General features: G+C 42.1%; 16 protein-coding genes across 21 annotated transcripts; 13 read left to right on the forward strand and 3 right to left on the reverse strand.

Moving 5' to 3' along the window:
- Window positions 1-3,270: 3,270 nt before the first annotated feature.
- Window positions 3,271-5,027, forward strand: tmigd1 (transmembrane and immunoglobulin domain containing 1; the record flags this gene model as incomplete). Its single annotated transcript, XM_080508984.1, has 5 exons — window positions 3,271-3,325; window positions 3,679-3,963; window positions 4,413-4,577; window positions 4,831-4,934; window positions 5,016-5,027. 5 exons carry the CDS (start codon window positions 3,271-3,273, stop codon window positions 5,025-5,027), a joined length of 621 nt encoding a protein of 206 aa, XP_080365110.1.
- Window positions 5,028-7,521: 2,494 nt separating this feature from the next.
- Window positions 7,522-11,846, forward strand: pimreg (PICALM interacting mitotic regulator). Of its 2 annotated transcripts, none has more exons than XM_080508648.1 (6): window positions 7,522-7,588; window positions 8,399-8,717; window positions 8,870-9,165; window positions 9,326-9,421; window positions 10,075-10,113; window positions 10,852-11,846. In XM_080508648.1, exons 2-5 carry the CDS (start codon window positions 8,409-8,411, stop codon window positions 10,103-10,105), a joined length of 732 nt encoding a protein of 243 aa, XP_080364774.1. In that variant the 5' UTR covers window positions 7,522-7,588; window positions 8,399-8,408; the 3' UTR covers window positions 10,106-10,113; window positions 10,852-11,846. The 2 variants fall into 2 exon arrangements, with proteins under 2 accessions (XP_080364774.1, XP_080364775.1); XM_080508649.1 differs by having other exon boundaries at window positions 9,329-9,421.
- A 674-nt stretch (window positions 11,847-12,520) lies between these two features.
- On the forward strand, window positions 12,521-18,500 carry cct8 (chaperonin containing TCP1, subunit 8 (theta)). Of its 2 annotated transcripts, XM_080508638.1 has the most exons (16): window positions 12,521-12,651; window positions 13,129-13,219; window positions 13,346-13,425; window positions 13,519-13,668; window positions 14,125-14,305; window positions 14,426-14,487; window positions 14,565-14,702; window positions 14,820-14,998; window positions 15,139-15,205; window positions 15,304-15,391; window positions 15,493-15,608; window positions 15,783-15,854; window positions 15,954-16,118; window positions 16,653-16,772; window positions 17,315-17,446; window positions 18,216-18,500. In XM_080508638.1, exons 1-15 carry the CDS (start codon window positions 12,592-12,594, stop codon window positions 17,420-17,422), a joined length of 1,677 nt encoding a protein of 558 aa, XP_080364764.1. In that variant the 5' UTR covers window positions 12,521-12,591; the 3' UTR covers window positions 17,423-17,446; window positions 18,216-18,500. The 2 variants fall into 2 exon arrangements, with proteins under 2 accessions (XP_080364764.1, XP_080364765.1); XM_080508639.1 differs by lacking the exon at window positions 17,315-17,446.
- A 757-nt stretch (window positions 18,501-19,257) lies between these two features.
- Window positions 19,258-25,436, forward strand: rskrb (ribosomal protein S6 kinase related b; the record flags this gene model as incomplete). The annotated part of the gene is made up of 13 exons (XM_080508644.1): window positions 19,258-19,287; window positions 20,375-20,665; window positions 20,847-20,930; window positions 21,304-21,372; window positions 21,755-21,824; window positions 22,655-22,762; window positions 23,030-23,070; window positions 23,525-23,552; window positions 24,320-24,409; window positions 24,513-24,601; window positions 24,751-24,861; window positions 24,997-25,110; window positions 25,200-25,436. 13 exons carry the CDS (start codon window positions 19,258-19,260, stop codon window positions 25,434-25,436), a joined length of 1,362 nt encoding a protein of 453 aa, XP_080364770.1.
- A 2,874-nt stretch (window positions 25,437-28,310) lies between these two features.
- Window positions 28,311-37,416, forward strand: aldocb (aldolase C, fructose-bisphosphate, b). The gene is made up of 9 exons (XM_080508646.1): window positions 28,311-28,397; window positions 32,997-33,113; window positions 33,669-33,880; window positions 34,299-34,353; window positions 34,669-34,829; window positions 34,952-35,035; window positions 35,159-35,333; window positions 35,966-36,165; window positions 36,264-37,416. The coding sequence occupies exons 2-9, from the start codon at window positions 33,002-33,004 to the stop codon at window positions 36,354-36,356; spliced, it is 1,092 nt and encodes a 363-aa protein (XP_080364772.1). The 5' UTR covers window positions 28,311-28,397; window positions 32,997-33,001; the 3' UTR covers window positions 36,357-37,416.
- A 3,036-nt stretch (window positions 37,417-40,452) lies between these two features.
- Window positions 40,453-46,388, forward strand: pigs (phosphatidylinositol glycan anchor biosynthesis, class S). The gene is made up of 12 exons (XM_080508637.1): window positions 40,453-40,482; window positions 41,672-41,811; window positions 41,921-42,032; window positions 42,108-42,197; window positions 42,294-42,385; window positions 43,544-43,784; window positions 43,881-44,023; window positions 44,125-44,239; window positions 44,334-44,479; window positions 45,325-45,425; window positions 45,509-45,719; window positions 45,819-46,388. Exons 1-12 carry the CDS (start codon window positions 40,464-40,466, stop codon window positions 46,095-46,097), a joined length of 1,689 nt encoding a protein of 562 aa, XP_080364763.1. The 5' UTR covers window positions 40,453-40,463; the 3' UTR covers window positions 46,098-46,388.
- Window positions 46,389-46,951: 563 nt separating this feature from the next.
- On the forward strand, window positions 46,952-50,673 carry srsf1b (serine and arginine rich splicing factor 1b). 2 transcript variants are annotated; one of them, XR_013936907.1, is made up of 6 exons: window positions 46,952-46,993; window positions 47,123-47,355; window positions 48,076-48,302; window positions 48,391-48,563; window positions 49,044-49,790; window positions 50,102-50,673. XR_013936907.1 is itself a non-coding variant. In XM_080508647.1 (5 exons), exons 2-5 carry the CDS (start codon window positions 47,162-47,164, stop codon window positions 49,254-49,256), a joined length of 807 nt encoding a protein of 268 aa, XP_080364773.1. In that variant the 5' UTR covers window positions 46,952-46,993; window positions 47,123-47,161; the 3' UTR covers window positions 49,257-50,673. The 2 variants fall into 2 exon arrangements, 1 of the variants encoding a protein (XP_080364773.1); XM_080508647.1 differs by having other exon boundaries at window positions 49,044-50,673.
- A 1,536-nt stretch (window positions 50,674-52,209) lies between these two features.
- On the forward strand, window positions 52,210-54,117 carry dynll2b (dynein, light chain, LC8-type 2b). The gene is made up of 3 exons (XM_080508653.1): window positions 52,210-52,331; window positions 53,145-53,289; window positions 53,380-54,117. Exons 2-3 carry the CDS (start codon window positions 53,158-53,160, stop codon window positions 53,515-53,517), a joined length of 270 nt encoding a protein of 89 aa, XP_080364779.1. The 5' UTR covers window positions 52,210-52,331; window positions 53,145-53,157; the 3' UTR covers window positions 53,518-54,117.
- Window positions 54,118-54,733: 616 nt separating this feature from the next.
- On the forward strand, window positions 54,734-60,960 carry heatr6 (HEAT repeat containing 6; the record flags this gene model as incomplete). Its single annotated transcript, XM_080508985.1, has 20 exons — window positions 54,734-55,018; window positions 55,162-55,269; window positions 55,369-55,509; window positions 55,598-55,713; window positions 55,846-55,960; window positions 56,045-56,146; window positions 56,243-56,407; window positions 56,503-56,747; window positions 56,893-57,067; window positions 57,154-57,360; window positions 57,650-57,749; window positions 57,829-58,250; window positions 58,546-58,668; window positions 58,792-58,878; window positions 59,100-59,234; window positions 59,317-59,439; window positions 59,526-59,650; window positions 59,813-59,909; window positions 60,058-60,262; window positions 60,369-60,960. The coding sequence occupies 20 exons, from the start codon at window positions 54,734-54,736 to the stop codon at window positions 60,941-60,943; spliced, it is 3,651 nt and encodes a 1,216-aa protein (XP_080365111.1). The 3' UTR covers window positions 60,944-60,960.
- Window positions 60,961-63,945: 2,985 nt separating this feature from the next.
- On the forward strand, window positions 63,946-68,959 carry ddx52 (DEAD (Asp-Glu-Ala-Asp) box polypeptide 52). The gene is made up of 15 exons (XM_080508635.1): window positions 63,946-64,046; window positions 64,247-64,490; window positions 64,828-64,967; window positions 65,098-65,283; window positions 65,370-65,513; window positions 66,016-66,127; window positions 66,227-66,299; window positions 66,609-66,812; window positions 66,908-66,998; window positions 67,083-67,205; window positions 67,297-67,447; window positions 67,793-67,868; window positions 68,132-68,203; window positions 68,302-68,577; window positions 68,834-68,959. Exons 1-15 carry the CDS (start codon window positions 63,960-63,962, stop codon window positions 68,868-68,870), a joined length of 2,016 nt encoding a protein of 671 aa, XP_080364761.1. The 5' UTR covers window positions 63,946-63,959; the 3' UTR covers window positions 68,871-68,959.
- A 921-nt stretch (window positions 68,960-69,880) lies between these two features.
- rpl23a (ribosomal protein L23a) lies at window positions 69,881-71,903 on the forward strand (the record flags this gene model as incomplete). Its single annotated transcript, XM_080508652.1, has 5 exons — window positions 69,881-69,950; window positions 70,818-70,998; window positions 71,210-71,386; window positions 71,592-71,661; window positions 71,842-71,903. The coding sequence occupies 5 exons, from the start codon at window positions 69,881-69,883 to the stop codon at window positions 71,854-71,856; spliced, it is 513 nt and encodes a 170-aa protein (XP_080364778.1). The 3' UTR covers window positions 71,857-71,903.
- Window positions 71,904-72,313: 410 nt separating this feature from the next.
- Window positions 72,314-79,641, reverse strand: birc2 (baculoviral IAP repeat containing 2). The gene is made up of 14 exons (XM_080508636.1): window positions 79,612-79,641; window positions 79,072-79,144; window positions 77,068-78,032; window positions 76,693-76,973; window positions 76,306-76,608; window positions 75,863-76,151; window positions 75,089-75,188; window positions 74,904-74,982; window positions 74,755-74,803; window positions 74,309-74,551; window positions 74,091-74,189; window positions 73,740-73,895; window positions 73,427-73,468; window positions 72,314-72,958 (listed from the first exon to the last, which is right to left on the reverse strand). Exons 3-14 carry the CDS (start codon window positions 77,159-77,161, stop codon window positions 72,765-72,767), a joined length of 1,929 nt encoding a protein of 642 aa, XP_080364762.1. The 5' UTR covers window positions 77,162-78,032; window positions 79,072-79,144; window positions 79,612-79,641; the 3' UTR covers window positions 72,314-72,764.
- A 703-nt stretch (window positions 79,642-80,344) lies between these two features.
- Window positions 80,345-90,787, reverse strand: LOC308139265 (transcriptional coactivator YAP1-like). Of its 3 annotated transcripts, XM_080508641.1 has the most exons (9): window positions 90,662-90,787; window positions 90,047-90,297; window positions 87,908-88,107; window positions 86,931-87,085; window positions 85,609-85,710; window positions 85,279-85,382; window positions 84,966-85,084; window positions 84,618-84,718; window positions 80,345-83,597 (listed from the first exon to the last, which is right to left on the reverse strand). In XM_080508641.1, exons 2-9 carry the CDS (start codon window positions 90,248-90,250, stop codon window positions 83,416-83,418), a joined length of 1,167 nt encoding a protein of 388 aa, XP_080364767.1. In that variant the 5' UTR covers window positions 90,251-90,297; window positions 90,662-90,787; the 3' UTR covers window positions 80,345-83,415. The 3 variants fall into 3 exon arrangements, with proteins under 3 accessions (XP_080364767.1, XP_080364769.1, XP_080364768.1); XM_080508643.1 differs by lacking the exon at window positions 85,609-85,710; XM_080508642.1 differs by lacking the exon at window positions 90,662-90,787 and having other exon boundaries at window positions 90,047-90,392.
- Window positions 90,788-95,918: 5,131 nt separating this feature from the next.
- On the forward strand, window positions 95,919-99,173 carry angptl5 (angiopoietin-like 5). Its single transcript, XM_080508645.1, has 8 exons — window positions 95,919-96,032; window positions 96,751-96,916; window positions 97,019-97,122; window positions 97,199-97,292; window positions 97,944-98,047; window positions 98,122-98,242; window positions 98,476-98,661; window positions 98,837-99,173. Exons 1-8 carry the CDS (start codon window positions 95,976-95,978, stop codon window positions 99,154-99,156), a joined length of 1,152 nt encoding a protein of 383 aa, XP_080364771.1. The 5' UTR covers window positions 95,919-95,975; the 3' UTR covers window positions 99,157-99,173.
- A 2,408-nt stretch (window positions 99,174-101,581) lies between these two features.
- On the forward strand, window positions 101,582-110,867 carry trpc6a (transient receptor potential cation channel, subfamily C, member 6a; the record flags this gene model as incomplete). The annotated part of the gene is made up of 14 exons (XM_080508654.1): window positions 101,582-101,721; window positions 102,691-103,019; window positions 103,651-103,783; window positions 104,577-104,877; window positions 105,545-105,730; window positions 106,357-106,521; window positions 106,611-106,854; window positions 106,934-107,161; window positions 107,999-108,263; window positions 109,496-109,691; window positions 109,998-110,198; window positions 110,365-110,421; window positions 110,573-110,648; window positions 110,723-110,867. 14 exons carry the CDS (start codon window positions 101,582-101,584, stop codon window positions 110,851-110,853), a joined length of 2,652 nt encoding a protein of 883 aa, XP_080364780.1. The 3' UTR covers window positions 110,854-110,867.
- A 39-nt stretch (window positions 110,868-110,906) lies between these two features.
- arhgap42a (Rho GTPase activating protein 42a) lies at window positions 110,907-124,351 on the reverse strand. Its single transcript, XM_080508634.1, has 24 exons — window positions 123,978-124,351; window positions 122,423-122,518; window positions 122,267-122,328; window positions 120,463-120,534; window positions 118,638-118,739; window positions 118,429-118,539; window positions 117,705-117,809; window positions 117,460-117,589; window positions 117,235-117,335; window positions 117,003-117,112; window positions 116,822-116,900; window positions 116,673-116,712; window positions 116,521-116,583; window positions 116,367-116,441; window positions 116,183-116,267; window positions 116,033-116,091; window positions 115,806-115,911; window positions 115,444-115,603; window positions 115,212-115,362; window positions 113,462-114,166; window positions 113,192-113,342; window positions 112,895-112,966; window positions 112,713-112,792; window positions 110,907-112,171 (listed from the first exon to the last, which is right to left on the reverse strand). The coding sequence occupies exons 1-24, from the start codon at window positions 124,129-124,131 to the stop codon at window positions 112,083-112,085; spliced, it is 2,958 nt and encodes a 985-aa protein (XP_080364760.1). The 5' UTR covers window positions 124,132-124,351; the 3' UTR covers window positions 110,907-112,082.
- Window positions 124,352-138,288: the final 13,937 nt, after the last annotated feature.

The following is a 138,288-nucleotide window of genomic DNA, read 5'->3' on the forward strand; positions in this document are numbered from 1 at the left end:
GAATCCACTGATTAAGTAAGTGTTTATGGGTCATTACTTACTTCAGTGTGTGTGTGGTGTGAGCAGGGACGCCCCTGGCCAAGTGGGGGCCCTAAGCAGGATTTTATTTTGGGGCCCCCCTTCCAATAACATAGTAATAATAATAATAATACTAATAATAATAATAATAAATTACAATTACGAACGAATCAAATGAACAGCCTCTATCAACAGTGGAACAATAACTTTACAGATCAACAGTGGAACAATAACTTTACAGATGCACACGTCTGAAAAAACTTTGTGGCATAAACAGTTTATGCCACAAAGTTTTTTCTTTTTTATTTCAACAACATCCCCACCTTCAAGTGAAGCACGAGCCTCTTCTTGTTTGGACTTTTTCTTTCTTTTGCTAGCTCCTGAATCGTATTAACGTTTGGAAGCCATCGCGCTCTCTCTCTCTCTCTCTCTCTCTCTACTCTCTCTCTCTCTCTCTCTCTCTCTCTCTCTCTCTCTCTCTCTCTCTCTACTTTCTACCTGTAAACAACTGCCTGCCGGCCCATCTGACCGCTGATAATCCTTCGCGCTTTCAATCATTGCGTCTCTTTTTTTTCCTCTCTCTCTCTCCTGCCTCGGGCTGACTTGGTGGCGGTTCTCTCCACGTGCCTCTCGGCAAAATGCACGCGCATCCTTTGCGCATTTGCAGAGAATGATGATACTTTATTGATCCCGATGGAAATTCACTTGCGCAAAATGGGGCCCCCCATGGATCGCGGGGCCCTACGCACAGCGCGTGTTCTGCGTGTAGGGAGGGGCGGGCCTGGGTGTGAGCTGCAGCGAGGGCCTGGAGGGTTCAATATTAATCTGATGAGGAATGCCTGTTTACTCGGTATACACACAATGTGCTCTGGCGACCTGGACTCTGCAGGCTTGTTTTTTTCCTTCACAGGCGTTGGTGTACTTCAAATAGATATTGATTAATCTTACCTCCCTGAAAGGTGTACTTTAACCCCTGATTTTATCTCTAGACTTGCCCTCATATAGTTGTCACATAAACAAACATGGAGCACCAGCGCCGAGGTGCATGAGTTTCCTTCAAGTTTCCTCCCGCATCCCATGCATGTGAGGTTAATTGGTGACGCTATATTACCTGAAAGTGTGTGTGTCTGTGTGTGTGTGATTGTCTGTCTATGTGTGTTTGCCCTCTGGTGGACTGGTGACCTGTCCAGGATGTATCCTGCCCTCACAGCTGGGATTGGCTGCAGCACCCTGCAACCCAGAACAGGATATAAGCGTCATTGAAGATGGATGTATCCATATTGGATGGAGACGCAACCATGGTCACATCACCCTTCCAATATGCCTTTATTTCTATTCTTACCAACACAGCTGCAGCGTAATCAATTGTAATCTTAAAGTGCATTCAGATGCTGTGTCATTTTATAACAACACAGATTTAAATCATAAAATCAAACCTTTCATGCAAAGCTGTTTTGAAAGAGCAGTTAATGTTTTAGTTTGCAGAGCGTTCATAAAATAAGCTTGTTAATTGCGCAATGCAACGCAAATAGCACTTGACTGTGAAAGCACTGCATACCCTGAGTAACAATTGCAGGCAACCTTTGAGCTATCACTGAAAGCCCAGCACATGCTTTCACAGAAAGTCATTGACTGAATGTCATGTACTACTCAGTACATGATTGTCAGTCGATGACACTCAGAGCATGGCTTCTGGAGATTGTGGGTTGAAGGAGCCGTGATGAATCAAACAGGGGAAATAAATCAATACATTCTTAAGAATAATGGGGATTTTTAGAGAGCTTAATATGAATTCTGGTTGACAGAAGACGAACTAAAAACAGTAAAAATCACAAAAACATAACATGCCAGGGCAAGACAACAAACTAAGGAAGTTGGTCATTTTAAGTTTTCATCAACTATCTGCATAGTTGTTATTTTTTTGATGTGTTTTTAAATCTGTACATCTCTCTAGTGTTTAAAAGAGGAATTTCTGTTGCAAATGTTCAAATGTTAACTCAGGCTGAACAAAAGAGCCCTTTCAGACCTCCAGTATGTGATCCACTTACATATTCATGTCAGTTTGTCAAGCTGGATTTGATTAGAGAGCTGTGTGTTCTTGCTGTGATGTCCCCTTTGTGCGTGTGTGTGGGTGTGTGTGTGTGTGTGTGTGTGTGTGTGTGTGTGTGTGTGTGTGTGTGTGTGTGTGTGTGTGTGTGTGTGTGTGTGTGTGTGTGTGTGTGTGTGCGTGTGTCATAATGGCAGTGAAAGATTACAAAGTTACATTTAATGTTTAAAAAAAAGCTCAATTAAAAAAAAAAGGTTTTATTATACTTAACATTTTAACTGGTGCCATTAACTAATTGTGTTAAAGATTTGTGTGTTTATAATGCCAGTTTTGAGAAGAGTGTGGAAAAAAAACTACAAAAGGAAGTAAAAATGGGTGCTATAAAAACACGTTTTACCTTTACATCCACACCCAGCAGTTTTAGTACCATTACAATGACTACAGCCAATAAAAAAACCTTGTGTGTGCACATTAAAAGTGTGCATAAAATGGAAGGAAACGAAGGACAACAGAACAGAAGTGGGAGGGTGTGATGGGTGTTGACAGGGACAGATAAATGCAATTGTGAGAATGCCATTTAGTAACAGGAGTAGTAAAGCATCCTGTGAAGCCTATAAGAGCTATTGGAAATTCAGAGGCACTCACATCCTCATATTCACACACAGCGAACAACTTAGTTAGAACACACAGGAAAGCAAGACAAACAAACAATCTCAGGTAAGTACCTTCTCCTCATACGTGTAAAATATTTAGTCAAAAATGCATAACTTTACAGGCTACTTACTACATAAGTTTAAACATTTTTTTTTTTTGTTGACTTTCAAAACTACAGCTTTGACAAAGAGAGACAATTTGCCACAAGTTGCTCCCTTTTGTTGAGAGAATTATTCTGGTCATGAATTTTCCAAGTTAGTCAGAGTGACTGTTCACCTTACTTCATAAGATAATCTATAATCTCCAAGGAGTGTTTTGGCAACTTTTCAAAAGTTTAGACTTTGCAAGAAAACAGTCATCCATCCAGTCTTTGGTTATTTATTTTTAACTGTGTGTCTTAAAGATTATATGAAGAAATAGAACTAGAAGCTTTGGTAGTTTAACATGTTTACAAGCACATGTAGATCAGCGTGCACTTTGCTCATTTGTAATGGAAAATTAAACTGAGGCAAAGCACGTGTTTCACTGGGATTCAGTGGCTAGAGGTAATCATGAAGTGTCCCGGAGAACTGTTCTGCATGACAAGGCTGAGGATATCAACTGAATGTACAAGCAAGAAATCTGCCGCATCAAACTTTATTCATCTGTATGTTTTGCTTCACTCTTTCCCTGATGAAATATGTTTACGCGGTTGTGAATTCAGTTAATTCACGTGGCGTGAATGCTCTTCTGTTTAATTTCTAACTTCTTCCAGACTCATCTAAAATGAATGTGATTTGGCGAATCCCTCTGCTCCATTTACTTTTCTATTGTGTCACCCAGACTTTTGGTGAGTCCAAAAATACAACAATTAATCTGTAAATTCAGTTTAAAATAAACTAATCCACACTTTGTCTGATCTGTTTTCGCTCCTTCATGCAGGCATTCCTGAAATTTTAAAATGTTTTCCCTGTCTTCAGGTCTCCAAATCGTGTCTGTGCCAGACAACAGTGAAGGTATCGTCAATGTTAATGTGACGGACACGGTGTCTCTGGTCTGCAGTCACGACACCAGCTCTGAGACTGATGATTACGAGCTGGTGTGGCTCCGGAATGGCGCTATTGTTAAGCTTGCAGAAGGAAACAAGAACGGAACGAGCAAGGTGTGCGTCTCGCCTGCCATCACTGACGACAACGGTGCCACATTCAAGTGTTACCTCCGAAGGAATAAGTCACTCGAGGCCTCTGTTACCCTGAATGTCAGACGTAAGTCTCTTAAAAGAATTGGTTTCACACGTCCAGCCATTGTGAAAACAAATACTGTGTCTGCTCTGTGTTGAATGTGATGACTAACACTACATTGAACTTATGACAAATTGATGTAATCATACTAATGGTACATAATAACTGACAAGTGAAAATAACTTTTCAAAACTTGTGAAATTGTTTACCCCTTACCTTCAGCAACCTTACCTTCTTTTAATTGACATTCTTTTCTAAAATATATTATGAACTGCTTTTTATAAGTTTTAATATACTTAATATTGATACAAACTTATCACAATTTGTTGTTGGTGTCCTTTTGTCTGAAGAAGTATGGATTAAACATTAAATTTACAGTTTGGATAAAGCTTTTTTTTGTTTTTAAGTCGGGAAAATGTGAATTTCTCTTTTGAAACCTGAGCAGTAAAACTATTTTCTGTGATACTTTTCAGATGCCCCGAAGCTCTCGGGGTCTGAGAACATTGCAGTTGAGGAGCGGGAGGAACTGATCCTGCGGTGTGACATTTGGGCCAATCCACCAGTCATGGATGTGGCGTGGACACTGAATGACAGCAGAGTGGAGCTGTTGGACGGCGGCACCACCGTGTCCCAGGACGGTTATACAAGCCAGTTAAGAATTAGCCATGTGAAGGAGAGTGTGCATAAAGGCACATATAAATGCTTGGCAAACGAAACGTACAGCAAACTATTCTATGTCACCGTAACAGGTCAGTTCACAGAATCTTCAACTGTCCAGGGTCACTCAGGCCTCACGTGTGTTGTTTGATTTTGCATGGCATGTGCTGTGACCATGTATCTGGTCAGGTGTGTGTGTGTGTGGTGAGTTAATCATCTTCTACCCATCTGCAGAAAGCACAATGAAGTTCCCGGTGTACCCCATAATAGCAGCTGGGGTGGTGGTGTTCTTTACTGTCCTGCTTGCCGTTGTCTCAAGATGGCAAAAGATCACAAAGGTAACGCACATACTGTACACAAAAAGCATTAACCATGGAAGTGCCAGCAGCCCGGCTAATTCTTTATTTCTCTCTTGTCAGTGTTGCAGGTAAAATGTTCCCACATTAACAGGCGTTCTTTCCTTCACCAAATGTGACAAGCCATGAAGACATCCTCTCTTTCTTCTGGTTTCCTGGCTTTTATATTGATACTTTATTTGATGTTTTGAAGTGAGAGTCTGAAGGTTGATGCCATTCTCTGATCTGTATGTTAAAGTTGAAGCTGCAGTCTGTCTTTAATCTTTGCTGACAGATCACCGGGTCGCTCTTTTACCTGATTTCAGAATTGCTGCTAAACCTTATTTCATTGGCGGTGTATTCATTCATTTCATTACGTAGGAGGATCAGACTTATCATCTAGTTCTTTGCTAAACAAACAAATATGCATTTTCTCCCAAAATGTCCTTCTGAGAAAATGTCAAATTATCTCTTGTTGTTCATATTTGTATATTTATTTCATCATTATTAATGGCCTGTAGTTCTCTGAAAGTATGCAATTTAACTCTGGGTTTCTATTGTCCCGTGACATGATGTACTCTGACTTTCATGATTCAAAAGTTGTTTTTTAAACTCTTGTTTTTTCTTGTCTTTTTAATGTCCGGTCATTGAAATAAACTAGACCTAAACATATCTTGACTTTGCAGTGACGTCGTTTTTTGTGGGGAAGGAGGCGGGATCATTAAAAATCTGATTAAATGATTGATTTAGCAGGAAACAACAAAATTTTTTTGGTATCTTGTTCGTGATCTTAACCTTTCCATCAATAAAGAAGATACACATTTCAACAACGTGACTGCTTCACTAACAGAATAAAAAAGTGTCGACAATAAACACTCATAAAAAGTGCCGCCTCAGAAACTTTTTCTTGGTTTCTAGTTGTCACATTTACACTGAACTTTAACTCCTGACTCAACAATGCATTGTGAGCTTGTTAAAAAGTTGTTACGCATTTACTGTTGGTGACAAAAAGTACACAAACTGAGGTTGTGAAGTTCAAGGACTAGGTCTTTGGTGTCCTGCCAATGAAAAAAGAACTCGTAACAGCATCACATAAAATGGTGCAATTCTGAACAGAGATGGCAAGGATGTGCAAGTGTCTAATAAACTTCAAAGAAGCGACCAAGTGGATTGAGACAGTTTTACTCTTTGAGTTAAGACATTTATTGTGAAACATATGGTCGTGTATGCATCTTTTAGTATCCATAAAACTTTGTGATTGCTTTGATGAACATTAACTATTGATTTTTCAGTAGATTTTGGGGGACGGAATGTGTTTTATGAGTGGTTTAATGTCTTGAACTGAACAAACCGCTGTTTAGGGGCAATTCTTCTTTAGTATAGGTTTCGAACCAAATTCAACAAATAAGACTTCTAGTTAATATTTAAAATGTAAACGTGCAGGTTTTGGTGTCAACAATAATTTTTCTTAGTGTGTTGCTTTGTCTGTGGTAGTTGTGAGTTAGGCAGGGAACTATTAAAGATGTGTGCAGCAACATCTGAATACATGTATTCATGGAAAATGAACGGATTTAATAACAGTACAGACGCCAGTGCCAAATTGTTTCATAAAGCTCACCAACGTGAATAAGGTCTCTTAAGTAGAAAAATAAGATCCACATGACAGTCTGTAGTGACATCTGCTGGTGAGTTTGTTTCAAATTAATTCACTTCAATCTGGTTGGATCTGTATAGTGTTACGACACTTAAATTCAGACTTTGAAACTGGTTTTTATTGTTCTTTTATAACTCTTCACCCAGAAATCTCTTCACAATTTACGACGTTAAGGACATCAGACTCTAATCTTAGCCATGGAGCTTCCATACCGCTTGATCCGAAGGGGGATTGCAGGGAACTGATCAGGATAATGTTTTTGAGCTATTCAAGGAAACGGAAGTAGGATAGAAAATCAGGGAGCACATGCAAACTCCCACACTGAAATGGGACAGATTAGCTATTTTCAATACAGCTTGATACACCATTATATAGCTATCATTGCACTGTGGGGAGAACGTAAAAACCCACAGATTCGAATGAACAATTTTTTTTCTGTTCGTCTTTTTTTGTCAGTGTGAAACTGCTTGGATATAGTTTGCCATACATTCCTTTACATGGCTGAAAATGGTTGTGTGGTAATGTAAGTGCGAGAGGATAAATAAGGATAAAATAACTAATATGAAATAAATGCAGAACATTTCTGCATTTATGCATATCTGTTAAATGCTGGGGATATTTCACATTTCTTAACTTGAAGCTTAACAATTGCGACATTCCATGTTTTATTAAAAACAACCCAAAAAAAACTTAATCAAAATTTGAAAAAGAAAAGTCAATTTGAAAATGAATTATTAACAACTTCTTGCTCAATATAAAAATGCATTTTATAAAATTAATTTAACGCGTAAATTAAAAACGCTTTATTTAAAATGTGTGCGTCACGGGCGGTTTTTCCGTCGCGTAATGACGTCACGGGGCACGTTATAGATCTGCGCGTAAAGGGCGTGGCCCCGCGTGTCTTTCCCCCCCTGCGCCAAATTCAAACAGAAAGAAGAAAGAAAAGGAGCAGCAGGCGACTCGGACTTTTACGACACGACGATTCACACACCTAAACTCTCAAGTAAGATACACGCACACATGAGATAGTCCATGTCGAGTTGTATTTACTGAAATACTAACTTGTTGACTCGTTTTCTGTTGTAAATGACGACGTTATCTGAACAGCGAGTTGTGAGGCTCTCTATTGTTGTGTTAATGACAGGCAGTGACGATGTGGTGGCAATGTTTGGAAATGTTTTATTGTTAAAGGTGAGATGCTTTAACTTTTCTTTGGTGTTTGACGAGTAGGTGATGCTGTTAAAGAGGCATTTATCCTTTTTCCGTCTGAAGTTTTTTTTGGTCAAAGTCAAACAGGGCAGGGCAGCTTGGGAAAGTACTGTTGTCTCAAACAAAAGCCACGGAGCTCTCACTAACATGATGAATGCTGCTGCAAGTTGTTACGGGTTATTTACATCTTCATTTCTCCCATATATTTCCTCGGGACTGCGACGTATTTTCTTATGACGACTGTTGAAACCTGAAAAAAAAAAAAGCTGATAGCTATAAAATGTCCCATCTGTCCATGATGATGACTGTAAAAAGTAGGAGTCAACGGTAATTCACATGTAATTGGTCAAAAGCTCATTTTCTTTAAGCCGAATATACAGCTCTACAAATAAAGAAGTTAAGAATACAAGCCATTTCCCAGCCTGACCGATGGAAAGAGGTCATAGTGTCCACCTAAAAAATATTTTTTAAACTTGCTTCAGATTAAACGGCATCAGACAATGTTTGACTTATTATTGTAGCAACTGAAGTTGTAATCAGATACCTGCAAGCAATGTGCAAACAAGGTTTGTGATGCAGTTCCTGTTTTGTTGCCTTCACTCAGCTCGGTCCGTATGGCGTCTACAATGATGGATGGGGTTGGTAAAGTGATGGTGGGAGTCTGGCGGGCACACACAGTCCTGGACGAGTCTGATGAGGCAGAATGCTCCCCAGACGCTCCCGACCGCTTCCGCAAGCTTCGATCTTCATCTTCACTCAACTCCTTACGAATGTCTCTGCGCAAGCGGCTCCCTCTGCGTTCTGTCCAGGCCAATTCCCTCCCGGAGAATCTGACCGCAGAAAACCCCAAGGAGCAAGCAAAACCCAGCACGGTTCGCAAGTTCACTCGCAGCGCTAGGAATTCCATCAGTGAAGTTTATCAGGTACATGAGATGGTCTGGTGGGCTCTAGGGGTCTTTCCATCTCGAGTGATTGAATTTGTGTGTGTGGAGATATCTGACAATCAAATGTCCTTGTCTTTGTCTTTGTCATCTCCCTCTTTTTTTTTTTTTTTTTTTTTTTTTTCCTTCCTCAGAAGTTCCAGAGGAACAGGGAATTCACTCGTGAGGATTGTTTGGTCGCGACTCCGGGTCATGATGGAGAAAATACTGGTGCTTGCACCCCAAGGCGTACACCTGCCCGTGCCACTACAACACCCAGACGCACACCCAGATCCACAGCCAGGCCCGGGAGTACTCCGGGATCTAGGAGGAAAAAAACTCCTGAAGCATCTGTACGTGGGGTGAAAACGGGTGGAGGCAGGAGGCAGCTGGTCCGCATGGCTGCGCTACGAAGTCCTTTTGCTTCCCCAAACACGCAGAACCAGGCACTGTAAGTGTTTTAACATTTGCCTTCTCACGTCATACAGCTTTAGTGTCTGGTACTTCGGGGGTAATATTTCTGATATTCTCCTACTTACGTTGGTGGGGTTTTTTTTGGGCTGTTTATGTTTATTTGCCTGTATAAAAGTGCTTTTTCTGTGTTTTGATAGAAGATTTGACCATGATTTGGAGTCCGTTTCTAGTGGACTGAGGAAGCTTAAACATCTGTCAAAGGCCTTCGATGATCTTATTGGCAGAGATGACAAGTGAGTTTTTCTTTTTATATATATATTTCCAATAGGCAATACCTGTTTTTTTTATGTAATGTTGAGCTTTTTTAAAGGAGTATTTTGTCCCAGAGGCTGCATGCTTTATAATGAGGGGGAATTTTGAATGAGTATGTTGTGCAGGTGATGAATGAGAGTATTGTGTGTAGTTATGAAAGCCTCCAGGCTGTTGCCTTGGTCAGCCGTACTGTGCATAGAGGCAACGGATGCACATGACTGCCCCCTCTCTGACCCTCTCATTCCTCCCACCCCAAGAATTCATATCACAGCTTGTGGGTCCCCGGGGTTCCTTCCCCTCCCCTTCCACATTCTTCCCGCTTCCATTTGAAACTGGGTCGGTTGGTGCTATTTGGACATGTTGCGAAGGAGAGGGAGGCCGTTTGGGTGTGGGGAATTGAAGCCAGATGGAACAACAAATGTGCTTGAGAAAGTTGGGATTTGTTTTTCCCCTCACATCCTGTGTTAACGTTCAAACTGTTAGTGTGCCGTCCAAAAAACTGACGTTCTGTGTAATTCCAAATGCAGAGGAACGGTGACCTTGTCTGTTATGCGCATGCCACCAGTTGCTCTAAACACTGTGTGAATCACTGTTTGTGGGTAAAATGAGCAGGTTTCTTTTCCACCAATAACAGGCAGTTCAACTATTCCCTAATTGTGGAGTAAAGCAGAAGGTAAATACATGCATCAAAAGTGGTTGTACTAAACCCCAAGGTGTTCTCGAAACATTTGCTTGAACTAATTTTGCAACGCGAGAACACATGGCAGAGCTCGCCTAAAACCTTGCATGGACTGTTTTATTAAAGTGAATGTCCTTACGATGAACATATTTCTCTTCTGCAACCAATAACTCACTCTGTCACACTCGCACTTCTGTCTGACTTAACTCTTTCTATACATATTGACTTTTTCTCTGTTGTCTTAATAGTTAATTTTTTTTTTTTTATTGTGACAGGATATGTTGTGTTGTTCTTGTTTTCCTGGTTGAAAATTGTGAGTTCTTATTGATGCACAAATATTGCAGATTTGGAAGCATTGACTCTTGATTCTTTCCCATTCAAATAATTGTTTGCATTAAAGAAAAATGGTTATGATGGCACTTTTATTAGACCTGTCAGGTAAAGAAAACAAAACTTTTTTCCAATGACATTAATCTGAAATGCTGCGTAATCCATAGCGATGCTTTTGGAGGATATGAAATTAAATTGGCACATCCTAAACATTACTGTTTACTACTGTCCTCCAATAGTTGCCAGATTTCACTCGAAATGTGAGTTACTGAAAATGGACTTAATTTATTGCGCTGCAGCTTTATCGTGTTGAATATGAAATGCATTGTTTGGGTGGGATTTTTTTTTTTCTCTCTCTCTCTCGTTTGGAAACTAACTGCATCAATCTCTCCGCCTTCGCAGGTCCAGCGCAGGACAACGTTCTGGCAGCGCCGTGATGAGAAAGTTGGATCCCAACGCTAAACTCTGTCGTTCAAACCTCACACGCCGAGCCACAAAGCTTTCGGACACACTGGAAGGCTGGGCCAGCACGGCTGTGAACACTGTTCGCAAACCCAACTGAACCACGTGCATGTGTGTTTGTTAAGTACGGGACCTTTTGTAGCCAATGTTTTACATCTATTATTACTGTGGCGTCACTGCTACGTGTAGTGTTGTCATGATACAAGGGAGATTGTTACATGGCAGCTTGTCTTCTTTCTTCTTTTTTTATCCATGTGGTGCAAATTAGCAGCACCGGTGTGACTCTTGTCTGTTTACATGTTTTGGATTAGCTAGTTATGGGTATAATATCCTTATCGTAGCTGCCAAAGGGATTTCTATATTGTGGTTTATCTGTCATAGCTGCTACAACCAAATGTTTTAGTTACAGATTTAAAATACGACTATTAGTTTGTGTTTTCACTCTTGTTTTATACTATTCTGAAGTTTGTTTTTTTTAAAGAGATGCTGCACAATTCCAAATTTAGAACACTAAACTAACTCTAAATTCACAGACAGAAAGGAGATACTGTTTCCTCGACTTCAATGTATGCAATGATGTTACTAACGTTTGTTTTTGTTTTCATATGACATATTATTATACCAAATTTAAAGTGTATTTTCTATGAAAGGGGAGGGTTTTATACGGCTTACTTAAGCAGTGTTTTAACAGGGACTTCACTTGGGATGGTGGCTGACACTTCTAATGGTCTGTGGATGAATCATGAACCTATACTATACACATAAATCAACTGGTAATGTGATGGGGGAAGATTTACCGGCTCATTACCAGATGAAGGGCGATGATGATTTAATAAAGTTTAGTGACTATCGACCTCCGAGGAAGCAAAACGCTGCTTTGCATTTATTGTTCCCTCCTTTTTTGGCTTTAGAGTGAAAAAGGGCTTTGAGTGTGACTGAGGAAAAAATACATCTGCATAATAAAAACTATAAGCTTCAAAAAATCCATTGTTTGTCTCATTTTTGTTTTATCTGTGGTCGGCTATTCAACCAGAGGTTGTACTTTTCATATATGCGCATCTGAAGTAGTTTTTGTTATTCATACATTGTTGAAGGAATTTTTTTGTGTTTATACTTTACATTGCTTGGGCTGACTATCTCCTCAACTGATCACTGGTCAATGAGTACTTAGACTAATTTCCATTCGATTCCTACGTGACAAGTGCAATTCAACATATTTGCTTCATTTTGAAAGTGAAAGCAGCTTGATTTATTTCTGTTTATATAGTTCTCAATTATGGGTGTAAATTTTGCTGGAAGATGATTACTTGAATCACCATTATCAGTCAAAGCATGCAAATACATACACAAACTTGACTTATATGGGGCAGAAACGGTAGGATTTTGCTGTTTGTATTAAGGGTCTTATTTAAATTGAGCAGAAATGTATAAAAGATAAAGCTCAGTCTTTGTGAATGAAAGGGGGGGGGGCACATACATACACGATACGAGAGCGTCACCATGCGGTGAGTCACAACTAAAGCGCAATGCGAACAGCTTTTTGTTCCTCGTCGCCTCCTGTACTTGAGCTGCCGCCTGACTGGCACCGCCTCTTCCTCGGTCTCTCCGGCTTTGTACCCAGAGCTGAACCCACGCCGCGGCTACCTTCCTCAAGACACCGGGGCTGCTTACCATCGCAAAATGGCTCTCCACGTTCCCAAAGCACCGGGATTCGCCCAGATGTTAAAGGATGGTGCCAAGGTGAGGTTAAAAACCGCCTGTTGGCCATTCTATGTAACTTTACCGGCAGTGTTTGATTGCTTGCGTTGTTAGCACATGCTAGCCCGCTGAGCTAGCGCTCATTCACAGTCATGTGCGGAGAGTTCTAGAAGGCAGCTAGGCCGCTGGTGGCTGCTCCACCCGGGACTCGTTGGAGGCACCCACGACTTACTTTTCGGTGTCTCCCTATCCGATTTAACAGTTTATCATGCCACATGTGTCTGCAGTGCGTCTGCCGTCACATTGACCGACTGTCAGGCTGCAGTCACACCCAGTTATCATGCAGCGCATTGTGGATCCGATTGTTCACATCTGCCTGGATGAGGATGACTTCCCTGTTTTTGATTTAGCTCATATGCTAACGCATGAATTTTTAGTGTGTCCTCTGCCGTTAATGTGTGCCTCATTCCCTGTATCTGTCAAGTCGAAACTCTTGAATATATATATTGCCCATTGCAGCACTATTCGGGGCTTGAGGAGGCAATCTTTCGTAACATCAGAGCCTGCAAGGAGCTCTCTCAGACCACACGCACTGCCTATGGGCCAAATGGTAAGCTGACTTCCCATCTAGATATGTACAGTATCTGATTGTAGTTGGAATCTGATTTATTACTCCCATTTACACTTTAATTGAATAGACTGTGTCGTCATCCGCTGTGGCATTGTTGTGTTTCAGGCATGAACAAAATGGTCATCAACCACTTGGAGAAGCTCTTTGTCACCAATGATGCAGCAACAATTCTCAGAGAGCTCGAGGTAAGGACTTGTGTGTTCACCTCACTGACTTAAGGTTTGTGTTTATTGAAGTTATGAAATTCTGATTATTTCTGTATCAATTTGCCGTTATAGGTCCAGCATCCTGCCGCCAAAATGATTGTGATGGCATCTCACATGCAAGAACAGGAGGTTGGAGATGGCACCAACTTTGTCCTGGTGTTTGCTGGAGCGCTGCTGGAACTGGCCGAGGAGCTTCTCAGAATGGGCCTGTCCGTGTCCGAGGTAAAGAAGGGGTGTCTGCCGCATGCTTAGTGTGTTAATACAACCATGTCATTTAAAAAAGCACGTATCTGAGACTGTGAGTATTCAAATCAGCAAGCAGCCTTTTGGAGATAAACTTATTCATGTTTTCGGTTGCTTGACTTGATGAGCAAATCTTTCTATTACTTTCTTCCAATTTGATCATTGAACAGGCAGAATCACTGGACCGTTATTAGAACTCCTAGATTTATTTTATTTAGAGAAACAATCTGAAGTTAATGTAGAGCCTAAATTTTGGGGTCCTAATTCTTGTTCAACCTGTATTTAGGTTGAATGAAGAATTAGTATTTATTCCTGTGTAATTAATTATTATTAAGATCTTTGTAGGCATATTGCTGAAACTTATGGACAAAAAAGTCAAACCTTTGATTCGCCACTGTCTGATTTCACGAGTGTCATCGTTCTCTCTTGCTACAGGTGATCGAAGGCTATGAGAAAGCCTGTAAGAAAGCTTTAGAGATCCTGCCAGACTGCGTTTGCTCCTCAGCTAAGAACCTCCACGATGTCACCGAGGCCGCGTCGCTCATCCGTACAGCGGTGATGAGCAAACAGTACGGCAACGAAGACTTCCTCGCCAACCTCATCGCACAGGCCTGTGGTGAGTCATCGACCCAAAGCGCCAACTTTAGTGGTCAGTGATGCTTATCTGGACATTTATATGAGCTCTCTTTTTGTTTTGTTTTGTTTTTTTTCTTCTCCAACCCACTTTGGGCTCCAGTGTCTATCTTCCCAGAATCTGGCAATTTCAATGTTGACAGCGTGAGAGTGTGTAAGATTTTGGTAAGCAAGATTTTATTTGTTAATTTGTTTGTTTGTTTTTCTCGATGTCCTCTAAGTGTTCAGCTTGGTGTTTTCAGGGTTGTGGGGTGACGGCATCTTCTATGCTCCACGGCATGGTCTTTAAGAAGGAGGCCGAAGGAGACGTCACATCAGTCAAAGACGCCAAGGTGGCCATCTTCTCCTGCCCCTTCGACTGTATGGTGACAGAGACCAAGGTAAAGAGTGTTTCGCTTTCTGTCAGGACCTGCAAAAGTCATTTCAGTTTGTGAACTCCATCATGTACAGTGCGTTCAATGCTGCTTGTCTGACATATAATCCCATTTGGTTTACAGGGCACAGTGTTGATTAACAATGCCCAGGAGCTCCTGAACTTCAGTAAGGGTGAGGAAGATATGATGGAGGCTCAGGTGAAGGCCATCAAGGAGGCTGGAGCCAACGTGGTGGTGACCGGGGGGAAAGTAGCCGACATGGCGCTGCACTATGCCAACAAGTACAAGCTCATGGTGGTCAGGTGAGATCTGTGGGAGCTCTTGAATTTAGATCCACACCTGGAAAATGATGTATATGATTATGTATTGCAGCTTCATCATCATTATTACATATTCAAGGAATTATACTTTTTTTTGTGTCTTCTTTTATTCCCCATTTCAGACTTAACAGCAAATTTGACCTGAGGAGGTTATGCAAGACTGTGGGAGCTGTAGCCCTGCCACGGATGGTAAGACGAGGCCTCACTCACTCACTTATTTATTTATTTATTTCTAATCATCGTTGCTCAAATAATTGTGTTGTCTAAAATGCATTCTGTATTCTCAGACTGCCCCCACTCCCGAGGAGATGGGTCACTGTGACAATGTGTACCTGACAGAGGTGGGAGACACTCAGGTGGTTGTCTTCAAACACGGTAGGCCAACCAGTCATTGTGATTTATTTATTTTTGACCAAATGCTTTGCCCAATGCATGTTTCAGGCTTAACACTCGGCTCGCTGTTGTCTGTGTTACAGAGAAAGAAGACGGTGCCATCTCAACAGTAGTGATCCGAGGCTCCACCGACAACCTGATGGACGACATCGAGAGGGCTGTCGATGACGGAGTCAACACCTTCAAGGTCCTGGTCAGGGTAGGTCCCAAAAAATATATTAAAATCTGATGTTTCTTCTGTGTTGGGAGACTGGAAGCTTTTTGAAGACCAATTTACTTATTAACTTTGCCCGTACATAACTGTCCAATTTAAATTTGATCTGCAAAAAAAAGCCATAATTGTTTTTGGGTTTTTTTTCCCACTTTGTTTTAGGACAAGAGGCTGATCCCTGGAGCTGGAGCCACTGAGATCGAGTTGGCCAAAAATATCACCTCATATGGAGAGGTATGCGGATTTGTGTGGAATGACTGGAATCTGCCAGGTTCGCATAAAACGATTTTCCTGTTGCCGAAACATAACCTTCTGCTTTCTCCCGGTCTGTAGTCCTGCCCTGGTCTGGAGCAGTACGCTATTAAAAAGTTTGCCGACGCGTTTGAAGCGCTGCCACGCGCCCTGGCTGAGAACTCTGGCGTGAAGGGCAGCGAACTCATTTCAAAACTGTACTCTGCACATCACGACGGAAACAAGAACATGGGCTTTGACATTGAGGTGTGTATGTGTGGCTGCCCATGTCATTTTTGTCAATCGTTAAAATGATTTTTAAAGTAAACGCAAAAAGTATTCACTTTTAATTACACATTTATAGTCAAAATTAAAAACAAATGTTTTTAGCCTTTTTGTTTGCCTGACTACAAACCTTGTCTATGGTTGAAAGTTTTTTTTAGTACAATTGGATGTCCTCTTTCATCTTATTATGTCGTTAACGTGAAAACACACACCACAAGCTAAACTATTAAACTCCAAAGAAATACGTTTCTGTTCAAGTTTGACTTTAGAGTCACGGTGTCTCGTTGTTGCAGGCACTGTGCTGCTAATTGGGTTAACAATCACAACAGTCAACAATGTATACTTGTGTTTAATATTGCTATGTTTCATTTAATCTCTTCACCTCAAATAAGGCATTTATACGCCTGCTGGAGTTTTTTTTTTTTTTTTTTCCTCCTAAATGTAACACAAACATGATGCATTTCCTAAGTGTGTATCCTGTCTGCATGTGACAGCTGCTGGTTTTGTCTCCCACAGGGCGAAGGGCCTGCTGTGAACGACATGCTTGAAGTTGGTATTTTGGAGCCGTACCTGGTGAAGTACTGGGGCATCAAAATGGCCACCAATGCTGCCATCACAGTCCTGCGGGTCGACCAGGTGAGTGAGGGGAGATCCCCCCCCCTCCCCGGACACACAAGGGTCTGCACATGATCAAGATTATTCAAGATGGATTTCAAAGATTTACTCATCTTTTTTGCTAAGTTTGATTGAGAAGCCGCCATGTGCTTTGTTTTCCACTGGGATCACTTACATTTGATCATGTGTGCTTACAGATTTACATGAGTTTACATTTCATTCTAAAATATTAGGTTTGGCTTCCAAGTGTGTCTCAAAATTAGTATAGTGTAGAAGTTAGCCTTGTAAAACCTTTCATGTGTTTTAATTTTATTCGACATAAGGATTTTTTTTTTCTATTATAAGTAGATTTACCTTTTAAGAACTAAAATCATTAAAGTAGATCTGTTTTGGAAGCCATAATTGTCGCTGTTAACCTTCAAAAATGTTATAAACAGTTTAGTTCTATACTTTATTTACATTTTATTGACTCCACTAATATTATTGGTTAGCGGGAGAGCAATCCAGGCTCTGTGAACTCCCAGTGTTGATGTTGGTATGTATATGACGTCTGTGCGATCCAGATCATCATGGCTAAGGCCGCAGGGGGACCCAAAGCTCCCAAGCAGAGAGGCCACTGGGACAAGGACGATTGGACTGACGAACCTGAACATTTTGACTCCCATCATTAGAGGGCGCACACATGCACACCCTCTGTTAGTAGGTGCTGGAATGTGCTTAAAACGGCAAAAACTGCAGAGGCGCACTCGCAGGACACTGCGATGTTGGTTGTTTTGCCTGCCACTACTAACACAGAGTGCCCAACACAAACTCACTGAGAAGAAGTATCTTGTTGATTTTCATTCACGCACTTCACAGGACTGTTTTTTTTTTTTAACAATATTAACTTGATTAGTCTAAACTTGCACCAAATGGATAACTGTGTGGTGTGATGGCATGCTGCATGGACTCATTCATCTTTTGTATTGCAGCGGACAGGGGAGAAAAGGGGGGGGGGGGCAATGTTGCATTTGATTATAAACTCATTTTTTGGGGGGTATCTAAACATCCACTAAAGTAGTTGTGTAATTATTCAAATTTTCATCACAAGTGTTCACACATCTTGTGTTGCCTACATTGACCATTGTGGCTCTTAAAGCATACATGTTGCCATATGGGTTCATGAAAAGTTCATCACCATAAATGGCTTTCTTCTGTATATGTCGGGATTTAAATATTTCTTGTATAGGATATGGCACTCGGGTGTTGATTGAGCAAGTAAGGTCTGTCCTGATCTGCATCGATTTGTGTGTATAAATTAGTCGTGTTGTTCAAGTTTGCCTTAGCTTACCTGCAATCTAATATTGTTTTTGTTGGAGTTGGTTGTCTTGCACTTATAACCCATCTGGTTGTGTGAAACAAAGTGCTTCCTAGTTACACATTAGAAGCTTTACCTCTTTTCTTTTCTTTTTTTCTTCCCCTCAGATCATCATGGCCAAACCAGCAGGGGGACCCAAACCTCCCCAGGGCAAGAAGGACTTTGACGAGGATGACTGAATATGATCCTCCTTTTCATCACCGACACCCCAACATAATTCACAGACCTTTTTCTACTTGTTTATTTAAAGCTCAACTGTTTTGGTTTATTTTCTAGAATTGACTGTCATTGGTTTAACAAAGGAATATGTGAAAGTGATGCATACAAATGGATCTGTTTTTGCTTTATATGTTCTCAGTCCCGAATAAAAGCACTTGTGCTGTGTCATCTGGTGTTGAATGTTGTTGTTGTTTTTGTAATCCCGAACAGCTTTATCTTGTAGTTTCTAAGCAGTGTGTTTGTTTCATTGCTAAACTAATGTACAGGTTGTGCTTTATATTGGTCTGCGGAATATTTCTGTACCATGGATCACACAAGACAGAGCTCTATGCACCATACATGTGTGAATTCTCCTTCAACGGTGTCTTTTGGGCTTTCTCTTAACATGTTGAAGCAGCAGAAATTATGCATGCTTTGGTTTATTTTTAGATGAGTGAGTGTAATGCGTCACAAAGTGCGCCGCACTACGTGCACATTTCTCCACGCGTGCATTTAAAATGCCTTTTCGGAAATAAGAAGCACATTATGCAATCGATGCAGTAAATAGAAGAAAAGGTATTTTAGCTGAGCTGATGTCTGGCTCTGATTAAAAGGACACCGAGCAGCAGGGGGAGCTGAGCCCCAGGTAATCGTCTCATTGGACGGCAGGGGACGTGGGCGGATTTGCGCTGACGTTGCCCATACTCGGGATTAACTTGGGTTTTTGTTTTTGTTTTTTTTATGTCGCCATATCTGTCACAATTTGCACCGGATAGCGTGATCAGCTGCGGGTTTGCTACAACTCTGTTTCGTCCACCCTTGATTTAATTCCGTGCGCCGTGCGTGAGGCGCTGGAGAGGACGCGGGTCGTTGCGCGCAGTGCGACGATGTGAGCGCCTGGATGAGGAGCCGCCGCACTCGGGGTTACAGTGCTGATGTCCTGTCACACTAATGGGGGCCGACGGCAGTAAAAACAGGAAGGTGAGTTTGAATGGAACTAGTGCTTGCTCAGGTGTGACGCACGTACGGGCTTCCCCGTTTCCGTTGGGATGGGCTTTTTTTTTTTTTTTTTGTGCGCGCACACGCAGTGACGACCAGCGTAAAATCCTCCGTGTTTCTTCAATGTAATATTTGGCTGTCTGGTAAATAAGAATCGAAATTTTAAGTTATCAAGTCGGTGTTATATTGGACACTCAATATCACCCTTCAATATCCTCACAAAAAAGTGAATTGGTTAAGCGCTTTTATTATTAACGCCTTTTCTTTGAAGGCAGAACTGCACGCTTCCTGGAGCCACTCGTAAATCAAACAAACACTTTAAATCCTCATGAAATTTGACGATATTGTTCTATTCTAATAGATTGTGTCTCATTGATTTCAGCCAATAGTGACTGCCAATGCCCCCCTTGGCTCAGATGATAATGACATTCTGTATGCTTCAATGCACACATCTTGCACCGCAGAGCATCCAGATCTGTACTGTAGTGCAGCACAAGGCCCAGGGGGAGACAGTTGTGTGACCTAGTGACTGCAGATTGGATGAACCGAGGGTTTTCCATCTCATCTGACAGCAGGAATAAGCTCCAGAGTATTTATGTAGCTATGGCAGGCATGCTTTATCTTCTTGTGCTGTATCTCTGGAATTGCATAACTACATCTACAGAGTTTTCAACAGCAAATAAAGTGTGTCTGCGTGTGATTACAAAGCAATGGTTATGCAACAATCCTTGCTTGAAACGCTAAAGTAAACAGGTTTTGTGCAATTGTTTTACACTGCAGAAGCTTGCATCACTTTACCTTATGAGCTCAGAACTTTCAAAAGGTCAAGTATAAGTAGAACATTGCTTAAAGCAGTACCTGAATAAACAATGTTTGTGCAAGGTAGATACATTCTATTGAGAATATCAAATTTCCCTTTTGTGCCATGGGAAGTTTTTTTTTGTCTTTTTTGTCTTTTTTTTTTAGAAACTCTGGTTATCTGCAAGTTTAGTGTCGAAATGACCCACAACACAATAGAACCATGGCAGTATCTACTAAATGTGCTACTTTACGTCTTTCTCTTCCACAGAGGTCACCTGAAGTGCAAGAAAATGAGGCCCTCTCCTCCGGCTGGCGCGGCTTCCTCTCGAGCATGGGCCTGTCTATCCCAGCAAGCCTGTGTCGCCTGGCCCCACAAGCCCTCCAGCTGGGCCAGCGTCGCATGCTTCAGGGCAAGGCCCCCGAGATCCCGGAGCACGTCCTGAGGCTGGCGGGAGTCGGCCCCGGCAAACTGAGGGCAGAGTGGAGTCTCCCGGGGTTTATTAGCATGTTCCTGCCTGAGTTCCCCCACAGAACTGTGCCTGGGCAAGAACACTTTCAGGTAGAAATCATCTTCAATGTGAAAATATAGTATCATAATTATTATAACTGATATATGACTGGACTGGACATTCTTGTTTGTGTGGTTGTGAATCTCTCTCTCTCTCTCTCTCTCTCTCTCTCTCTCTCTCTCTCTCTCTCTCTCTCTCTGTCTCTCGCTCTCTCGCTCTCTCTCTTTTCAGGTGCTTGGTTACATCGCCAAAGGTTCATTTGGACCTATTCTGAAAGTGAAGGACAAGACCAAACACAAGACATATGCCGTCAAAGTGAGTCCACTGCAAAAAAAGCCTACATTTGATTATTTCTATTAGACTATAAACACATGCGTGGTGGTTAAATGATTACCCCATAAATTGGCTCGAGTTGTGAGTCTATGCTATGATTTCTCTCTGGTCAAAGCTCACAAAGCCACAGTACTGGAACTGGTAAAAATCTGTATAGAAAAAATTTAGATTTCTCTAATCGCATCATAAAAATAGCTGGTTTATGGAACAATCAATACGTTGGACCAGTTTATCTCTGTATAGAATCAAAACTAAAATAACAAATATGTTCATATATATAAGAAGTAACTTAGTACTGGGTTTCTTATTTCTACACATAATTTATAAACATTTCTTTTTTTTTTTTTGCCATCAGGTTATACCTAAATCCGAGATACTAAGACTCGGGGTCCTAGAGCAATCTAAAGAAGAAGTTATTGTCCAGGTTGGTACAGCTTATAAATCATTCTCATAATGTTGTTTTTATGAATGTGCAGATCTGTTGAAAATATCAGCTCAAACCACTACAAAGCCTGAAAACATCAGTGTCATGGAGCTTTCCAAGAAACTTGCCAAAATCTGTATTTTGTCTGTTACTATAAATACGGTATTACGCAGAAAATGAAAATATATTTTTCTTTACATCTGCCATTATGGCCAATATGAGCTGAATTAAGTATTCAGGTATGTTTAACAGTTTCTGTAACATCTCGATTTTTAGCATCTTCTCCTAAGAACTGGTTGCATTGAAGACTTAAAAGAAAGTGTTGACCTTCCAATGATCAAACGTGAGAGTTTTCAGGTTGATCTTTGACCTTTGCCCACAGCGACAGGTCCGCCACCCTTTTGTCCATGACCTGCAGGACTGCTGGCAGACACAGCGCCACCTCTACATTAGTGAGTCAGACAGCTGCCAGTGCCCCAATTCAACCCAGATCCACTGTCCAAAACCTCGTCACGTTACCTTTTCCCCCTTAATCACTGGCAGCTTTTTCTGGGATTTACCCACAATTCCCCCGACCCAACATGTACAACTCAATGAATCAAAGCAAAATGCTTGGCAATCACTATTTTACACTACCTGAAGACTTTACTGAACAACCCCACCACCCCTCTCTCTCCCGTTCCCTCTGCATCGTGCTGCTGCTTTGCCCTTTTTTCCCTCTCCTCCAGAGCATTCACCCTTTTTTTTTTTTTTTCCAAATTAGCCACTGACTCAGAAAATGTGACCCACTTTGTTTGCTTCCCCGCCCCCTGTGAAGAGAGAGCGTGTTCGCCCGGAGACCAGATGTTGAATGCTGCCGCAGCTCAGCGAAAACGCCTGTCCCTTTCTGTAGGGAGACTGCGACTGTTCACATCAACTGTGAATCACCACTGTACCTTTTAATAGATAATTATAAAGATGTTTGTTATTTCTACTACTCTCTAAGGGCTCAACCTAAATCAGTGTTGACAGTTTTTCGCAATAACTGCCGTTTTTATTTTTTTTAATCAACTTTTCATGGTCTATTAGGTAACAGTAAATTAAATGCATCAATATCCAGAATAAATGATCATTGATCACTATTTTTTTAATGGGGTTTCGTCTTCCCCAGTAGTTTAATGCAGACGACACACCTCTCTCCTAATTTCACCAGTGTGTATTTCACCTCCCGCTGACCTCACCTCCCCTCACCTGTGTCTTTGCATGACAGAAACAGGTTTTAATGCAGCTTTTACTCCCTCAGTGTGTGACTACTGCAGTACTGGAGACCTCTACACCTACTGGCAGATGATTGGTCAGTTTACGGAGAACACGGTGCAAGTTTTCGCCGCAGAGTTGGGAAGTGCACTCGGTGCGTACGCAACACATGGATAAAACTAAGAATATCGAGAACTATACATCTCCCACACTTAACACCCGTCCTCAGAAATCTTAATTCGATGAAATGGTTCATGCAAATGTTTCCATGAGTTATTTGATATTGAGTTATTGTAAAAGGAGGTCTAATTGAAATCAGATAAACTCTCAGAGGATTTTCCCCGAGCGACAAGTAATGACTCTAAACAATTTGTTATTTACATACATTTTTTTGTTTTTGTTCCTTTTGTGTCATTGACAGAATTTCTACATGACTTTGGGATCATCCACAGAGATATTAAGGTGATAAAAATCTATCGATTTTGTTCAGTTTGCTTTGATGGTGATTGATGTAGAAAGTTCTGTTTGTAGTACAAACACGACCTTATTCATGAAAAGTTTTAAATTTTCTCTCACAATACTCTAATTTCTCACAGAATGCCTCGTTTGTGATCTGTGAAATAACTGTCTTCTTATGAATTGTGTTTTTAGTATTAAATAATGTGTATTTTGTAAAATAGGATTCTGTTTAAATCTATAAATGCAGCTTAAGTACAGTTGATTATGCATTTATAGGCTCCAGTTTAGTGTTTTTACTAATTATCTTCATGAGGTTGTGTGTCAAATATAAAATTACCAGCACTTTATATTCTAGTATAAAATCTTAGGTCAAGAATCTGTGCTATAGAATTTTTTCCAGTGATGAATGAGTTTTCAATTTCATTCAGTCTTTTTTTTTACCCTTTTTTTCCCGCAGATGGAAAATATTCTTCTCACAGACAATGGTGAGTGAAAGCTTGTCACCAGCAGAGAGCAGCATAGTTCCTATATACCACAGAGGCTTCCAGCGAGCATCACTTACTAAAACATTAATGCTGAGTGGGAAACAGTATAACATTAAAAAGATTCACTCCTTGGCAACTTCGTCAAAAACCTCAGAATTTAACAGCAAAACATAAACCTCATCCATGGGGGCCATGTACTATCTAAATGAGCTGGACCTGTAGAATTATAGCATAATAACTGATACATAACTTCTAATATACAGTAAGTATATATAGTCTATATATACAAAATATAATCTTGGTATATATATATATATATATATATATATATATATATATATATATATATATATATATATATATATATATATATATATATAAATATAATCTTAATATAATATAATCTTGGCAAATGCTATCAAAACACAGGATTTCTGTAACCTTCAGCATGCACATTTTAACTAATTAAAACTCAATGTATGGATTTAATGCAAATGCTATTTTGCAAGAGGAAGCAACATTTTGATGATGAGGATTACGATGACGATGATGATGGGGTTGTGCTGTTTTAATACGATTAGCAGACAGAACAGAGAACTTACATTGAAAAATCCACAACATCCTTCTCTTATGTTGAATGTTTGCAGTTGATGTCTTCTTTCTGACTCTTACTTGATGTAAAGTCTTTCCGCGGTCTGACTTTGATCTGTGGGCATTGAATTTCATGTTTCATATACAATTTTTTTGTGTGTGTCATTTTATGGTAGGACACCTCCGATTAGCTGACTTTGGTTTGTCCCGCCGCCTCGAGAGAGGAGGAAGAGCCTTTACCATTTGTGGAACAATCCAATATATGGGTGAGAAAAACATCCACCCTTACTCTTCCCTACAAAGGAACCGATGGTATGAAGTTTGTTTCTGATTGTGGAAAGCATATTTCATACTCTGTGTGTTCTGCAGCCCCAGAGGTGTTGAGTGGTGGACCTTACAACCATGCCGCTGATTGGTGGTCTCTTGGAATTCTTCTTTTCTCATTGGTTAATGGGAAGGTGAGATCCGGTGGACGTTAGTCACAATCGCTATTTCAGGGTCAATTCTGAGCTTGAATTCCGCTGCAGGAAAAAAAAGCTGTGGTGATGATTTTGCATGTAAACATGCATTAAATATAATGAATTCACCTACTTGCACCTTCCCTCAGTTCCCCGTGCCTCCAGAGCCAGACCATTGCAGTATGCTGCGGAAAGTCAGGAGTTTTCCATATGAAATGCCCCTCAGCTTCACACCCCCCTTTGCCTTGCTGATAACTGAGGTAATTCCATGAAGAGTAATCGTGCAGATGAGATTATCTAATGTTTTTTGTCTTTTTGTTAACTTGTAAAAATAAGTACTAAATCTGAAGCCTTTTCAAAATGTCATAGTAAATCAGACTTTTTTGCCCGTCCAGCTTTTATGCAAGACTCCCTCCCGCCGCTTGAGGACCCTCGATCGTTTCAAACGGCAAACTTTCTTCTACGGAACAACCTTTGACCTCTCCCTATTGCAGCGGCAGCCAGTTCAGGTAACTTCTATACATCTCGTCATTTTTGCAGTCTCCTCTATTCTAAGGAGAAACAAAGTGACTTGAGTGTCGTCGCTGTAACTCTGCAGGTGATTCTCGAACTGAGAGAAAGACCGGATCGGGCGGCCAAGGCTCGACGAGGCCTCACCCTGTCGCTGCAGCCTCTCAGAGGCTTCGATTACGACGCACTCCTCAGCCCTCCTGCCACACCCGAGACACAACTGGATCCAGGGGCACACCATCGCACAGCTGCACCATTGCCCGGACCAGCATTCCCACTGCAGCTTGCTCAGGAAAAAGGTCCACGCAGAGAAGTGTTTGTGTGACTTTCTTTCAGGTCACAGTTTGCTCACCAACCCAATAAATCTGAAGCATCTTTGTCTTACTTAGTAAATGACTGACCTCATGAAATTGAAAGTACAGTTTTAAACAAAATCAGTAATGTGAACTAAAGATAGCACAGCTATCCCACACACGTTCGGAAATTATTTTCTTCTTCCCGATGTGTTTGAGACACTTTGTTTTGATTTGCTCATTTGCCTTTTTTTTTTTTTTATCCGAGCTCCTTGCCGAGGCTCTTTGCTTAAATGATTATGTGAAAACAAGTGGGCTTTAGCTCATCAAAGATTTTATGTCAATTGGTCGTCACTGTTGGGGAAATAGTGTACAAATAAGATCACATTCACCTCCCGTAGAAACTCACAATAGTTTGCCACAATTCACATTATATCTTTTTCTTTGTTGTAGAAATCTAAATCAAACCCTTCAGCAAAGTGAGCGGATTTGTAACCTTCTGCCTTTATTATCGAGTGGCATGGTGATGAAACTGTTCTGGCAAAAGCAAATGATTTTTTGTGTGTGTGTGGGGGGGGGGTGTTCTACCTTTAAACTTTACCCCTTTAGTCATGCTGTGATTGACTTTTTCCCAACCTTAAACCTCAGCTGCCTAAATTATGTAGCAGCAGAAACATTTTCCCACTGCATTATTATTAAAGTCAGACACCACAATACCAATTTGAGAAGTGTATGCCTTCAACATCTCATTTATTTTTGTCATTTTAAACCAGTGACTTAGGGGAAGACTTGCCGTTTTTCCCAGCCTTGATTTCTACTCCATGTCAGTACCTGGCTGTACGCAAGCTGGGACAGTGAGTTGTATGACCAACAGTATTGTTTACCCCAGTTGACATTTTTATAGACACAGGGCTTTTTCTATTGTCCAAAGGCTCTCATAAGTTTAGGAAGCAATCACACCTTCATGCACTTGTCCCATGATTGGATTATTTTAGGCCATTAGTTGTAAATCTGTGTACCCTGAATGCCTCACGTGTTATCCTGAGCTTGCTTTTTGTTTTGTCACAGAAATGCTTATGTATAATAATACTCTTTATAAAGCTTATTAAAAAAAATATTTTGGAAGCTTATATGTTATATGTTATGTTACGATGTATTTTTGTAACTGCCATGTAGCACAGATGGAATATTAAACTCATACTATACAGTGCTGTGCTCCTTTGGTTTGTCAGACAGTTTTGAACTTATCAATGTCTGCCATTTTGTTCCCCTGAAACACACTTGTGGTTTCTTACGAAATATCATTTTGCACTGTATGCTGTACCCAATCTTTCAGGTTTATTACAAAAGAACATTTTGTACTGTATGCTGTACTCAATAACCATGTGTTCAGCTCCCTGTCCTTTACTTACATGCATCCATGCAGTGACATAATATTGCGCAGTGGTTCTCCAGAGTGGGCTGGGCTGAGGCTGCCCCTGGGGAGTTGCCAGAAAGGCTTCGTGGGGCGTCCCTGGGAAAATCTGGGGGTGAGGGCGATGCCTTTTTCAAACAGAGGTTTATAGTTTCAACTATTTTTTTTGGTAAGATGGATTTTAATTACATGATTCATTATAAGTATAAAGATGATAAATCAAAATTGTCCTAAAAATGGCTTTAGTGTGCAGTATTGAGGGTGAAATGGGTGAAATATGTGGTAGGGGGTCCCCTCCCACATATTAAAAACCTGGGTGAATCAGGCGGTGTATGAATTTTTAACTCAAACATTCAAATAGGAGAATGAATTATACACTACTCACATATCATTCTATAAGATTGGTTACTACACTACTTAATTGTGTATCAAAAGGTAGACAAGGATTGATGTGCAATCACTTCCCAGTTCCTTTAATTCAATTTGAACTATAATTTTTTTCTGATCCGTTTTTGGTATTCTATGTTTTTCACATTACTAGTAAGACTTTCTGACCATTGTCTTGTTTCTGAAACAGGGGCATTTAATTTGATCTGATCCCATTCGTAATTGAATTTGCTGTGAAGTCAAAACTTGACTTTAAAATGGCTTATTCAGGACTATTTAATGTGTGGTGCATTTGGTACAATACAACTTACACTACAATACCTGGTGTACAAAAGTTACTATAGTTAAAGGTCTGGCTGCATGTGTGCCAAAATATTGACTTCAAAATGTGACTTCCTGTCTGTAAAGCTTTGAATGTTCTTGGGCCTAATACATCTAAACTTTTCTTGTAGAATATGAAACTTTCAGACCTCTGATTTACGCAGTGTTTAAGAGTCAGAAGAAATAAGGTGAAGCAGCATTTAGTTACAATCCGTACCTGTGGAACAAACTTCCTGAACACCAAAGGACTGGTGATGCACTCTCTTCTTTTAGATCAGGCCTTTATACTTTATCATTTGCTCAGGCTTTCAATTCAACAATATATTTTTCTAATTTTATTCATCTTAAGGCTTTTGCTTTATTTATTCTCCGTTTAATGACTATCTTAATTGCTTTGATTTAATGTGTAACACAATTTTAATAGCTTCATATTCTTATTCGCCTTGGTTTCATATATTTCCTTTATTTCCTTATAAAGCACCATCATTTGTTTGGCGCCTCGCATCTTTTTCCCTTCACTTGCCTTGCTTTCTAACAAATATGATATATAATTCAAGCTTTTTGGATTCAATAACTACACCATTATGTAGAAATCGCTCTGAAATGTGATCTGTTGTTTTGCGGTTCCATGGAGGTCCATCCGAGGGTGACATGTTCAGGAAAAAGTTGCAAAATCACGCTGCGCCTCGCACCATCATTTGCGTCTGGACGGCGTGGTGACGTCATCCGGCCCCGCCCACCTCCGGGGAGGTTTTGTAAAGGGTCACGTTGCGCTGCAGCAGTGAAACAGGAGACCAGTCCGCATCCTCCCGGCACGCAACTCACCTGCTCTCGGTCCACTCTCGTCTGCTCCGACATCCACCCCCGCCAGGTAAGGAGAAAAATCTCCCCTCGACGAGCTTACAGCCGTTTGTCTCTCTGCTTCTCCTACTGGGAAATAATAATAATAAGGATGATGAGGACGTGACGCTGATAACGGGAAGCTAACAGTTTCTTCCTGGCTCGTCGGCCCTTATTTGACTGCTGGAGTTGTGTCGTTCACGCCCACGTTATAATGTACTAAATGAAAACTATTAAACTATTTTTTTTCTTTTTTAGAAATGCCTCGAAATGTGTGCATTTCCCCGACCTCCAAAGCAGGGAGGGTTCAATAGCGATGACCTTCACGGATGGAAGTGGAAGTCGAGAAACAAGCCTGTTGCGGCCCTGCTGTCACTTATTCCCGTTAATTTCACGTGATTGACCGTTGATTTCTTTTTTAACGTTTTTTTAGCCTCGATTTCCCCCCGTCTCTCGCGTGCTCGTCATGCGGCAGCAGTTAGTGACGATGAGACGTCGTGCTCGTGAGCTCGAGCCTCGTCAGGGTGTATCTGCGCCGGAGCACGTAGACCAGGGATGTGGTGATGGGGGGCGGGGCAGCCTGCAGACACTCGGCGCAACAGCTATTCATCCGGCCAAAGAATATATTCACAAAATACATGCAGCCAGGGTTGTTTTTTTTTTATAAGCCTCATACGAAATATATATTTCAATGTTTCGTTTTCATTTTGGTAAAGCCGAAATAATTGATTCCGCGAGGGATTGATGGAAAGTCAATCGATCAGATTGTGGGTTTTGCTTATGTTAAAAGCACACTGACGCAGATCATTGGTTGCAACGGAATAAAACACTAATTTCACCATTTAAGAGGCAGGGAAGAGTGATGGAGGTGTTTGATGCTGTAATCTAGTATCTCTCTGAACTAAGTGGGGGGAGAGACTAGCTGTTTTGTATTTATACTCTTAAATTTTGTTTTACCTTGATCATTTCTGTCATGTCTAAAATGTCAGTTAGATAATGTGTGGCTGTGTGGGGTTGATGATGCCGTTTGTGTCGTCTGCACATTTTCGCAACTTCCTTGTGGACTGAAATACATGAGCAGCCTTGACGCCCGTTGCCATATCAGTGAGCTGCATGGGCAACAGTGCTCCGGCTTGTGCTGCCGGAGCCAGGCCTGAAGATGGAAGCAGTTCCAGTACAGCCGATTGCGCCAGCGCCAAGGCCTGCAGTCCGTCTGGTAATAAAACGCAGCAAAGCGAGCAGGCTTCTTTACTGTAGTGCTGCCTCTGAAGCGTGATCTTGCACCTACTGCAGCTCACGCAGCTTGCAATGTAGAGAACCAACCAGATGGCTGAACAGGTAAATGCTATGACGATGCAAAACCCCCCCCCCAAAAGGCTATTTTGTTTTAAACAGATTCCCCTCACCCTTCTCTCTATTAAATTATCAATTAGTGGCATGACTGCAACACCAGCCAAGCTTTAGGGGAGATGTTCAGTCCCTTCCTGCAGCCTTGTACACATTAGGCACTATAGTATGTAAGCTTTTAAAAATATTTTAGTGTATCGCTTGCTTCACAAATGACCAGCTCCAGTATGTTTACGACAGAGTGACGTGTCTGTGTGTTTTTTGCAAATCTGGGTGTTAGAAATGTTGGGTTATTTGCCCATCTTGGTTTAGTGGGTCTCCTTTACAGCGTTGTGGCTGTGGGCTGTCGTCACACATGTTTTAAGCAGTTCTGAGTGACGCAGTTGGGAGTTGGCTGTTAGATCTTGATGTCGCAGTGCAGAAATGGCGTTTGCCTTTTATTGGCTGACCAACGAGCAACAGGCTGAAGTCAAAATCACTGAGAAACAATGCAAAGGCAAAATTAAGACAAACCTACAATCATAGACATTGGGATCGTAATGATACCATTCTATTGAAAGGTGCATATATCAGATTATACAGGGATGCCTCACCAACACTATCATCTCTGATGTTCTTGAGGCATAACATAAGGGAGATATTGCTTAAGTGAATTGCAGTAGGCAGAGGGATACATTGAGAAAGCAGTTTGTCCAGGTTGAAAGCTCAGCTGAAGCTTCTCATGATCTTTCTCAGTGCAAGTACTAAATTAGGAGTTAAGTGCTCGGGCCATCTCATTAAATATGCAGTTGTTACAGTTTAATATTAGCGCAAGCTTGATATTCGTCAGCAAATTCAAGTTCCACTTTCTCACAGTTGATCAGATTTGCTTTTGATATTGTGATAAGTGCATTATGATCAACAGCCCAGTATTTGTCACATCTGTGGCGCCCTGTCCCGCCGCACATCCTCATTCATAACTGCATGTGAGGCACAAACTAGGGTTTGGATTGTTGATCTAATGTTCCCCCTGTGGATAGAAAGCATTTCCTGGAGACGCGTTTGAGGAGCAGGCACAAAAATAGAAAAACGCTAATGTACCCATTCTGTCGGTGCGTCTCTTCCAGCCATCCAGTGTCGTATTCACTCAATACCATTCAATACTCAATCACGTTAATATCGTTCATGCTCTTACTGAGTTTTAACAAACAGTGGCCACAATTTGCGTCGATATGTTACTCAAGAAGGCCGACCATATCTGATTCTGTCAACTGTTGTGATGAGTGTTGAGTCCCTGAGCAAGATGATCGATCCCCATTGGTTCCCTGAAGCACTGTAATGTAGCCACGCCTCCACATCATAGAAATGGATTTGGTCAATGCTGAAAAGGAATTTCCACAAGGGGATTCATAAAGTTTGGAGTCTGGACACAACCACGGTCCGAGAGCAACATCTATTAACGTGTTCACAGGTTCACGCTCTTTTAAAATAAACCTAAAACTATGCGTTTTTGTAACTTTCCAATGCGCTGAGCTGATTGTTGTGTCATGCATTTCTTATCGAGTATCTAACAGCTGTGCAAAGTATTTCCTAAAAATAAACTTCCTCGTGTGGAAGTAAAGTCTGAGTACTTCCACTGTTAAAGCCTGCAGGTCCCGTACAAAAGATTGCGGGTATTTGCTGAGTGTGATCTTTTTTGTGTGGCTGACAATGGAGCAGAGCCGAACACACACACACACACACACAAGCGCGGTGAAATCCCAGACATCGTACGTGCGCACTGCTGTTGGCCTTTTGGCAAATGTAAATACTCCTCTGTATTCACTGGAGAGTCCAGACTCATGATCTCGCGTTCTCCTCGCGAGACGCATTATACCCCGCTGGCCTGACCTCTCGAATTTCACCTGTGCCTAAAATGTGAGCGTTAGCACTGAGGCGTGCTGGTGTTGTGTTAACCGGACTCCGTTTTCATTAGGAGGCGTCCATGTTTTCGAACAGTTGTTATCTCACAGCTTTAAGCTGGGGATTAACCCAGAGGCTACCGGCTCTGTCGTCCTGTGTCTTGCCATAGCAAACCAGCCGAGGATGGGAATGGACTGTGACCTCTTATTAGAAGAGATTTGTAAATTAAATACGCTCCTTACTTTACACCATTCCAGGTTGCGGTTTAACCTCTTAATTTTCTTTTGAATAGTTTATGTGAATGTATCTGTTTTTATCCGTCTATTGAGCGAGGCTGTGTGCAGCACAGACCTTTTGTGGAGCGTACTGGAACTTGCCTCAGAGCCCTCTCGAGCTGACCCCCATCGCTTCCACCCATCAATCGGTTTCATCTATAACTGATCCATTATCGTGGCACATACCAGAGTGCCTGGGATGCTGTGAACAAAGGCCTGTGAAAAGTGACATGGTTTGGTGAGAGCAGTGCAGTCGACCAGAAGGACAAGTCGCAGCTTGTTCCCGCAACACGCTCCCCATTCGTGGGCGTGATGTGCTTTTGAGACGTGCGAGAGTGGGAGTTTGCGAACCCTGTGTGTGTTCGCCCAGACGGAGTGATTGATGGTCGCAGTGCTGCACCAGTCGGCTACATTGTGTGATTAAAAAAAACATGAAAACAAGTAATATATCATTCAAGAAGGGAGAGATTCTGACTGTTGCTGAGGAGAGGGAAACGAGCCGTGCAGCATCCAGTCCTGCTGCTAGAATGAGCACCGAGTCTATAGGAGAGTTGTTACGTAATCTTCCTCTCTCCGTCTTCCGTGGCTCGGGAGGGGAGGGGCTTATGTAACTGCTTATTTACGGCAGAGTGAATAAAAGGACAGGGTGATCTGCTCTGGAGCTTGTGCGTGCGTTTAATCATGTCGGCTCGGATGCCGCCACCAAACGGTTTCTGTGTGACCGAACACCACACCGCATATCAAAGACGATGTTGTTCCTGTAAAGCCACCCTAATGGCTATGAGGAAGGTTGTTTGGTTTTGTCAGTCACACAATGAGTTGTTGTACTGAGCATAAACAGCCGCGCCGTCTTCCTCATGTTCTCTCAGGAAGTAGGAAACGATTCCTCTCCTCTGCCGTTTTTATCACATCTGACATGCATCCTGCGCCCTTGGTCCGTGACTCTTGGGTCATGCAGGTGATTTGCCATTTTTGCCCCTCCCCCTGCCCCCACTGAGACGAGCCAAGAGCGCCCTTTAGGTAGCCATGTTGTATAAACAATAGCAGGGCTCGGAGCGAGGCCAGGACTGGGCGGTCGTCCAGGGCGACACATGATCACACACTGTGGCTCTGTTCCTTTCTTCCAGCCATCATGACTCACCAGTACCCCGCTCTGACTCCTGAGCAGAAGAAGGAGCTGCAGGGCATCGCTCAGAGGATAGTCGCTCCAGGGAAAGGCATCCTTGCAGCTGATGAGTCCACCGGTACGTGCAAATGTGAAATTATGGTTCCCCAAAAGCTGATGAATGACGTCTGTTGTAAACCTCACGAAAGTGATATTCCAAACCAGAACCATTTTCTATTGAATGTATGCTCTGTGAACATACAATTGGTCAATCAATAAGTTTTGTTTATAACATTGCAACATGGTAACAAATTACCCAAATTCCTAAATGAAATCTTAAAGTTTTATTTTATGTGTCAAAATGGTTCGGCCCAAATATTATGATGATTACATAAAAAAGGAAACCGCAACCTCTGCGGTGAAAATGTAATTTAATTGTTGGCATTTCTTTACACAGTACCGACTACAACACAGTAATTCCTATAACATATAAAGTAATGAGATGAATACATTAAGTAAACATCTCTAATCTGCATGTTTTCCTATGTGGCAGCTGGGAGTGACAAATTGACTTGAAAGTAACCCTCGAATCCACTTTAAATGTGTTAAACAACTGACATTAAACGCATAACTGTCGCTCTATTAAAATTGAAAGTAATGCCTGAGCCTTTATTTGTCCACGACATGTCTTCAGGGAGCATGGCGAAACGTTTCAACCCCATCGGGGTTGAGAACACGGAGGAGAACCGCCGCCGCTACCGCCAGCTGCTCTTCACCGCTGACCAGCGCATCGACAGCTGCATCGGAGGGGTGATCTTCTTCCATGAAACTCTGTACCAGAACACAGACGACGGCACTCCTTTCGCCAAACTCATCAAAGACCGCGGCATTGTTGTGGGCATCAAGGTACCAAATGTCCAAGTGCACCACTTCTGTCATAATAGAATCTCTTTAATGGGGGGAGAAAATAGATTTCTGCTCGGGTTTTAATGCGTTTAATAATCTTTCTGATTGACAATTGCATCATGCTTTAGTCTCAGTGGTTCGCTTGGTTCACGTGACTTGTTCTGCTCACACCGTCAGTCTTTGAAAAAAGACAACTTTTGCTGACTTTGGCATTTTGACAAGTGAAACTGGAAACTACCCGAAAACAATAACAGGCTATCAACATGTTTAGATAAACACAGAGCCACTCACCCACAACAGGAGTGTAGGTTTTGAGGGTAAACCCGGGCGAAAGGTCATTAGTTCAGGAAAGGTGCGTTTAACAAGAATCGACTGGTTTGTCACATTTGTCCTTTAATTTTTTTTTTTCTCTTCACAGGTTGATAAGGGTGTTGTGCCACTGGCTGGAACAAATGGAGAGACCACCACTCAGGGTAGGAAGCGGATGAATCACACTGTCTGAAACATTGTGCCACTCAATGGTCACATACTTTAGTCCTGCTTACAACTGTTTTGCTCATTTCTGTTTCAATGAATTCCATTAGCTGATCAAAACCACGTAATATATTATTTAATAAGAAATGCAGTCATATCGGGTATAATCATATTCAGCCTATGGTTTGGTCCTTCACAATGTCGTCCCCTCTGAAACAAATGGTTGCTCCACCTGTGTTCTGAAAACGTCTCGAACATTACGACAATCGTTATGATATTTCTAAAGGGAGGTTCTGTGTCTGTGTGGTGTGTAGGTCTGGACGGGCTGTCCGAGCGCTGCGCCCAGTACAAGAAGGACGGTGCCGACTTCGCCAAGTGGCGCTCTGTGCTGAAGATCAGCGAGACCACGCCATCTGAGCTCGCCATCTATGAGAACGCTAATGTCCTGGCACGGTATGCCAGCATCTGCCAGCAGGTTGGTGTGAAATTGCAAAGACTCGATTGATACACTGTTATTGCAAACGAATGTATTATTCTCAAATGACAAGAATCAGAAGTTTATATACATGTTTTGTTTTGTTTTTTCTTGTCTCTTAGAATGGAATTGTACCAATTGTGGAGCCTGAGATTCTTCCCGATGGTGAACATGACCTGAAGCGTTGCCAGTACATCACTGAGAAGGTACTGTAGTTGTATATTTAACAGAGACCACTGTCGACTCTATACATTTTAGATTTTCTTTTTTTTCCACAAGTTAGCCCTTGCTTAAATTTAGACTTCTGCACCTGTGTCTCCTGCTGCCAGGTGCTAGCTGCGGTGTACAAGGCTCTATCAGACCACCACGTGTACTTGGAGGGAACACTGCTGAAGCCCAACATGGTCACTGCTGGACACTCCTGCCCCAGCAAGTACAGCAGCGAGGAAATCTCCATGGCGACCGTCACTGCTCTGCGCCGCACCGTGCCTCCTGCCGTCACAGGTCAGACACGCATATAAGCATTCATGACATACAGATGAATATCGGCGCGCTCTGAGAAACTGGATTTCTTCTAAAATGGCTTCATTTAAAGGATGAGTAATTGTTCCGGTTGTGACACTAAATGTGGGTAACAGATTCCCTTACCCGCACACCTAATGTCACAAAACTTTTTAATGCACAAGTCTAAAATTATATTGACTTTTAATAAATGGTTTAACGCTACAGACACAGTAACATGACGTGCTTAATTATGGAAGGGTTTTCTATTTATTTATTTATTTATTGAGGTTTACATGAAAGAAAAAGGTTTTACCATCAACTTGTTATTGGAACCCGTTTTACTTTGGTCGAATTTGTTTCTCTAATGTTCTAATGTGCACTGGCTCAGTTTCTTTAGTTTATTGTTCCCTGAGAGTTACTTGAGTTTGGAATGCAGGAAGGAATTAAAGTATTTTTTATTGTATTTATTTCGATTATATTCTCTTGATTGCTGTCTCTGATTTATTTAACATTTGCGGTCGATTATACAATATATTCTGTGAGATTGTTGAAACTATTTGAGACAAATACAACTTTAAAGACTGAATTAGATTTGAGCAGGTGGATAACGCGTGTGTGTCTTCTTTCCTCAGGAGTGACATTCTTGTCAGGCGGTCAGTCTGAAGAGGAGGCTAGCGTGAACCTTAATTCCATTAACACCTGTCCACTTGCCAAGCCCTGGGCCCTCACTTTCTCCTATGGCCGCGCCCTGCAGGCCTCTGCCCTGAACGCATGGAGAGGAGACCTGAACAATGAGAAGGCCGCCACCGAGGAGTTCATCAAGCGTGCCGAGGTCAGAAAATGACACGAAGAAAACATCAAAACATGTCCTCGCATCATAAAACGTATTAAAAGCTATTTACTCATGAGACTATCTTTTTTGTCTTTCAGGCCAACGGCTTGGCTGCTCTCGGCAAGTACGAGTCTTCTGGAACTGCTGGTTCTGCTGGGAAGTCCCTCTATGTGGCTAATCATGCCTACTAAACATGAATCGGCCACGTGCAACTATGGCCTAGTTATAGTCTTATATCTGCTCTGCTATTCCCTCTCACTCTTCCATCAGTCACAGGCTTGTGCTGTCTACTATACTTTAGTTATTGATTGATTGATTGATTGACAATAGATTTATGTTGAGGGGGACTTAATGGGAATTGATGGTATTAAAGGTACCAGGTTTGGGTTTTTTTTTTGTTTTTTTTTTGGATCAAACAAATCAAAATTGCTCCGAGACAATTTACGACTGAAGTGGTGAGTTTAATCAGAAGTGTAGCTGTTATCAGGATGAGAGGTTGGAGGCGAGTGGCGTGGAAAACAAGTTAATGGTACACCAAGATGTTCAGTCAAGTATTAATTTTCTGCCTCTCGTGTCCCAACATGAGATTTCCACCCTCCCACGAACCATTCCAAAGCAGACGAGGTCAGCATGTGTGTGTCGGTGTTTCGCTTCTGTCAGAACACAGTGTCGGCTCATCTTAAAATGCTATACTAACATCAGCCATGACAGTGGGACCAACCGATTACCAGTGGGAGCAGTACATCTGTTAATGGACTAAATGGCAAGGTGAACATAGTGAAGTTTTAGTGGGAAAATGCAGAGTGCTCGTTGTACTTTGAGACCGCAGTAGCACTTGGAAAAATCTGTACTGTAACAAGCCACCACACACACACCTAACAATTCATGTTAATCTTTATGTTGTGATGCTCCTCATCACCATTATGCAGAAAAAAAACCATCTTGTGTGTCTGTTCTCAGTATAACATTAGCTTTAAATTACATCAAGTAATTACTGTATTCAGTTGTGTGAAGCTGTCGATATTCTGTGACTTTTGTGCGTCAACCACCCCCCCCCCCCCACACCCTTACTGATTCCCCACTGCCTTGCCCCACGGGAAGATCGGATGAGTTTCAGTTGACGTAATGGACCAACGCGTGGGGCGGCAAGCAGCGAGGAAACAGTCACTGCTGTGTTTGACTCCTGTGATGTTTGTGATGTTAATATTGGTGTTGAAGCACTTGGTTTGTCAAATAGTGGAGAAAAATAAACTAAAATAAAAAAAAAAAATATTTGTCTCATTTGTCTTTAAATACAGATACACTATGTTTTATACCATGTTCAGATATAATTATAGCCAGTGAGTCAAAGAAAGCAAATGCAACTCTGTTGTTTTTTGGGGATTTACAAGCGGAAAGATTCTTTGACAATCACACCGTGGATCTTTTTTTTAGAATGTGCATTTTGCAGGTCTGCAAGTGCAACTGACGTTAAATATGATTATGTAGCAGGAGGTGTATTTACATTGTCCTCTATGGTGGATGTGGAGAGTCATCATTTTAGCAAATTTTAAATTAAATTGAATTTGATTTTTAAAGGCAAAAAATCAGATTTTATTTTGCAGACACTATTTTAAATGACATTATTCACCTTTACAGATCTAATGGGTGAGAAGAGATGATGGACTATGGAAAAACAAAATGAGCCACTAATAAATGTGCCTTTAATTTGCCATCATTACAGCTCATTAGCTAATTAAAAAAGAAGAAAAATAATCACTCTCACCACAAATGAGTGTAAAAGACACCAGATATCCGTTAGTACTTGTTTCGTGAAATGACTGTTAATGGTGTGAATACAAACAAACTGCCTCCTTATTTTGAAAACGGTCTTGTGGAGAAATTGGATGATGTCAACGTTGTCTAATTGTTCATGTTTTGTGACAAAAGTGGCCACATGCAAGTTGGAAGACTTCATTTTTGTAAAGCAAACTTTGATTAAACTTAGATTTTGCTGAGAACACATCTCCCATCCATCGTACATTAGAATGAATCTCACTAATTATGTGCTTTGGACTGAATAAATATACGGTTTCCTCAGAGATACTTTAGCTTTGGATCTGAACAGTTAAGTGAGGAGGAGGAGGACGTGCAGCTATAGACACATAAACACAGTTCAAATGTATGTTTATTCCACATAAGCTCACAGAATAAACAAATAAATTAACACACAAACAGAGATGGACACCACAGCTTTGGATCTCCATTAAGTGATCAGTTCACTACCACATCAACACATTTTGAAATCTTTCGGTTTAGGTTGTTCAAGTGATTCCTTTCCAATTTCTTTGGGACGTTCATTGAAAAATGCGAACCTCTTAACAACATGAGTCAACTAAAGTGACGGAGTGGTATTATTTTCTCGTGATGTACTGCAATGCTTTTAAGTGGACCATTCACTCAAAATGTACCACAAATGTCAGAAGTCACTTTATCAATCCAGCTTTAGACACGCCTGACCTCCATATCAGAAGCCATGATTGTGAAAAATGCAGTGCAAGATTTGTGGTGTTACAAAAGATGCATTAACCAATTCTGCCAGACAGAATTACAATGGAAGCAGATGTCTTTATGTATAAAAGGTACATATTAAAATATTTTTCAATCCAAAATGTAGTTACTTTCTTTGCTGAGTTTCTTTTTTAATATTGTTGAAATGTTTTTGAAACTCACTTTCAGAGCTGGTGGCAAAAGCAAGTGAACCCTTGGATTTATTGAATCTGATTTGATACCATTAACTCCTGTTGAAATCTACTAGTTACCACTGATCAAACCTTCACTCTAACATAAGCAATCCTGAGAACATTTTGCTATCACATGCAAGATCAAGCTGAGCAGTTAAATTTGCATCCACAAAAACAAAAGAAATGTTCAAAATATGATATACTGTTTTTTCATACTTCCCAACATAACCTTTTGGGAAGTATGAAATGAAAATGTTTTGAAATGCAAGATCTGGTAAAGCTAAATACTGAATTGATTTTAAAGTATCTTTAATTCAGTTAAATTAGATATTACTAAATACTATAAATTACACATACTTCTGGAGACTTGTGTTTGCTGTACTTCCAGAACTTTGTGGCGCTCACAAGCTCGGGTATTTTTTACTCCAGGGCCAGCCTGTCAAGGTATAACTCACTAATCCTTTTGCATTGGGCAATGCTAGCAGAGTTTTATAATGTCCCTGCAAAACTGACAAGTTTAAATTAGTGTTCAGTATATGTAGGAGCATTTGGTTAAAGAAATGCCTTTATATCCCCATGGTGGCTGTCTGTTAGTGTAGTGTGGTTAGTGCTCCAAAATTGAGCCTATTCACAGGCCTTTCTGTGTTAAGGTTGCATGTACTTCCATTACATTTGTGGTTTTTGTCTGGTTTCCTGTGAGAGTCAATTAAAAAAGGAATGAAACTGCTCACTCGACATTACATGAAGGTGTGAGTGTGAGAAGTATAGAACGTGGATTGACATGCCAGTGTCCTAAGGCTATTGTGTATGTGAAATAAGCTAAAAAAAAATCTTTGTGTCCATGCACAGCACTGAGAAAGTTTATTTTTTTGTAATATAATGTATTTTCACAAGTCTTATAGCATGTGATTATTATAGCATTTGTTAAAGAGATGCTCTGCAAACCACATTTAAAGTCACTTGGCCCTGGGATACAGCAGGCAAAATATGGCTGAAGTAAACAAGTGAAAGCAAATCTGAGTTGTCATTCATTGCCTCCTTCTGAGGGTACTCTCAACTGCTCAAGCTTAACAAAAAAACAATATTGCTGTTGAAAAAGCTCTTAAACACTTGAAGTTTCTTCATGAGGGTTCTTGTGATTGTTGATAATGATAACTGATGAACACATACAAAGTGCCCCCTGTGCTGAACACATGGGTGTGTTCAGCTTGGGAAGTAGAGCCACAATAACATTGGCAATGATGCATTTGTTAAACAGATGAATTGGATGAACATAACAGGTGTTTTCGGGAAGAAAAAAAACATGGAGATTCTCGCGTTACCTACTATGCCTTTGTGCGTTAGATATATTCACCAGGAGAGACCGACGACCTAAGTGATCCACGCTTTTGATATTTTAGTTAAACTTATTATTTCCATCGGTTTTAATTGACATTTATGGATCATATTCATACTAACATACCGACTTGAAAAGGTTTTTTAATTTTCTTTTTAACTAATAATATCCCAGGATTGACGGTCACGTGACGCTCGACTGCGTGGTGCAGGAACAAGCGCACCCATTTGTTAGCAGGAATGGCGACTACGGAAGTGGGTGAGTCGCTTCAGAATTGAATTGAATACATGCATTTTATGGAGAAAAGTGTTGATATCGGCTCGTAGCAGTTTGAAGACTATAATTATTCCAAACAACAGATGTAGTGATTTGGCACAGAGCTCGTGTTTTGTCCATGTTATGACCCCCTGAGGTCAAATGCTAACAGCTAGCTTCAGAGATGCTGCAGTGTTTCCTCCTTCTTTATACTTTAGAACCTCATATCTGATTAAATCACTTTCAGACCGTGGCATCACTTACGCAATTTATAAATTTCACTTTAGAGCCAAACCAGATGTGAAACAACGTTCAGTAGTGAATGAAATAGAGTCAGGAGGTGGGGCAGTTATTTAATATAAAGTCAAACAATATGCAGGGATTGTGTACGTTTTTGGAAAATAGACAATAAGTCAAGCATTTGAAAGTTAAACCTTTCACTGTTACAAGAAAAATGACAAATATGTTTGACTTATTTGAGCAGAATAGCATTACAAGTTTGAACATCGGTAATACAAATCTGTTAAAGCAACTATTAAAACTGGAAGAGTATTTTGCAACCATTTATGCAATTGTCGGTAACATGACTGCTTAAGAATTAGTCTTTTAGAGGAGCAGAATCTCTCCAAAGTAAAGGACATGGTATAAAAGTGCTTATAGAAGTCTCCATTGTGTTTCTGAAGACTGACAGATCAACAGCGTGAATAATCGAATGTTTCATAAATTGAGTTGCAAAACAAATCACGTTTAATATCATTAATTTCAATATTGTAAATGTACATTTATTCCCTTAATGTCACTTGTCAATTCTGACAATTCATGTCCAGAACTCTCAACTTTAATCAAACACATCCTGAGGGTCGAAATAGAAAACAACCAAAGTTTAACCTGTGAAAATGTGATGATTCAATCTCAAAGTTACTTCTGACATGACAGGCTTGAAATGGGACCATCAGTGCTGCAATTACCGTAGTCATAACTTTAATAATTTCCAAATATAGATGCTCCTAATAATTCAGTGTTTATTGCTGAACATTTGATGCATATCTTCATTTCATTTCTTGTCTTTCTGGGCTCTCAGAAGTGGTGAATGAAGTTTTTCATAATTTTATAAGTGATCTTTTTAAGTGAGAGTGAAATCTGCATGTTCAGCACTCGGGCAATGACACCGTGTGTCTGTTTGGTGTCTCAGAGCGCAGACGGGGCCAGCTTGCTGCGCTCTCCATCGCGGCCGTGGTCATCCTTGTGGGAGTCCCTCTGTGGTGGCGAACGACTGAAACGTATCGCGCGTGGCTGCCTGTCGGTCAGATAAATGAACTGGCGAAACTGCAGGTTTGTTTATTCTTCTAGTGACTCAAACATGTCACGCTTAATGTGACATCGATCTTCAATACGCTGTTTGACAAGTCCTCCTTCTCCTGGTTTTGTGTTTTAATCGCAGCTCCAGTTGTGTACTGAAGTGGAGGTTGTGTTTGCTCGTGGCACCGTCACGCCCGAACAGCAGAAGAAAATCCCCCTGACGCAGACAAACGATGAGGAACATGCAGTCAATGGTGATTTATTAATGACCCGCAGTTACACGATCGGAAGCTCCTCAGCTCACGACTTCAAATCTTCTTTGTTTCCAGAGGACACAGCTTTGAGGTACCGGTATGAAACAAAATACCGCACGGCTACAATCATGGAGGAGGATGCTCTGAACCAGCCCACTGCTGCAGGTGAGCTGCTGGTTCTATAAAGCATCCAGATTATTATTTTTTTTTTACATTTTACCATCTTGGTTAAAAAGCACTGATGATCATTTCTCTCTGTAGAAGCAGATGTTTCTGTGCTCACGCTCAGCGAGAGTCCCAGTGGATCTTTGGTGATTTACATTATTCCAGAGTCTTCCTCACTGCTGCCTAAGGTTTGAGCTCCGCATTTTTTAACAGTCTGGTTTTAGAGCATAAAAGCCCCGTCTCCACCGCACAGAAAGTACCAGCCTAGACGGGTTTAAACGTCTAGGCTGGATTTACTACACGCCCTCAATATTTTAATGTGCTGGCTGGATGAAGCCTCTGCTGTCACTGTGGTCAGCTGCGCACTGGTTGTTTTTATTTTCATTTTCTTTTCTTTGCTGCTCAACTTTAGTGTTTGTTGTGAAAGAGCGGACTTGAAGCAGGGGGAGACCGGGGGGAGGGACTTTGCATCGCGTTTGAGTTTTCTGTTTGCAGCATAGCGCTGGCCGTGGCGCTGATGCGCGTCTGTGACACCGGAGTCTGGAGCTTTCGTCTCCGGCGCTGACCGCGCTCCGGCAGCTCCGCTTTCCAGAGGCGCTCAGCGTTCTGTTCAGCCGCGGTCAGTGGCGCTTTATCGCGGGGACAGACCGCGGAAGCGGTGAAAAGGAGCTCGGAGCTCGGAGCTCGGCGCCTCCGTGCTCCGGCGCTGTGCTGCCGGAACATGGAGGCGCCGGAGTGGAGAACCTCCTGCAGAAAGCTCAGACTCCCGTGTCTGTGCCTCAGCCAACCGGGGGGAACGCTCCGGCCACTTGCCCCGCACCCGAGCGCTCAGTGCGGGGCACGTCGCCCGGCAAGTGGCCGAGCGACTCGCTCTCTCAAAACAAACATGGAAGTTGCGGCTGCAGCTCTCCACTGCAAAAAATGACTGCTGCAAAAAGTAACTTTTTTTTTTTCCGCTGCAAAAAATAACAGTGCAAAGTGGAGAATTTAAACAACAACAGAGGATTCATAAGATCTACATCTGACGACGTTCTTTTCTGTTATAATGTCACATTTCTGCGGAGCTCATAAGCCCCGCCCACTTTTCATGCTCCTCTCTGCAGTGGAGACACGACCCAAAATTTTGGTCGGGGTTAGTGCTTCCGAACTGCTCCGAACCGCTCCGGCCCGGCCCGGCACTTGTGTGCGGTGGAGACGGGGCTAAATTCCACTGTGGTGGACTTTTTTTTTTTTCTTTGGATCATTTCACTCGATTTTCTTTCTTTCATTTATCAAACTGTCATTGCCGTTTTGCAGCTACGGTACTCGGTTGCCTTCTAACAATCCTCCATCATTTGGACTTTCAGGATGTCAACGTGTACGTCGGCCAACGACGGACGGCTCTCTTGCGTATCGGCTCCCAGATGAGAGTTGGCAAGACCTTGGAGCAACTTCTGTCTCACCTGGAGCCTCGGCTCAAGCAGGTGCTGCAGGTGATGTCCTTTAGCCACACCGACATCACGGCTGCACTCAGCGACAGAGTCCGTTTCAGTCCCGACAGCAAGGAGAGCGTCGCTGACAGCATGAGAGCCTTCAAATCCAGTCCAGGTACATTCCCGTTTCCTCTGACCTCGGATCTTGTATTTCTCTTCTGATCTGCTCTGTAAATTGCATGTTTTTTTTTGTTTTTGCCTTTCCCATTAGGTTATGAGATAACCTTCAGTCTGTTGAACCCCGACCCAAAGTCACACCGGCTGCACTGGGACATCGAGGGTGCAGTGGAAACGTACATCCAGCCTTTGCTTACAAAACTTTCCCCCGTGGCAAACTTCAGTCTGGACTCTCAGGTAGTGTGCTTGTTACTCTGCTACGTTCAAACACTATGCAAAAAAAAAAAAATGCACAGCTTCTTTACATGTTTTTTTTCCCTTCTTCTTCTTCTTAACAGGCCTTGCACTACGCCATGCTCGGTGTCAACCCGCGCTTCGACAGCAGCCGCGGCGCCTACACCCTGAATGCTGACAGCCTCGCGCACGTCATCAACCCGGTGGAAGCTCGACTTGGTAAAAAAAAAAAAAAATCTCGCTTCTTCAAAGAAGACACACGACGTCGTTCGTCTTGTCACGTTCACAAAAGCTGTCTTTCAATTATTTCCAGGCTCCAATGCCGCATCGTCTAACCCGGTGTTGAATTTCCTCTTGTACGTGCCCGACGCCCACCATTCACCACTTTACATCCACGACCGTCACAAACAGGAGGTGCCCACTAACGCGTTTCACTCCCCGAGATGGGGCGGAATCATGGTAAGCTCCACAAAGTGAATAGTTTTGTGTATTTAAGATTCGCTTTATGAAACTGAATGATTAAGAAGGGTATCGACAAACAACGGACTCAACAAATCTGGTCAGACACCGAGTCAAACAACATCAAGATGTTTGTGACATTTTCCGATCGCTCAAATAATTATTTCATGCATGTGTATGAAGTTATACAGCATCCTTTGTCTCTTACTGTACGAAAGTATCTTAATTTAAATGTCTATAGGGATGTTAGGGATCACTGTTTATGTCTATATCTGGTTGTCATACCCCACTGTTCTAAATAAAAGTAAAATGGAACAAGGAGTACTTCCATCAGATGTACTCTCATTTTTAAAAACTATTTTTCCTAAATCCAGCTTTTTGAGTCCCGTGGTGAAAACGGCTGTCCTTTTCTTATCAGATATTGTATAGTTGAAACAAGATATCTCAATATTTGTTTCTTTCAAATATACAGATTTACGTTTTTATCAGAACAACTGAAAGATTAAACCCTAATTTATAGTCAGAAAGCAAGTCTGTAGTTCTGTATTACACATTTTTGGAAGTGTTCAATGACTTTTATTTACATTTTCTTAATTGAACCGTCTATTTTTTTTAGCAGAAAACTTTTTTTTATTGATTTTGCATTGCCGTCTAAAGAAGTTCCCAGTTTGGTTTTATTATCATGACGTCTGTGTCACTTTACAAAACTCGGTGTGAAATGGCATTGACATGTGAAAATGTTGTACTTTGACAGACCTGGGTGGCATCACTAGTGATAAAGCTCCGCTTGCTCCATAATGTCGTACTGCTGTTTAAATGGAGGACGTCTTCTCTATTTTCCCCAGATTTATAACGTTAACGGTTACTATGGGCCACAGGCTCAGTTCCCCGTGGACATAAACATCAACATGGCCGAAGTCATGGGAGTCTTCCTCGCACAGCTTCGGTGAGCGTTCCGTGCCTGAACAATAGCGGCCCGTCTCCCGTCGACCTGAGCTGATAACTCCTGTCTCGTGTGCGACTTCTCAGACTGCTGCTTGGCGTGCAGTCGTCGTCCCCTCCCCCGGACTTCATGATGGCGCCGTGTGGCAGCGCAGGGTTGGCCGATTGGGAGCTGGACCGCCTCATGTGGAGTCGCAGTGTGGAAAACGTGGCCACAGCCACAACCACGATCACCTCTCTGGCACAGCTGCTTGACCAGATAGGAAACATCGTCATTAATGACAACATCGCCCAACAGGTGAATTTATACACAAGTGTCCGAGTCTAATGTAAGCACAGCGTCGACATAAGGTGGGCCACAGTACCAAGCCTAATATTTTCTGCTTCTGCCACGCAGGTGTCCAGTGCCGTCACATCCCTGCAGCTGGCTGTGGGCGAGTTAGAGGCCGGTAACCTCGGCTTTGCTCTTCAGTACAGTAAGGAAGCCATCTTGGCATCAGAGAAAGCCTTCTTCGACCCCTCGCTCCTCCACCTCCTTTACTTTCCTGACGATCAGAAATTTGCCATCTACATCCCGCTCTTCCTGCCCATGTGTGTGCCTATCCTGCTGTCCCTGCTCAAAATTGTGTCGGAGGCCAGACAGAGACGCAGGGAAAAACAAGCCAAAAAGGACTGAGACATCTCGGGACAAAGGAATGTGACAAACACAAGGCGTGAACTAACTTGATGGACTTCACCTTTTATTTAGAGGAAAATATGATGGAGGGTTTCTTTGAAGGTGTGGTTATTGGAAGTGCAGTTTGATTTTTTTTTTCTTTTCTTATGCTTCTTTTCAAATTTTAACGAATGGCTGCTATGATTGTGTCACACTGTACAGTTAAAAGTTTGATTTGTAAATGTGTAAAAGTTTTATATTTGTGTGTATCTTTTTTTTTAAGTTATTGTGAAAATAAAAAGTCAAGTTGATTCTTAAAGTGTCTGCTTTTTATGTTTCCTTCATCGAACGTTGGTAGGGAGTTGTTTTGTGTGTGTGTGTGTGTGTGTGTGTGTGTGTGTGTGTGTGTGTGTGTGTGTGTGTGTGTGTGTGTGTGTGTGTGTGTGTGCGCGTGTAAAATTTGCCAGCCACTTATCCATCCATCTTGTATACCACATATTATTGCAGCCAATCGCATTTTACTATGAGCGAGGGCAAGATGCACCCTGGGCACGTTCCTGTTTTGATTCCACAATGTCAGAATCCTGCTTGTGAGGTTATTTGTTGTCACTCACTTGCCCCTCGGACCGGTGTGTGTCGTCGATGTTTGACTTGTGATGGACTATAGCGACCTGTCCATGGCCTACCCTGCCCTTGACCGTAATTATCCGGTAAGTTTCTGTGTGGTTTTTAAGTTCTGTGGTGAATTTCTTTCAAGAAGATAAATGTGGTGGTTGTAAGCTGTATGACTCAGTGCTGCGGCAGGGCGTTGCTTCACTCACCAGCAGGGGGCGCTGTCTACGTGTTTAAAGGTTGTTGCACGCGCTCTCATCGCTGAAGAAGACCGCGTGCTAACTGCATTGTGATTTTAGCTGCTGGTAAAAAAAATCAGTTTTCTTTAACGTATACATTGCAAAGCTAAGATTTCTGCAACTACGCTGTGTGTAACCTAAAGTTAATCGTGTAATTGCTACATTCAGTCTATTTTCCCTCCTTTTTTCCTTCAGGAGGAGACTTGCTAGCCAACCCGCTAACTCTTCGCCATCATGTCCGGCGGAGGTCTCATTCGAGGTCCGGCTGGGAGCAACGATTGTCGGATATACGTCGGGAATCTGCCCCCAGACATCCGATCGAAAGACGTCGAAGATCTGTTCTACAAATACGGATCCATCCGAGACATCGATCTGAAGAACCGCAGAGGAGGCCCTCCGTTCGCCTTTGTGCAGTTCGAGGATCCGAGGTGAGCCGCGGCGTCCCGCCACGTCCCTGCGGTCCCCCTTCAGGCAGCGGGAACAAACAAAACTGTGCTCAAACACACACTAACACACATCCATGAAGTCTAATGCATATCCATGAAGGTATTTTCCCCAAAGGATTATATTGGACTATTCCAGTTGTTTCATGATTTCGTGTGTGGCTGTGGCGTGTGTTTGAGGCCTGCTGCAGATTGTAGTGGTGAGGATGTGCTCGGCTAACACCTTAGCTCATGCTATTCTTCTTTCGGTTCAATTTTTAAACCCTTTATCGTTTGTTCTCATATAAACGGGTTAATTTAATTTCGCTTAATCAGGACATACTCTTGTATTGCGGTAACATGCTAACTCTTTAATTAAAATATTAATTTAGATAAAGAAAATGTTGTGTATGCATTAAAAAAAAATCCCAACTATTAGTAAAACTTGTAATTTCCGTTCAGTTTATCTGCCAATAAAAATTCTTCGTGGCTAGAGAAATGCACAAAGGTCTGGCCTGGGAGCTGCTTTGGATTATGCTTCAGGCTTAAGCAGGGAAATGTTTGAAAGCTCTTCTGCCAGTTTGAGCTCTTTTGTGCCACAATTTCACTGTCTCCATGAAACTTCCTTAAACTTTTCTGCAATTCCAGCTGCCCCTCTTTCACCGGGACGCTCTGCGTTTGTTAAAGTTGATGCGAGTCACGCAATCTTTGCCTGGATTTTTACAGGGATGCAGAGGATGCTGTTTACGGGCGTGACGGTTATGACTATGATGGCTACCGGCTGCGTGTCGAGTTCCCCAGAAGTGGACGCGGAGGCGGCGGCGGCGGCGGAGGAGGAGGAGGAGGCGGTGGTGGTGGAGGCGGTGGCGGCGGTGGTGGGGGGCCAATGGGACCCCCGAGGGGAAGGTATGGTCCCCCATCTCGGCGATCGGAGTACAGGGTTGTCGTGTCAGGTAAGCACTCGCTTGTTTTGTTTCTGCATGCTCAACATCTATTGTTTTGTCTACAGCTGGATGTAAAGACCTCATTTTTCCCCATCAGGTCTTCCTCCTAGTGGGAGCTGGCAGGATCTGAAGGATCACATGCGAGAGGCAGGTGATGTATGTTATGCTGATGTATACCGCGATGGCACTGGAGTTGTGGAATTTGTACGCAAAGAAGACATGACCTACGCTGTCCGTAAACTGGATAATACCAAGTTTCGCTCTCACGAGGTGGGTACATAATGCCTGCATCACAACATATTAATAGGAATTGACAGAGTGGCTACATTTTGGGTGAGGTGAAAACTATTGGCACTATAAGACTAATTTAGGCGACGATGCCCCTCATGTTGCTCTAATGCATGCAGGTTGTGTATCAAAGTTTTGTCATGCTATTGATTGTCTTGATTGGAACACATTTTCAGAAACAGAAGTATTTAATGGCATTTTGACCGTCATGTAGTGGTGGGAATGACTGTTAATACCTCTGCAAAGTGATGTGATGACGGAACAGATCATCAGGTAATCGATACAGCTTAAATGGGCTTTTAAGCTGTACGTGTCACAAACCTCAGATGCAATAGGCAGTTACTTTTCCAACGACAACGTTTTGCTCCACGAAAGTACTGCTCTGCCTGGTCTTCCTGCATCAGTGTCACGTTGGCCCGTGTAAATGAAGAGCTGGTTAGAAGTGTGCGTTTGTGTGTTTAGGGCGAGACGTCCTACATCCGCGTGAAGACGGACGGGCCCCGCAGCCCGAGCTACGGCCGCTCTCGCTCTCGGTCTCGCAGCCGCAGCCGGAGCCGGAGCAAAAGCGGCTCTCGCAGCTTCTCGCCGCGTCGCAACAGGGGATCTCCACGTTACTCTCCTCGACGCTCACGCTCCCATTCCCGCTCTCGATCCCGGTCCCGCTCTCGCACTTAGGCCCCACCTAAGCTTTACCAATGCTTCGATGTTCTTCAGTGGCGGCGAGAAGATGGAAATCTTCGCATCTCTTACTGAATTCTGAACACTCACCTGAAATCATCTCATGTATCGTGTGTGTTTGCTGTCATGTTATGTGCTTCCCTCTCCCTCCCAAGTGTTTGTTGCATTTTTGTTTTTTTTGGTTTCTCTCCTCTTTTTTTTTTTTTTGCAAACCGTAACATCGGGTCTTTCTACTTGACCCAGCTTCACTTCATTCTCCCTCTTTCCCCTCGCACCCGAAAACTTCCCTCCCTTTTTCGTCCCTTGTGTTTCTTTCTCTGCTCCCTTTTGTCATTGTCGAATGTTTTGTGTTTGGTTTGATTTGCAGATTTTCTTTTTTTTTTAATTACTACTTTCAAACATGTATTCTGTCCTTTTGACCTTCTTGTGTGTTTCTCTGTAGAGTTCAGAGGAACAGGATAGGATGGGATCAGAGGATTCAGTTCAAATTAGGATAAACAGGAGGAGGAGGAGTCAAATGTGGCACCAATGGTATGATGGCTGTGCCTTGTCAACTGTGAAATCTGCATTATTAGGCATTTCTAATATACTTACCATTAGAGCACCATAGATGAATGTTTTCAGTAGTACCACCTTTCACGTGGTAGTCCAAAGCTTTCTTGTCTTTTATTATCCAAGCTAACTCGGTTGTGCTTTGGAGCTTGATTATAGTCAGTGTCCCTTATCTATCTTTTTCAGAATAAACGCCCTGGTAGCTACATTTACTGATATTTCTTGAAGTATCTTGTGAAGGTGTGATTCTAACTCGCCTCCTTCTCTTTGATTCTGCTGGTATTCTGAAGGTTTGGACTGGGCTCAGTGTCTCACCATTCCGGAGCCGGATCACGATTCAGGATCAGATTAGGATTAGGCTTCAGGATGGATACATGGAGCCCGCCACCTGGCCCTGTCCACATTACGCCCTCCCATCAAACTGGAATCTTTGTAGCGAGACACTCAAATCAAATTGGCTGTTGAAAGTTTCCAAATTTGCTTTTTCTACCATTTTGTGTGGAACCTCAGAGACATAATCGCTGATGGCAGTGACAAGGAATTATTTTTCAAATTTTTTTTTGTTTTGGAAATTACAACTTAATGAAGCGCAAAGCGCCGGATCAAATCCAGGAGGAGGGCTGGGAGGTGCAGAACGGATCCACACGCGTAAGGAGAGTGGTAAATAGTGGGGCAACATTAACAGTGGCGGCGGGAGGGAGGGAGGTCTGGGAGGCGACGAGGGAATGTGACCTTAATGTGGTTTGTATCTTTTCTTTCATAGGTCAGTCTTTTCCAATGTTAACTGGGTTTTGATTTTCTTACATATATTCTTCAGTATTTGAAAGCTTTATTCTCTTTTAATAAAATGAAGTGATTTGGGTTTTTGTCTGGAACTCATTATGTCCATCCACCCCCCCACACACACACACACACAAGCATCCACTGCATCGATTTCTTAAAGTCAAGAATTTCACAGATTTTGACCAAAACTTGTGTATTACTTAAAAATGAAATCACATGAATCCAGATGAGTATTGTTGCTCTTGTTAATGCTGGTTTTTATTTTGAAAACTATTGAATCAACTTGTAAATCTTTAAATTAGAGAATTGGTGTGAACGAATGAAAATAAATGTAATTGGCTCTCGTGGCAGAAGTGCCACATACCTCATGGCCAGATTTTACAAGATACAATTAAGGTGACGGTATGTCACAATGTGTTATACAATCATTAAAAGAAGAGATGCAAAAAAGGCCAAAGTGCCATGCATGGTGTAACAGAAATTGATTTTAAGAGTTTAATCTTTATTAACGGGACGGTGTAGTGGTTAGACCGGTTTGAGCTGTAATGGACTGTGTCCCCCTGCCGGTGTTGCAAATGGGTGAACAGAGGTGGGACAGGTTTGAGCGTTTCAGGACCATGGAGAGAGACCAGGCTGACGCGGGACGAGTGATTCAATGCAAGGTTCCCATCTTGTGCAACGTGTAGGTGGTATCTTACAACATACATCGCAGAGGTTAATTGTTGAGTTAAATGTCCACTAATGTAAAAATGGAAATTAAAGTGTTAAGCATTTTAGTTGTGATTATGACCTTTAATAAAAAAAAAAAAAAAGATGCATTTCAAACTTGTACATGAATGGATACAATCAAAAGAGAGACATTTATCGCTCTGTAAAGTCTGGTTGTATTTGTCCAGAATATCTATCTTCAGACTGTTGTCCCAAACCCAACTGATTAGTTTCACCAAATACTCAAATGTGCTTTATTACATTTTGCGCTTGTTCTCTAGCATGAGGGTACTGTCCCTGTTCATGTGATGAAACTCACATACCACTGAAAATGGATGAAACAAGTATGTAATAAGTCATTTGTGTGAGAGGCCCTTCATTCATATAGAAATTGTTTGATTTATTTATTTTTATATTAAATAGAATCCGATTTAGTATAAAGTGAATGTCTCTGTTTCTGGAATTATTTCCATCCTTCTCTGTGGTGTATCCACACGTATGCAGAGGCCCATGGCAATGATGAACTCAACATTGTGGCGATTTAGAATTGAAAATGTGGGCTTGTTTTTTGTTTTGCTTTTCAAAGATAATATGCTTCTATCTCAGCATTCAAATAGATTAAAGTCTTTACAACAGTCAGATTTGTCTTTTATGTGTAGGTGCATCTGAGTAAAACAGAACAACGATATGTCAGTTGTTTCTACAGTCACGGGGTTCGATCCGCCGACGCAGCCGATCGCCTGTATCGATCCTCTGACGCAGCCAAATCACCTGCATCGATCCCCTTGAGCGGGGTAGGCGGCAGTTCCTCGAAAGCGGTGCATCCTGGGTGGATATAAGATGCAGGCGCTGTCCGCGAGTAGAAAACGCCGTCAGCAGGGTGAGGTCCGGCCGCAGCCAATCACGTGCCGGCTGTTTCGCGAAGGGCGGGGCCAGCACGCCATGCTGCTTCCTTTCATACAAGAAGAGGAGAATTGTGCATACGGACGAGCAGCGCGCATTAAGACTTTCAAACTTAACAGGGACACGGTAAGACTTCGAGGCCGCGGCTTGTTAATAATAAATGGGTGTCTTGTGGTTCGGAGGCCGTGCGATGAGACGAGGGCAGCGGGTCCTCGGCCGCTGTGTTCCGAGAGGCTGCCCTCACTTTCTTTGCATTGTTTGCAATCCCACCAGCTCAAGGTGGAGCAGGCGTTCACAGGCTGCGTTTATTAGAGCAGATGCTGCTGAACGCTTCTTGAACAGCCTTGATTTTTTAGATGTACAAGAGCAGGCGTCTGTAAGGAGTCAAACGTTTCTGCGTTGTTGCACGTTCCGTCAAACGGGACACGAATCCATTTATTTCAAAGATCTAACCCAAGTTGTCAGTTAAATAAACTACACACAGGAGCAGTGGTTGTCATTCTAAATGAAATGTGATTGGATAAGGTCACATGTTGATTCCGCTCTCATTTACCAATCAGTGCAAACTTGAAGTAAATAAACTCACCTGCTGGTGGTGCCTGCTTTAATTAAGTCCAGTCTGTACAACAAAGTCCACATCCAATGGTGGAAAGGACTGAAAATGTGCTCATGAATACTTGATTACATGTAAATGTCACTCAGTTTTTCCAAATTCCTGCATCTCGGTTTGAGTAGATGACCATGCATTCTCTATGAAAGACTGAATTTTATTGGCGCAAATCAAATGTTTTGACTCTTCAGAAAAGTCTGTGTGCCAAGCAACTTATTAAAAAAAAAAAGTACCTTGCATGTTGTGGATAACACTCAAGTATAACTCGTGAAATATTTCTTGATCACACGGTTGTAATTAATTTCTCTTCCTTTTTTCTGCCCCTACAGTCAATAAGCCACCATGTCGGACAAGAAGGCAGTAATCAAAAATGCAGATATGTCTGATGAGATGCAGCAGGATGCAGTGGACTGTGCGATGCAGGCGATGGAAAAGTACAACATTGAAAAGGATATCGCTGCTTATGTCAAAAAGGTATGCTGTCCCACTAATGACTCAGTAGTGGGGTTAAGTGAACTTGTGTTTCTAATTAATCAGGTGATTTCTTTTTCATCTCTGCTGCAGGAGTTTGACAAAAAGTACAACCCCACATGGCACTGCATTGTCGGGAGGAACTTTGGAAGCTACGTGACGCACGAGACGAAGCATTTCATATACTTCTACCTGGGTCAAGTGGCTATTCTACTGTTTAAGTCTGGATAAAGCATGTCCTGCAAACTACTTTTAATTCAGCCCTCACTTCATTTGTGCCACACTGTACATTTGCTACCATTTTCCTGCAGACACACCTACCTCCTGCTTTTTTAGGTCTTGTTTTTTTGCCACTTGCAACACTACTACCATTGGTGAATGGTGCTTTAGTTATGTCGGGACTGGTGGGTGATGCATCATTCATATCATTTGCGCATGTGGCAGGCTCGGCTGTAGCTCATAATTTCTCATTATAGCACGTTTGTTTTGCTGTGCACTGATGCATAGATTTGTACATTATTTCATATGGATATGTTGTGAGATAACTTATTTTCCTTGAATTAAAAAATAAAGAGCAACAGAATATTTGTTTGGTTTTTAATTTTCTGTGCCATCTTGTCTAAAAATGCCAAAACTGTTGCTTCTACTCAAAGATACTCCATGCTCTGAGCTGTAGGCTTTTGTACATGTCTTAACATTCCTTTTTTTTGTGCTTGGAATTATTTACATTTTGCAACATTACGGCTATGTATCTGCAATGTAATACGGTGTGTCATCTGGTATTGTGATGTTTTGAACTTGTAGCGCACAAAACGACTTTGAGAAAATAAATTTGTTCAAAATGTTTTGCGTCTCTGACACCAACACTACTGCATTATTATAGACCCCTTCCAAGGCCATGTGATTCGTTTTATTTTTATTACACTTGTAAACCTTTAAGTGCTGATATGATAATGGTACACATCCATCCATCTCTATAAAACTGAATCCAGTTCATCGCCTTTGTACTCTGGACAGGCAGGATATACTTTTGAATGGTCTCTGGCCGAAAGACATCTCAGATTTTCTTGTAGAGTAGGAAACCTCCGAGTTCCTCATAGATTTACTGAAGTGTTCCCAGAACAAGGTGGAGCAGCTTTAGTTGCTCCACTCCTCACCGGTCGGGGGGGAAACACTTCTTGAACACCTGAAGATTGATGACACAAATAATTGGTCAGGCTTTCCATTAAACAAATTGTACTAATTTTTATAACCTTTAATCTTAATAAAAAGAAATGTATGTATTCTACTTTATATGCCTTTCTTAATCACTTTGCGTAAAGCATTGTGTTCAGGGAGACGGTTTTTTTTTTTAAAGTTCCGTTTTTTGCACACTAGGGGGCAGTACTAGTCATGGTTCTCAGATCTCCACACAGAAATAGAAGAACGAGTAAAACAAACTGAAAACATGGCGGCGCACACGGGACGCTCGGGCCCGGCTCTCCGTGTCCAGAGCTTCCCCGTGTCGGCTCTGTCTGCCGACGCCGCTCCCTTCACTCCCAAGGCCGCTGACAGCCGGCTGCCCGACTCGCTGTCGGACGCAGAGAAACAGTTTTCCCGCTGCGCCTCAAAGCTCAGAGCCCTGCGCTCGAACTCCAGCCAGCTGAAAGAGGAGCTCAACCTGCTGTTCGATCAGCTGCTGTCCGAAAACTACAACCGAACCCTGGAGCCCAACATCAACATCCAGCCAGAGGTAACAGCGGGGTTGGTTTAGTCTTTTGGTCTCGACTCACTCTGGGTACATTTTTATCACGTGGTAGCCATCTCTCTCTCTCGCTCTCTCACTCCCTCCCTCCCTTTCTCTTTTTTTTTTTAATTTATAAACTTCCATCCCAGGATGTGTGCGTCCTGCTGAAGCATGTCAGCTCCCTGGTGCCACTGAGTCAAGAACATTTAGTCATCAAACTATGCCAGCTAATGCACCATCTACTCAATCAGCTCAAGGTAAATAAGCAGCCTTTTATTTTGAAATTTGTTTAAACTATATTCTCTTTCCAACATGTAGGGTCTCATTTAATTATTGTCATTATGTATTTATTTAAGGTCATAATGGATGAACAGACACTGGATGTGTTGCTGAACTATACTACCCGTGCACTGAAAGTGTGTAGTACGTGGACTCACTCGGATATCCTCCTGGCCCTCTCCACTGTGGTGTATGGAAATGGACCTCAGTGCCACCAGGTAGTTATTTAAGCGTTCTGCTTTTTTTTTTTGAAAGTGTACGGTAAGTGTTGTTTACCCCTAGTCTTTTTTTTTTTCTCACTCGTAGCATCTCGGTGAGTTACTGAGCGATGACGGAGTCCTGCAACAATATATGTCCACGTCTCAGCCGAGTATGGAGCTGCGGCGTGATGCTCTCTCCTGCATGGCCAACATTTGCCTCAGGTAGGCTCGGGCATGCATGTGTTTGAACTGTTGGATGAAGCCCCATATACACAAAAGGGAACCTTTCATATCTTGTGTGTTGTTGTTTTTTGTGATATATATATTTTGGGTTTTTCAATGGTGTCCCTGCAGGATCCCTGGCCAACCACCGCTGGATGATGAGTACAGAAATGTGTGTTTTAAAGTCTTCCTCAAAACACTGGCGTCGCCGAAACCTGCCGACACTGACGAGCTCTTCTACTGCCTGGTACTTGTGGTCGTTGCATTGCAATTCACGTTTCAATGACGGAGCGTTCTATCGTTTAAACTTACGCCTGTGTCATCAATGCAGGTGAGCCAAGCAGCGTTGAAAGGAATGCAGTGTTGTATCGCCGGTGGGAAGTGGAAGTTTGGCGGAGGGGAGGAGCTTGGGTCTTTGCTGGCTGCTCTTAAGGTTTAATATCATTTCCCATTTGCTTAGTTTTCTTTCACTGTGGGCGAAATGTGATCAAACGTGCTTGATCAAAGATCCTGCTCATGTTCTCCTCAGCGGCTGATGTTCCAGGGCGCTCCTGGAGTGAGTGTGGAGTGGCTGCCGGTACTTTACCCAGCACCTCTTCCACAGTATGAAGCCCTCTCTCCACCCAAACCCGCTGAAGCACCAAAGTCCTCTGAACCACTGAAAGATGCCACGACGCCTGGAAAGGCGTCCGGGGTAGGAATTGTCTTCTTTTTTTTTTTTTCTGTGAAGGGTCATAAAACAATCATTAGCAAACTAATTCTTTTTGTTTATTTGTCTCTCTGGAGAAGAAAAAGAAAAAATCCAAAGGAAAGGGGAAGAAGACAAAAGGTGAGGGGAGCAAAGGGGACGACGGGGACGACGAAGAGAGAGAGATTGGACCCGCGTTGCAGAAAGGAGAGGGACGAGAAAGTGTCAGAAGAGAAGGGGAGGTCTCTCTTAAACCTTCCTCTCCGTTTCTCTACCCATCCTGGAAGAAAAGCAGTTCAGACTCTGAGTTTTCTGACCCAGAGGGCAGCGCACTGAACAGACTAAGGTATAGAAAACACTACCCCGGTCCATCAGCGTCCCCAGCCCCTTTTGTTGTTTTTCAACTGAAAGTTGAAGCTTTTTCCCCCCCAATTAAGACACTGTAGTTCTCTATGGCACTTTCTAAAACCGCACTCTCTCGGCTCTTCCAGACTGAACCACGGCCGCGTGCGTCAGTTGGCTCTCCACTGTCTGCTCGCAGTCGTGAAAGCGGTGGAGAAAAGGACTCTGTACGGGTACTGGTCATCCTTCATTCCCGACACTCCTATCGGGGGGCCGCCGCCTCTTACTCTAATCACAATTATCCTCAAAGACCCTTCGCCAAAGGTCCGCCCCATCGCCAAGTAAGTTTACGACCCTCCCTTGGCTTGTACGGTCGCTACACGGTCCGCCCCCTCTGCCCCCCCCCATAGGTGCGGCTGTGTGCGCTTCAGGTGTTGTCTGGGATTCTGGATGGCTCGCGTCAGTTCCTGGCTGTGGCTGAAGACACCGCCTCCCCTCGAACGTCATACACCCCTTTCTCGTTCACGCTGGCCACCACCATCAGAGAGCTGCACCGCTCCCTGAGCTTGGCTCTGCTAGCTGAGACGTCGCCGCAAACGCTTACTCAGGTCATAAAGGTACAACATCATGCTCTTATGTTTGAGTCTACTACTGTCATTGTGATGAGCGTGATCTATTGAAATTCGACCGAAGAGAAAAGCACGTATAGGATTGCTATTGGAGCACATCAGCGGTCGGTTTAAACTAAAATTCCTCCTGAGGAATGCAGATTTGCAGATTTGTGAGGTTTTGCTGTGTTAAACCAAACGTAGTGATCAGAAACCAGCACCTCCTCTCTCGAAGTGAACTGAGGTCTGGGTTGTGGCTTTTGTATCACAGCGTGTCTCCTCCTCCCTTGTCTCTCAGTGTCTGGCCTTCCTGGTGGCCAACACGCCCTACCATCGTCTCAGGCCGGGTCTCCTCTCCCAGCTTTGGAAACAGATGCGTCCTTATTTGCACCACAGAGGTTTGTATTTTTGCAGCGACACCCAGGCATTGGAGAGAAAGAAAAAGCTTCTGACCTCCAAACCGCCCCCGATCCTCAGATGTGACTGTCCGGGTGTCGGTCTTCACGCTTTACGGGGCCATAGTGACGACTCAGGCGCCGCTCCCGGAGGTGCAGCTCCTGCTGCGTCAGCCGGACGACAGCGGCGGCGGAGGCGGCGGCGGAGGCGGCGGCAGCACGGGCTCCTTCACGCCACAGAATCAGAATGCGATTCTCAGCTGGAGACAAAGAGATGGGATGTCCTCGCCAGGCCGAGCAGCGGTCGCACCAGCGCAGCAGAGGTCCTCCACACAATCCCCGCGCGCTCCTCGCACCCCGGGGGAGGAGGAAAGGTCCTCGCTATGGCTGCTGCAGCTGTGCGTGTCACTTGTGACTCAGCCCAGAGAGGAGCCACCAGACAGCGAGGGAGCAGGTGGAGGTGTTGTTATGGAGGCCTCGCCTGTTCGGCTCGTGGCTCTACAGGTGAGGGGTGATGAAGAAAGGTGTGATTGTTTGTATCTGCCAGCATTTGGCCTCATCATTATATGCCTGCCTCCCCTGAGGTGATCGAAAACCGTAATAAGACACTTTCTAAAACAGAACAGACCTGAAAAATGGTTCGTTACTGTTTTTATACCTTTAAACACTTTTTTTTATTCCACTTTTACTTTACATTTGTTACATGCAACGAGCTACAGTGTCGGCAGGCCCGAATTCCCTAAATGGATATTTCTCAAGTTGTGAAGTGTTTATTTTGTGTGCATCCACTAATTTCCAGGCCATGTCCCACTTGGTCCGTGGCTACTTCTCTCTGACCCAATCATATCTCTGTGAGATCGGGCGGGTGAGCAGTCGCTGCCTTGGGGAGGCGGACCCCTCCATACAGCTGCATGGAGCAAAGGTAGCATTGTCCTGTGAACATGCAAACATTAATCTGTGGTCGATCATGTAGTTCATTGCTAGAAATCACAGTATTTGTTCGAGCTTCTAAATATTAGCACTGATATCTCCGCTTGCCGTTTAGTTGGTGGAGGAGTTCGGCACGGGGATAATCCAGCAGTACAGAGCAGAAAACAATGTGCCTGAAAGCTCAAGAGTTCCCATAAGTCAGGTAAGCACAAACCGTATCTGTTTAATGTGTATTTAATCACAATATGGCTTTTTACACTAACATCTGTATATAGTTTTTTTTCTTAAATTGCCATAAATACTATTTTACCATCCAGGAAGCGGGTATCTGCTGCATTTTAAGCCACCAGAGAAAAGCAAGTCCCAGTCATAAGAATACATTTTAAAGTGTTTTTATGTCATAAATGCGTCGGCATAATGCAGGTGGTGCAATTTTGGTCCGAGGTGTTGAGTGGTCCCCTGAATGCAGCGCTGCAGAATGAGCAACATCCGACCCTGCAGGCGAGCGCGTGCGACACGCTGTCCTCTATTCTACCCCAGGCCTTTGCGCAACTTCCCGTAAGTTCCCCTTCAACAGCCCTCCGGTTCCACATTTGATACCGATGCTCACGCTGCCGTTTTGTGTGATTCTTTGTTCAAGGACAAGACCCAGCTAATGTGCGTCACTGTGCTGCTGGGGCTGACCTACATTGAAAACTATCTGGTGAAGGCGGCAGCCCTCAGGGCTTTGGGAATCTACGTACTGTTCCCTTGTTTGAGAGAGGTCGGCACATTTCCAACCCACTGTCGGTGCACTGAGCATGATTTTGTCGGCGCCGTAAAGTCGTGTAACAACCATTTTCTTTTCAGGATGTTATGTTTGTGGCAGATACAGCAAACGCTATCCTGGCTGCCTTCGATGATCGATGTACAAACGTCCGTGCCAAAGCTGCCTGGTCTCTTGGAAATCTAACAGATACACTCATTGTTAACATGTAAGATGGACAAAAAGAAAAAAATATCAAGTGCGACACTAAAGTATCGTTTCATTTTTGCATGAAGATGTTGAGAAACTCATGATGTTCACGCATTTATGAAATGGGAGTCAAGTATAAACATTTTCACATCAATTAGCGGACCATCATTCTTTTCATCAGGGAATGCGTCGGTGTGGAGTTCCAAGAAGAGTTATCGGACATGCTGCTGCTGAAAATGTTGCAAGCAGCCAACCGAGCTTCAGCTGACAAAGACAGGGTGAGAAAATAAAAGAAATACGAATGTTTTTTTTTTTTTATTTTCATGTTAATTATAAAAGAGTCTGTTGGAAAATGCATGACCATCAAGTACCACATAGTGTAATAGTTAATTTATGCATATGTTTGCTTCTTTTTCTCAATACCAGGTAAAGTCTAGTGCTTTGCGAGCACTTGGGAATCTCCTTCATTTCCTGCATGAGAGTCAGATGACGCGGTCTGCGTTTCAGCGCCCGGTGGAAGACGCTGTTCTTGCTCTGGTGAAGACCGTCGAATCACAGGCCGTGATGAAGGTTCGGTGGAACGCCTGTTACGCCCTAGGAAATGCTTTCGGGAACCCTGCGTTGCCACTTGGTAGGCGTTCGTACCCGCAGCTTCAATCTCTGTTAAAACGTTCTCACGGGAGTCACGGTGTTGCTCACTCATGACTCATCGCAAACCCCCGCTTCTGTTTGTTTAGATTCGGCTCCGTGGTCTCATGACGCGTTCACGACCCTCTGCAACGTCGTAACTTCCTGCAAGAACTTCAAAGTGCGGATCAAGTCTGCCGCTGCCCTGGCAGTCCCCGCTCACCGTGGCTGCTATGGAGACGCAGAGCGCTTCAGCCGCGTGTGGGGCTCACTGGCCACGGCTCTTGAAAACAGCGAGGATACGAACGACTTCCTGGAGTATCGCTACAGTGCCAGTCTGCGACACACGCTCTCAAAAGCCCTCCTGCATCTGCTCAGCGTCGGCCAGCTGCAAGACATGCCTGCTCTCGGGGCGTCACTCGCCAGCGAGGACGGGAGGGGCATCAAAGAGCATCTGATCAAGTATCTTAGGGCGGAGGAAGGAGGCGTAGAGGAGGCAGAAGAAGAAAAGGACACGAGAAAGGACCATTTTCCTCCACAGCAGAGAATTGCAGATCTCGTGCAGACTCTGAACAGAATGAAAGGCTTGAGGGCTGACGGAGAGGGAGGGAAAGAGGAGGAAAGGAGTAAAGAAGCGGTGGTTCAATTCCTGGAGGATCTGATCAAGACTTGTGAAGAAGCTTAAAAATGAAAGAAAAAAAACAAACACATTTTGTTATTGCTTTGTGTCGATAATCTAATATTTCACAGATCACAGCCAGACTGACATGAGGCGCAACATCAACGCATAACAATTTGATAAAGAAACGACTAAAGCAAAGCAGGACGGCCGTAAACTGTATGACTCATGGCTGATTACATCAGATTACTGGTTCCACTTACGGTGACCACGATTCATACATAATTATATGTGCGTCACAATATTTAGATTTTTATTTTAACCATTATTTGGTCAGTGTCCGGTTCTATTGTCCAAACAGTCTTAAAACATGTTTCTTTTTTGGGGAAGCTGTCTGCCAGCACACTGATAAATCAAACTGAAGATCATTGACTGTTTTCAAATCCACTTGTCAACTGCATTTAGCCTGTGTTTGTAAAGTAACACAAGAAAGTCAACTTTAAAGGGTTTATGTTTAACTCTGCCTTATATTTTATGTTTCATGTACAATTGATAACCGGAAGTAAGGGATGCCGTCAAGCTGAAGAAGGAGTCCTATCGGGCATTGTTAGCTCATAGGACTCCCGAGGCAGTCGACAGGTACCGGCAGGCCAAGCGAGCCGCAGCCCGGGCTGTGGTAGAGGCAAAAACTCTGGTCTGGGAGGAGTCCGGAGAGGCCATGGAGGAAGACTTTTGGTCGGCCCCGAGGAAATTCTGGCAAACCGTCCGGCGCCTTAGGCGGGGGAAGCAGTTCTCCACCAACACTGTTTACAGTGGATGTGGGGAGCTGTTGACCTCAACTGGGGATGTCGTCGGGCGGTGGAAGGAATACTTCGAGGATCTCCTCAATCCCACCACCACGTCTTCCATTGATGAAGCAGAGGCTGGGTTCTCAGAGGTGGACTCGTCCATTACCCAAGCTGAAGTCACCGAGGTTGTTGCGAAGCTCCTCGGTGGCAAAGCACCGGGAGTGGATGAGATTCGCCCAGAGTTCCTTAAGTCTCTAGATGTGCAGGGACTGTCGTGGCTGACTCGTCTCTGCAACATCGCGTGGCAGGCGGGGACTGGGACTGGCAGACCGGGGTGGTGGTCCCTCTCTTCAAGAAGGGGGATCAGAGGATGTGTTCCAACTACAGAGGGATCACACTCCTCAGCCTCCCCGGGAAAGTCTATTCCAGGGTACTGGAGAACAGGGTCCGGCCGTTAGTTGAACCTCGGATCCAAGAGGAACAATGCGGTTTTCGTCCTGGTCGTGGAACACTGGACCAGCTCTATACTCTCCACCAGGTGCTTGAGGGTTCATGGGAGTTCGCCCAACCAGTCCACATGTGTTTTGTGGATCTGGAGAAGGCGTTCGACCGCGTCCCTCGAGATGTCCTGTGGGGGGTGCTCCAGGAGTATGGAGTCCGGGGCCCTTTGTTAAGGGCTGTTCGGTCCTTGTATTCCCGGAGCAGGAGTTTGGTTCGCATTGCCGGCAGTAAGCCGGACCTGTTCCCAGTGCACGTTGGCCTCCGGCAGGGCTGTCCTTTATCACCGATTCTGTTCCTCATATATATGGACAGAATTTCTAGGCACAGCCGGGGGCCGGACGGGGTCCGGTTTGGGGACCACAGGATCTCATCTCTGCTATTTGCGAATGATGTGGTTCTGTTGGCTCCTTCAAGCCTGGATCTTCAGCGTGCACTGACGCGGTTCGCAACCGAGTGTGAAGCAGCTGGGACGAGGATCAGCACCTCTAAATCCGAGGCCATGGTTCTCGACCAGAAAAAGGTGGCTTGCCCCCTCCAGGTCAGTGAAGTGCCCTTGTCACAGGTGGAGGAGTTCAAGTATCTCGGGGTATTGTTCACGAGTGGGGGAAAGATGGAGCGTGAGATCGACAGGCGGATCGGTGCGGCATCTGCAGTTATGCAGACGTTGTATTGGTCTGTAGTGGTGAAGAAGGAGTTGAGCCAAAAGGCGAAGCTCTCGATTTACCGGTCGATCTTCGTTCCTACCCTCACCTATGGTCATGACCGAAAGAACGAGATCCCGGATACAAGCGGCTGAAATGAGCTTCCTCTGTAGGGTGGCTGGGCGTACCCTTAGAGATAGGGTGAGGAGCTCAGTCACCAGGGAGGAGCTCGGAGTAGAGCCGCTGCTCCTCCACATCCAGAGGAGCCAGCTGAGGTGGCTCGGGTACCTGTTTCGGATGCACCCCGGACGCCTCCCCAGGGAGGGGTTCCGGGCATGTCCCTCCGGTAGGAGGCCTCGGGGCAGACCTAGGACATGCTGGAGGGACTATGTCTCTTGGCTGGCCTGTGAACGCCTTGGGGTGCCACCGGTAGAGCTGGAGGAAGTGTCTGGGCAACTCTGCTCGGACTACTGCCGCCGCGACCCGGCCCCGGATAAGCGACATAAAATGGCTGGATGGATGGATGTACAATTGTGTTCCAATTTAAACTCATTCTGCTAAAGACCACCATTGTTCATGAGGATCATTCAATGTATTGTTTTATTTTCACTTGAGTTGATTAGACATATTGGAGTTACAATCTGTAAACAAGTGCCTGTATTTAAGGATTTTTTGTACTCTTTAAATAAATTAAAACTAAACTAATCATACCTAATTAGTCTCCTTTTGGAAATTACTTTTCCTCCTTGACCAATCCTATTTCTAGGGTGTGGAGTAGAAGATTGTGTGTGTGTGTGTGTGTGTGTGGGGGGGGGGGGGTCTTTGTGTTTTGTTTTTAAGGTCTGTTAAAGCAGTCTGCCACAGAATGTCTGAAAAGTGCTATATAGATATAGTTTGCTTTGATACAACTTGTTGATATTTTTGAATTGCTAAATAAAATCACTTTTTAGGTGACCCTCGTTCTAAGGCTTAGTACTAAAGATACAATTAATTAATTCTTCTTAAATATACCAACTTTCTGAACATACAGTATTTGAAGAGGATTGTAATGTTTTGTTCCACTCCGCGCCTGCAGGGGGCGGCAGAGCGGCTCTGTGAATGCCCCGGATGTTGATGCGTGCCCATGCGTGGAGACGCACCACGCGCTGCGGAATGGACGCCTTCGAGCTGTTTCGGAAACTTGGAGCTGGAGCTAAATTTGATTTGAAGAGGTTTGGTCAAGACGCCGCTCGTTTTAAGGTAAACTTGGAAAATGTAGTTGTACCTACACTGAGCGAAAAATGTTCATTGAATCCAACTGAGCTTCTATTTCGGCCAAATTCGAGTTGTTCTGTGAAAGCGTGCTGCCAAACATGAGAGGAGAGCTTGACCAAGGACACAATTTACCCGACTAATACTTTTTTTTTTAATAAACAAACACGCTGTCTATTATTTTGTAGGTTTCTAAATCTCAGGGAAGCGACCCATCCTCGGACTCTCTCTCTGCGATTGATTACTTTGGCACAAGTTCAGCTAATGGAGGCCAGAGCTTGACCAAGGGAGAGGAGGAAGTTGATGATGATGAGGAGGAGGAAGAAGAGGAAAGAGAGAAGGATGAAGAGAGCAGCGACAGTGGAGATTCTGGGACAGAAAGCAAGCGGAAGCGCAAAGGAGACACAAGGAAAAAGAAGAAAAATATGAAAAGTGAGTCAGAAGGTGAAAGATGTGTGTTGCTCGTGTAAGTTAACAGCAGTTCATAATCCATATATGAGATGTTGTTAGTCTTTTTATATCATTGAAAGGTACATGATTAAAGTCTGGATATTAAAAAACCAACTCTCAACATAAAGCAATTGGTTTTGGTACACGCATCTTATGTTTGACACCCCTGGTGTAGACACATTGTTGTAATTTCTATATATGTTCTGGTCTGATGTAAGTTGTTCAGCCATTTCGACTAGATTCACTATATAAAGTTGTCAGTGGTATGAAATGACATAAAGATGAAAGTCTCACTCCTTGTTCTTCTGTTTGATTGAAGCTGGTGTTGGACCAGCAAAGGAGACACGTGGAAATGGCATCACTTGGACCTCTGCACAAGACCAACGAATACAGGACAACCAGGGTGATGATAAAGACGATTCTTCGCTGAAAAGGCTAAAGCATCTTCATCAAGAAAAGGTTTGTACAAGGACAATTTCTGTTTTTTTTTTTTTTTTTTTTTTTACAAATGCAAGTTTTGAGAAAGTTGCCACTGTTTGTCTCTGGAATTTTAGCGCTGTGAACTCCTCGTGTATTTATTTGATTGCAGGTGAATCGCATTCGTTCACGACACCGGATAAATGTGCACGGCTGTGACATACCCGATCCAGTGTGCACGTTCCAGGAGCTGCAGTCTGAGTATCGCCTGAGCCCACGTGTCATTGAGAACCTCAGAGGAGTCGGACTCAACTCGCCCACGCCCATACAGATGCAGGCGATACCACTTATGATGCACGTGAGTACTTGAAAACACATTGAGGGGTTGTTCAATAATGATAACGGTGAGGTTCTGTAACGGTGTCTCTTGAACTGCCCCGCCAGGGTCGTGAACTTCTAGCTTGTGCTCCTACTGGATCCGGAAAGACTTTGGCTTTCTGCCTCCCGCTTCTCGCCCACCTGCAGCAGCCAGCTAACCTGGGCTTCAGAGCCGTTATCGTTTCCCCAACTCGAGAGCTGGCGAACCAGGTACACAACACACAATGTTGTTAATGTGTTTGGGTCCGACTTCAGCGTCACCGAACATTTACAGAAGAGGAGCAGACAAAAGCCCGACTCACAGTTTCCAAATAGAGACAGAAGTAAAAATATTATGGAGTAAAATCTGTCTCAAAACACATTGGTGGATGAAAAATTACTATTATGCAGATCTCCTGCTCTGCAGCAGTGAACTGTGATATAACTCAAGTTTCCATTGGTATATTAAGTTTCCATTGGTATGTTAAGAAGGAGTCACTGTGTTCACATCTAGCAGCCACATCTTTTAAGATCAATCACATTAATTTACTGATCGATACGCTTCTCCTCATAAACACATATTCATCCATTGTGTGCCCACTTCAGCTGCACGATGCTTACATTTAGTCTTGAATTGACGTACAGACCACTGCAAACAGGAGCTTTTTCTCCTCTTCAGTGGTATATTTGCTTCATATTTCATATCTATGGGTCCTGTGTTAATGTGTTTCAGACCTACAGAGAGCTGCTCCGCCTCTCGGACGGAGTCGGATTCAGAGTTCACATCATAGACAAAGCTTCGCTGGCAGCCAAGAAATACGGACCCGAGTCGAACAAAAAATATGGTAAGAGGTTTAATTAAAAACCTTAAAAAAAAAATTTTTTTTTAAAGTGACAGCTGATCACATTTACTCACTGTTAACATCCTTTGTTTCTGTTCATAGATATACTCGTCAGTACTCCAAACAGACTCGTCTTCCTCCTCAAGCAGGATCCTCCAGCAATTGACCTGAGCCGGTAAGTCTGTTTCGCTCTGAATTATATTTATATAGTCGCTTTAATATTATATATTAGTCCCTGAGTAATTACTCTTTTTTTATTTTGTTTAAGTTTTTGGAGCTAACTAAATCAAACCAAAGAAATGTTTATAAAGAGACTAGTATTTTTTTGTTTTTTAATCAATGCAATGATGGACAATGTTACCAAATCCAAGTTAGTATGTCGGTGGGATTGCTTCATGTCAGTATTTCTCTCTTGTTGTGTTTTTACATTGAACAACAAGAACAAAGCTGAACTATTTGACTTCTTTTTTGGGGGGTTACGCAGTGTGGAGTGGCTCGTTGTGGATGAGTCTGATAAGCTGTTTGAGGGCGGTAAGACGGGCTTCCGGGAGCAGCTGGCCACCATTTTTCTGGCCTGCTCGAGTGCACAAGTGCACCGGGCGTTCTTCAGCGCGACGTGCACTCACGATGTGGAACAGTGGTGCCGCCTGAATCTCGACAACCTTGTTTCTGTCAACATTGGACACAGGTAATAATCAGCCAGTGCAACTGATTTAATCACTTTCATGTTGTTCCCTTCCTGCATTCTCTTGAGTTTTTTTTTTTTTTGTGTACTCCATACAGAAACACAGCGGTGGAAACGGTGGAGCAGCAGCTGCTGTTTGTTGGGACAGAAAACGGGAAGCTTGTGGCCATGAGGAACATCATCAAACAAGTGCGGGCACTTTTGAGGAGCTTCGTTCATTCCAATGACACTTGTTGGTTTCACGTCGTAAAATGACTTCACGCTGTGTTTCAGGGTTTCCTGCCTCCCATGCTCGTGTTCGTTCAGTCTATTGAGCGAGCGCGAGAGCTTTTCCATGAGCTGGTTTATGAAGGCATCAACGTGGATGTGATCCACGCCGACCGCACGCAGCAGCAGGTACACGGACACGACGAACAGGCCGACTGGTGGATCTCCCGTGTCGTGATTGCATTGACCTTTCTCCTCCTGGTCGGCTTCTCCGTTTCAGCGGGACAACGTGGTGAACAGTTTCCGCTCCGGAAACATTTGGGTGTTGATCTGCACGGCTCTGCTGGCCAGAGGAATCGACTTCAAAGGCGTAAACCTGGTGCTGAACTATGACTTCCCCACCAGCTCTGTGGAGTACATTCATCGAATCGGTGCGTTTGGAATGCTGGATGTTGACGATATTGTCTTGAGAATTTAGATTCTTTTAAAAGGCAAAATATTCCTGTGGTGTCTTTTGCTAATGACCCAGTTTGGAATGATCAAAATATGACAACTTGCAAACGAGTTGGTGTCGACACGTTTAAACGATAGAACAGATCATTTAAAGTGTGCTGAGACTGCTCAAGGAGTAAACCAACCTACGCTTCAATTTAGATTTGGACTTTGCAGAGTGGAGCATTGTAATGGGTCAAAGCCCTTGTTTAGTTTGTTCTCTCTTCTTGTTCCTCCTGTTTTGCAGTTTGTTCATCAATTCTTTGCACCTTTGTGTTTGTCAGGTCGCACTGGCAGAGCTGGACATCAGGGGAAGGCCATCACCTTCTTTACAGAGAATGACAAACCGCTGCTGCGCAGGTACAAAGTGATTAAATTTGGATATAAATATTTCAGTACTGTAAAATTACTTGACATCAAGTGTTGAAGATCAGATCAAAGGAGATAGAAGTGAGATGATGCTTGATTTTGTGCTACAAAGCAAGAAGGGAAACCGAACATTACTACTTGCAGGGAATCTATATCAATCTGTTAGAATATGAACGTCGACAGGTGAAGTTCACTTGTTTTCTCAACATCTTGACTGAACATGTCTCCCATTACTTCTTTTTTTTTTTTAACAGCATTGCAAATGTTATAAAACAAGCTGGTTGCCCTGTACCTGATTACATGACCGGATTCAAGAAGATACACAGGTAAGATGAATTCATTAAAATATAGATGACAAATTTATTTAAGTGACGTCTCGTCATTCAAGTTTCAATCTCGGTAACCATATTTTGTCTCTGTTCAGCAAAGCGAAGCGGAGACTTGAAAAGAAACCTCCCAAGAGAAGCACCATTTGCACAACTCCTCGCTTCTTAATGAAGAAGAAAGGCAAAGCACAGAAAAAACCACAGAAGCAGACATCACATCCAGAGCAAAAAGAAGAAAGCAAAGCACAAAAGGCAAAGCAGAAAGTGGTAAAGAAGACAAAAGGCGAGGAGCCAAAGAAGAAACAAGCTGCAGAGAAGTGCAAGAATGTTTCTCAGAAGATGAGATCCAATTCTTCAGGAGTCGCAGTCAAAAAGTAAGAAAAGTGTTGATGGAGAAACTGCCTTGAACCAAGAAAATCCCTCAGTGACTCTTGTGTGTCAATAAACAAAAGTTCTTGCATGATTTGTGTTTCAAAGATGCTTTTTAACATTCATTTCTGAATTTGATGCCATAATTAAACTCGGATAATCAAAATGTATACATATTTCCAGTTAAAGGACAAAAGGCCTAACATAATTCTGGTTACAAATGTAAATGTAAATTATTCAGATGTAATTTGTGTTTTCCAGGAAATTTGTGAGGAAGAAAAAGCCAAAGACGGACTAGAAGATAACAGGAAGAACAGACTGGCTAGAAGATTTTCAAATACCTTTTTTTTTTCCTCATCATTTTCATATTTGCTTGGTACTTTCAGGATGTAAAATAAAGAGTTTTATATGTAATGGTGTTCTTTCTTCAAATCTACTCATAAGAACAGGTTTAAAATCTGGAAATGTCATGTATTTTAAATGATGACGAATACTGTGCATCTACCCAAAAGTATGGTCAGTGCAAATATTTTGGTTGTGTTTGGGTGTTTTTCCTTCAATATTGAGGAACAAAACTAATTGATACATATAAACTGACATTATAAAATAAAGTGCTAAGTACTGTTGCCTCACAGTGAAAATAGCCTTGTTTTATTTTGCACTAGCGCCTTCCAGAGTGGACTTGCATGTTCTATAGGTGGTAAGGCTCTTACCGCTCTGTGTTATGTATAGTTAAGATTAACTCTGAATAGGATGGGTTAAATGTAGTTTGTTTCCTAAAAAAAATGGATTACTATCCTGTGTAGGGTGTGCTCTGCCTTTCTCCAACAGCCAGCTATGCTTAAGCTTCAACAACCCCAACATGGAGGAAACTGGTACATAAGCGGACATGGAGGAGAATCTTGTGGGTATATTTTAGCGAGTGGGGTGTCCTGGATAATTGTTTGTATGTGAAATAAAGCATGTAAACATGGAATAATAAAGGACATTGTTCTTTATACACATAGATGTTTTTTTCTCTCAAACTATAAACAATCATGGATAAAATGAGAAATAGTTGATTAAAGTTAGTTACATTGAAAAACCACTAAATTGTAATGAATTATAAAAACTTGTCATTCCACCGACTGGAAAAACTCTTTAAATATTTTCAGTATGAGATAATAGTGAATAAAATCATTAAATCGGCAAAAGAATTGATTAATTTGCTTGTTTGAAACATTAAATATTTTACATGTACTGAATGACTGGTGTTGGGCCTTGACGCTCCCTGAACTATCGCGATACATTCACCTCGAAATCTCGCCCATGCTTGACACTGCAGGAAACCCCGTTCCTTCTCCCTTTCTCAACATGGCACCGAAGGTGAAGAAGGAAGGTTCGTCAGTCCGATCATTTTTAATCAATGAATCCTATAGTTAGCGCATCTTTCAGCTAATGTATGTTTTCGATATAGATAGATGGATTGGTTAGGTTTTCCTGTATGCTATTATATTGTTGTCAGCGGTGTAAATATGTAGCTAAGGCTTCTCGCTAGTCTCCGGCATGTATGTGGAAACGTGATGCTTGCTAAGCTAATGTTGACGCTGCTTAAACGTGGTCTTTTTATGGAAGTTGCTTTCCTCCTAAAGCTTCACGACATTTATCACGGCTCAGGTAGCGTCACGAGTCAAAGGAAATGGGTTATAGCTGCTTATTATAATCCAGCTACTATTAGCACACGTTGTGAGTTAGCATGTGTTGCTACTCCGTAGCTTTGGACGGTCGCTTTAGCCAAGTGTTCGAATTCCCTCGTGTTACATCTAAAGTACAACTGCCGTAAACCTCTATAGGCTTATGGCTTTACAATAATGTGTCGAGAACTAAATGTATTCAATTCGCAAGCAACATTAGCTGTGTGAGGCTTTTGCAAGGAGTACAAATATCAGGAATGTGATATGGATGTGACTTTTGGAACCACGCACCAAAAGATGCAGATTATTGAAATTAATGGTTCATGGCTTGATGTTTAGTTTTTCTTTAGTCAGATATTAGGTTTACTCCTATGCTGGATTGAGGGCTTATGTATGCGTGTGTTTCACATACAATTAAAGTTTTTTCCTGTAGAACCACTGTTTTAAAAATAACCTATTGATGAATTCACTGTAGTAATCTCGCTGCTTGATATTCAACATTTAATTGGTGCTATACTATGCAGGTGTTCTTCCCTAGCCCTGCGACTCACTTTAACTTCCTTCTGTCCTAGCTGTCCCTGCCAAAACTGAGGCCAAGTCGAAGGCCCTGAAGGCCAAGAAGGCTGTGCTCAAAGGTGTACACAGTCAGAGGAAGAAGAAGATCAGGACTTCTTCCACCTTCCGTCGCCCTAAAACCCTCCGTCTCCGCAGACAGCCCAAGTATCCTCGCAAGAGTGCTCCTCGCAGGAACAAGTGAGTTACCGTGAATGTGTACTGAAACGTTTCAATCCTGGTGCACATGATGGTTCTATGCGATCAAAGTATGAAAAAGCATGAGTCCAATTTTACAAACTACTGATGCACCCAGATTGTTCTTGTATAATTGTCTCATTGTTGATGTCCAGTGAGGCTCTCTGCCGAGCACTGCAAGGCTGATTGTTTCTTTTCATCTCTGTTCCACTAGGCTGGATCACTATGCCATCATCAAGTTCCCCTTGACGACAGAGTCTGCAATGAAGAAGATTGAAGACAACAACACACTCGTGTTCATCGTGGACGTCAAGGCAAACAAACATCAGATCAAACACGCAGTCAAGAAACTGTATGACATTGATGTCGCTAAAGTCAACACCCTCATCAGGTAAAAAGACTGCTTTGGATTTCATCAGTATTGTCTACTTTAGCTGCACTGATGGCAGTTTTTTAAAGTACTATTCCTCAATAATGTGACTAGTCTGGGAGGGGGACATAGTGCCATTGTTGCAGGTGTTTGTCAAACATCTGTCAATTTTTCCGTCCAACTCCTTCAATTCCGCTTACAAGTTCTCGTCTCAACCCATTTTTAGGCCTGACGGTGAGAAGAAGGCATACGTACGTCTCGCTCCAGACTATGATGCGTTGGATGTTGCAAACAAGGTGAGGATTCATTGATCCAGGAACTTGAGTTGGGCTTTTCAGTTCTGTGCACATGATGTAAATTAATTTGGTCTGAATGTATGATGCATTTCAAAGGAACCACTGATGCCAGAAACACTCGCTAGAATCAACTTTCTTGTGTGGATGAACATAATCTTATTCGTACTTTTTCTTTTGCAGATTGGCATCATCTAAACGGCCTGGGGAGACTTGTGGATGAATAAATATTTGTATAAACCAAAGTTTAATTGTCTTTGAATTTGTGAGGTATCTTCACACACTGAAGCTGTTGCATTCCAGAACTATTATGATGGTTGTTCTATTTATGTATAAATACCTTTCTTGAATGTACAAACATCTCAGAATATTCAAAATCAGGCATGTTGGGGACTTGACCATTTTCAATTTGGGCTGGATTTGTCAGTTTTGTAATACTGTCTAGGGGTTACTAGATAACTGACAATTCTAAGGTTGTAGGTTACTGCTTAAACAATGGCCCAAGACATCTATTTTATAGTATGACAGTCTCAACAAGATTTGAAGTTAATTCCGAGACCTCCCGTCATACCTTTAACCACAGGATGTTGGTGATCTAATACCATGAGTGCACTATGAGTCAAAACATTTGTACGAGACTTCAGTTAATTTTCATTTTAATTTGACATTTGTGTTGCATCAGAAAAGGACAATATGGCTTTCTAAATAGTTGAACCAAAAAAGCACTTTTAATAAGTTGATGGCTGATGGGCCACCATGTTGGATTCAAACCGTATTTCCACAAAATGCCACACTAAGCATCCATGGAAAATGTATACATGGTTCTTTATAAGCCAGATCAATGCAGTAATCTTTACTAAAAAATATACATTTAGGTGGCATGAGATAATATACAGAGTTCTCTACTGAACAATCGGACTTGACGTCTGATCAGATTTGGCTGTCCAGAGTTTCATCTAATTATGCATGAAATCCTGGGAGGCTTGAGGCCACAACACCCCCTATATCTAATACTAGGAAGGAAGTGTACATCTTCCTACATTAGCTATATATATTGCTTACATTCAGTCACATTGTGACAAAACTAGCATCAAGTTTCAACCCTGTTAAGAGAGGAATGTTCGAACTGTGCCTTTAACAAGGCCTCTGCAGATGGGGCACTTTCGTAGAGATGGCGCGCACTCTTTGCACACCACCAGGTGTCCACACGGGATGAAGACGATGTTGACCTCTTTGTCCATGCACACCTTGCAGGTTCGCTCTTCCTGCAAGCGACGCAGCTGCTCTTCCATCGGGAGGTCTGCAAAGAAAGAAAGAAAGAAAAAAAAATGCATCTAACTTACAATTCAGCTCTTATGATAACCGTGTTCATGGACTTAATGTTTTAAGTTCCTCCTCCATCTAAAATACATCAAAAACACATGAAAAAGTTTTGCATTAATTTGTGAAGTTCTAAATCAAGAGCGGCAAAAAATAACTCATCTCTTAGTATTGAAATATACTTATTTTGATGTTCCCACACAACAAAATAGCATCAGAAGTACAGCGTATTAAGCCAGTAAGTCAAAGCAAGGTTTCTTTTTCAACAATTAGCAATTCTGGAAAAATGTTGCAACTGATGTTTTGTCCTGCAGTTTACACGACTATGAACCTCTAGAACCCAGAAATGACCACCATGAAGAAAAGAAAGGCAATTAAAAGTGAAATCTTCTTGATCAGTCAGTCAGGCACAGTTTGTTCTGCCTGAGGCTCAGGAGTGTCCTCATACCTGAAAGATCTTGACTTGGTGATGCAGCTTCGTTTGACTGTGCTGAAAGTGTGAAAGAAACATGCACTTAGCTCAGGATCTGGTGAATGCACAATGGAAATAAGAATCTGTGTCTGGACTGCAGTAAAGCAGGCGGGTACAGTTTGATCACAGTGCTTCTGGCATCCATGACTTGAACAGGCTCATCTGAGTACACTTAAGTCCTCAATGCCCAAAAATATGTTAAGGTATTGAGTGTCAAAACTAATGAACACAAAGGACACACAGTGGTTTCTTTTTGTGACCAACAGAAAAAAAAATAAAAATAAAATACCCATGAGATCTCTTAGCAAGTGGACATCATTTTTCTGGATCCAGTTGCGGAAGACCTCGGCGGCAGCGTTTCCCTTGGTGAGGACGAGTTCGATGAGTCGGGCTGTCTGCTGCTGGGCCGACGTCTGAGCCTGAAGGCCACTGAACTCCTCGGCAGCTGCACATCAACAAGGGACAAACGGTCAAAAACTAGAAGATACACAGACCATTTTCAGGGTTGCATGAACCTGATGGATACTGTTAAGATTGTATACCACCAAGAAAATCACAATTGTTGACATCATTCTCTTGAGTAACAGAAACAAAATTCTTGAAACGTAGGAACAATTTGCCAAACGCCAGTTGAACATACATAAGACGTTTTGCTCCCTCAGATGGTCCAAGACCGGCTCGACGCTCTTCAGACGCTGGATCAATGCGGCCTGGTGCCTCTTCACAAAGGTGAAGCCATCTGAAGAAGAAGAAAAACAAAACAGGAAATCAAGAGGACATTCCTGCTTGCTGGCGTAACAACATGTGATGATCTCTCAGCAATGCAGTGTCGATGTCGAGCAGTGTATGGATGCGCACCTGATGCCATCGCCTCGGCCAGCATCTCCCGCTCCTCTTCACGTTTCTGGTCCTCGGCACTCAGCAGGTCTGAGACCAGCTCCTGCACCGTCCTGTAGTTCTCTCCACTGGTCAGGATCTTGCTCTGGACCGTCTGCTTGACCAGACTGCGCTCGAAGCCCATCTCTAATGCAGACTTGATCACCGGGGTGTTCATCATGACGGCGTCTTCGGAGCGCTCCTCCCCTGGAGCGAGGTGAACCACTGAGGTGGAGAGAGAGAGAGCGCAGACACACACATCAGAGTTCGGAACCTCACAACACTTCAGAGGTTAGACATTATAAACCGTTTTATACGGGAATTTTGCAACAGAGTCTGACAAACCTTAACAAAGGAACAATACTGCAGTACATTGGGGATACGAAGGTGAGATGTTATGTAACAGACTTTAATTCACTCGGACTCACCTGGTGGATCCACAAACTCTCTGGATGTGCTGTCACCGTTTGTTAAAAGCTTCAAGGGGGGGGGGGGGGGGGGGAAACAAAACCATTTAAATCAAGTCATTCGTAGCTGGATGAGACAAAACAATCAGGAACTTCAGTTTTCTACCAACCTGCTCGAACAGGCGAGGAAAGCGAGCCTGGATCTGGTGAACAAAGTCTTGTCCCTTCTCTTGGAGCAAATATTCACACCTGCGATCCCCGTCCCCAAAAAAAGACGACGACAAATGTTTATAAACCAAGTCGGTTGACAGATATTCAAATAAATATCAATACAGAATTTAAAAACAGCATTTACCGAGGGAACCATTTGGCATGTTCGACCCACGGATCATCTCCTGACTCCCAACATCGCAGACCTCCATCGCAGCAGAAACACTTGACGTCGTCGTTGCGACCTGCAGGTGAAACAAAGTACTTTTCAGTGTCTTTGAGCTTTAAGGGGAAAAATGTGGTCATTTTGATCAAGTTGACATGAAACTGATTGCTTGCTTCTCTCTCCCCAATAGTTAACTTCCCTTTTTGTTGCTTAAAATCTGAATGTTGATCACACTGTGTGCTGTATTTCGCTCTGGTTTCATTCAATTGTGCTGACAATGAAAGAGATTTCTTGTTCAAATGAAGAGAAACTGTACAAATACTTAAACTTAGATAATCCCCGTCTGCTTTGGAAACCCCCTCCCCAAAACAAACACAAAGAGGGGAAGCCTCATACATCTAATAAATCTATGAGAAAAGTCAAAGTGGGGGTGTTTTCCATCATGGATAATTAAATGAGTCACACAGCACACAGTTATTTTTTCTCCACAAATGCATTTGAATGTAAAATTCCGTAGTTCTCTTAATATATTTACCATCAACATTTAAACTGAGTCCAGAAACACTGGATATGCTCAAACATCACCCAGCCCATTTCTCTTGTATTATAAGTGAATTTTCAAGAAATGTGAGGAGAGCAAAATGAGCTATAATACTAATACGTTAGCTGAAATGACTTTTAATTACTCAGACAAAGAACAACTTTTCTGTTACGGCGTGAAGAACCGCCGTGTCTCTTTCATTCTGTCCGTACCGACGTAGTAGAATCCGGCTTTCGCCAGCTGGTCCGGCCGCACGGGGATACGAGACGGCCAGTTGACAAACGTGAGCAGCCTCTCATCCCTCTGCTGCATGGAGGGATTCGACACATTATTAAGGGCGACGGCTCCGGATGACAGCTGCGAAGTTGCCGCCAGAGCGGCAGTTGCCGCGCCTCCGGCTAGCGACACGTTGTCGGCTCGGTCGCCGCGGACAAAGCGGCAGTTTGGATAATGCCTCTGGTGCTCGGATACGGCTCGGTCGCCCGGTTCCCAGTTACTCAACTGTAAAGAAGAACGCAAACCTTTGTCATGCGTCTGAATTACTTTACTGCCCGAATGAACGAACTCACTTCTTTTTCAAATAGACGATCTCAAACAAGCTTGCTTTAAGTAGAATAAAATTAAAACCCAGCACTGACGTGCGGTGGACACACACCTGTCCTCCGCAGCTGAAGCATGTCACGCGGTCGCCCTGGCCCAGGTAGTAGAAACCCGCCTTGGCGAGCTCTGAAGGAGTGATGATGGAGAGCGTCCAGGAGTGGAATGAGTCCAGCCTGTCCTGCTCCCTGCGCATGCTGGGGTTGTGGCACGTCGGCCTCTGGTGGGACATGTCCTCGACACCGCGTGAGCTTAGGGGGCTGGAGGGAGGCGGGGCAGAGAACCCCATGTTCAGGTAGCCCACTGGGTCTTCGCCCTGGCTCGCCGACGGGTTGGGAGCAGCCGGGCCTGGACCAGAAATCTAAAAGACAAATGGAAGCCAAATGTTGAAGAATCCACACAAGCGAGTCAAACGCGCCCCAGAAGTAAGAGCTTGCTTTCTTACTGGTATGGCCGGAGCAATGCGAAGTGGGGAGAAGGCCGAGTGAGAGGAAGAGAGCAGGTTGGCTGTGGAAGGGAGGCTCTGGATGAAGGAGCAGGAGGGAGAGAGCTGTCTGTGTTTCTCAGTTGGACAATCTCCCGCCTGCCAGCCCTCTGCAGTCACGCTACACCTGAAGCACTGGACACGGTCGCCGACGCCAGTGTAGAACCAACCTGCCCTCGCCAGACTTCGCTCTGTGACGACTGAGGCAGGAAAACGAGCAAAGGTAGAGATGCGGAAGAGCTCTGGAAGATGAAAAAAACAAACAAAAACAAAATTAACATCACAAATAAATCTTGTAACACAGGACCTTTGGTAAAAATAAATGAAAATTTGTACCTGAGGAATTGTCATACTGCAGATCAGGTGGAGGCCCATTCCGACACAGTCCCATTAGAAATTGATTGTTTTTGAGTTGAACAAGAGTTTCCATTTTTGTTTTTGTTTTTTTAAGTTATTTAAATCAAAAGAGAAGTCCTTCAAGGGGAGAGGGGTTTGAGAAAAGCTGAGGTCTTGTTCACGCATATAGATGTACTCATTCACACAGGAAAGGACAGAAATAAAAGGAGCAGAAGAAGAAGGTTCCCTCCGATGAAGTCTGTGGAAAAGAAAGTGATTTTCTCTATCTCATGCCGATGCTTTCTTGCTGCAGCTCTTCCGGTCAAACCTGTGGCTCCAGGTCTTCTCTTCGCTGTTGAAACTGAGACCTGCTTACTACGACCATGATTTGTCGACCATGGTTGTCCTGTGAGCCGCCTATCACACAAGCTCATACCGCTCAGAAACTTTCTGTTGGGGTTGTGGGTCTTCCCTATCAGAGGTGTAACTAGTTTCTAAATGCCTTTTGATGGTGAAATAAAATGGACTCACTAACGCCTTTACTTTCACTGTAGGAAAGACCTACAGTTTTAAGTATTATGACAGAATGCCTCTCTTCCACTGTTAAATGCCCTTTTCTTGCCATTTTTTTTTTTTAAAAGCTATAAAACAATACTTTCTGCACTACAATACTGTTCAAGAGAAGCTCACGGGGGTGTGTTATTTCAACTGTGTGTTTGTGTGGTTGTAAGTAATCCAGAGTAAGCAAGTATGCATTCAAACAATATACTATGACAAACACAATCAAAGGTACATACACCCAAACACACACACACACAGACAAAGGAATATGTGTTCTCAAACCCCTCCCCCTGAGGTGGACATCCCTTTTTAAGGTGTTTTAAGTCTCCATATTTGAATAGTAAAATCCCTATTAAAAAAAAGTTTCAGGTAATATAGTTGACGTCTCTGTGCAGTTGGCAGACCTGCAAAGAAAACAAAAAAAAGACAGAATTATATAATGTTGACTATGCATGCGAATATGGAAAACGCACACCACAGTCTTTAAGAGAAGTAGAACATTGGGTCAGGGGGACAACAACAAAACTGAAAGACACAAAGAATCACTACACAGGGAAACAAAACAACTACAAAGAGATGTAAAATGACCCCACAAAAATACAGAAAAATACATCAAACAACAAACGACACAAAAAATCCATCACAGTAAGATTGAAACTAAACATAAATACACTGAAAAGCCATATCTCTTGAATAAGTTCAGACTGTGAGCACCTATATAATACGCCAATATATTTAATTATTAGAGAAGACTGGATTTGATTATTGCCCTTGGTATTGCCAAACAGCCTAAAGCCACAAAAAGAAAGAAAGAAAGAAAGAAAAAAATTTATAAATCACATCCTGGAAAAGGTTTTTGAAAGAAGCTGCCAGTATTTCCTTTATCTGTCGCCATACCAGGGCTGTGATGACATCCTCACATTCTGGGTCTATTGTTTGCAGAAAAATTAAGCAACACAGCACATCTTGCTCTGAACCCGGCGACTACAAGCTAAATGTTACTAAACATTTAATAATAGTTCACCCTCTCACTATCAGTCAGAATAACATGTTTATCAGTAAAATAACATGATGTTTACTGCCCCTGAACTCACAGCTATTAGCTACATCATTAGCAAACATTTTTCGCCGTTTGTGTTCACGTCTGCTAACCAACCATCAGTCACAGAGTATTCCAGGCCAGAGGTATACATTTAATCAGTTTTAAGTTCATTAAAATTGGGAGAACCGCTCCTGAGTGATAAAACATTTCATGCATTTCCGCCGCCGTTGGCGTGCTAACTTCTGCTAATGCTAACCACAGCGCATTACAGCTCGTGACGCTGTACAGCTGCAACGGGGAAGTAAAATAAAAACCCTTCAACTATGAGTTACGCAACGAAAAGCGAGACAACCTTTGAATCAGAGTAATTATTGCATTCTGCCTGTGACACAGCCACTCACCCCTGTGTGTCTTATGGTTCCGCCGGAAAGTCCCGAAGCTTCGTCACGGCCGCCGCCTCTCCGCTGCCCACGGCTGTGGGAGAGAAACGAAAACGGAACGAAAAAAAAAACCACTTCAGAACGACTGAAATGTGGAGAAATCCCCGAGGCGACACAATACCTCAGCCCCACATCCTCTCCAAGTGTTTACTGATTTATTATAACGGCATACAATCGTCGACTCTTCAAATCAATGACATGAAGACATCGGACTTTACGATGCATTATCTCAAAAAAGAAGATTAATTTATTATAAATTATGTTTTAAACACACGTTAATATCTCGGTTTACTATGTTAGAATGTATAAAACATAATTGACCTGCAAAAGTACATAAAGTATATGGAAAGAAAACGGCATTAATATAAAAACATTATGGCTTTTTCTAACACTAAGTAGGATCACAAGGAACTATAATTAACTACTCCAACAAAGTTATGACGCTGTCATTAGCGTAAATTTTTTTTTAAACAATGTAGAGAAATTGAAGGAGACACTTACGGAGATGGTTGAGTAAATGTCAGATGTTCATTGAGTCAGTGAACGCAGCATGAGAAGGCAGCGCTTCAGAACTCCGCCTCAAAACTTTCCACTGCCCTTAAACACCACATGACGTCATGACGTGCGCTGGGAAATGTGCCTTTTCCCCTTCACGTGAAATACCCCAAGCTTTGTTATTAATCACCTCAACTCCACAAAACATTTCTCGGAATACAATTTTTTTCAATTTTCAATTCTATTTTTTGTCTTTATGAAAACATAACCACAAGTCCTAAAGAAAGGCATAATAAGTTATGTCTTTTATTGATTTGCTGTGACCATGTTTGGCATAAAAGTTATTTTTGTAGCATTTCACAACATAGCATAAACACTATAATATTCTTCCATTTGTTTTCACAAAGTATTTAATATTTACAGTTAGTACGGCTGATTTTTTTTTTTTCAAACACAGTGTAATCCAATAACTGTATATTTGTATTGTTGGCCAGTTGTACTCAGTGTATTGGCAGACCTCAGGGATATTAATGCCCATTTATACCACTTTACATTACAGGAAATTACAAAAAAAAAGATCCCCACATAGTTATGCAAAGTTTGATGAAACTACTTTGAAGCTAGCATACCAACAGGTAGAGCAATGGCAATTACAATATCTGACTATCTGGATTTTTGACATTGTATAAAGGTGCAATTTTACAGTTGTACACTGAAAACTACGAAACATTGCCTTAAGCCATATTCAAAAGTTTAATAAAACAGAAACTCCTTAAAACGATTACAATACAAATGTATATAAACCACATGCATAAAAAGGTACAAAACAAGTCTGACCGACTCCAAACTCTGTAAATATGATAATAAATGTCAATACATGTAACATACATAGCAAGTGTCATGCATGCTAAGATAAATAATAGGCTAGGTAGTATGTTGCATTACATGTGTGAGCGGGAAGTTGCTCGGCAAGTTGTTTGGTACTTTACTTCAGGAAAAGCTTCCAAAAGGGGGTCTTGGCTCTGCATCTGGGGATGTAGTGAATGAAGTGTTTACCTCTTAGTATGGCATTGAAAACAAAAAAGGAAGCTGGTTAGAAGAAATGCTCTCATCAATAATCACACTGCTTCAAAATCACATAAAATATTAACACACTGCAGAAACAACCTAGCAGATTAAAATAGATTATATACTTATATAGTTTTACCAAACAAGATTAAAGACCTCTCTGTATTGAGGTTCAATACTTAGTATGATGCTCGTGTGAGGAAGAAGAACAGGATCTTTGCTTTGCTGTTGGCTGTGCCTCTCTGAAGAGGCCTGAAGTCCCTCTATAACGCGCAACCATTTCCCCTTTCACTTACAGAAAAGTATTCAACAGCAGATTAGTGACAATCTAATGTTATAAAAGCACTGAAAAGCATAGTTCAGGAAAGGATTTACAAATTTGGATTACATTTTTTGTGCCATTTCTCAAAACAAATGTGCCTGTATGTATTGGGGAACAAAATAAAGAATATTCTGATTGAAATTGGCTTCTCCAAAAGAAAACATTTGAAATCCACAATATAAATTTTAAACTGAAATGAGATGAAGATGGAATTTTGAATAAAGGTGAACAAGTTTTGTGTACCATCAAAATATTTCAATTTATTTGTGCATTGTTCTAGGAAATTAACTGATCCATGTAATTGAAGGTTGTATATTCCAGGGTAGGTGCTTGAATGAGCTTGAAGAACCTAAAGCAGTAATATCTGGTTGAATCCTGCACTTCTTAATGTTTTTCACATTGTAGGATTTTATGAACAACTGTTGGGATCCAAAGGCAATAAAATGTATAACTTGATGATTGTTGCATGGACCTGATTCTCTTACTACCAATATGAACAATATGTAAACATTTTCTTATTTTTTCTTTTACTGTGGCTTTGTCAACATGATTTCTCAATAGTAACTCATCTTTCATGAGAATCGCTGGTAAAACTCAGAGAAGGAAACTAAAGTTCCCGCCAGACATTAGTGTTTAAAGTTTCAATTTGATTCGGTTTCTCGCTGTGTTTGTGTCCTAAAACTCAAAAAGAAACCCTAAACAATTCCTCCAGGTGAACAACAGATTAGTTTCTCTGGGGAAAATCACATCACGATGATGCAAGATGTATCAACACTTTACAATAAAGTTTCAAAAATGCGCATGTGAGGCGGCACGTTTCAGACACCACTTATGTTTCTAGGAATACCCAAATTTCTAAAATGATGTGAAAAGAGCATCTGAAAGAAACTATTTCGATCGCACTCCCTTAAGAATTGTCAGCATAAGTTAAAAATGCGCATGATTTGCTGGTGAGGGGATAAAACCTGGCAGAGATGATTACATACTCTATGTATTTTCATGTGGAAAGAAAGAATACACTATGATCCCACTGAATCACTGAATGAATGAATGGATGGATGTTATTGTTTGATTACAAAAGCATTAAGCGTATATCAACACAAGAGAGAGAAAAGAAATTAATTTGATCTCAACATTTAAGGGTGCAATCTAAATAAGTGAATATTTTTCATTCATATTTCCGGGTAAGGAAAATCATCCAGCCTTGTAAAGAGTTTAAAAGATGACGACTGTCCACCGTAATGCAATCTAAAATAACTAACCTCCAATCAACATTGTGTTTGTGAAGTTAATACTTAATGCTGGTGTGGACAAAACAAGCCAAGAAAACGCACACAAAAATAATATAAAAAGGTAATTAGCATTAACATCACCTGAATATTAGAAGCTTCAAAACCGGGTTGTTTTTTTTTGTAATGCTGCTGCAGTGTATCCTGCAACAACATACATTATGATGATTCAAAAATACAGCGCGCTGGTGGAAATCCTTTTGCGTGAAAAATAAAACTTGTGAAACAGACTGCATTGTTAGCTTATCGTTTGTTTGTTTTTTTATTCTAAATGTATTTTAGATTTTGATTTCAAAATGATTTTTATCAGACGAAGTGATTGTGTTTTAAGCCTTTTAAATCTTGTGTTTCTGGAGAGTTGTTGCTTATCTTTTGATTCTGCGCTGGCTCACCACTAGGGTGCGTCCTTTCCTGGTTTAGTGTTTTGGTGCAGCATAAGGGAGGAAAACTTTTAATGTTGTTTGAGCAGACGTTTGGTTTTATGCAACCGATGTGGTGTCAAGGCAGATAACTTCATTGTTCTTTTCTTCAGAACTTGGGTTTTTTTTCACAGTACATGCATGCACATCACTTCAAAGTAATACGACTGAAAGCAGCCATTTTCCTGCAAGTCACATCTGAGTGTAGCTGGGGTTATATTACATATATGTTTTTACCCCAAATCTTACTTTATTTTAGATACTGGTATTGGCTATTTAAATTCAAATGCCTGCTTGCTGCATACCAGTTCTGAATGCGGAAAACCCAAGAAATCTGTGGTCTAAAATTAGCTGTGAAACACTTAATGACGGACATGCAGAGAATCATCTGAGGTTAAAGACTGTGTAAAAGGGAGTGTTAAGTAATGTGGAGGCTCTGCCATAGATCTCTGTAAAACCAGGTCCAGAAAAAGAGGAAAATACCAGCAGCTTACCACCTTCTTTGAAAATCAGTTTGTTTGTTTGTTTTTTTTCATTCCAACAGGGTGCGAGTAGTGTTAAGGATCCATTGCAAAAAAAAAAAGTAGCATATAGTCTCTGCAAATTTTTTTTCTTTTCTGTACCACTTTTGAAGCCCCAAATTCTCGGAAATCCTCAGTCCTTCTTTTGAAAATTTGAGGTCAAACCACATCTGACCACTGGCTGTTTGTGTCTATAGCCAGGTGAGCAGGCTGTCTTTGTCCATGTGCGACTCAGAGAAAACGGTCTCCATGTCCATCAAAAGGTCTGAACTCAGACCCTCGGGAATGCAGGGCATTAGCTCCTCGCCCTCAGACATGGGCAGCACCGGCATAGACTCCTGCAGGGACATCGAGGGGGGATCGCCGCCCTCACCTGATAGAGAGAGAGAGAGAGAAAGAGAGAGAGAAAGAGAGAGAGAGAGAGAGAACGGTCTTAGTGGAGTATATTAACAAACGATTTCAGTTTTTGCATGCAACAGCTAGGCACCATCATATCTTATAAAGGTATTTGTCTGATATTGTCCCAGCAGAACATTTTGTTCTCAGAGTGCAGGTTCAGGGGAGGCTTCCTTAATTTCTAAAAGTAGAATGGAAGGCAGATCTTTAAACTATCAAAGCTCCCAGGACTAAAAGCACATTCTCTACTTTAAATATCCAGAAACTTTGCTATTTGATCAATCTTATAGTTCAGCCTGATTCCAGTCACATTTTCCTGTTAAGAGTCTTTAGGTTGAGACTGCTGTGCTTCATTTCACTGCTTCTCTCCTTTCCTCACAATCCATGCACTCGTATGTCACCACTGCATTTTACCAACTTGCTTCCTCTCCTTTAGCTTTGTATTAGCCAGCATATGTTTGGGAGGCCAAAATCATAAATACAGTCATAATTGTCACTTTTGCTATAAATAAAAGTTTCAACTTCAATCGTTACTGGACAGTTGTCATTGCACATGACTAATATCTAAAGCAGGGGTGGCCAACCCTGGTCCTCGAGAGCCGCAGTCCTGCATGTTTTAGACGTCTCCTCACATCAATACAGCTGACAGCAATTAGTGGCTCCTTGTCAAGCTTTCTGCAGAGCCTCATCATGACAACAGGTGTGTTTGAGCAGGGAAACATCTAAAACATGCAGGACTGCGGCTCTCGAGGACCAGGGTTGGCCACCCCTGACTAAAGTATGGCACTGTTCTTACTCTTGGATTAATTCAAGTAACCTCTTAAAGCTCAAAAGATCAATATTAAGGCATCGTCTCTCGCTAGACCAACAGGCTGTGGATCATTACACCAGAACACGACTGCGTGTTGTTTTGTTACTTTTGTTTTACAGATAAACACAGGCATAGAAACATGTCATGGCTTTTCTTCTCTCTGGCTTGTGTGTCCGTCAATATTACCAGTGTCCATTTGATCCACAGAGCTCAGCATGTGGTCCGACGTGCGGGGAAGGCTGCTGACGCTCAGCCCACTGTCCGTGCTCTCATTGCGAGAGTGAGCGCTGCGTGAGAAAACACAGAAGAACATCACTTTATACATGTTCAACATTGGTTAAAAAAATGTTTTTAAAAACACCCCAAACTGACATCCTGCTCCACTTAAGAGTAAATGCAGATGAAAACAACTCTGCTTTTAAAAATAGCGTTAGTCTGTAAGAGAAAAAATACTTGTCAAAGCTTTTATTGTTCAAATGAATTTTACAAACGACATTATGTCACTTTCGTGATGGTGAGCGATACTCAACACACCCATTGAGTGTCGGTTCGTAGCTCGGGGCTCTAATCCTGACATCCAGAGGTGGTACGAGGGTTTGTGAGCTCCTGTCATGGTCCATTCCACCGGGCATCTGGTTCCTTCCTCCTGCCTCCTGCAACACACACACACACACACACACACACAGACACAAATCCCACATGTCACCTAATTCATACAGCACACAGCCTGAGTGGTGTCCGAGCACGAAACAAACTGATCGCAAAGGCAATAATTCATCAGTGTTGCAGAAAAATGTTAGCTGTTTTGCTTAGCGCACTCTAATAGAATAGATATTTGACCTCTGACCTGTGCAGTGACTTGTGGAGGGAGGCCTTGCTTGCATCGGAGCCTTTCCTTTTCCTGCCTTTGCTGTATTGCCAACCCAAGAAGACCAGGGTTCATTTTCTGAGCTGGAACACATTAAGAAAAAAAACCCAAAACAAACATTTTAATGAAAAGTTTAAACATTTCAGCAATTAAGATATATGAGAGAAATGTTTTCAAAACTTTGCGAACTTTAGGTTTTTTTTGTCGTTGCCAAACAGCAACTTCTGATGGTGGACATTGGAACAAAATGTTTCTCATTGACAAACAAGAATTGTCAATTCAGGAGACACAAATTTGATAGTGTGCTACCTAGACGCGGGTCGACCCATGCGGTGGTCTTATTTATGTGATCGATGTAGTACACCTCTCCATCTGCAGTCACAGCCTGCTCCCAGCCTTCAGGCAGTGGACCTGAACAGCAGTGAAAGTACACAGTGAGAAGGCAAATGGTGGATGGAGTGCATGGAGCGTTGAGAGAAAAAAGTAGAACGCGGCCTACATCCTCTAATGTCTGTGTAGCTTCTAGTTTGGAGAGATTTCATGAGCAGAAGTGAGGGTTAGTGGAAGATGAGGACAGTTTTTGTTTTGTTTTGTCTAATCCAGTCGACCTGAAATGTGTATTTTGCCTGAATGTAGTAAGTGTTAAAAAAAAAAGGCAAAAAAAGGCAGTGGAGCTTAAATTGACGTCAGTCTCTCAAAGCGTCTGTTCAATTAAATTACAATACAGATGTTTCACAGAAATCATCACAGTCTGCACTGATCTGGAAAGATCCACAGAAAATTGAGATTATTTCTCTCATTGAAAGTCGCTTGATTTCAATTACTTGTGTCTGAATAGAGACTATTCTTTTCTTTTAAAAATGTATTCACTAACTTTGAAGCATGTATACACCAATATTAAGCTGCTTCAAAAGATTATCACTATCATGTGTTTGTTCAATTACTGTTATTTGGCTCAGCTCTGCTATGTAACGAATCCTGAGGAAATGATTTGGCTCTTCGGCGTTTAACTTATTGTGGTGATCTAGAAGGATGTATGGTGTGTGTTCTCAAATGGTTTATCGTTATTTCACCGACAACTGGGCACTGGCTTTTCTCTTCAATTGCTGTGTCAGAATTCAGTGAATCCATGGATGTGAACAATTATCATCAAGTATTAAAAACAAAGAAGTTTCAGTGTTTTTTTAGTTATGTAATTAACATATAAAAAATGACTTCAGACACAAACCACCACCTTTATTCTAATTTAGTTGAACAGACCCTTTTACAATTTTGATTAATTTCAAATCAGAACCGGTCAGACAGCAATAGGTTAGAAAAACCCGGTTTCCCTCAGTTTAGTGCAATTTGATTTTTCACCACTTCATAAAAAGTCTCGTCAGATAGACCGCTCTTCTTTTATTAAAAAAGCTTTTACTTCATAAGATTCTTGTCAGTGTTATTCCACTAAAGTTGGGCTGATTCTTGAATTAGTGCATGTGATCATTCCCACCAAGTCACCAAGAGCCATGGGCGTAAAGGTCAAAGGGAAATCCTGAAGAATGAAACCCAGCAAAGACCTGACCCGCTGGAGATAGGGCGGGTTGGAAAAAAAAAAATCAAGAAAAAGAATAGGAAAACTCAAGTGATACCTGTCTCTGGGTTGATGTTTTGTGGTTGCGTTGTGGGGGCTGGGTTGCTGACGGAGTGGGCATGGATCGGGGTGCCAGAGATGGGATGCTGCGCCGCGGCCGACTGGAGCTGCGCGAGACGGGGGTCGTGCCAAGTGGTTGTCTTCTCCAGGTGACTGAAAAAAAAACACACGACAAGTTTCAACGTATCTGCATCTGTCAAACCGCTGCACCCGATGGATACGACGACGCAGGAGGCACGTTTCTGCCCCGGACCTGCTTTACCTGTACTACCAGATGCACACATGCATCCACACTGACAAACGACACATGCCACTGTTTGTGTTGTTGTAAACTACGGTGACCTTTGACAGGAGAGGAAAGGCTGCGAGGCTGAAACCGCTCGGCTCGCAGAACCCGCCGAAACACCTCCGCTCGATTGCGTCAGATTGAGTCCGGGTTTGAGCGTCGGTGTGACAGTAAATGCTTCCCTTTCATTCTTTCTCCATTAAAGTTGAAAGGAAAAAGATGATTAATTCATTGTATATAATAATTAATCTTTCATTAATTCAGGCAATTCATTTTTTTTATTTCTATTATGGCTACTATAATTATATGAACATTTGGGGCAGAGGTGGCTTAGACATCAAAGAAGTGAGCTGGTGATCAGAGGTTTACAGGTTTGAATCCCACAGCTGACAGGTTGCCACTGTGGGTCCCTGAGCACGACCCTCGACTCCAACTGCTCCCAGGGCACTGCATAGTAGATGCCCACTGCTCCTTTGGGCATAAATTAAATGTAGAGACCGAATTTCATACCACATCTGTTGTACATATGACAAATAGAGCATATTATTCGACTCAAAATCCAATGTTTTGGTCATTTGCTTTGTGTGACTCAAAATCAGGCTTAAGATGTCATCTTAAGCTTTAAAAATGTGATATCTTTGTTAACCGAAACCCTTTGAGGAACAGGTGAGATTTATTGATGACCTTACTTGAGGAAATAACGTTGGCCAGTAGGCGTCTTGGCCATTTCCCAACCGTGTGGGAGTGGCATGTCATCAGGTATGATCGGTGTCGCTGCTACATCTGCCGCCTGAGTGGTGAGCGAGTTGACGGGCAGGGAGGCAGGTGAGGAATGGGCGCGGACGTGATGAGGAGTGAGGGAGCCGCACACGCCTCCATCCGAACTGGCCTGACGAGAAACAAGCAGGGTTAACAGCTCCGCCGGGAAGCCGCAAACGGCAATCAGAAACGTAAACCGGCAGGATGAAAAGGCTTGGATTTAAACCAGAGAGAGAGAGAGAGAGAGAGAGGGGAGGTGAAAAGACACGAGCTTACAAGGAAGAACAGTGAAACTGCTCATTCTCACGCCCCAACATGTGTCACCTTTCATCAAGTTCTCGCTCTCCTGCTGTCAGTTATGAGTAAAGATGACACATTTGCTTTCCTTAAAATTTGGAGAAATTCAGCCACAGGTGGCCCGGGTCCTCGTTTTTTGTGTCTGTTGAGCCGATTTTAGAAAAATGTAGATATTATTGATTGGATTGGAAAATCCTTTAGTTACAATAATGAAATCAAGGTTAAGTACAGACTTTGATGAAATGAATAGCATTTCTTAGTTTAAGTGAATAATCAGAGTTTGGTCTTCTGGCAAGGAGGAAGGCAGCTTGGTGGTTAAATATCCATTGTGCCAGGTATATCTAATGGTCATCACACATGCAGTGGGACAAAAATGTTAATAACTGACAGGTGAAGTCCTGATTCATGTCACTGTTGCTGCTTTGTGATCTCACCTAGAGACTGAATAATCATAATAAAGGATTATTTACTTTCTGGCAAATTAAAACATCTCTTGAAATAGTTGCAGTCAAAAGTCAAATCACAGTCGTGTGTCCTTTCTGTCAACATATTGTAAGATTTTTATACATTCCACCACTCTTAGCAGTTATTCAGAAAGTGAGTTTAATGTGAAAATGCAGCAACACTCATGCTGCACAAAAACCTTGACAAGTGTGAGCTTTGCAATTGAACTTTCAGAAAGTGTCAACGGTGGCTGTGTGCATGAAATGCTGCAAGTTCATTGTGGCCACAAATATATATACAGGTAGATTTTACAGTCTTTTGGAAGCTGATTCTAATTTTCTATTTATTGTGTGGTTAATAGAAACTGTTCACTGAACTGTGGCTATTCAGAAAGCAATTTATTATTTGTTTCACATTCGATTTGAAAACTGAAATGGATAAAGCTTTATAGAAGACTGATGGATAGAGTTTAATTTCTGGATTAAATTTATTTGATAAATGGTTCAAACCATTGTTAAACTGGAATTCTAAAGTGCTTTAATCCCTTTTAATAAATCCATAACACCGAGCAGAAATAACCCTCTCTGTATCATCTCAAATATCACAGATTAATTACTTTGTATTAACAGAATAATTTCTTTTTTAACATACCAAAAACATTTTTAAGACATTAGCTAGATACTTGGAAAAACTAGAGTACAACTCCTGTCTATTGTTTGATCTATTATAAACCAAGAAGTTCAACACAAATCGAATATAAAAAATATCTCAAGCTTAAATTTTAACCTGTGTTCAGTTTTTGGGAGTCCACACAGTGACTATTTAGGAAATATCTATTAGTAGTTCAAACATCTTTCCTCTCTTTCTTCTATTCATATGAATACAATATCATATACATACATGTCCCCTTATATTACAAATCCAATATTAAACTCTCAACATAGGAGGGATATAATTGGTTTGCATGTGAGTCATTCATAAAAATAAAGCGAATCTCATCAGCAAGTCAATTGTTTTGAATGTTATTTCTTCACACCTAACATAGAGACGAGAATTCTTCGAACAATATTGAAATTTTAAGTATAAGAAAACATGACATTAAATAGTATTGTGATATTTGGACACACTGTATTTTAAAATGTAAAAAAAAAAAAAGGATTTGTGGGAGAATGAATGTAAAATAGAAGTTTCACCAAGTGTATTAAATGACAGGAAAATAAACTTTGTATTTTGTATGTTAGTGAGAAGCAGAGCAGCTGTGATTGATCCAGGCTGTGTGGAGGGGGGGGGGGGCTCCTGTAGAAGATTTTTTTTTTTTTTTGCAGTACTTGTCTGGAGTGTCCGCGGGGATCCGGCTGCCTGAAGAAGGAGTCCGGCAGCTTCCTCATCCTCATGGGCAGGGAGGACGGCTGCCTGGCCGCCTTGTTGGGGTTCATCACGGCGCTGAAGAGGGCCTCCAGCTCGGTCTGCGAGTCCCCGCGGACGTGCACGATCTGCTGCCCGGCCGGAGGCGCGTCGCGGTGCGCGTCCATGTCGGCCCAAAGTTTTTCTTTTTTTCTTTTTGGGTGTCGAAGTTAATCTGTCCGGGGGGGGGAGAAAACGTCCGAGCTCGGTAAACAAAACTGGGAATAAACGCAGTGCGTGTGCTGCAGTTATGATCGGATTTGTTTACACTTTTTTTTTTGCCCTCCAACTCCCTCCACCCCCCCCCCCCCACTCGCTCTTCCTCCCCACCCCCTCCCACCCCATTTCAACTTTTTTTTTTTTTTTTTTTTTTTTTTAATTTGTCCGAGTTTTTCCCAAGCTTTTAATATCTCGGAAATCATCCGGGCGTGAAAAGTACACCGATCAACGAGGTAAACAAAATCGAAGGAGCGCAAATTAAAAGCCCGGATCGGTGTTCAAATTAAATCTCCGCAGAGTACAACATGCCTCCCACATACCTTCAAGCAGCCAGACCGTTTACCCCCCTCTCTCTGTATTCCTGCAGGGGGAAAGAAAAGTCGGAGAAATCACGGCCGGGTAAAGAAAAAAAAAAAAAAAAAAAAAAAAACCCTAGTCCGCCGGGTCCCGATGTCCGATGCAAGTCTTCACAGAAAAGACGCTCGAAGTGAAAAAAAAAAAAAAAAAAAAACACGCACATATGAGAACGTGACGGGAGGAAAGCGACTTGCGCGAGACCTCCAAACTTTTTTCTCATCCAGCGTTCGGTCCAGATTCATGTGATAGTGTGGAGGGGCGGGGTTGCGGGGTTTAAAGCTGCCGCAGTTTGCAGAGCAAATAATTCACTCGTGGGTCAGACGTAAACTTTTTTTGTTTCTTTTCTTTTAAATACAAAAACTCTAGTAACTCTTGTTTGGACTGTTTTCGATTAAAAAAAACACGTCGTGGTCATAAATAACTGATTATGTGGTTGAAGTGCAGTTTTCAGTTTTGTGAGGGTTTCTGCAGCTGAAGGGAAAGAATCTGACCAACTTCCAACCACAGAGGAGACGAATGATCCGGATCCCTCCGCTCATTTTTCTGACTCTCGTCTGGGATCTTTTTTTTTTCTTCTTCTTTTTTTAGGGGGGGTGTGGGGGGTCTGAGAGGGGGGGTTTGGGAAGTTGCACAGAGAAAACATCCGCCCCTGATGAGGCCTGTTTGTCCCGTGCAGGCGCACGCCACTGTCCCGCCCTCTGGTGGAAAACACGCGCACACTGAGCCCAGCTGGCCCAGAGCCGCCTGCACTCAGGAAAAATGTCTGGCCGGACTGGAACTGTGCATCCAAACAGTCATTCACTTGTTTTAGCCTTCGTTTTGCTCATTTGACTGGTTGCAAAAGTCATTAGAAGAAAACCATGATGCTGATTTCTCCACAGTCCACTATATCAGATCAAATATATATATATTGTAGTTCATTTTTAAACTTGTGACATAGGAAGTATTAGATTTGAACATCATCTCATTGGAAATCGATGGCCAATGAAACAAAGCTGCAAGTTAAATGAACTAAACTTGAAGCCCTGGTTGGATAGTCTTCATATATTGTGGATCAGGTGAGTGCAGACTTCCCTCACAGTTCATGTAACTGTTCAAAATGAAGATGCCTTGTTAGAGGACGGCCCTTTGCATGTGGTTTTGGCTCAGAGATCCGGCATGCCTCCTGGTCTGGAACAGTACAGACAGGCTGTGTGTCTGTTGCGGGAGGTCGTTGGTGGCTTTACCTGCGCTCCTCCCCGACCCTGGAGGTGTACAAGTTCTGACGAGAGGGGAGAACAAAAGAAAACAAACTTTTTCCGCTATTGTCCAAGCCTGTTCTTTTCCCATGTGATTGCAGATCCCGACCACAAAGTGATGAAAGACCAAACAGCAGCAGTGCAAAACGATCTGATGAGATCCTGTGGGAGCCAAATCTTCCTGAGGAAGTACGTCCTCTGCAGAATTGATGGGTGGTTTCTCATTTTAGATTTGGCGCTTGGTACCAGTGAGTTACCATGGATGGCATTGATCATGTGGGTGACACACAGCCGCAGCTTTCCTGAAGTTAACTGTCATCTCCAATGGGTGACAGCATGTTGAAGTTCATGTGGTTTGAGCTGTGCCCGATGAGCCACCTCCCGCTTTCACAGTTGTCCCATATGAGGCCGGTGAGTGTTTTTGTAACTGACTACAAGAGCCTGGCAGGAGGTCCACTGGAGGTTCGGTTCCTTTCTGAGAGAGCCAACATGACATGTGATTGTGTTGCTATAGTCCAGATGTTCCTCGATCCGACGAACTGAAGCACATCTTCAGTGGCTCCACATGTCTGATAAGCAAACCAGAGATACTCAAACAGGGTCTGGGGAGCAGCGGCTTCTCAGCAGTATTTATCAATGCAGGAGTCGGGGAGGTGGACTTGTGGTTTATTCAGTTGTTTGGTTTTCTCAAGATGAGAATAATGAAGAAGTCAATGTTTGAAACCCAAATAAACCCTTAAAACACAAATCTACTGACTTGGTGGAGAGTTTCGTGAGGATTTATCGAAGCTTCGGAGTGCAGACTTTCAGACGAGATGAAGGCACATTATTGCCCATGATGGGTACTTTGAGGCCATTTGTCATTTAAAAACATCCTCCAGCGGGGTCACAGGGGGCAACCACTTCTTTGAGTTTGTCTGATTTATTGAGGTCCTTGTCCAGCCTCTATTGCTAAAGTGTCCTTGTCGTCTTTGTTGCCGAAACTTCAGTGTGAGCCACGACAGTTGCCTCCTTCAAGTGGGAGTGAACATGTCCTCCTCACAGTAGCTGACGTATTATGTCACAGTGTCATTCAGCTCTTCCAGGTCAGTGTCAGACAGTTTACAGTCAGAGAAACACTTACACACTTGGATTTAAGCCAGGCTAGCGAAATGGAATGAACTGTGCATTAAGGGGTTAAAAGAGGGACAATCTCTATGAGTTATATTTAGGTTTTACATTTAAAAAAGTTCATTTTTAGTACCCATCTCACTAAGAGACTCTTTCTTAACCGTCCCCTTTCAAAGTTTTGAAAATACGTCAGCAACACAACGTGCTGTATAAATTTGCTGGAGTGTGACTGATTAAGTGCTGCGACTGCTTCCTATCTGAAGGAGTTGCATAAGATGAGGGTGAAGAGAAGGTCAGCAGACACTTTTCAGCTGCCCGGCCTGCTCTGAAACCTTCAGTCTGCGAGATGTTGAACCTTTGGGAGACAGTATACCCTCAGTCACCTCACTGGCTTATTTCAAAGAACGCTCCTCAAATAACACAAAATATATAACCTCAAATGGTTCAAGAGAAAGGTGATCTTTACTGTTTCTCGGAAGTTTGCAATAAAACAACCCAGTGGGATAATTTGTTAATGTGTTGTTTATTTCCCTGTGAAGTTTAAAAGTACAGTATGTCTTTCTAGTTACTCAATGGTGTTTTCAATATTAATTTTAGTGCAATATAATGCACATTTTCATATATTTGATCCCATCAGTGTGAATGTGGAATTACACAAGACTTGTATTTAATCACTGTAAAAATTCTGATCTGTATTTCACTGATTCTTTCAATGAACAAGAAATGTGTCTTGAATTGTTTATAAGATCACTGTGAAAGTCACGTATATAAGCTATGTTTTCACTGGAAAGTCTTTTGAGTCCCCAAACAATAATATGTATTTCAATATATTCATGCATTTTCTGCAGTTTACTGGACAAAACGGATGTAACGCCGTGTGTTGTTAGAGTGCAGATGTATAAGTGAATGTAATACACATAACTGCACTTCAGATGGCAGTGTCTCACCTCAACACTTTAACTTAATTTGTTTAGTATCCCATTTTGGAAAGAAACAAAAAACCCCAAACAAACAAAATAAGGGAAAAGGGTCAAAACTTGTCTAATAGATGTGATTGTTACTGTAGTCCTTTGCCAGATCTGGAGTGTATTGGGAAAAGACAACAAAACACTGAGAGATTACTTGACACTTAGAATAATTAAATGTATAGTTGTATAATACTTTGATAAAGAATGTACATATAAGAAGCAATTTGCTGTATTTTAGAAAATAAAAAAATATCCATACACCAACAGTTTTATATGATATTTTGATGTTGTTATGATGACAAATGATATCACCATGTGATTCATGTATTTTTACATGTGCTGGTAGAGTAGGTGAATTTCAATCAGTGTGTGCATTGATGTAATCGTCATTCACATTCACACACATCATTTCGCTCTGACAACAAAAGAGTTAGAAACCTTTTACTTTCAGAACATGTATGTATTACTATCGGATCCACTGCAGGAAGATGTTAATCTTTAACCTTTGTCTATATGTTGATGTTTTCAAAGTGATGTGAATAAGTTCAGACACAAACCAAATAGGTTTTGAGCAAACGTCCTGATTTTACCTTGAAAAACTATGTTGTGGCATTAAATGACATGAAAAGAAAATTGCTTGTCTTTGACTGCCTCAATTGACCAGTGGATGAAAATGTTGTTTATTCTATAATCCTCATCATTTGACTAATTTTAGTATTACATAATTTACATTGCAGCATATAAGTTCCTCGAGTGTTGATTATTACAGCCAGCATATGTGCGAACTAAGGTGGTGAAAATGTGGAATGTAACTAAAGTCTATCTTTGCAGTTTGCAAAATCAACGTGTTTGCACACATTTACACAAGCATGCCCTGTGGTTTGGCTATTCTGATATCTGCCTGACCAATATGATGTTCACATTTACTGTGCAGACATAATAGTGTGTTAATCTTCGTTGAAGTGTTAAACGTATGATACTTTTGATAACGATGATTAACGGCACAGTCTTGTCATTCACATGCACAGGCTGTTTTACGACAGTGTGTAACATGGGACAGATGTGGGGGGCCCTGAGGCTGCAGCAGCTTTTCACATTCCTCCCACTGACCATGGCTGTAAACTCACACAGGTTGGGAACAACAGCAGATCTTTTCTTTGGCACTCGAAAAAAAAAAAGAAAAAAAAGAAGAAGTTTTCCAAGAAAGCGACATGCTTGTCGGCTCCAGCTGGACCCCGAGTCCAATTCACTGCTGCTTTTCACCTTCTCCACTGGTTTAAATGCCCAGTTAAACTGGAGTAATTGGTCTGACCCTCTGGGAGGCTGTTTTCACGGGTATGAATCAGTGGTCAGAGCGGGAGAAAGAAAGAGGAGAGGGGAGTCACTGGTGGAAATATGAGCACAAGGAGCAGAGACACCCTGTGTTCACTGCACCCTACCTCCATTTGCAGCTGGCACGCAACGACACAGGCAGAGGGGGAAAGTGTTTCTCGATTAAAACAAGCTTCTCAGATCCATTTCCACATCTGCTTCTCATGGCAGCGGCAAGATATACCCAGTAAAACAACAATCCCTGCTAATAGACGCACCGACTGGGAGGGTAATAACTCTATACCACAAGCCCAGAATCAGCACATTTGCCCACTTGTCAGGAGTCATTAGCCCACTGATCTGATCTCACAGGGCATGTTGCATGGGAATTTACAAGAAAAAGTAGGAGTGACCATTAGAGGTGGGGGAAAAGGAAACAATCAGAAGAAGTGAAATTTGACAACTGAAAGGAAGAAATAAAGTATCTGGTGTACGAGGAGTTGTGAAGGATGAAAAGGAAGAGAAAAAGTGCAGACTTTGTGGAAAAATAAGTGCTAGAAAAAAATTAAGGAGTGTCTGCCAGTGACGGAGCAGACCAGGTTCAGCCCCTTCACTCTGAGAGGAAATAATTACAGTCAGTCAGCTCTGACATGATGTGGACAACAGCTGTCCTCCTGCTGCTTTCGCCTCATCTGCTTTCCTCCGCAGTATGTACAATATGCATGTCCTGAATGTTTTCTACCTTTTTTTTTTTGTTTTCGTTTGTTTATCAAACTTTGTTTGTTGTAACTGAACTAACTACACTACTGTAAATGTGTCACAATGATGTGTGACAGCGCACATAGAGCTGATTGCTTTGTTGCTGTTGGGAAGGAATGTAAATTACTGCATTGAGAAGTGTGAAACTGTTCTGGCGTGTTTTGAGGTTGAGCTAATTTAAACTACTTATTAATGTTGAGTGATCTGAAAAACACCTAGTATAGAATTTTTGTTCTGATTTGACTTCTACCACAAGCTGCTAGATGAATATTTCATTTATGGTTTGTTCTGCACTAACGTCTTGATATTTTTCTAATGAGGTAGCAAATACAGTACAGGTCCTGATACACACATGGTCAAGACTATGTGTTACACAATGTGGGCATGAATGGACTGTATAATAACTTGTGTTATTTTTCTTCAACAAATTCACTAAGATTGAATATTAAAAAAATCTTCAATGATATAAATTTGCTTTCAAAATGGGATTTTCCTTTTGCTTGGTATAAACTTAACAAGATACATTATACAGTATTCAGGTAGAAATACAATCAAAAATATTCAGTCTGTATTGCTCTAGCCGGCGCCACATTGGTCAGCCCTGTTGCACATTGCAGTGCACACACGTGAACTTACCACTATTCATGAAATTCTTCTGATGGCCAGGACAAGGGAAGCAGCAGCAACCCATCAGATGTAGCCAATGAGGACCTTTTAGATGCTCCCGCCAAAGGCCACAAACCTTATGGTGAGGTCAAAGGTCGGGACACATGCTCCATCCCGTGTGACGTCACAGTGAAGCTGCTGCGAGATGAAAAACACTCCATTTGTGGTAAAGTCTCTTCCCTCATCTCCGCCCTTCATGTTGTCTTTTGCCCCATCATTCTCCGGTCCGGTTGCGATGGTGTACATGTGTGTATCCGTGTGTGTCCAGGGCAGCTGCAGCAGTCTCTGTTGGCGTTCGGACGCAGCACCCGGAAGCTGATCAGGGATGTGATGGAGGAGCAGCAGCGAGCTCTGGACATCCTCAGCACTCAGGTGAACAAAAAGAGACTTTTCACTCCGTTACACAGTTGGTCAACATCTGATCGGCTGTTTGGGCTCACATTTCCAGGTGACAGAGCTGATGACAAAAGTGCAGACGCTGAGCTCTGAGGTTCAGAGAAACAATGTCGAGATGTACTCCTTAAAACCTGTTCAGTCTCACGGTAACTCACACACACACACACACACACACACACACACACACACACACACACACACACACACACACACACACACACACACACACAGACAAATAACTCTGAGTGTATCTTCAAATCTGCTCCATCACTTTGTATGTTCATGTAAGGAGCAGCAGGTTTTCAGCTCCATGACGATGTGTCACCGTCCTGAGATAGTTTTTATGGACTAGATTAAAAACAACAACCAAATACATTTCCGGAAAAGAAACCCTGACATTACTGTAAAATAAATTCTCCATCCATTTCACCTTTTTTGTTTTTCTTATGTAAATAGCTTTTGAGTCATTTGGTAAATCTGCCTCATTTGGTTCTATTAAAATCTTTGAATTGCATTTCCTCCACTATAACATCGATGTGATAAATTACTGCATTCCTAAATCTTCATATGTTTTACTTTGGTAAATTACAAACGCATGAAATCAAACTATAATTTGCAAAATGATTTAACAGTTGTTTGGAATAAATTGCTGACTGAGCATGGAAATTAATCATTAGAATGTTTATGAGAGTCATGGTTCTTTCAGTGCAGTTTATGATCATGAGAAACTGCAAAATGTCAACTTTTTTGGAGGGTTGTTGTGTTTTAGGTGTAACGCTGTCGTGTGCTTTGATCAGGACGAGACTGCAGCGACATCAAGGACAACCTTGTATCTGTTGTCCCCAAGATTCCCAGTGGTATTTACATAGTCCATCCAGAAAACACTGACTCCTCTTTTGAGGTACTTGCACATGATTCACTGAGTCAAACGTGCAGAATAACCAGTCGCCACTCAACGCAGAGTTTGTGCTTCAGGTTTTCTGTGAGATGGACTATATGGAAGGAGGTTGGACGGTAATGCAGAGGAGGACTGACGGATTGATGGACTTCAAACGGCCATGGGCGAATTACGTTGATGGCTTCGGACATCTCGCAGGTGGTACAACACAGCACCGACGCAATCTTCTCAGAGGGAGGTGTTGAGAACTACAGTGAAGTTAGGCAAGAGATTTATAAATAAAACACACATTTATTAAACTGTAGATCAGACAGAATAGGTATATTTGTTAATTTCTCACAACTATCCCTGAAAGCTGATTCACTTATAACAACCTTGTTCCTCCCAATGACTCTCTGCCTTTGTCTTTGTCTTTGTCTTGGTGTGTGCAGGGGAGCACTGGCTGGGCCTGAAGAAGGTTTTTCATATAGTAAATCAAAAAGATACACGCTTTCAGCTTCACATCGTTCTCGTCTCGCACGACGACGTGACCTCCTACGCGTCGTACGACGACTTCCGCCTCGACAACGAAACACAGTTCTTCAGTATTCACCTGGGCAGATATGCAGGCAGTGCTGGTACGGGCTAATGCATTATCAATACAATAAATGTTGGGACAATCTGCAAAATGTAACTCGGCGGATGCAATGGTTTTCAAATCACAAATCACTCTCCAGGATCTACATCATGAACTTGAGCTCAGGAAACAGCTTCTCGTGTGTCAGCTGGATTTCTGCTTGCGCTTTGATGCAGGTGATGCATTTCGTGGCTACGACCAGGAGCAGAATCAGGACACGGCTCCCTTCAGCGCCTCGGATGTGGACAACGACGGCTGCAATCCCTCCTGCACCTTCGACAACTCCACAGTCGAGAGCTGCAGCCTTCAGCACAACCAGACGGGCTGGTGGTTCAACCAGTGCGGCCTGGCCAACCTCAACGGCTCCCCCGAAGAAGCGGAGCAGAATCACGGCCAGAGGATGCACATTAAGTGGGACACCTGGAGACAGAGTGGCGTACTATACAACATCAAATCAGTCACAATGAAGGTCAGGAGGATTGCAACTAATAACTGAAAGGAAGTGCCTCCTGGTGCAAGTGAGAGTTTTAATAAAAATCAATTTCATTCTTTCGCTTTTGTTTTCAGTGTTTAACTCTCGAAAGCATAGTTGACTAAAGCTGGCTTCAGAGAAAGAAAGTTATCCTCTTGGTCCAGTGAAAATGTCTTAACAGGCCACATCCAGTAGGTGGTGCTGTGAATCTCCCATTCACAAAACTGTACTTTTTTTCTTTTTTTCTTCTGGAGTTGCTTCCTTTTCTGCTTTCACAGCCTTCTTCATGTCCACAGGTAGGATTGACAATGCTCAACAGTTTCCTTCTTTGAGCTGTATTTTAATTTTAATTCAGCCAATTATATAATCAGTTTCAGAGTATAACAGGCATCTTTCTTGGTTATTTAAGCTCAATACACTTCAGCCATACTGTGAAACATACACTATGGTCCTTGGGACAAAACCTGGCCACCACAGTGGGATGACCTTGCAAAATACTGATATTGCAAAGAAAACGATCTCAATCACCAAAACTTCTTTCACTTATGGACTCACTGGAGATTACACTATTTTAGTCAAAGGGGTGCACTGGAATAATTTTTCGATAAAAAAAACAACAACATTTGAATAAATTCACAATATGTCATAATGCACTCAGAAATCTGTACTAAAATGATGTCAATGACTTGAAGTTGCTGTTATTCAAAAGTTATTATCTAATTTATAATTTCATCATATCAGAACCAGAAAAAGTCATGAGACGGTAGTTCATGTCGGGAAAACTGGTTGTGCCTCATATATGGAAGTTGTCAGAGAAGAGAAAACATCGAACAATTAATGCCTGGATCAGTGTGTTACTTTTGGCTCATTTCTGCATAGTAGCACACACACACACACACACACACACACACACACACACACACACACACACACACACACACACACACACACACACACACACCCACACACACACACACACACACACACACACACACACACACACACACACACGCACAGTATTTTATTTTTGTGTTTCAGAATCACAGATTTCGATGATAACACTGTCGGAGCTCTATGTGTGGTCTGGTATGTGCACAAAATGCCAAGGTGCATGAATCCACATACACACACACACACACACACACACACACACACACAATAACGACTCTCCAGGTATTTGTCCTGTGCCCCCCAATAAGAGTGTGTATGTTTCAGCTGACAGTATTTACATCCATATCAGAGGTCTGTTCTATTCTGAGGAGAAAGTCTTAACAATAACGCTAAATGGTGACATTTATCAAGAGTTTACCCTCTTGCCCTTTTCTGTCCTCCTTGTGAAATGTGACACTACTACGCCATAAAATGTCCAAAGTGCCTAATCTTCTGCAATCAGGCCCTTAAAAGGCCATTTTCACCCTTGCAAATTTACATCAGAGACTTGCATTGAGCAGATTCTTTTACATTGAGACATTGGTATTACGTATTGCAACATTGTGGGTGAAATTAAAAACCAGGCAAAAAAGTTATTCAGTGCTGAAGAAGGGAGAACAAATGGACCTTAACAAACTTTGCTACCAGAAGAACGCTTCTTAAAGCTGCTCCAAAACTGGGTGCCTGTCTTAAACATGTGCATTCACATGCTGTGTGTGTGTGTGTGTGCGTGTGTGCGTGTGTGCGTGCGTGTGTGCGTGTGTGCGTGTGTGCGTGTGTGTGTGTGTGTGTGTGTGTGTGTGTGTGTGTGTGTGTGTGTGTGTGCGTGCGTGTGTGTGTGTGTACTGTTCCCACACTGGAGGGGTTTCAGTGGGGAGTGGGAGCACACAGGAAACAAAGTCTGCTGGGAATTTAAACCCTGAGGAATCTCATCTGCTGTTCATCAGCCATCAGTCATTGCTGTACAGTAACACACACACACACACACACACACACACACACACACACACACACACACACACACACACACACACACACACACACACACACACACTGTAAACACTGTGGTTTGAAATTGTATTTTACAACTGAACCATTAAGGACGTTGGTGCCTAATATTTGGATAATATTCTGCATTCACTCTTCTCATTATATTGAACAGATGAACCTGTAACTCTAAGGTAACACGGATGGTGATTTCAAAGAAAGAAGAAAAAGTCTCGGTAGCAGACGTTCCTGAAATAGCTGAGACGAAAATTGCCCACCATTATCAGTTACTCTCAACACTGTGGTCCCCTCCACATCTGTAAAGTTCAATGCGTCATGTAAATAAAAGGATAGTGGGACCCAGAAGGATGCATTCTTTCTCAAGGACAGACACAAAAAAAGGAAAAAAAACCAGAGGGGAGGGCGACATTGAGAAGGGGAAGAGAGAGGAAGAGAGCGACATGCCACAGGCACTTGATGACTTGTTCACATGAGCTGGGAGCAAACCCTCTAGTGTTGGACCACCTTCAGGATGAACCACAGACCGCTGGCAGCCCATCGAAACAGCCGGTCTGCCGGGTACAACGACAGCCCCAGAGCCAGGAGCCGTGATAACCTGCTGGTGTGTGATGACTTCGGAGAGGAATACTGCTGCACGGGGCGATGCCTTGGGTAAGTTCTGAACCTGCTTAAACCTAAAACCTTATTATCTTATAAAAAAAAGATTTTCTTTTAATTAATATAAAAAATACCCCTTATTTGAGTTACAGACAGCATTGAGTTGTACATTTACAATTTTTCACAAGTATCGTTATGCTTATTTCATATCCGTTTTCCAAATAGAGATAAAACCCTATATTGAAGATAAATGTAATAGAAATCCTTGCGCAAGCTGGACTAAAAACCAAACCTATAGTATTTAATTTGTACAACTGTGCAACATTTCTTAACAAACTCACTGAACTTTTCACCTCCAGCCGATGGGCGCTCTGAGTGATTCATGTCAGGACTGAAAAAGACCGCTTGCTTCACTTTAGACCATATTTCAGTTTGCATCTAAGGTGTTTAGTTTTGTGGTCCTGGTAATGAAGCAAACCCTGTTGCTCTTTCCTTTCTGTTTATCTTGATTTCATTTACAATCCACTCTGCAGCTGGATGCGCCCACTCTCAGTCACAAGCACTCACTTTTTTTTTTTTTTTTTTTTTACTTAAAAGTCCAACTGTGAAGGATTGAAGATGACCTTTCACCTTTGCCTTCATATTACATCTCTTGCCTGATCGTGGATGTATGAATGAGTCAATCTTGCATTTAGTAAAGTGTGTTTGACAGGTAAAACTCTCACACTTACATGCTTCTTCACGGAATTTGGAAATGCTCTCTGGTCAAGCATATTGATGTTTCCAAAAGTAGCAGCCATAATATGTGTCGTCTCCAACTGAAACATCCATCGCATTCACACTTATTGCGATAACCTTACTTTTTGGGCTGACACACTCATGTTGAGAATCTTTAAGGCAAAAGTTGACTTGACTTTGAGACACAACTCGGAACAAGTAGCTGCGGTGCTGTTTTTTGTGTGTGTGTACATTCAAGTGTGGACAATATATATAGTGTGTTTATGTCCCCCGACTCTCTGGCAGCCACAGCAGCTCTGAGAGGCAGATCATGGCTCGCCTCAGCGCTGTTAAGAGACGCCAGGCTCTGCGCGCCCCTGCCTACATGTTCTCGGCTCCGTCCGTCAGCCTGACGGCGGTCGAGCAGCGCTTCCTGGAAGCAGCAGAATACGGCAACATACCAGAGGTGCGTCGCATGCTGCTCCACGTGCCCAGCTTGAACGTCAATGCTGTTGACTACATGGGCCAAAATGCACTGCAGCTGGCTGTGGCCAACGAGCATCTGGAGGTGACGGAGCTGCTGCTGGGGAGGACAGATTTGGCCAGAGTGGGTGATGCTCTCCTCTTAGCCATAAGTAAGACCTGCATATTTTGTGTCTGTGTGTGCGTGTGTGTGTGTGTGCGTGTGTGTGTGTAGATATAATGTATATATAAACCAAACCGCATTTACAGGGTTGATCACGCGTGACAGCTGAGATTGTATGGGCCACAACCTGTAGAAATGACATTGTTTTGCATCTAAAGGCATTCAAGAGAAATAATTAATTAGCTTTTAAAATAGATTTTCCACCAAATACCCAAAAGGTCTACAGAAGGTTTGGAGTTGTATATTCCAGCCTCTCACTCCAATAAAAACAGACATATATTCCTGTCAATAAGAGTACGCCTGAAACTGTGTGTTTGCTCAAAGTGTGACACTCAATCACTCCTGTTGGCTTGAGAATAGATTAGACTTATTTATGTAACATTAAAATAAAATGTTGGACTTTATCGTTGCCAGATAACTAACCGAATGCTAAAATACAAAACCCAACAGTGCACATGAAACCATGGTCCCTTACATAAAAGTAACAGCACTTTTTGTTTAGCTGTAAACTGACGACAGATAAGTGTTGGGGAACTTCGCTTATATCTCAGTGCATTTTTCTTTTTTTGTTGGTGAAAGATTTTCAAAAATACCAACTTAAAGTGTTTTGTGCATTATAGGTAAAGGTTATGTCCGCATCACCGAAGCCCTGCTTGGACATCCCTCCTTTAGAGATGCCCGGCGCCTGACAGCGAGTCCAGCCCAAGCAGACATGCTGGATGACTTCTACGCTTATGATGAAGATGGAACAAGGCAAGGAAAACCACAACGACAGACCTACTTTAGCATCTCTTAAACTGTAGCACACTCAGGAAAGTGCTCATACAGCGGCTTTCTGAAAGAGTTCTCTATAACTTAGGTGGCTGTGGCCAGGTTGGGGAGTGAGATTTCATCCCATTCCAAAAGTTGGTGGTTCAATCTTTAGTGGTGGAAAAGATTGGCCAGTTGAAGTGTCCTTGAGCACTGACACACAAATTGGGAGCACTTAGCATGGCAGCTGTTGTGCCAGTATGTGTGAATGTGTGAAGTATTTTAAAATTGCTGAAGTGGGGGAAAATGGAGTCTATAAGTGCCTTTTACACTTTACAAGTGAAGACTTGCTTGTAAAACTGTCAGTTTCATACTTTCACTTTGGCTGCTACGAGGTTCTAACAAAATGCAATTCAGCATTTTGTGGGCTTTGGTGGTGCTTAGCTTTAGTCATTTCTAGACATTTTGCTCAGCTGGTCTAGTTGTTACAGACTGAAGTTACTTCACAGAAGTGCAAACCATATGCATTATAACTGGTCAAACTGATTCGAGGTGTAGTCTTCAAGGATTCAAGTGAAGGATTCAAGGAAGAGACCAGTTTGCTACATTGTAAATGCATCCCTCTATAACAGTGCTGCCTTGCTGTTCTCTCTAATAAATGATAGATACTGTCGCTTCTTATGGGGAAAGTGAACGTTTAATACACAGAGAATGTGATAACCACTCCAAATGATAAAATCCTCAGAGGATTTTGATGTCCACTGCGTGTGCTTGCATGTGTCTGTGATTCCCACAGGTTTTCTCACGACGTGACTCCGGTGATACTTGCAGCCCACTGCCAGGAGTACGAGATAGTTTACACCCTGCTGAGTAAAGGGGCCCGCATTGACCCTCCTCACGATTACTTCTGTGGCTGCGATTCCTGTAACTACCAGCAGCAGTTTGATTCCTTCAGCCACTCCCGATCGAGGATCAATGCCTACAGAGGCCTCGCCAGCCCGGCTTACCTGTCCCTCTCCAATGAGGATCCAGTACTGGCAGCCTTGGAGCTCAGCAATGAACTGGCCATGTTGGCGAATATCGAGAAAGAATTCAAGGTACCAAAATCATTGAAGGTCTAGCGAAACATGCCCAATAACTCAGTAGTTCACGAAGAAGTGCATTCTCATTTGGTGTCTCTACTTATGCCCCGAAAACCAGCTCATTGTCAAGCACAGAAAAGAAATAAATCTGCAATGTCACTGCCAACTAGCTGCCAGTAAACGCTGCCAGTAAACACATGAACATTTTATGAGCATTAAAGAGAGGAAGCAGAAACGGATCCCGTGGTCCCTGTTCACATTTGTTGGCTTTACACATATATAACAGCTGTATTTTATTGCTGGGCTCACAGTAGGACAGTATCCAACAGGTCTGCTGCAATAAATAAACACTCAAATGCTTTTGAGGGCACAGACATCTGACTACACATAGGAATTAATCTCGTAACATTTCTTGGCTCACAGAGTATTCTTTTTTTTTTTTTTTTTTTCCAGAACTGGGTGTCACTAATGTCCAGGTTGGATTAATCTTTGAGTCACATTTGTTTTAAATCCTGCAAAGCAAAACTAATTATTTTAGACAAAATGATAAACAATTATTGCCCAGCGATAATGTCACTTAAAAGCTGTTGAATATGAATATCACCCACATCTGCAACCCAGCCAGATGGAATTCATGTAATCGATTCCACTAATTGGCAATTTTCCTTCGTGATGCTAATAGAACGACTACTGCCGCCTGTCGAGCCAATGTAAGGACTACGTGGTGGGCCTACTGGACCTTTGTCGCAGTACAGAGGAAGTGGAGGCCATACTGAGTGGAGAAACTGACACTGAAGACAGCTACGACATGCCGGGCCGGCCTTCCCTCACCCGACTCAAGTTAGCCATCAAATATGAACTCAAAAAGGTAGAAGCTTATTTGTTGGGATGTTAAAAGGACTGCAGATATTGACTGGTTTAAGTACGTCACCATAATGAGCTTGTCAGCCAGCTAAGTCTTGAGTCTGAAGAATCCTCTTCACTCCAGCAGAATCATAATAGCTGTTTAATCATTTCACAATTTTACTAGAAGTTATATAACTGTATAATTTTGTCAGTATCAGTGTGTATTTAATGGATATGTAAAATAATGCTTTCAATAAGAACCAGTCTGGATATTGCATCAATGTTGAGTGTGCAACGTAAAAAAAAAAAAAAAGGGTTGCAATGACCTACTCGATCTGACCTGCTCGATGACAAAACTCCTGTAAAAAGACAAGTAAATGCATATTTATTAGTCAAACGCAAACGTAGCCATAAATGCCTGAAAACAATGATTACCTGAAACAACGAAGATATTTTGCCATTGTTTTGAGCTCTTCTCTTCTACTTGTTTTATCTGTTTGCCAGATACAGCTTTTTTTTGTTGTTGAAGTATTTAGTATATAATTTAAAACACATTCTTCATCTATTCTAATAATGAGTTAATATAGTTATGGAAGTATGCAAAACCTTTACCTTTCAAGAAGCCTTCATTGCTCTTTTCTCATGCAGTTTGTTGCTCATCCGAACTGCCAGCAGCAGCTGCTGAGTATTTGGTACGAGAACCTGCCGGGCCTGAGACAACAAACCACCGCCATCAAACTGCTGGTGGTCCTCGCCGTGGCTATCGGACTGCCGGGCTTGGCTGTGGCGTACTGGGTTGCTCCGTGCAGCAGAGTGTGTAACACCTCATGTCACTTACATAACCCCCGAAACACTTCAGGAGACTTTCCTCTCATTCTTCTGTTGTTTTTCTCTTCCTGAAGGCGGGAAGCGTTATGCGCAGCCCTTTCATGAAGTTTGTGGCCCATGCCTCATCCTTCACAATTTTCCTTGGTCTTCTCATCCTGAATGCTGCAGACCGCTTTGCTGGCACCACTCTGTTGCCAAACATGACCCACCATCAGTATCCGGAGGGTTCAGAACTCAACCCTGACCCCCTGCTGCTCTACCGTATGACCACGACACCATTCACCTGGATGGAGATCCTCATTATTTCCTGGGTCATGGGTGAGCATGGAAGCATATGATGACAGATGAAACATGACAAGATAGATCCCGTGTGTCATTGCATGTCATTCTGCTGCAGGTATGATCTGGGCGGAGGTGAAGGAGATCTGGAGTCAAGGCCCGGGGGAGTATCTGGTCGAACCGTGGAACTTCCTGGACTTTGGGATGCTGGCGATCTTTCTGGCCTCTTTCAGCTGTCGCTTCTCGGCTCTGAGACACGCTGACTTAGCCCAGACCTATGTACACGCACACTACACCACGCTGATTAATATCACCCTGCCGCCTGAGATACACTACTTTACTCTGGGTGAGCGTGCTCTCACACCTGCACAGACTCTCAGACTGACTTCAGATACCATCGTTCACCTGATATGTAAACAGTTGAAGTGAGTGTGTACAGTGCGGAGCAGATCAGAGGGTGGAAGTCGAGTATCTGATATGCGTCAGCTTTCAGACGTTACCCAACACACCGATGGCTGAGCACCGGCTGTAATTACCTGGCTGTTCCTGCTCTGACTGTGTAGTGAAATAAAACTGCAGACGAGAGGTTGAACAGGGGGTTTTAAAGTATGGAAGAATGAGCTCACAGAGCGTGAGCCTCGTTATATAGTAGCCCCCCCCCCCAGGGGTCATATGCTTGTTCTCACATCAGGTTCTGGATGAATGCCAGACTTCCTAATGTTTTTCCTATTATCAGACATTGTTAACAGCCATGTGGACTCAAGGGCAATAAAAAGCATAATTCCTGCCCTGCGAGTTGGATGTTAAATTGAAATATCAGGAAAGTTTGTTTTGACTGTCGCATTATACAAACAACAAACTAAAGTTCTTGGAATATATATTTAAATAAAGCATTTATTAGTTTTATCCTGCATTTAATAATTTTTTGTCATGATTTCTATCATGATACGGAACCGTCGGGTTATTTCTCACTGCTGCAGCCCGTTGAGCCTCTTTGGAGGTTTCACCAATGGAGTGAACAAATCTGAGCAGCAGTGGTCAACATTTGCAGCTCATTTAAGTTGAGGCTCATGAAATGAACACTTGACAATCTAAATATAGCCTCCAAATTGAAATCCTCAAATTCAGCAAACTCAAACTGTTCTCTGACGTTTACGCGCTGGTTTCCACTCTGTTTCTGCAGCACGCATCCACTGGCTGCCGTCAGATCCTCAGCTGGTATCAGAGGGCCTGTACGCCGTGGCCGTGGTGCTCAGCTTCTCTCGGATCGCCTACATCCTCCCGGCCAATGAGAGCTTTGGCCCACTGCAGATCTCTTTAGGACGTACGGTCAAAGACATCTTCAAGTTCATGGTCATCTTCATCCTGGTCTTTCTGGCATTCATGATAGGCATGTTTAACCTGTACTCCTACTACCTGGGAGCCAAGCAGAACGACGCCTTCACCACGTGAGACATTCACTTTGTACACACACTGCCTCTATTAACTCACACATAGATATGACACCATCATGTCAATTTTCCATAAGGTCATGGTTAATGTACGACCGCTTCAGGATCTGACGTTGTTTTATAATTATTATTTATCCAAGAGGAAGCGTGACAATTAAAGTATATAAATGAGATATTATTATATAGATATAGATGGATTATATTATTATATAGATGAAAGTATCTCATTTGCAGACATAATCATATGTAGGAGAACAATAGTTTGTTGACCCTATAACATGTCCCAAGAACAAGTGAATAGAAGTAAAGTAAATGAAATGAATTTTAATGCTACCAAAACCAGAAAGAAGTGTGACAAAATGAGAGCTCACAGAGTAAGGAAGCCCCCTGAAACCTTCCATTTCCCCCCAGTTTCACTGTTTTAAAATGCATTTTACGCAGCAGAAATAACATCTTCGATAATTCATGGACCTTACTGTTGATTAAAGGATAAAATAGACTTATATCCAATCCAATTGTATTGAGATTGGATATGCTGTGGGAAGTAGATCCTGGGAACACAACCAGACTGTTTACTAAATATGTCTTTACGACACTGTGATCATTTTACATCAATAAAATGAGAAAATTTGACTTTTCGTCTTTGACTAGCCTTTAATGATGAAATATAGAGGTAAAAGCAAAAGTCGTTAACAATGTCAAATTGACCCCATGACCCCAAGGAGTAAAGATTCCGGAGTCTGTCAACATTTAAAACAAAGCCATGCTTGTGTGTGACTTATTGTTATGGTTTTAAGAGTGTTGCAAATTAATGATTATTAGAGTCAAGTCAAAATGTTTATATTCCGATGAGCAAATGCTGAATTCTTCCCCATTTTTTTTAATTTTTTATTATTTTTTAAGAAAATGATCAAATAAAATTTTAACCCAATGTCGGTACATACATAAATACAGCTGCATTTTAAAAAACTATGATATAGATTCAATAAAGTTAACTTAATCAGAAAGTTTGTCGTCTCTACAGGTTGATTTTCATATAGTGGTTAAACAGATCAAAACTGAAACTTCTATATTAGCACTGTATTGTAAACTCGATGCTGAACTGTGTGGGAATTTTCTTCTTCCGCTTCTCCTATCAGAGAGCATCTTAAAGTCTGATGATTTACTGTCTGTTTGAGCTCAGAAATAGTTTTTCTCCCCATGTCCCTTCTCTCTGTGCATCGGTCTAGACTGGAGGAGAGCTTCAAGACACTGTTCTGGGCTATATTTGGCCTGTCGGAGGTCAGGTCGGTTGTAATCAACAACGGGCACAAATTCATTGAGAACATCGGTTACGTGCTGTACGGGGTTTACAACGTTACCATGGTGATAGTGCTGCTCAACATGCTCATCGCCATGATCAACAGTTCTTTCCAGGAGATTGAGGTTTGTGAGTGAAATGCTGTGTCATCATCCACCTTAGATGCTGAGTCACTTACAAGATGAGTAGACTGACCCTTAATTCATAGTCTTTTTTTCACTGGCCTGTGTGAGTTAAAGTACAGCTTGTACTGCCATTCACACTGGAGTGTGTATAGAAATATTAAGTAATTTGTACATGTATTACTGAGGTATGAATAGATTAACACCTCTCCATATATATATATTTTAAAAAAAAGTAACTTTAGGGTGCATTTTTATTATTGTCTTCTATCATCTCTCCTAGTTTGTATTTTCTGTCCCTTCCTGCAGGACGATGCTGATGTTGAGTGGAAGTTTGCTCGAGCAAAGCTGTGGTTCTCCTACTTTGAGGAGGGCAGGACGCTCCCTGTGCCCTTTAACCTGGTCCCCAGTCCAAAGTCCATGGTGGGACTGGTCACCGCCATCAAGTCACTCCTCTTGCAGTTTGCAGAGCGGCACATTGTGGAGAAAACAGCGACACAACTTAATCAGGTGTCACACAATATGAAGCACATACACACAACTCTTTGCTTTGGCGCCTGAGATGTTGCCTGAGCACCTCCCAGTGGTTTTCATGCTGCAGTACAATCCAGACTAGTTTTTCATGAGAAATATCACTCGGTTGTTTACTAAAGAACATTCTATATTTATCTTCCAGCTTGGTGAGAACAAAAATTCAGGATATGGTGCTTCTACGAGCCCAACCAGATATCAGGTGTGTGTTTGTGTTGCTTTCAGACAATGTCTCACCTTTTACTTAATGTCTATGTATCTCACTATTGAGCAGAAGTATTCACCACTACACCAAAGTACATGACCAGTCATCGTGGTATTTATTGAACGCTTTTCTCTGTCTCTGTTTGCAGAAGATTATGAAGCGTCTGATAAAACGCTACATCATCAAAGCTCAAGCGGACAGAGAAAGTGACGAGATCACTGAAGGTACATTTCGATCAGTGGTACTGGAAAGGAACTTCACTATTCGATTTGACGGCTCTGTGTCTGTTTCCATCCAGGTGAGCTGAAGGAGATCAAGCAGGACATCTCCAGCCTGCGATACGAGCTCCTGGAGGAGAAAGCGCAGAACATGGAGACGCTGGACGGACTGCTGAGGCGGCTGGGAGAGATCGGCACACCGGCACCGTAACACTGTCTGCTGTCGCACCCGACACAAAAGAACATGTCCAGAACAGAGTAGAAAAAGTCTTAGACTACACCAAGATGGTGCAAAAACAATAGAAAATGCTGTATGTATGTGAATATGAAAATAAAATGTAACAAGCTGATTTTATGATTATCGGCCTTTTTGCCTTTATTACATTGTGCAATCCACAAAAGATCTGACACACACACACACAGATAGTTATTGGGCCTCCAATGACTATACTAACTCTCAACTAGGTCGAACCCTATAAGTGAGGTGTGCTCCCTCTTTTTCAACACCACAAAAAGGAATTACAACACTGCACCTGCTTGTGCCGCCATCTTGGTCAGTTTCGATCATTAACCTGCATTCAACAGTCGCTCACCTTTCCCATAACAGCTGAGGATCCTGACTTTGACTTCAACCTTAAACTTAGAATAAAAATTGTCTTGACTCCAGCTTGTTCCTGCAAATCAAAAACCTGGTTATTAAACATAGATTGTTAGCAATAGGTGCAAATACGTGTTATTGTCTAAAACTTCTGCTTTGTCTCTATGATATAGGAGTGTGTGCTCGCGAGCTTCTCAACCCCAAACAGTGACACGCACAGACACAATTCACTTCAGTTCAGATACAAGTTGTTACTATTCCCTCGGCATATCGGGGATAAGAAGAAGTAAACTCAAATGCATAGCAAATGTGTAATAGAAAAATAAACCGTAACAGTTTTTACACAGTCTTCTTCAGCAAAAAATATTTGTCTTTTTATTTAGACAGCAGGAAATGTGAGACACACACACAAAAAAAAGGTTTTGTGGCAGGATTCAGTCCATAGTTCATACTTTTTAAGGCACAGAGGTGTGAAGACTTTCGTTCTGGACATATAGTTAAAGGATTAATAACATAAATTACCACAAGTGATAAAATCATGACTGATTCTATGTACCTTGTACATATTTTTTTTTTTAAATGGCAAACATTGAAATGGAGCACATTGGGCTGATTGTACATGGTTAGATATTCACAAAACAAAGTAATAGAGGACGTTAATAACATAAAAGGCTATATACAGTACACAAATGATTCACATCCTGCCACAGTAGTGAGTGATATTTGTCACAGTTATAAGTGAAATGTATTTCTGCGCACAGTTCTGACTACACGCACTGAGGTTTACAGCTATGGAGGGCCCTTTGCAGTGTTCAGTGACCTGCTGCTGACATCATCAGCTGTCAGATGTATGTGATGTAGTTTTCAGGGATGAGCCCTGTTTTGCCGTTGTAAGTCGCCTGAAGCCATCCTGGTTCCACAGACGCGTAAACTGTGGACACAAACAAATCCGCTCAACTCAGCACATCAACAAATAAATGAATCATAGTGTGTTTGTTTATAAGGCATACATTTCTTTACAGAATTAAATCATTTTGATGATACTGGAAACTGCAGTGTGTTCAGTGGGTATGAAACAATGTGATCAGTCAACAAAAACATTTATCTTACCATGAATGTGTAAGAAGAATGTTTAGTCATCAAAGAGAGCTAAATAAGTTCATTTCAATCAAAAATGTCTGTATCTTGGGAACTAATCAGCCTCTGTTTTTTCAAAGTTAATAACCGAGTACACAAAAGTACTTGAAGATGGGGTCTAGAAGGTAAAAGGTAGTGTGGAAACTATTCAGATTAACACAGAGCTTTGCCTTGTTTTTCTGAAATGTGAAGTTAACCAACATGTTTGATCGTTTTCTGATTTTTTTTGGTGTCTCTGAAACATCCTGTTGATAATAAATGTCATGTGTCAGCAGCATAGATCAAAGATTATCAACATTTATATCATGCCAGGGTTAAAAGGACTACTTTCTTACCATTTGAAAACAGCGCCCCTTGTGGAAAACTTAATTCATGGCTGTGCTCTGCCTCGCAGGAATAAAGAGCTTTGGCGTCCCTTAGGGAAAAATAGAGGAGAACCAATGTTTCAGTGAAGTATGAAAGATTCATCTTTTAATGTGTTTCACTTTAAGAGAAGAGTAAGCAGATCATTTCTTACCTTCCTGTAGAACATATGTCTAATGCTGAGGAGAATACTGAACTCTCACGCTGTGGCAGTCTGACCGACAATCTGTGAAACACGAAGCAATGAGTTATCTGCCACACCTAAATACAGATTCAGAAAAAATGACAGGTTTTACTGAGAGTGGATCACTGAATTGGCCCCACAGCAGTATCTATCTATTTATTTTCAGGATTTATCCCGTCGAATGGTCTTGAAATGACGTGCAACGTGTTTCTGGAATTAAAGCAATGATTTGTATGATAATAATGTGAATTTTTTTCAGACACCCACATTGATCCGGGCCTCTGGTAGCCATTGCTGGATGGAGCTGCAGAGAGTTTTGTGGTCAGGTTGGGGCCACAGCGAATGTGTGAAGTTTTACGCCTCTCATGTGGGTCCAGAGACATTAGACTTTGCACCGATCCGTGGCAGCTTTTGTAATCTGTGATAGGACAAAAGGAAAAAAAAAAAAAAAGAATAGAAAATATGAGGAGCTATGTGACTGCTTATTCTGTACGACTTTGCATTTGTGCAAACGGCTCACAGGCCGTAGATACACACCTTCAGAAATGTGTAGGGAGGTGAGAGAGGAAGATGTGGAAAGCCGGTAAGGAAAAAGTGAGGAGGAGGAAGATGAAGAGGTTGAGGCAGTCCTGAAAGAAGTCCTGATCTGCTGGGAAGAGGTAGAGTCCGTCACTCTGGGTTCCGTGACAGCGATACTGGAGGTATTTCTTTGATCCACCGAATGCGTGCTCTTCAGAGAGGAAACAGACGCGACTCTCTGGACAGTTGCTCCCTCTTTGAAGGATGCGGCTCGCTCCACCGGCGAGTGCTGGATGGAGGCGGAGGAAATGGACGTCCTTGAAGGAGATCTCGACCCTTTCACGGATGACAGGGAAGCAGCTGAGTTTCCTCTGATGGATTTCTCCACAGCAGAGAGTAAAGAGGACGTGGAGGAGGACATGGAAGAAGCCTGCTGGGTTGGAGTCAGCTCAGCAGACGTCCAGGAAGAGGACGCCTCGAGGAGAGGGGAGGGGTCGCCGTCGTCTGCCTGTTTCCCGTCTTTCACATTTGGGGAGTTGTGCGGCGGGGAGCAAGAGGAAGCTGCCGGAGGAGGGGACTGTGTCGTGGAAGGTGAGCTGGGCTCGGCAGACGGAGAAGAGGGAGACGAGGTCTGAGACAATCCGTTCTTTTCAGAGGAGTGAGAGGACAGAGACTCCCGGCTGCCCATCGGAGTTGTGCTGGGGCTGCTGCTGAACGTGTCGCCTGGAGAGAGACGGACAGAGATTTGGCCGCTGTAACTGCATCGAATACATTCAGTCATTTCGTCAAATTTCCAACGGGGGACCTGTATTCCAGTCACCTTTAGTTTCTCTGAGTGATATGATGATAAAAAATAAATAAATAAAACACTTGTTGCATTAAATTTTAACTTAACGAGTGAATAAGCACAAGTAAAAAAAGCCATGAAGTGTCAATAGGTTTCAAAAGAAATGCATTAAGGCAAACTAAACATAAGACATTCAACAGCTTTTATGTTTTACTGGTACTTGGGGGCATTTAGTGAATGTTGCTCTGTCTGACTGTCTGTGACCTTAAAAATCCAGAACTTCCTGTCTTCACTTCCTGCAGCATTCCTGCCTAATCAATGACAAGAAAGTGTTCAAGAAGTACGATAACAAAGTAAACCTGTTTACTTTTACTCCCTTCTTTTCAATACAAATATCTGCAATTCATGATTTGTTTAGATTTTCCAATCAGATTTGTGAGTCTAAGCTGTCGCTTTGGTTTGCATTTTGGAAGAATTACAGTTTTGTATCATTACATGACTTCTGAACATCAAGTGTGAAGAGAACTACAAATGTTATGATCATGGCTGAAAGTGAACCGAACTAGATTTATAATTTCGAAAGCAGCAGCAAATTCCTCGTCCGTGACGTTAACCGTGGAGACCAACGTTTTGGAAAACAGAAACAGCCTCTGGTAATGTGCTACAAAGGGTGACTTTGTGCTTTTTTTTTTTGAAGAAGAAGAAGATTGATAATTGCTGGTTTGATCCTTGATAATGAACTGAGCTTGTGCTCTTTTATTATAAAACCCTAATCTGAATGTTTTTCAACTATAATATTAAGAAAACTTTGCAAATGTTCTGAAAAAAAACAAACAAACCAAAATGCTCGTTTACACACAACAAAATAAGTGAATCCTTGGATTCTAAAAGGATGAACATAGTATTTTAACTTATTTTATAATCTCGTCCTCGTGTAGTGACATAAACGTATAATAAAACTGCAAACTGCAGAGAACTCACTGTCATTGTCTGCCAGGCAGAGGGTAGGAGGGTAGAGTCGGGCCTTTCTCTTCCCAGATGAAAGACAGATGGCCTTGCTCCTCCGCGGCGTCGACCGAGAGGAAGGAGCGGGAGGCAGCGGCACCGACAGGTCCGGGGCCTCACCAAAGATCTGACAGAAACAAGCAGTGTGAACGTCTGTCGGCCGTGCGTCTAACCTCACGTGTGTCTCTGTGTAGAATGTAGAACACACCTTGTGGTGGTTTTCGATGATGATCTCCACTACGATGTTCTGAAACTTGATGTTCATCATGGCGGCCACCGTCTCCTCCTGTGACCTCATCAACGTGGGGCCGAAGATCATTCCCAGGTTGGACACGGTCATCAGGTTCTGGTCACTATGAGAGGACACTCTGCGCACGCGCACACACGCACGCACACACACACACACACACACACACACACACGCACGCACGCACGCACGCACGCACGCACGCACGCACGCACGCACGCACGCACACACACACACACACACACACACACAGCATCAAAATTCAAAAGCAAGCTTAAATATCACTGGACAACCATTTCTAAAGGCGTGCAACATAAACATACCTGAACAGGTGGTTGGTTAGGAGGTCCAACATCGTTTTGTTTTTCTCTGGCAGTTTGTAAACAAGAGCATGAATTGCTCTCACTCTGTACTTCTGATCATCGTACTCTGTGAAGCCAAAAAAAAAAAAAGAAAAAAAGAAAGCGCATAGAAGGGATTACTGTGGTGTTCCCGGTGTTTTGTCAATAAGTACAAATTGAACCCAAATAGGAATGAAAGCAAGTCTTACTTGCAGCCTTGATGAATTCTTTATGAAGCCTGTAGGTAAGAACCGGTTCTGCCAAACACCTGCATGAACAATAAAGTAAGTTTAAACTTCTAATCACTGCAGTTTAAAAAAACCAAAACCAAAAACAAACAACCTGCTACGAGAAGTTACCTGAAATAATCCTTCAGACCGCTGGTTATGGTCTTGTTGTCCCAGGCATTTGGATCCAGCTGCATGTCGGAGGAAGCAGTGGAGGCTGCACAGGCGTAGATATTAAACATTATGTTTGTCACGTTAGACATCAATACGACGAATTTCACTTTTTTTGAATTTTAGAAAACGTGACGTTTCTTACCAAACACACTTGTCATGAGGCGCTGCACTTTAGAGTTTACACCTCCGGTCCTGTACAGCCCCAGAGTGGTGAGGCCTGAAGAACAGTTTCAAATTTAATTCCACAACAAATTCATTAACAACAATGAGTTTTTCACGTGACTGGGGATAAATACCTCTGGATTCAATCAGCTCGATACACTTCTTAACAAAGCTGAAGCCTGCCTCGTTAAGAAATGCTGCGACAAAAACATATTCAATTCACACGTCAAGACCTCAGAAGCAATAGTAGTTATTACGCAATGTTCTGACATAAAAGTGTACTTACTCTCCTCCTTTTTACTGAGCAATGAAGGCAGAGTGTAGATCTGAACAAAGACATAAAGAAATGTTAAATGTGTTTGTAATTATTATTATTATTTTTTAACAGAAATAGAAGATAGGGCCTATTCTATCTAATGGCAGATAGATTCATACAGGCTCTTTTCCATCCATCGCCTCCATCCACAGTCGCCTGTTGGCCTCAGAGAGCGCCTGCAGGGTAATGACACCATGTCTGCGCAGCAAGAGAGAGAACGTTTCACCACAGCCCCAATCCAGCAGCCGCGTCTCAATTCACTCCAGTAACAAATAAAGTTTGCTCGTCTATCCCGCTCACCTTTCCACCACCTCGATGTCAAAGCAGAAGCGCTTGTCGATCGAATCGGTCTTCCTTCGGACACACGAACGCAGTCGGAACATCTCCGGTGTGCCATTCGCCACGCCGTTCTGACCGCGGAGAGATCAGGGGGTGATAAAACATCCTTAAGATGACTGGATGACGCTTGTAGCTTTTGCGCGACGACTCGTCGGGAGTTTGGGATGGTTAAAAAGGTACGCGACCAGCTCACCTGTCGGTTGGCCGGTCTGGCCTCGGTGTTGCTCATGGTGAACATCTTGGAGCTCTTTTCATAAGTGCAGTAGTATCTTGTCCACACGCTACCCAACGGACCTGAAAAACACATTTCATGTAGTATTTTTTTTTTCGTGTGTATTTTATTTCAGTCGATTTTCTCCACTGCTTGAATAGGAAAAAAAAAAAAAAAAAAAATAGAGAGGAGAGGATATGAACTCACGCTTCTCCTGTATGTACAGAAAACCTTCCATAGTGAAACAGCTCGGCGCTTTGAAGTCCTCTTCAGCAGATCTGATCCTCTTCATCAGCCTCTCAACCTCAGCACGCGTACTTTCAAAGTTGTTGCGAGCCTTACCAACAAACGTAAATATCATGAATTTAAAAGTCTGAATAGAGGTTTTCTCAGCCTTCGTTTCGAAAGAAACCCCCCCCAGCGATGTTTCTTCTGGAGTTTTACACGCTTACATTTTGCAGGTTGAACTGGAGCTGCTGCTTGTACGGTTCAAACTCACTCGCCAGCTCGTAGCCCTCGTGGTAAAATGTAAACAAGCCCTGCAGGAAGGCGAGGAGCTGCAGAAGAGAGAGAGAGAGAGAAATCCACGGGGAAAAAAAAAGATTAGCCGCTTTCTTGGAGAGTGTAGAAAATAACGAGAGGATTACAAAGAATTGAATGTCAGTCATCTGCTCCATCTATCAAAAAAAACCTTTAAAGGAGAAAAACCCTTCAACTCTTGACTGTTGTTTGCTTTGCTGCTCCTGTTTACTTTACAACAAAGAGTCCCCCCCCCCCCCCGCCAGCCGGAAGAAATCTCCATCCAGGAAGTGCAGCTACAGCAACAGGAAGACGGCTTCACTGATATCTATCATTAAAACATGTTTATCACTGCCCAACAGAGTGTGTAATGTGTGTTTTTCAGAATGTGGCTCCGTTGTCTTTCTGTCATCGCGTGTACACTCATATTTTCCTGTGATGAAACGCCGTGCAGACGATGACTGTAGTTTCCATCGAGATCTGACGTTCCCACAACCGGAATGCTCAGAACCCAAATTTACTACACATCTTTTGTTTTCGTTTTATTGGCAGCAGTATTTCTTTTACTATTCAAAGGTAAAAGTCCCCGGCCTCTGCGTTAAATTGTGACACGGTTGTGTATAATAACCGTGGCGGATATTGTTGAAGACAACTCACCGGCTCCACAAACTCAAACTTCTTCCTTTCCTGCACTTCTTGGATCTTGAAGACGTACTGCAGAGACGCGTCGTAAAAAACCTGCCTGTCTTTGCTCATCTGTGAGTCAGCCTGCAACAGACACAACCACAACACACACATACATACTGTACTTACAGTTGCCCAACACGTGGGAGGCGCTCGTGTTTTGAGAAGGTGAGGGATTATACCTCGTGCAGCTGCGACTCCTTCTTTTTGGACGACAAGCTGAGGTGTTTCTCCAGAACGGAGTAGTACCTTTCTGTCTCCTTGTCAAACTGCTTCTTTCCTTCCTGGTGGACACACAGACGCAGAAAGGACAATATGAAAAAAAACAAGCAAAAAAAAACACATGCATTTCTGCTCTCTTAAAGGTGTTTATATACAACCAACCAGTCTAGTATGTTAAATTGAGTGTACGTATTTGTTTGTAAATGACACACTGGATTGTTGGATACTAGTGCACAGTATTGTTTAGGTAATATTTAATATTTACTTCATATCAAATCATCAATCAACTTGAAATCGGGAAATATGTGTGATTTTGATCAGTTCCACGTCACTTTACAAGATTTGATCATGTAATTGGTGTGTAATTCTGTGTAGTTATACCGACTTTAAAGTGTTTAAATAAATAAAAGAAAACCCTTCAACAACAACTGCAGTTAAAATGTCGTAGTGAATGACATATAAATGGTTAATAACAGTCTCAATTTGATAAACACAATTTATCACAAATACCAGTGTCGAAATGATGTGCTGTGTGTGAAACCAGTGTTGCTTTAACACCGTTTCATTAAATTCTTAAATGTAATAGGTCATCTCTTGGAGGGGTGGAGCCATGTAAGAAACCAATGTGCAAAAACAAATCTTGACATCAAAGTTATTTTGGGAAGATTTTTGACACTCGGATCAGAAAACAAATAAAGGTAGATCAAAGTAAAATGCTTATACAGTCACGCCGTTATCTTGGCGAGGTTGCACTTTTGCCCAGTGGCACTTTGAGTTTATCGCAATTTGTTTACAGGCAAAAGAAGTCCCAGTGCTATCAGCTGATGTCGACACATTACACATAAATCATGTAAAGGCCATTTACTGGAACCTGCTGGAGGACAGCTCGTGTTGAAGGGAATCTGGAGTTCAGTTAGTGGATAAGGAGGAAAAAGGCTGGCGTCAAATGTCAGGAAATTAAATATTTGTGAAGGTAATTGAGTGAAAAAAAAAAAAAGTACGTCTTTTTAATCCTGTAAACATTGAGTCGTTTCCTACTAAATCTAACCTTTCAGGAGTGACTGACTATTAGTCAGATTTGGGGCGAAAATAACAACCCAGCTCTGGGGGTTAAGAAGCTTTGACGAATGCAGTGAGAATTCTAATAATCTAAACACAGAGGTTCTGCCAAAATATCTAAGACAACAGCTCTTTTCCGTAACAGCTGCAGCGCCACATGTCTCATGCTCAGTAACATCACAGTGACGACGTTCTGCTCTCACACTCCTGCTACATTCTTTTAGGCATAGAAGTCGCTTTCCCATCAACACAGAGAAATGAGTTGTGGTTTCACTTTCATGAAAAGCTATAAATGGGACTGGTTCAATTTTTTTATTGAATTTTTTTTTTAACTCTGCACCTCACACAACCCTCTTATCCACATCCCTATTTCAGTCTTAACGAAAGATGAAAATAATGAGATAAAGTCAGATATACAACTTGAGAGGACGGCTGAAACCAGACTCCTCCTTTTGTGTTTATATTGCCTCTCCGAGTTCAACTATTCCTCTGTCTGTGACGTACGACCCCCAACCCCCCAAACATCCCCCACTCAGTGTCCGTTCCCATGACCTATGCGACTGCCATTGGACCGTGATCCACGGTTTATCTGAGCAAATTGGGATTCTCTGACCATTGAGGAGGAGCAGAACCAGAACCAGAACCAGACCACAGGCATTACGTCTGATCATCCGGGGTCGCCGTCTAACAATCGTCCAAGGAAGCGACTGATCACTGCGCATGTACCTTAACGGCTCCGATCTGTTCCTTCCGGAACCTCTCAAGCGGCGAGATCAAAACGTCGTCGGCATTTTGGATCTGAAAGAAAAGACAACATAAGAAACTGTGTCGACTCAGCATTTCATTTTGAGGCTGATTCCTTGTTTAAAAGAAGCCACATGAGCCGCTATCTCTTCCGGGTGCTGTCTTCAAGGCCACTTCTTCTCAACCTCACTGGGAGTGCAGCGCTTGTTATTGGACACCAGCTTCACAATATTATCATGACGTCCTTATGGCAACGGTGGCAGGATGACGTTGGCTTGTACAAGTCTGGATCGAAATCAGCCTTGACAAATCAAGATTTATGTGAAGGATTAAATATTTGATTTTGTACCTGTGATCATTTACTTTCTGTTAACAAACAAACAAACAAACAAATAATGCAACTTGAGTCAGTCGGAGTAGCTTTAAATAGCCTGACGTCATCAACACAAGAGTGTATTTTGTTGTGCTCCAAGCAAATACATACATACTAGACATAGTTTATTTTTTCAGCTGGTACCACTATCGACCCTGCGAGTCAAATATGTCTGATTAAAAAAAAAAAGAAAGAAGTATTTTACTGTAAAGTATGCTTGAGACAAAGCTTTCGGAATTTTCAAATCTCTCAGCGGTCACGACTCAGACAAATCTTACGTTCTGTCTTGTTGATTTAAGCAACAAGACATAAATATCCCCCCAGCTTCACTTTCACTTCAGTTGAGCGCCGCTCCAGCGGCCAGAGAAAGATGTGCTTTCTTTGGAAGTCCGGGAGCAGGTAGTGAGAGCTGAGAGACTGAAGCGCATCGCCAACTCCTAACAATAGTCTATTGAAGCCGGACAGGTCGGTCCGGACCAGGAACCAGCCCACGGTTTACATTTAACCTAATAATAAAGACGGTATTATTTCTATAAGAGTTCAGATGGAGTGGTGCTGCAGTGAAAGCAAACACACACACACAGACACACACACACACACACAAAGCCTTTTATGGATTTTCCCAGGCAGTCAGGCCCGCGCTCGGTCTCACAGGGGAATTGGCAGAATAGGTTCCACATGGTTTCTCTGTAACCAGACCACGCACGCCACCACAATGGCACTCACACATACACACGAGGTATGACGATGCTGCACATGCGCAGAGGTTTGCTCCCTCACGCAGGCGTTGCCAGACTCCACTTACCGACCACACAAAGGCCCCCGGTTGGTGGTGGGCAGTGGGAAACCCTTTTCCTGAATCGCTGGGGTGCAACTTAAGAAACGTCACAACATCACAGTGCGGCCGGTGTGACTTCGGCATGAACGTGTCAATCAAACTGCATCGAGATGCTGATTTCAGATTGGCCACTTTGGTGAAAAAAAGTAAATATGAAGTGAAGTTTTACAAGCGGCGCCAGCAGTGTCATTTTTTTTTAGGGGAGGGGGGGGCATGTAAACTTGATGACATTTTTTTGGGCATTAGTGTGCATTTTGGTGTGACGCAGGCGTTGTTGAATGAGTGTTTAGATGACGATCACCTATTCCTCTGAAAAATGGCTCCGTGTCATTAAAGGTGGTGGCATTGGTTGTTTTCAGAGAGCGCATATCTTTGCATAATGTTTTTTTTCTAATTGGAAGAATAGTACAGAAACATGAAGGAAACTAGCAAAATACTCTGCTGCTCACCATTAAAAGTAGTTTTTCTTTACGTAGACATAAAGGTCATAGATGTGCCTTGTGCACTTATGTGTAGAATCTGCACATTAGTCTTACCAGACATACTTTTATTCCAAGAGAAACACATTTTCTTACCAGCCGTTTCCTTTCCTCCTCCATGGTGCTTAAAAGCTGAGAGAACTCCTTCAAGGACTGAGCTGCAGAGGAAATGAAACACCTCTCGTCTCATTTCACAAAGCACAACAGTTTTAATGTCACTGAAACGTTGGAAGCATTTTTTTTTTGTCTCACCAATATTGATCTCATCATCAGTCTCAGCGTCGCCGATACATTCGAACTGGAACTCTTGTAGCGACTGAGAGAAGCGCTGCACGGCGAGAGAAAGACCTGAAGGAAAGATATTCAGGTATCATTTTATTTTTAGCTCATTTAATTTCACTATTTCCACATGTTGTTTCATCACGGTGCAACGCTGCCATTCTGGCTAGACATAACATCATCTGTTCCCTCCTCTAATAACCTTCTAATGGTTTTTCCTTTGTCAAAGTTTGATATAAACAAATTGCCACACCCTGCGAGAGCCAATAAAACTGGGCTCACGTGTCCAAACGCTTCAGTTCTGACTCATCAATCTTGAGTCTGTTGATGGATGGACTCAGGGTTGTGTTTACATATTTTAGGCTGCAGTTTGCATGCTGAACTCTGCATTTAAAATGCACCCACAGCACCTATAAAACTTTCAAGGTGTGGATTTTCATGACAGAGTTGTTCAGTCGAGCACGGATGGAAGGGGAACACCTTAAATCGTGTTTCCAGCGGAACTGAAGTGAAAGTCAGTTGAAGGTAAAAGATCCCCTGAGATCACACTGTTGACACTTCTCAAATATCCAAACAGTGTGTTTCACGTGCGCAGCAGTTGTCCACGCCGATCGCCTCATGTTGCTGGCGAGTTACACAAACTGGTAACGTTGTGTCCCAAGGTTTCACGCTTCCTCTCTCTCTCCCGTTTCCTACTTGAACCAACGGGACCCCAGGTTGCTGGAGCCAATCTGAGCTCACTATGGGCGAAGACAGCCTGGACACCAGACCATCGCAGTGAGACAGACTGGCAATGATTTAACCTCGAATACATATTTTTTTGGACTGGTGGAGGAAATCGAGAGTATCCAGATGAGATGAACACACAAACTGACACACAAAGTCACAAGGCAATTTGACGAAATCAATGAATAGTTCTCACAAGACATATTCGCCCTGTGACGTGAGCACAACAAGTCAAGCAATATGAATGAGTCACAAGGATCTACAGGAGGTCATAATGGACATTCCTTGCCACAGGAAATTATTCTTTATAATTCTACTACTACTACTACTACTACTACCAATTTAGGATTAAAGTGCTGGTGGATACCTTGAACTCGCACAAACAAGTTGACACTCTGGAGCCTGGAGGCTGAGGAGCCCACAACTGGAATTTCTTTTACAGCAATTCTAAAATTATAAGTCAGTGTACACCAAAAAACCCCCAACTAAAAACAAACAAACCAAACAGATAAGAATCCTAACTTTTGATGTGGTGCTTGATTAAACTTTGATTAAAATGTATGTTGAAGCTCCGAGAGGAGGAATACATGCTGTAAATTACCGTGGCACATACCAGAGCTATATCCTGAGCATAACACTGTAATTACCTTCCTTCACTGTGCTGCACATCCCACCCAGACAGCAGCAGGGGCACTGGGCTTACAGTGAAGGACTGATGGACCGGTGGCCTTTGGCTGCTTGTTATCAGGACAACAGACTGCAGGAACCCAAACACAAGCCGACACGAAAACAATCCACTCACTTCTCAGGGCCGATATCAGCATGTTTCCATCCTTGATGAGGTCTTTTATGAACCTGTTGGTGCGCTCCAGCTCGACTTCATGGCACTGCAGCCGCTCTCTGAACTCCGGACTGTCCAGGAAGGAATCACTGAACTCCAGCGTCGGCAGACCCATCGAGAAATCGCCGCACCGCTACCCGAAGAGAGAACCGCAACAAACAAACAAAGCAACAAAAAAACCAAAAACAAAAACAAAAAAATCAAACCCCTCCGCACCGTCAGATCGACACGATCTAACGGCGTTTCAATGCGCTCCGAAAAATACCACAAGTGGGTTTTTTTCCCTCCCTCAGCTCCGTTCTTTCATGCCTTACTTAACTTTTTTTCTCCGCAGAACTTCCGGACACTGAAACAAAACACGGACAGAGACCAGCTCGAGCCACGGACGAACAGTCAAGTGAGCCGCCACCAGAATTCCATCTGCCCGTTCGTACTGAACAGTACGGTAAAACGACCGGAAATAAATCGTTTGGACAGGACGTTTCAAAATAAGATAGATAGATAGATAGATAGATAGATAGATAGATAGATAGATAGATAGATAGATAGATAGATAGATAGATAGATAGATAGATAGATAGATAGATAGATAGATAGATAGATAGATAGATAGATAGATAGATAGATAGATAGATAGATAGATAGATCTTTATTGTCACTCAATACCACCATTATTACAAGTTGTAGGCCAAGGACTAATGAGCTTTACACGAAACATCCAAATCAGTCTTGATGAAGTCAATCACTTTGAGGAAGGCATCATGTAAAAAGACCGGATAATTATGGGATCCGCTGGAAGAAACCTCATGCAGTGTCGAAACAACAAAGTCATAGTAACTGAACTCAGAAAAAAAATATCTTGTTGATTGTCCATCAACATTACACAGGAGGTGAATCTCTCGGGCCACAATTATTTGTAAAGGAATCAGCAACTCACAGTCAGGTGCAAAATTCAACGACATTTTCTTGCAGCCTGTAATATAAATATGAGAGGTTAAACTGAAAACGTCACTGGCGTCAGAAGCTCAATGGCGACACCTGCTGGACTGTCTGTGGCTGTTGTAGTTTTAAACCTTGTTCCACAAAGTGTGGTTTCATGGAACACCTGCTTAGTGTTCTAATATTCCAGTTTATTTTGACATCGTTAGAGTGAGCTTGAAGTTCCCTGCATGTAGTTGAGTTAGATGTTTATTGATAGATGTTTATTCCTGCAGTGAAGCTGATGCTCAGCAGAGAGCAGCAGCCCACTGACAGTAGAAAGTAAAGCGTGAAGTGAATCTTCAAAACCAATGAACACATTTCACACAACACTCATGTGGGAACAACCACCAGACAATGATTTGTGTTGCAGGCGAGACACACATCAGAGTCATGATCAGATTGAGTGTGTGGCCTGTTGTCGCCATCCATCCACGAAGTAACATGCAGATGTGATGCTGTGGTCAAATGACAAAAACTTCCCTCTTGCATGTTTCTGCCTTGTACAACAATATAGATACATGACAGCATTGCTTCTTTCATTATATAGAGACTTTTTTTTTTTTATTAACTGGCAGTATTTAATTTAATTATTTAAAATTGTATTGTTTTTTTGTATGTTTGAACAAAGTTTAAATTTAAATTCATTAGTCCCATTGAGTATAATTTAATATATTTCCTTAATTGTATTCATTTTCTTAACACTATTTTGCAATAATATAATATATAATAATAATAGTTTACTTTAATACCATGTCAAAAGTCAAATACAATAATATTGAAACATTGTAAACTAAACTAAAATTCTTACTTGTATTTGACTTTTTGAAATTCCTTGTTTGATACAATTTTTTTAAACAACTTTTTTAAACACAATTTTCCTAACACAATTCATTTATTTTCCTAAATTCATTACATTTAACAATTCCTTTTTTATATAAAAAAAACATATTAATTAATTCAAGCAGTATCATTCAAAATTGAATGACAACATGTCTGAATGAATATAAACAATCGAGGGAGTCTTGAGTTTCTCCTTGGTAGGGCTTTGCGGTTCAGCAGTTTATAAAAACTCAGCCTCTTTGGAAGTGTGCGGGTGTGTGTGTGTGTGTGTGTGTGGGGGGGGGCGCTGCCACTGCAGAGCTGCCACGGCCACACAACTTTTTTGTGGTTTGGTATTTACCGTATCTTGCACCTCAATACACACCCGTCACCTATTTTACTGACATCTACATCTCATTCACGTAACCCTGTGCTGGATTAAAGCTTCTGCCTCTGCGGTTGTGCTTCTTGCTTGTTCCAGTCGCTTCTTTTACATCTGACGTTTCACATCGGCATCAGCCCCGGCACAAACACATGACAGCACTAAAACACAGACACCATTACTCAACAAGTCAAAAGCGTTCTCGGAGTTTTCGCCTTGTTCTTTGTTTTCATCCTCCATACGCGACTTCCGGTTTTAACCGCTTGATGTAAGGTCATTTCAAACAAGGCCAGCAAGATCGCTTTTTTTTTTTTCTTCTCTCCAAATTTGGCTTCCGTTCGTTAGACAAGCGGTAAACTCAGGAAACAAGATATACGATTGTTGGTCAGCAGCTCGACTGAGTGAAATGTAGAAAGCCTCTCCACAGCAGCACATATACACCATCAAAGATCACACGGCACATAAGAGACACAGGGAGCTGCTACTGCTGCTACCGCTTACTAAACATGATTGCAATTATACAACCAGAAGCAGCGAAATTAATGTGATCTGCAGTTCGATAAAACTAAAACAAGGACGCAGACAAATACAGTAAACCACAATTCTACCTTTTCATTCTGTGGTTAGGGTTAGGCTAAAACATGAACATGCAGAAATGCAATGTTTGTTGTGAGTAGTGTATTACGTTGTTGTTATTATTGTTATTATTATTATTGTTATTATTATTATTATTATTATTATTATTATTATTATTATTGTTATTATAAACAGAGTTACAAAGTGCTTCACGGTAAAAAGATGTTTTCCATTTTAAGTTAAAGGTTATTTCAGCACTTTTAACCTACGTGTCACTTCTCTGTATTGAGCTTCCAGATGAGAATCTCTTAGAAAGACTGATATTTATGATATAAAAATTTAAAGCAGGATGAACAGGTGTCTTCATGCATCCTTTCGTGAAAGGTTTGAAGGAGCCACTACAGAGGTGCTGAAGAGCCACATGTGGTTCCAGAGCCGCTGGTTGCAGGCCTCTGCTTTAACTTTTTCTCAGCAGAAGCTCCTGATGAGTTCCTACTTGCCATTAGAATAGCATCTTTATATGAAGCTTCCTCATGTTCCCACTCCACAACACTTCAGGGTGAATTACATTTGCACCTGATGTCTATTCAACAACTTTATTACAAACATTTGATCCTGCAGACAATAAAACAGCCGGTCTAACAGTTACTTTGGTTTTAATTCTTGTTGGTTTTAAACCGCTTTAAACACTTTGACAAAATGCAGTTATAAGATCTCGACTGATTTTGTTCCTTTATGGTACTGAGTACGCTATGCAGATATTCATTTATCACTGTCATGTCGAGATGGCTGTGTAGGAGTGTCGCACTTATTTTAGTTCAGGTGCCACATAAATCTGGTATAAAATGTGCTGGACCAGTGAAACACGTCCTGGAAGAGATGATCTCCTCCTCACGGGCCTGTGATCTTGCTGTCATTCATAGGTTATTTGTCCTGAGTTCAAATCCCCGGAAACTCTTGACAGACTTCTAATAACTGTGTCGTGTAGAAGGTCTGAGGGGAAATGTAACATCTAAACGTCGTCTATTTATTCACCTCAAACGATTCTACTCAGTCAAAAAGTTCTTCATTGTTTTAGAGCCAACAAGGACACGGTGACCCAACCTGCTGTAATATATGTTGTGGTAATGCTGGTGGGCCTGGCTCACTGCTTCTGGTAGTGGTGACACTGAGCACATGGAAGGAGGGATGACGTTCCTTTCATGGCCGTTTTTGTTAGCCACATTTAAACGATGTCAGAGGATTCAATGAAAAGAACTGAAAAAAGTCAGCTAAAAGTGGTACGCATCACAGAATGCAAATGGTTAATCATCAAGGAATTATCGGGCGATGTTTACATGAAAATAATTTAATGGACACAACAATGAGTAAAAACCAACCTGACTCCTCGTTTATTTGCGTCTCTCACGCAATTCCTTCCAACCCACAACAAGCACAATTCACAATGTGTCACAATTGAAACATTAAAAAAATAAAAATAAAAATCACGTTTCAAGCAAAAACATGTTTGTACACCTCTTTTCGCCCATTAACCGTGCAGTGTCACATGTACAACAACATGATGTGGGGAAAAAAAATTAGGAGACCAAATCCAAGTACACGTGTTGAGCAGACAAAAAGATAACCTGACTATAGAGCAAGCAACTGGGCTGAACCAATCACAGACAGTCTTGGTCTTCTATATGAGTTCGCTGCATAAATTCCAACACAGGAGGAGTCTGAAGAGCCTCAGAGATGATGCCACTCTGCATGTTCGTCCTCAGTAACATATGTAAGTACTGCAGGGATTTTATTTTATTACTTTGTGTGAGCAGAAGTTATAAGATGCTTTCATGTTTTTTTTTTGTACAGGTCAGGTGGTTGCCTTGGTTGGTGGTTCCAATATAATTCAGGACAGTGGAGTTATAAGAGCCAGGGTTGGAGAGGATGTGACTTTACGATGCTCATTTGAAGCAGAAGCAGTCATTTATCTTTATTGGTTTCAACAAATCCTGATGGACAAACCTCAACAGATATCAATGAGGATGGCACATCGCACAGAAGGTACTATTTCTCCTGGATACCAAGACAGGTTTAAAAACTTTGTGCGAAACAAAAAACCCATGAATGATCTCATAATCTCAGACCTTCATCTGTCTGATTCGTCAATGTATTACTGTGGGATGATGGACTTTAATACTATTGAGTTTGGACAGGGGGTTTTCCTTCATGTCAACCCGTCTCAGTCCAACGTCTCCATCCATCAGCCGCCATTGATGTCCCTTCAACTGGGACATCCTGGAAATGTGAGCTGCACGGTTTACTCTGAACGCTGTGCAGGAGGGCAGACGTTTTACTGGTTAAAGCGAGGCGGATCGCAGCCTGCTGTCGTGCATCGAGGCAAAGGACGCTGTGGGAATGAGGGAAACGTTTGCACTTCGGACTTCCTGGTGAAGCCTGCAAGGTCCGACGATGCTGGGATCTACTATTGTGCCGTGGACAACTGTGGTGAGATCGTTTTTGGTAACGGAACAACGGTGGAAATCAAAAGTAGGCTCGAACCTCATGTCGAACTTGTGGAAATCCTCCACTGAACTCAGCTAATAGGACTTTTCTGTCTTAAATGTCAGGGTCTACCAACGTCAACCGTTTACTGGTGTTTCCACTGAGCATCATATTGGCGGTGTCCCTCCTTGTGCTCCTCGTCTTGGCTTCTTTAATGTATAAGCTGAAAAATAAGACATGCGCTGACTGCAAAGGTAAGGCATTCACCACAAATACATATTGACGTGGTATTAAATGAATTGCTCATTGAGATATTTTGACTTCCAGGAACTATTTCCCAACACAAATGCTCTGCAGCCTCCGACGAGCCTGTAAGTTATATTACCACAGTCAGTCAACACATCTTTGTTTATCTTGCTCCCTGTTCTGTTCCATACAGCTCTAAATTCATCTTTTTGTTGTTTACCAGAGCCCAGACGCACATAGTCTTCATTATGCTGCCTTAAGTGTGGGGACGAACGCCGAATGTCGTTATCCAGAGGAAGCCGCTTGTGTGTACTCTGGAGTGAGGATGAGAAACGAGGGACGGCCACTTTAAGAGGAACAGAAAAACTTCCCAGGACATATTCTCATTACATTCTGCTTGTACAGTGAAATATGTTTGAGGAAAGAAAATAAACATGTTCTTTGTCTGGAGCGTTGTCTGAAAAGGTGTACTTCTTTTTTGGGTGATTTTTCAAATGATCACAAGGCAGGTTGTTGAGGATTTGATCGTTCACAGTTTAAATGTGGACCATTTTGTGCATACACACCTGCATTTACAAATTATTAAAAAGGTTTGAGGTTTGAATTTTCTTGAATAAATAATGGTGGTGACAATCACCTGTTTTTCAAATAAAGGAGGGTCTCAAATCCAGTGTCTCTCCTACTTCTAATTGTACACCAGATATGGTGCACGACCACACCACAGTAACATCAAACAAGCTCATGAAAGTCCCTCCGCTTCGATTGCAATGTTTGCAGGTCTTTGCCCGCGATCTACGGCAGACTCTCACTGTTTACATTGTACTCGTGTGGTAAACGAGGTGTGAATGACAGAGTTTCCAGAGATGGAAACTTCACCCTCGGCACAGCTCGTGCACACGATCGGGCCTCCAGGTCACATCTTCTTAAACCTCAGACAGCCTCATGTCACGACACTCTGAGCAGACCACAGGAAAGTGATACAAACCGGAACGAGACTTTTCTCTTCTTTTCTTTCAACATTTTAGCAATCAAAAATGCACAATCTTTATAAGATCAGAATGTTTGCCTACTTATCACAAGTGAAATCATACAAATAGTTGGAATGTTTTAGTTTAGGTTCAAATTAAAGAAATGATTAACAAAACAATTGACTATTAAATGGTATTCATATTCTTTAGAAGGACCTAAACACCAGAAAAGAGACTGCAAAACTGTGGAAAAAAAACACAGTTTTACGTCATCCCAGTGTCCCTACTTTCATTTGTTGAATTGTAAGAGGCCTATAGAAGTTTTTTGGCAAATACTTAAGAATGGAACTGTCAGGGCAAGATGACTGAATGATATTGTATCGTACTTTAACACTTTATCTGCCTGCAAATTCATTAACTGAAATAGGCTATGTTGCTGGGAAGTACATAAGTTTGTGTTTTTTTCTATTCACACAGTGTCGTCTCTCCTCAACAATGAGCAGTTCTTTCATCCATCCATCTTTTATACTATTGTGCCTCACACACCAGAGAGTCTGCGGAAAAGCCACGCAGGCGCAGGGACAACCTGCACACACCGCACAGAAAAGCCGGGAACTGAACCCCTGACTTACTTGATTTGAGATGGCAATCACTACACTGTGAGGCTGTACAGTTCAAGGCTTCAAAATGATTCATTACTTTGCTTTAGATACAGAAATCCTTCATAGACACCACTTGCACATGAGACATATAGTCTCCAAGCAGAGAGGAGCTTTAAATAGCTGCCATGTCGTGGAAAGTGAATATACTGGAGGCGTTGGTGCACTTCATCCTGTGCTTATCTCAGACCCTCTGCGCTGTTTGTGGTCTTATACAGGAAGCTTCTGCAAAGTTTTCATGCACTGAACCCACAGTTGTCGGCCAGGCTGTTTCACAACTTCAAATGAATAAAAAAAATAAAAATGTTGTGATGATGTATATAAAAACCATCTTGGGCCAGAGGCAGAAAAAGGCTGAAAAATCAAGCATTACTACATCTGCAATGTGATTCTACATACAGCATATGAAAGTTACCCACCTCTTATTGAAGTAGTTTTTTTTGCTTTTCTCGATTAAGTCTAATTTTGGACTGGCTTCCACCTGCTTTTCTGCCCCAATCTTCACTGCAAACATATAATTTACTCCTATATAATTTTATAAATTCAAGACTTTCAATAGCAATAAATAAATATATGGACATTTCTGCAGGGATGCTGCAAAATGTTGCAAGGATTTATCCTTATTATATAATGAACATGATATTTGGCTTTGCGAAATCTTTTTACAGTGTAATACCAACCCTCCAATAGATTTAAAGTTTAAAGATACTGAAAAACCATGCAAAGACTAAAGCCTACAGACATTAAGTTATCAATTGTGCTTCATTTTTATCTTTAATTTGTGGTACACAGAGTCTAATTTACTAGATGGAAACAAATGGATGCATTTTAAAAATCTATGTTTGGCACAGCCGCCACCTCTCTGGCATTAAGAGTGAAACTCACATTATCAACTGATAAAACACCCCAATATACAATTTTCAATAACTCTCTTATATTTCCTTCATCTTTGCCACAGGTACACCTGTAACAGATATTGCTATATTCACAACATTCCAACAATGATTTGAACTAAAATATGGCATTTTGATCAAATTAATATTCTCTATATCCTCTTTGATACTGTTGAGTCTTTTAACCGCTTACAAGGCAACCAATAAAATAAAGTGTATTATTATCAATATTCTAATGAATTTGTTTCCAAGTGTCTGCAAAGATTAACTAGATTTAGAGACTGATCTTCATCCAGATCACACTGCTCACAGCAGGACTCTGAAAATAACAGTACACTGAACACAACCAAACACCTTCAGCCGAAACATCAGCAACTTGTTTGTTGCTGCAGATCGATTGAACAGTTCCAGCCAGAGACATGATAATCTTCTTTGTTCTCACCAGTGTGGTCAACAAAGACCATGTTTGCTTTCACACACTTTGTTCATGTACGTCCCTGTGAGCCTTGCTCTTTTTTCCTCTGTGGCCTTTGACAGGAAGTCTCTGCAGTGCCGTCATGCGCTGCAGACAAACTGTCCCTTTGATACCCAGGACACGATAAGCTGAGCAGATCAACAAAACGAAAAAGTTGCAGTTGTTGCCAATAATGCTTACAAAGCTGTGGCTCATATTGCTTTGAATGCAATGCAGCTGTATTGTCCAAAACCCTCAATGTCAATCAACTTGCGAGGATATAAGAAGTTAATGCAGGTCTCACGACAGAAACAAGATACCTGACAACAATGGTTACCAGAGCATCTAAACACTAGCCATGATAGCGGTGGTTGAAGTAAACACAATTAAAGAAGCTGCCACACATGTGATGAATTTTGATCAGTATGATCACACAGCGACATCCAAGGGTCCATTTTTAGCCTGTGAGGGTGAAGTGAGTAGAAGTTTTCTATATTATATCAACAAGTTAAAGCATTACACTGATTCCTGTTTTAGTTCCGAGGTTGGGAAATTCTACATGTTGCAGCTGGGAAGGAGGAACAGCAACCTAAAGAGTACAGAAATTAAGGTAAAATATATTATTATAAAAAAAGTGTACAGCATATAGTATAGTATATACACATTATCAAGTAATGTATTCTTACAATAAAATATACCCAATGTGTTTGTATATGTAAAATATACCCAATAGAAAAACAAACAGATTTACCTGGTGAAGATCAATTCATAGCCCCTCTATGTTCATAAACAGCAAGAGATTTTACTGAGATAAGACCCAACCACTGTGGGTCCGTGACCCTGGTCCCTAAACCCCCCCCCCAAACACTCCTGAACAGTGGGTGGCTCCTTTGGGACGGGTTAAATTCAGGAGGAATATTTCACTGTGCTACTTTGTAAGTGTGATCCATATGTTACATAACTGAATAATATTTAAATGGTTTAAACATATAGCAGAGGTAAAGTGGGGGACATGGTGCAGTGTCATTTACTTGAATTTTGGGAGGGTTTTTCATGTTGTTTACAAGTCCACTGTGACAGATGTACTTCTCAAGCTGGATTATTTTGTCCTCTTAAGTCATTCAAATATAGCTCAAACACCATCAACAAGACACCATCAGCAATAAAGTAAAAATGTAGAATTCATACAACTTTCGCAGAAGGTATGAATCTGCTTTTTCAATGCAAATTTGTGTGTGTATCCAGGTACTAAAACGATATAACCAGAAAGCTACAAAGAAGTATTGGACACATGAGTCCATGAGGTGTAATGTTCCCAGATATCTAAACTTTGGCAAACTCTTATTTCGTCATGGAGTCACGGTGCTAGATTGGGTTTTTGAGTCATTCTACAAATGAGCAGACCTCGGGGCGATTCACAATATCCAGGTGACCACTCTTTAAAAGACTTATGCACTTTATTCTGCTGGTTTAAACTTAAGAAACCAGTATTATTGGTTTGAACAATATGTTTAGCTCTTCCAATGTCAACATGCTGGCCTGAAATAGACTCCCAGCTGTGTCGCCGCCCGAGCCACCGAGCTAACTTTTGATCTAGTTTTGACAGACCTGTGCCTGGTGCAGATACAGTAACACTGAAAGCTTTGAGTCTGGAGGGCGCTATGAGAAATAACAAGACACGCAAAACCCAGACGATTCTTTCTGCCCAGAGTTACCAGCATTTGTATTAAATTAGCTCTTTGAGTCAGAACAGTTCGAGGTAATCGACGAAAACAAAAACATATTAAGGAACCACAATAATTAAAGTTAATATTTGAATGAAGAAATCAGTGTAATATACAGTAACTTTGTTAGTCAGTTCTACTACACGTTTTGTCTTATAAGCCATTTTTCGTACATTTTATTCATTTTATACTAGGCTGAATGGTAATGTCTGTCTGTTATCTCATTTCAAACTAAAACAAAATTCGACAGCAAGGTTTTTCTAAAAGTGAGGCAACAACTGAGCTCACTGTTTCCCTCACAAGACACTCAGTGTCACGTCTTCGTGAGCCAATCAAATGCAGTCCTCTTTCTGAGGGCAGGGAACCTGTTTTACACCCCTCACATTTATCAAGGCATTGACATCACGATGACATCTTTGGCTTTCACTCCGCATCTAACTTGTCTTTTTTTCTTAAGGATAGGTAAGTCTACTTTCTTACAAGTGCACATTTATTTTACAACTATCTTTACTGCAGTCACTAAATGAAACTTAAAACCGAAATTGATTACAGAGCTTTTTCTTTTTCTCTTCAGTCTTGGCAACTGACCTGAAAGGTTCCTTACACATCTACCAACAGAGGGATTTTAAATCATCGGATGTTGGCGAGACTGTGACTTTGCCATGTTTCTGTAACCAAAGTACAGTGCTTAGGTTCTCCTGGTACAAACAAACTCACGGACAAAAACTAAACCTTGTCGCTAAGTTCTACAAATATAATAAGGAAGGTGAATTCAGTGATGAATATAAGAACAATCACAGGTACTTGTTGGAAATTGAAGATGGAAAATTTCACTTGATAATCTCAGATGTACAGATTTCAGATTCTGCGATGTACTTTTGCATGGGCAGTAGTGGACACAAGGTGGGATTTGGCGAGGGTGCCACAGTCAGTGTGAAGGGTTCAGGTTTGAACATTAAAGCTTTGGTTCACCAGTCAGCATCTGAGTCGTTCCAAGGAGAAAATGGTGTGCCTTTGAGCTGTACAGTTCAAACTGGTAACAGGTACGGAACACAGAGTGTTTACTGGTATAAAAACTCAGAAGAACCTCATCCAGGATTATTTTATATCAACGAGGGCAACAACAATGATCAGCTTGAGAAGAAACCAAAAGCTCAAACATGCGTTTACCACCTGCCGATTGAGAGTCGGAATCAGACTCGTACTGGGATCAACGTTTGTGCTGTTGCCTCATGCGGACATGTACTGTTTGGAGAAAGGCCCAAGCTGGAATTAAAAGGTAAGCAGATAAGTACTGATGACTGTTGATGAGATTTACATGACTACAGAGATAATCGCCTCGAGGTCTGTAATGTCTGTTTCCCTGCAGATGAGACGAGTTCCCCCTTCTCTCTGGTGCATATTCTGAGTGGAGCTTTGGTGTCCACCACCACTCTCAGCCTCTTTTTGGCTTTCTTTGTGTACAAGTTGAAGAAAAGGAACCACTGTCAATGTACAGGTAATTAACATTCTGGTCACGCAAACTCTGAGCCAGTTGCTCCGTGCTGTTTATGAGCTCAAATAACGAAGATGTGAATCGTGTCTCCAAACGCTACAGCAAATTAAAAGCAAACTGCTCTGCCATGTTAGACTCTGTATCCTGCCAAATCCTTTTACTGTGATCCCACTAATTTAGGCACAATGTGTTTTTTACATAACTTCAATGTCAACTAACTTCAAACAATTAAAGTATTGGAGTTATGCATGAGGACCCGGGAAGAACAGCTTCCGGGCACAATTACTTTATCAAAAACCTACATGCCACCAATATTACATATGTGGAACAAAGAAGCATTACTCCTTGCCGTCAAGCATGGAATTTGTTTACAACATACTGCTTGGTACCATGTGTATTTTATTTTTAGATAAACATTTGTTAAAACCGTGAAAACAAAGAGAGCTTTTAAATCTTATGACTGTTATTTCTCTTTCTAAGCAGGATCGCCGACTACAACTTTGGCTCCTGCCACCACTAATGCAGAGGTGAGAATTACTTTTAAATATAAATATACAATTGCAACATATTTGTTAAAAAACAGACTTTGAGTTTTGAAATGATTGGTGCCTTTGTGTTTAGGTTAATCAAGATGCCGATCACCTCCATTATGCTGCTCTGAGGAAACAAACATCTAATCGACCCAGAAGGCAGATGGATGATACCTTGACTCAATGTGTGTACTCCAGTGTAAAGCTGTAAAATTTTAGTTGAATGGTTACTACGACTTTGTCAAGCTTCTAGTAATGTTAAGTGTTTCATCAGCACTATACTTGTATTTGTCTCCAAAACCTAAATAAATCATTGGTATTTTGCCACTTTACAAATCCAGAATTCTGCCGTAGGAATATTTCTGTTGTGTTTGTTTATGTGATGCTTTTTTAACAACACAAACCTGGCAATGACATGGTTTTCTCAGAGGTGGGGAACTTTACAGTTTGCTTGTGAAAGTGTTCATGCCCATTGAACCTTTCCACATTTTGTCACAATACAGTCACAAATTAAATGTATTTCATTTCATCTCATTATGTAATTGACCAGCACAATGTGCCATATAATTATGAAGAGGAAGGAAAACAATAGATGGCTTTTACAAATTAAAAAAAATAAACTAACAGTGTGCTGTGCAAAATTGTGTAAAAGTATTCATACCTTCTGTGTCAATAATCTCCATATGTTCAAAGCTGGTAGACACGATGATGCATGATGCTGCCACCACCATGTTTCAGAGTGGGGAAGGTGTGTTCAGGGTGATGTGCAGTGCTTGTTTCGCCATCACATAAAACGTTTTGCATTTAGTCCAAAAAGTTCAATTTTGGTTTCATCTGACCTGAGCGCCATCCTGCACATGTTTGCAGTGTCTCCAACATGACCTTTTTTCAAACTACAAACTAGACTTCTTCTGGTTTTGTTTCAATAATGGGTTCATTCTTGCGACGTGTGAAGTGCACGACTGATAGTCGTCCTGTGGACAGATTGACCCTCCAGAGTTACAAAGTACAGGTGGATTTACACTGAGATTAAGTTGCATACAGAGTAAAGGGGTATGGATACTTATACTGCACAATTAAGCTGCATGTTGTGTTGGCCTACTTGATAGAATCCCAATAAAATACTTATACCTGTGTGGTTGTAAAGTGAGAAAATGTGTGAAGCTTCAAGGGGGATAATTACCTTTGCAAGCCACTGTACATATTGACCAAGCTCTGCTCTGTTTTAGTGTCATTTACTGCTGTGTGTTTACTTATTATCAGTCTTTTAATTTTTTAGTTGAAAATGGAAAAATAATCGAAAGTGCTCATGAAGTTTTGGCCATGGCAAATTGGCTCTGATTGGCTCCAAGTGAAGAAGAAGAAGAAGAAGAAGATGGAAAACAGTCATCAGGGTGGAATAAACTGCTGACGAGAGAGAGGGAAACAGTCATCAGGGACGACAAGAGTGGTGGGAAACAATGTGGATAGCTAGAACCAGAAGATGACGGAATTGCAACTTTATAGATGAAAATTGCCATTAAACCCAAAAGAAGGAGGTTCACATTCATTTTTTTCTTTTCTTGTTGAAAATAAAGTACAACTGTTGTTCTTTTGTAAATATGTCCCTCACCAGGAATCATTACTTATAGGCAATTGGTCAAAAAAGGCATTGGTCACATTGGTCAAACATTTCCAAAAGGAAATTGATAAAGTTTGGTACTGATAAGCTGATTTGACGAAAACATTGATAGACACATTTTATATAAAGTGTTTCATTGAATCTGTCATGATGACATATTCATATTCATTATCTAAAGTAGCAGGGAAAGTTACAGCAGTGCTCTTGTGGTATGGAGATAAAATTAGCTTGAGGTCGACTTCATCAAAGTCATCGAAGAACACTTCCTCCTCCTCAAGTCGACATCATGCTTACAGTCAGGAAACCTCGACACTGTGGAGACCGGGCTGAAACACCCGCAACAACACATTGCGATTGTGGTGGCCTACTATAATCTGGTCGACTCCAACCTTGGCTTTATTTTTCATCTAGTCTACATGCTTTAAAAAAAAAAATTTAAT

Source organism: Blennius ocellaris (assembly GCF_963422515.1).
Source record: "Blennius ocellaris genome assembly, chromosome: 14".
NCBI classification, from domain to species: domain Eukaryota; kingdom Metazoa; phylum Chordata; class Actinopteri; order Blenniiformes; family Blenniidae; genus Blennius; species Blennius ocellaris.

Bases quoted from the DNA above. Each gene is read 5' to 3' on its own strand.
- pigs (XM_080508637.1), top strand. The intron at 42,386-43,543 runs GTTTGAGCTCCG...TTGGACTTTCAG, and splicing joins CTTCCTCACTGCTGCCTAAG to GATGTCAACGTGTACGTCGG. The intron at 45,720-45,818 runs GTGAATTTATAC...TCTGCCACGCAG, and splicing joins ATGACAACATCGCCCAACAG to GTGTCCAGTGCCGTCACATC.
- arhgap42a (XM_080508634.1), bottom strand. From the start codon at position 124,131: ATGGGTCTGCCGACGCTGGAGTTCAGTGATTCCTTCCTGGACAGTCCG. The intron at 118,740-120,462 runs GTACATGCGCAG...TGTGTCCACCAG, and splicing joins AACAGATCGGAGCCGTTAAG to GAAGGAAAGAAGCAGTTTGA. The intron at 117,336-117,459 runs GTGAGTTCATAT...TGTGTTTTTCAG, and splicing joins TCTGTACATACAGGAGAAGC to GTCCGTTGGGTAGCGTGTGG.
- srsf1b (XM_080508647.1), top strand. From the start codon at position 47,162: ATGTCCGGCGGAGGTCTCATTCGAGGTCCGGCTGGGAGCAACGATTGT. The intron at 48,303-48,390 runs GTAAGCACTCGC...TTTCCCCATCAG, and splicing joins GTACAGGGTTGTCGTGTCAG to GTCTTCCTCCTAGTGGGAGC. The intron at 48,564-49,043 runs GTGGGTACATAA...TTGTGTGTTTAG, and splicing joins CCAAGTTTCGCTCTCACGAG to GGCGAGACGTCCTACATCCG.
- birc2 (XM_080508636.1), bottom strand. From the start codon at position 77,161: ATGGAAACTCTTGTTCAACTCAAAAACAATCAATTTCTAATGGGACTG. The intron at 74,983-75,088 runs GTAAATGCTGTT...CGGGGATCGCAG, and splicing joins CATGCCAAATGGTTCCCTCG to GTGTGAATATTTGCTCCAAG. The intron at 74,190-74,308 runs GTGCGCATCCAT...CTTCTTCTTCAG, and splicing joins GGCCGAGGCGATGGCATCAG to ATGGCTTCACCTTTGTGAAG.
- LOC308139265 (XM_080508641.1), bottom strand. From the start codon at position 90,250: ATGGACGCGCACCGCGACGCGCCTCCGGCCGGGCAGCAGATCGTGCAC. The intron at 87,086-87,907 runs GTAAGGTCATCA...TTTTTTTTTCAG, and splicing joins GGCCAACGTTATTTCCTCAA to TCACCTGGAGAAGACAACCA. The intron at 85,711-86,930 runs GTATCACTTGAG...ACTGCTGTTCAG, and splicing joins AAACATCAACCCAGAGACAG to GTCCACTGCCTGAAGGCTGG.
- aldocb (XM_080508646.1), top strand. From the start codon at position 33,002: ATGACTCACCAGTACCCCGCTCTGACTCCTGAGCAGAAGAAGGAGCTG. The intron at 34,830-34,951 runs GTTGGTGTGAAA...CTTGTCTCTTAG, and splicing joins ATGCCAGCATCTGCCAGCAG to AATGGAATTGTACCAATTGT. The intron at 35,036-35,158 runs GTACTGTAGTTG...TCCTGCTGCCAG, and splicing joins GCCAGTACATCACTGAGAAG to GTGCTAGCTGCGGTGTACAA.
- pimreg (XM_080508648.1), top strand. From the start codon at position 8,409: ATGGCGTCTACAATGATGGATGGGGTTGGTAAAGTGATGGTGGGAGTC. The intron at 9,166-9,325 runs GTAAGTGTTTTA...GTGTTTTGATAG, and splicing joins AACACGCAGAACCAGGCACT to AAGATTTGACCATGATTTGG. The intron at 9,422-10,074 runs GTGAGTTTTTCT...CACCAATAACAG, and splicing joins CTTATTGGCAGAGATGACAA to GCAGTTCAACTATTCCCTAA.
- angptl5 (XM_080508645.1), top strand. From the start codon at position 95,976: ATGATGTGGACAACAGCTGTCCTCCTGCTGCTTTCGCCTCATCTGCTT. The intron at 97,123-97,198 runs GTGAACAAAAAG...TCACATTTCCAG, and splicing joins TGGACATCCTCAGCACTCAG to GTGACAGAGCTGATGACAAA. The intron at 98,048-98,121 runs GTACTTGCACAT...TTTGTGCTTCAG, and splicing joins ACACTGACTCCTCTTTTGAG to GTTTTCTGTGAGATGGACTA.
- ddx52 (XM_080508635.1), top strand. From the start codon at position 63,960: ATGGACGCCTTCGAGCTGTTTCGGAAACTTGGAGCTGGAGCTAAATTT. The intron at 65,514-66,015 runs GTACACAACACA...AATGTGTTTCAG, and splicing joins CTCGAGAGCTGGCGAACCAG to ACCTACAGAGAGCTGCTCCG. The intron at 67,448-67,792 runs GTGCGTTTGGAA...TGTGTTTGTCAG, and splicing joins GGAGTACATTCATCGAATCG to GTCGCACTGGCAGAGCTGGA.
- dynll2b (XM_080508653.1), top strand. From the start codon at position 53,158: ATGTCGGACAAGAAGGCAGTAATCAAAAATGCAGATATGTCTGATGAG. The intron at 53,290-53,379 runs GTATGCTGTCCC...TCTCTGCTGCAG, and splicing joins TCGCTGCTTATGTCAAAAAG to GAGTTTGACAAAAAGTACAA.
- cct8 (XM_080508638.1), top strand. From the start codon at position 12,592: ATGGCTCTCCACGTTCCCAAAGCACCGGGATTCGCCCAGATGTTAAAG. The intron at 13,426-13,518 runs GTAAGGACTTGT...TTGCCGTTATAG, and splicing joins CAATTCTCAGAGAGCTCGAG to GTCCAGCATCCTGCCGCCAA. The intron at 14,488-14,564 runs GTAAGCAAGATT...TGGTGTTTTCAG, and splicing joins TGAGAGTGTGTAAGATTTTG to GGTTGTGGGGTGACGGCATC.